Source organism: Solanum lycopersicum, chromosome 1 (genome assembly GCF_036512215.1).
Source record: "Solanum lycopersicum chromosome 1, SLM_r2.1".
Classification (NCBI taxonomy): Eukaryota; Viridiplantae; Streptophyta; class Magnoliopsida; order Solanales; family Solanaceae; genus Solanum; species Solanum lycopersicum.
This window is the reverse complement of record NC_090800.1, coordinates 30256758-30400936: the sequence shown is the minus strand read 5'-3', so window position 1 is coordinate 30400936 and position 144179 is coordinate 30256758. Positions and strand designations below refer to the sequence as shown.

The following is a 144179-nucleotide window of genomic DNA, read 5'->3' as shown; positions in this document are numbered from 1 at the left end:
GCTCGAGTGAGAAGCTCCTCAGTGTAATTTGACTGATGAAGTAGGAGACTGGAGGAGGTACGGAGTACTTCAATGCCAAGGAAGTAATGTTGAGGGCCAAGATCTTTCAGCTGAAAATTTTGATGCATGGATTTCATGATGGTGGAGATAAGAGCAGATGAGCTGCTGGTAACCACAATATCATCAACGTAGAGAAGAATTATGACTATGCCATGAGGATGCCAGAGAGTGAATAAACTTGTGTCATGAGTGCACGTACGGAAACCAATATCCTATAGAAAGGAAGAGAAACAATTCTACCAAGCACGGGGAGCCTTTTTGAGACAATAGAGGGACTTTTTGAGCTTGCAGACTAGATGTGGGTGTTGGGAATCAACGTAGCTAGGCAGTTAATCCATTTAAATTTCCTCGTCAAGAGTGCCATGGAGAAAAGCATTACTCACATCTAGCATGTGTAGGGGCCAGTCATTATGAAGAGCGAGAGAAAAGACTAGATGGATAGTCTACTGCTTGATGACTGGGCTTAAAGTTTCCTTATAGCAATGCCATACTCTTGATGATAACCCTTCGAAACTAGGTGAGCTTTGTAATGAGAGATGGATACATCGACATTACATTTTATGCGGTACACCCACTTTCAACCAATTGCTTTTCGATGTCTGGGTGCTGCCACCAATTCCCAAGTACGCTTATTTATAAGAGACCTGTATTCATCATCCATAGCTTGACACCAAAGGGGGTTGGTAGATGCTTGTTTATAGGTAATAGGTTCAGAGAGAGAGGGAGCAGCTAATGTGGTGGTGTAGGCTTTGAGCTTTAAAATGATAGATTTGGAACGTGTTTGCATGTGATGTAAAGGGGGTGGGGGTTGGGGTGGAGGGGGTGCTGTTTCGGCTGGTGGAGGTTGTTGGTAAGGAGGGTTGAAAATTTGTTGGATGGGTGGATTGTGGGTGCTGGGTGATCCAAATAGGATGAGAGTGTTGGGATTAGGTGGTGTGTGTATGATGGATGGGTTAATGGGTGCCGGTACAAGGCCATGTGAGCTCAGTGGAAAGATTAGAATAATACCGAGTGGGTTGGACGTGGCAGTGACGGAACTTAGCCTGGGATACGGAAAATCATCCTTGATAAAACGAAGATGACGAGAGACGTATGTTTTTTGAGAGATGGGTTCAAAACATTTGTATCCTTTTATGGTGGGATGGTAGCCTAGAAAGATGCAAGGTGTAAACCGGGGTTGAAGTTTATGTTGAGTGTGAGGGCGTAGCCAAGGATAGGCAAGACAACCAAAGGGCCCAGAAAGATGCAGGCAGATGAGACTCATGAAGGAGGGTGACGACGGTTTCAATGAGGTGACAGTGTTTGCGTTCGACAAAACCATTTTGTTCAGGAGTATAGGGGAAAGATGTGTGATGAATAATACCAAGAGATTGGAGAAAAGAGCAAAAGGCATTGTTTAAAAATTCTTTTCCATTGTCACTGCGAAAGATTTTAATGTTGGAGTTGAATTGCGTTTTCACCATGCGTTAAAAATTTAAAAAAACTGAATATGCTTCAGATTTGTGTTTTAAGGGATAAAGCCATGTAAATTTACTATAATCATCAACAAAACAGATATAGTAACGAAAACCATTAAAAGAGGAGATGGAGGTTGGACCCCAAACATTAGAGTGTATTAATTCAAATGGAGTCGTGGCCTTTGTATTAGATAAGATAAGCAGTAAACAACTCGATTTGGCTACATAACATGACTCACAATGATCCTTATTGAAAAACGAATAACCTAAGACAAACATAATGGACTTGGTGACTTCGGCACATGGATGACGAAGTCGGCGGTGCAAGGTTGAGGAACGAATGGCTTGATTAGCAACTGATAAAGATGAGATTGACGCAGATAGCTTGGAAGGAAGAGTGCATAGACCTTGCTCACAACGGCCTTTGTTTCGGATCTGCATGGTTAAATTGTCCACTATCTGAATATTATGGGCATTGAAAAGAAGAGTGCAATTATTTTCTTTGGTAAACAGATAGACAGACAAACACTGGATGTTAGGGATGGGACGTGATGTAGCATTGACAATGAAAATGTACCTGAGGGGGTGTAAACATAGCTAAAACATGTATTGGAGATGGTTAAAGATTGGCTATTACCTACAATGATTGTGTCGGCGCCAGAATAGGAAGTCGGATTATTGAGTTGAGAGTAATCAGGCGTCACGTGAGAATTTGCACTAGTATTCAGATACCAATCACTTGAGGAGTTGCTTGTAGATGCATGCATCACACGAGTGCCGCTGGTTGGAGCAGAAGAAGGTTGCTCGTCGTAGCGATACCAACATACGCGAGCCGCATGGCCTTGCTTTTCACAGATTTGGCACACGGGCAGATCGCGATTTGAAGAGAATGTGTCGCTGCCACCGCGTCTGTTGTCCTGGTCAGGTCTGCTGCGGCCAGAAATGCTGTTGTGGACGATGTATTGTTGGCATCCTCTGCCTCTGCCGCATTGTGCACCGCGTCTGCCTGGACGCTCACCACCACGCTGTCCAGCCGCGTAAAGGGCATTGTGGGTTGGCTGAGTTGTCGAGTCAGCGAGGGTCAATTCGGATTCCATGGCAAGATTTAATTCTTCTGCATTCAACCAGCACGAAATTTGATTTAGTGTGAGTGGACCATCGTGATAGCGAATATGCTGTTTTAGAGAGGAAAATTCGGCATGCAGGCCCCGAACAACAGCATTGATGACATCTCGTTCTGGAAAAACTTCATTGAGGGCATCAAGATTAGAGATAATTGAGGCTGCTTCGTCCAGATGTTGGACCATGGTGCGAGTGCTATTGCGAATGGTGTGAAGACGATCACGCAACTGAAAAACATAGGCTGTAGATGAGGAATTAAAGCGGGTAGCAAGAGCATTCCAAAGAGCCCCAGAAGTAGTAAAACCACGAGCATACTTCTGAATTTGTGGGATAATCACAGCGAGAAGGCAAGCATGAATTTGAGCATCGATAAGCGCCCATGACATGTGGGCGGGATTTCGTTCCGTCGAGTTTGTACCATCTTTGTCCGTGATAGTTACATTGAGTGGCGGTACTATTCCAGTGCCGTTGACCCAACCAAGAAGAAGATTCACAGAGAGTGCCGTCTTGACGCTATTCGATCAAGCTGGGTAATTATGATCGGTTAATTTTTCTTGGATGAGATTGTGAAGATTGCGAAGAAACAATTTCACACCGGAGGAAAGAGTGGCAAGAGGATCGACTGCCATTGTTGATGAAGAGAAGCAGGAGAAAAAGAGAACTTTTTTTGATCGACAGCAAACGAAGAAGAAGAAGAAGGTTTATGGTTTTTTTTTAGGTTTTGGAGGAGTTTAACCTTTGCTCTTATACCATGATATAATAATGAGTCTTATTGATTAAGGGGTGTACATCCAATATATATATAGAGAAAACATGAAAAAGTAATTACACATGAGTCACATAATTATTATTAAGTATAGTTACGCCTATTAGCTTATAACATTGCTCAATATACATAATGTCACATATTTCCATAATATTGCGGTTTACTTTCATTTACTTGATGTGTTAGTATAATCTTCTTGTTTTTAAGTTCTATATAAGTTTGTTAATTAGTATTTGATATGTATGAACAACTTTTCATATCGATAGAAGTTTTCAAATCTTTCTTTACTTTATTTTTATTTATACCAAGAAAATCCTAGAAGGCCAACTAGCACACCATTCAAGGCTCAATGTATGGTGGGATCGTCCCTTCCCCCTTTTTGCTTATTATTGGATACTTGGATCGTCCCTATCTCTATTTCCCTTTTTTCTTAAACAATATCATGCATTTTGTCTCCAATAGTTTCAAGCACGTGACATATGTTTCATTCATATATCACGCATGGTCTATTGCCTAGACCTCAACTTTGGGGCTCGATTGTAACAGCTCCAGTCCAATTGTTGAGGTATTGTCCTTTTTGTGTATAGGACTGCATGGATTAGTCCCTCGAATTTTAACTCAAAACGGTGTATCAAAGGTTGCTTTGACCTTGTTCTTACAAGGTCCCCAACTTTCTTCTCCCATTTCGATGTGGATTTGCCTAATTAAGGAGTTATTTTCGCTCCTTTTTCGAACGATTCCTTTCTATCATGAGCTTCTTTTGATCATTACTGATTCTAGAACTAGGTAATTTACCCGCGCTTCGTGCAGGTGTAAGTTATCATTCTAACTATTTGAACAAGCTTTCCAATAATCGCTTTTATAACGAAAGAAAAAGTAAATTTTTTTTGGTCTTAGAAAATTTCTAGAGAAACTAAATGATTTGACATTATCACATATCTCAAAAATTTAAAATTCATAATTAATTAATAAAAATATTTTCATATATTATTATTTTTATCTTTACATAATTTACCATATTATGATTGTGTTGTTAAAATTGATTGATATATTTATGCAACGGTTAAACATCACTTTTTATACTTTTTTGTATATGAAAAATATAAAATGTAATAATTTTATGGTTCTAATTACTCCTTGTGTAAATATATTTATGTGAAAATTTTTGATAATAAATATTAATTATAAATAAATTAAGATTGTTAAAAAATGTACACTGCAACAACATAAATAATTTGTTTTAGAGACATCCTACTTGTGTGAGTCAAATGTTCATAACTTTTCGTTATTATTAATTTTTTACTCTAACTAAAACTTATAGAAGAAGAAAAATAAATTTGGAACAACAACAAAATTATATTATTGGCCGTTAAAGATATTCATTCTTCATTAAACTGCGAAAGACCCTTTTTGATGCTTCATCGACTTAACTTGTCACTTTTTCAAGAATATTATGTATGATTGTTGCATTATTAAAGTACAAATAGATTAAAATATTGCATTATAGACTCATGTTCAAGAAACATTATCAAACATTAAAAAATTAATAATGAGTTTAACCTAGATAAATCAAATGCTCTTCAATGACTTGGGACATGAACGACAACAAATCTATTTGAATAGACATATCTATTGTAGATCAAGATATTACTTTTATTTAGAGTAGGTTTTGTTTCATATTCTTCAAATTATCTTGACAAAAAAAATCCTAACTTACAACAAAAATATTTAGAAGATCCAAATGAAAAGAAAAAAAAAGGAAAACACTAAAAGGACGAAAATCTTTATCATAGTAAGATTATACATGTCAAACAAAAGAATCAATACAATTGTAAGGAGACAAATAAAGAATGAAGAAAAACATACCTTGAAGGGATTAAACTATGGGATATTCAATAATGATAAAAAATCAATCTAACCAGAAAAGTTCCTATGTTTTGAATTAAGATACCTCAAAAAATTGACTCACTTCAATCAACTTTGAATCCTTAAAGTACTCATAATATGCAGTGATAAAAATCCGTAAAAATATATAACAACATAAAAACAAAAAAATATGGGCATGCAAAGTAATTAACTCTCCGAGGGTTTTCTGAAGAACACAGAATCTCATCCTTTTATGTGAAGGAATAAAGTTGTTGATGAAGATATCTATGATTTGAAAGAGCTTTTTTTAATTTACTTTCAACAATTTTAGTAGGGAAAACTTGCTTGAACAATTAATAGGTATTTGTTATTTAATCTGTACTAACAAATACTTATAACTATAACTTTGCATAGATATAAACAACTAAGTTTAAAGCATACATGCAAAAATAACAATTAATAAAATAAGCAGAAACTAATGATTATAAAAAATATTCCGGCATATGCAACATTAGAATGAAACATAATAAAAAAAAGATCGAGCCCACTGAATGCACAATGTGGTTCTCTATTTATAGACTAAACGGTATTGTAAGAAAATAGTTATTGTGTCTTATCGGAAAGGTACCAACTCTTTTATAAAAGTTACAATCCTTGGAAAAGGTACAACATTTCGTAAAAGTCACAATTCTTCACAAAAGTCACAACTTTTCATAAAAGTTGAAATTTTTCATGAAAAAAATTAAAACTTTTCATAAAAGTCACAACTTTTCATTAAAGAGGAAGAATAATTTTGGAAATAAAATAAATTTAAAGAGAATCCTTGCTTGTGGTGGTGCCACATAGGCGGACATAGGGTTCTCTTATATATATATATATATATATATATATATATATATATATATATATATATACTCGAACAAAATTCCATTCCATATAGTAATTAATTATTTTTTCTTGGCCAAAGAAACAGAGAAAATACTGCTAATAACTCTTCAAAATTCAAAGTTTTCTCCAAAAATGAATCCATATATAAAATTTAAAAGCTATGGAGGAAAGAAAAGTAATTACATGACAATGAAACAAAATTAGCATACAAATGGAAATATATTCATGATGCAAATGATTGGGAAGGGTTAATTGACCCCATTGATAGAATATGTGTGTCCACTATCAGTCAACGGACCAGGTCCCTTGACTCAATAATAATCGTAGTAAGGAGTAAACAATGAAACACAAGACAACATAAACACCTTAGGTGGAAACCTCCTTGCTCAAGGGAGTAAGACCAGGACCTATCCTACAAGTTTTTCAACTTATTTCACTAATATCTTCAAGAAAAACTGAAACACAGATAAAATGCCCAATCAGATTAAGCTACTAATCTCGAGCCTAAGTAATAACCGATTACTTGTCGATCCGAAGCAGATACCACAATGTTCACTAATAATCAACCCTATATAACTTAGACTTTAACTAATCCGACAAAAAACCTCCAACTAAATCAACTAGCTCCTAAATGACATAGAATTTTCACCAGGCAAATACAACAGTGCCCACTAAATTAGGACTCCTAACGAATTTATACTTTTACAAACATAACAAGAGATTTGAATCCTTTATGGATTAAGAACATATTTGCAATGTAAGCAATGAAATATATATCCTAAGACACTATGACACTTGCAGATCGATCAGGTCCTCGTGTGATTTTTGAGAATAATTCACTAAGAAGGTTTTTGTTTGTGTACTTGAGACTTTCAAGATGCAAAAACGTATAAAAGGATAGACACAAAATTCAAACTCAACAAGATGTTCCACGCTCTATAATGCCCCTTAGGTCCCTTTGTTGAGTATAAGTATTTTTCTTCCTTGAAGATGACTTTCTTTTACAACTTATAAATCTTCAGAGAAAATCTATTTTTTTTGTTGCATCTTGAGTTTGTGTTTTGGAGAAAAGTGTTAGTTCGAAGCAGAGTTAAGATGATAGCTCGAACTTGATATGAAGTTTTGATGATTTAACAAACTTATTGATCTAACAAGGAACCAAATCCTTGTTATTGGAACTGCTGACAATAAGATGAATGATAAACTCAGTGTGAGGTATATATGTGTTCTATCATCAAAAAAGGGGAAAGTGTTATATTCTAGGTGTTTTGATGATCCTCACAAATCCGGGGACCTGGTTCCTGGCAGAGTGCTCTCGTCCAGATACAAATGAGGTACAGTCATAAAAGCTGTCATGACAGGTGGTAGGTGAAACGTGCAGTATTCTACAACAATAAGAAGAGCGGACGAGATTGTATGTTTCAGTATCTCACAAATGCAGGGACCTGGTACCAGACAGAGTTTCCTCCATCAGATACATAATTGGTTACAGCTGTATAGCTGTTACGTCAGAGGTTGGTAGGGCGTCAGTGTACTACACCTATAAGAATGGAGGACAGTGTTTGTCCAACGCATAATAACTCTTTATATCTGATACTTTTAGCATGACAAATACCATATTATATTCATTTATCCAAAGAAGGAAGTCAGCCAGTAAGCCGTTTCAAGAACTCATATAGAAGCTTGCAAGGGACCTGGTTCCCGCAAGCAAGGGACTTGGTACCTGCAAGACAGCGACGTGAGAAGGACGAAAAGACAGCTGTCAGAAAAGCTGTCATCTCTATTGCGGTAGGTGCAAAACATTTCAACAGCAGGCCTTCAGCCAATGGGATGACTTCAATGTATTTGTGAGAAATGATATTATCTCTTTCAAAGAAACACAAATTCAAGACTTGGCAAATTAAACTTGGATTTTCTATGAAAATTCATAAGCCTGAACAGAAGTCCATCTTTAAAGAAGAACATTGCTCAACTCAATAGAAGGACCTGATAGAGTAAATAAGAATTTTTGTTGTATTTAGAGCTTTGTGTCTATGTACTTAGATTGTAAATCTGTTCCTAATCTATAAGGATTCAGATATTTGTTTTGAATTTGTAAAAGTCTAAATCAGTTAAGGCTAACTGGTTTAGTGGGCAACGTTGGTTTGTTGCTTAGTCAAATTTTAAGTCATCTAGATTTAGGTGGTTTAGTGGGTGGTGTTATATCCGCTTAGGCTCTTCAAGTAATAAGTAGATTACTTGATCGTGAGATTAATAACTTTTTCTCACATTGATTGTAACGGAGTTTCACTTTTGCTTGAGAAGATTAGTGAAGACGGTTGGAAATCCTGTGCAACAGGTCGTGGTTTTACTCCCTTGAGCAAGGAGGTTTCCACGTAAACTGCTTGTGTTGTGTTCTTTATATTGTTTAATCTTCCGTACTGTTCTTGCTGTGTCAAAGGACTTGGTCCGTTGACTGGTAGTGGTCGCACATATTCTATCAAGTGGTATCAGAGCAGGTTCTCTCTATCTAGTTAACACAAAGAGAGAAGTTCCTGCAAGAAATGGCATCACGACAGAATAAGCAAGGAAATCAGTCTCCCGCAAGACCTCCTCTGTTTGATAGTAAGCTCTATAAATATTAGATGATTCGGATGAGAGACTATTTCATGGCTGAGAACACTGAAGTGTGGGATTTCATATGTAAAGTTCCTTATATGCCAACTATGGAGGTTAAAGATGGAGAGGTCACAAGAGTCATTCCCAAAACTAGAAAACAATATAATGACTCTGACAGACTATTAGTCCAGAAAAATCATAAAGCAAGGAAGCTATTGATGTGTGGCCTTAGTATAAATGAATACGATCTGATTTCATCTTGTGAATCAGCCAAGGAAATTTGGGATCTGTTAGAAACAACTTATGAGGGCACTGAGGAAATAAGGAAATCTAAGCTAGATCTCTTTTCTACTCAGTTTGAAGATTTCACCATGAATGATGGTGAAACCATTAATAAAGTGTGCACCAGATTCTCCAACATCACAGATGAGATCATGTTGCTTGAAGAACCTGTTCCTATTGTCAAGATTGCAGAAGGAAAAGACAAAGAAGGGGACCAGGTCTGTCCCAAGATAAGCAGTAGAGAAGTCTTCTTCAGGGAAGTAAAAAGAGAACTGGCTGCATGGGAAAAATCCTCAAGTGATTCAGATGATTCTGAAAATACAGATAATGGTTTTATGGCAAAGATAGATGAGGAAGATTCTGATGAAAAGGTAACTCTATCTTATTTCAAGCAAAACTTGAATACCTTTTCTACTAGTAAGTTGAGAAAGTTGGCTATTGTATTACTTGATTGGATAAGTGAGATGAAAGATGAGAAGGATCTCGTAAACAACAACCTAGACATCTTTCAAGATGGAAAAATTGCTTTAGCTGCCCAAATATCGGATATTGAAAGTCAAATGGTTGTTCTAGAAACAGAAAATCTAAAACTAAATGAAAAGATAAAAGGGGCGACTACTACAATTTTTAAAGGAAAGAATGAGGCTAGCAGATTGCAGCTGGACCTTGAAAATAAGCTGAATACTGCTGAAATGAAGATTAAAGGGGCTTTCAAGAGAAATCACGCATTGGAGAGGGACCTGGTCCGTGTAAAAGAGGAACTTGAAAATTCCCTCAAATGGACTAATTTCTCTAAGATCCTTTTAAATATAGTCGGTCAAGGAAACAACATAAAAGGAGATTTGAGCTGCAAAAGAGACTGTCCTGCGTTTAAAGATTGTGGAGAAAGTTCATCAAACTATTCCAAACAACGGAATAAACTGAAGAAGGGACCTGGTCCTGTGTATGGCCAACAGAAGAAATTGCAGAAGATGGGACCTGGTCTTCATGCTAAATTTGTCAGATCCGACAGTAATGTGGAAAAGAAACACAAGGGACCTGGTCCTTGCTATCGTTTTAGCAAGAACAATTTTTCTCCTTGGACAGGAAGGTTTCTTGTTAATCCTTTTGACAGTTATTGGGAAATCTGTTTGAAGTGGGTTCCTAAGTCTATCATGTAATTCTGGTGCAGAAGAGAGGAAGCAGTCACTGTTTGTTTATAAATAGTAGATTCTCAAAACACATGACTAAGAAGGTTACAAAACTTCCTCTTTCTCAAGACACTTCAAGGTGGAGGTGTCTCTTTTGGCGAATGGAAAGAAACGCTACATTATTGGTGTAGATTTGCTATAAATTAAATGAAGATAAGCTCTTATCAGATAACTATTTTGTCACAAACTTGCTCTCTCAGGCGATGATTTTGATACAAAAGAGATGCAAGAACATGTATATTGATGATCTTATTACTGCTCATTCTGATAGTCTCACTGAACTTAGTGCTCAAGGTATGAATGCTGAGGTATGATTAAGGAGAGGTGCTCATGAGTGTTGCTTTGTTGCACAAACCTGTGTTAGGGAATCTGGTCCAAGTATGCATAAAATGATATTTGCAAATGACAAAGGTTGTGACGATGATGTTAAGGAGAAGCAGATTAGACCTCCTTCAGGTGAAATATGCAGACTTTGTATCTTTCGACTGAAGTAATAAATGGTACATATTTGTGACCAAAATGATGATAATGAGACGTTTGATCTCAACATTGATAAAAGAATAATTGTGGTACACTCTTCCTCCAGCAAGACTTATCAGGGGTATACTAAAAATGGTCATGTGTTTATTGATGAGTCCAGAATATTTTAGAAGTTGCAAGGAAAGATGTTTTTGAGATAGAAGAGTTGCTTCAGAATCAGAGAGATGGTTTAAATAGTGAGTTTGCTGAAGAACATCCTCATGAATCCAACAATCTTAAAGAAGATGATGAAAACGATGATTCTGATGAGGTACCTGGTTTTCTAGATAGTGCTAAACAAAGACGATGCAGTTCAAACTGATAATGTGAATTTTAAAGGTGAGAACGAAGAAGCTAATCAAGCTTAGTTTGAAAGAAGCAAACTCTGATAGTCAATTCCCCAAAAAGCTGATCGGTTGTCCAAGTTGCTCCTCAACAATGTATTCAAGAGAGGTAAAAATGTCAAAAACTCTTCTCTTTGAATTTAATATGCAAGGAACTGCTGATCATTCAGGTACATATTGATGATGTCATCTTTGAATCAATCTTTGAGGTGTTGTGTGAAGAGAAGCTTTGTTAAAAGGCAAGATTCAATTTCTCTTTCATCAACTGAGGCAATAAATGTAGCAAGTGCAGCTTGATGGGTTAAACTCTTGTGGATTAGGAAGCATCTTGAAGCTCATAAAAATCTGGCTGAATTAATCAAGATGGTGATGGAAATACTAAAACCTTCTTGAATGGATCCTACCTGAAGTAATCAACTCTTTTAATGACTATGAAAAGGGAGCAGGTATCCTTGCTTTTCGGTTTTGTATGTTTTAGCAAATTCAGTTTCATACCTTTTGTAGGTATACACACATGGAAAAGGGGATGAAGAAAAACGTAGGTGAGGATAGATATAGGCAATGACATTCAAACTACAGAGAGGGACCTGGTCCTTTCTCGAAGGTTAGCAATCTTAACATTACAGTTTGAATTGTGCATGAGAACAATTGAAATTGCCACATGTTTGTCCTTCAGGAATCTGACTGTTGTCTCATCTTTTAAGTGCCAAAATGATACCTTATTTCTCTTTCTTTTACATATTCCATATTTCTTCCTATTTCCCCAGAAAAATTGAGTTTCCTTCCAAATATCAAGGTGCTTCAATTTTTTTATTTTTTTTCTTTTCTCTTCTTTTCAAACACACTTCAAATTGTTAACCCCTTTATTCTTGCTGGAGAATTTTCTGATGAAAATGTTTCAACTATGAAGAGGGATCTGGTCCTCCATGAAAAATGAAGAAGTGAAAAAGATGATGCTCAAAAAGGGGGAAGTTGATATTCTAAGAAATCAAAGTTTTCTGAAGAGGAAGGTGTAAAAAAAAGAAAAGGAAAATCTTCTTGGTTCCTAAATTGTTGATCCATTCATCTCGGAGGCCTTGAGTTGTTTGTGTTACCAATCTTTCTGTTATGAGAAACTCAGGTTGGTGTTGGAAGCTAAGGCAATTGCTCGTGTTAACTGGAATACTGAAATGGGTTTTCTAAAAGTCTAGCTTCTATAACAATACTATCAGAGGGACCAGGTGCCAAAAAAAAATTAAAAAAAGAAAAAAGAAAAATTGGCAGCCGGAAGATTAAACATCAAGTTGGGCTGCACAACATGCTGAACGTTAAGAGAAGATTCTGAAAATCTCATGCTAAGGGATATGCTCTACTAATTCTATTCTTTCAATCCCTTGCCTCTGAATCATCCCTTCTCTATTACCTCTCTATGTCAGTCCTCATTTCTCTCTTTGGGCATTTTTTCAGTTTTCATTTATAATCAATTTTGCAATGCTTTAATGACTGATATTTTGTTTATGGATGTTAAATGTCTTGTTTCTACTGACTTGTGTCATTACTTTATGCCTTTTTGCTCATGCTCTGTGTTGCCCAAGTGGCCATGAATTTGCAAGAACTATATTTCTGTCAACTTGGTTTACTGCTTTAACCCTTTTTTATGATGTCAAAAGGGGGAAAGTTGTTAAGGTAAGGTATGAGATCAATAGTGTTATAACTTCTTGAAGAAGACATGGTCATCGATAGGAGGAATCAATGGTAGCTACTTGAAGAGATATGGTCATGCTGACAGGGGGAATAAATGCTCGCTACCTGACGAGGACCTTGTCCTGTCGATAGGGGGAATAAGATGTTTGTCATCATCAAAAAGGGGGAAGATGATATGTTGATGTTTTGATGATTTGATAAACTTTAGGGATGATTAAACTCCAGTTACCCCAAGAATTCTTTTTGATAGGGGGAACTGATGAATAAGTATGTCATCATCAAAAAGGAGGAAAATGCTATGTTGATATTTTGATGAGTTGACAAACTTTGAGATGATGAAACTCAAGTTACCCTAAGAATTCTTTTTGATAGGGGGAACTGGTGAATAAGTATGTTATCATCAAAAAGGGGAAAAGTGTTAGTTCGAAGCTGAGTTCAGATGATAGATCGAACTTGATATGAAGTTTTGATAATTTAACAAACTTATTGATATAACAAGGAACCAAATCCTTGTTATTGGAACTGCTGACAATAAGATGAATGATAAACTCAGTGTGAGGTCTATTTGTGTGCTATCATCTAAAAGGGGGAAAATTTTATATTCTAGATGTTTTGATGATCTTTACAAATGCGGGGACCTGGTTCCTGGCATAGTGACCTCATCCAGATACAAATGGGGTAAAGTCATAAAAGTTGTCATGATAGGTGGTAGGTGAAACGTGCAGTATTTTACACCAATAAGAAGAGCGGACGAGATTGTAGTTTCAGTATCTCACTAATGCGGGAACCTGGTACCAGGCAGAGTTTCCTCCATCAGATACATAATTGGTTACAACTGTAAATCTGTTACGTTATAGGTTGGTAAGGCGTCAGTCTACTACACCAATAAGAATGGAGGAGGGTGTTTGTCCAACGGATAATAACTGTTTATATTTGATACTTTTAGCATGACAAACACCATATTATATTCATTCATCCAAAGATGGAAATCAGCCAGTAAGACTTTTCAAAAACTCATATAGAAGTTTGCAAGCGACCTGGTTCCCGCAAGCAACGGACCTGGTACCTGCAAGAAAGCGACGTGAAAAGGACGAAAATACAGCTGTTAGAAAAGTGGTCATCTTTGATGCGGTAGGTGCACAACTTTTCAATAGCAGGCCTTCAGCCAATGGGATGACTTCAACGAATTTGTGGAAAATGATATTATCTCTTTCCAACAAACACAAATTCAATACTTGGCAAATTAAACTTGGATGTTCTCTGAAAATTCATAAGCTTGAACAGAAGGCCATCTTCAAGGAAGAACATTGCTCAACTCAACAGAAGGAACTGATAGAGTAAAGAAGAATCTTTGTTGTATTTAAAGCTTTGTGTCTATGTACTTACATTGTAAATCTGTTCCTAATTTTTAAAGGATTCACATATTTGTTTTGAGTTTGTAGAAGTCTAAATCAGTTAAGGCTAACTGATTTAGTGGGCAACATTGGTTTGTTGCTTAGTCAAATTCTAAGTCATCTAGAGTTAGGTGGTTTAGTGGGCGGTGTTGTATCCGCTTAGGATCTTTAAGTAATAGGTAGATTACTTGATCGTGAGATTAATAACTTTTTCTCACATTGATTGTAACCGGGTTTTGATTTTGCTTAAGAAGATGGGCGAAGACAGTTGTAAATCCTATGCAACAGGTCGTTGTTTTACTCCCTTGAGCAAGGCGGTTTCCACGTAAACTGCTTGTGTTGTGTTCTTTATATTGTTTAATCTTCGGTACTGTTCTTGCTATGTCAAAGGACCTGGTCCGTTGACTGGTAGTGGTCGCACATATTCTATCAAAAAGACTATATAAAAATGGACACAAACCCCTGGGAAAAGGTCATTTGTTGAATGCCCAGAGTCTTGAAATGTTGTGCCCCAACAAAATCAACGTTGGCATCCTTTTGACTACTTTCTTCTCATTTTTTTCTCATACCAGAGTTTTCAGGTAAAGGTCCGTTGCTGATTTCTTTGTTGCTTGAGTTCTTGAAAAAACTTGCTAGATTTATATTTTCTTGAATGACTAATGTTGTTAGTTTATTTTTGTATATATCAATTGCAATCATGTGTTTTACCACTTAAACAAAAAACATTGTCCGCCCTTCCTTTTTATAAAGTACTCTGAACATCTCACAACCATTATAACAAGATAAATGTAAATATAGATTTGCAGATGTGCACCATTTCGGATCTGGACGGAGGTACTCCGTCATGAACTGGGTCCCTGCATTAGTGAGGATCATCAAAAAACCCTAGAATAGAACATTTTCCCTTTTTGATGAAGACACACAAATATATATCATGTTGAGTTTATTCACTCATTTCCCTTTTATCAATCCCAAGAACCTTTCCTGGATCTGGTCCGTCGTTAGATCCCTAAGTTTGTTAAATCATAAAAACATAACATCAATTCCTAATTAACATTTTTCCCTCTTTTGATGATAAGAGATTTATTCACATTCTCCCCCCTTATGAGCATGCCTCTTAGGGTAACTATATTCATCCACTTTTTGTATCATTCGAGAATTTTGTTAAATCATAAAAACATCACATCAACAACAAAATAAAAATTTCTCTCTTTTTGATGATGACAAACTTTTTCAACTTCTCCCCCCTATCGGCACAACCATATCCTCGTCAAGTATCACTTCTTCCCCCTATCGGCATAACCATGTCTTCTTCAAGTAGCACTTCTTCCCTATATTTTCATGTCCATGTAATCATTGATCTCATAACATCATTGATTTTCATCATCGATCTCATACCCTAAAAATATTTCCCCTTTTGACATTCTTAAAAAGTGTTAAAGAGTAGACCAAATTGCCAGAAGTGTTGTTCAAGGAAATTCATTGCCACTTGGAAAAAAATGAGCATGGGGAAAATAACATAATGTAATTACAGAAGTCAATAAAAAAAAAGGTATTTTTCATTTATAAGTAAAAGATAAACAATCAAAGCATTGCAAATATTACTATGAATTTGAACCAATCAACACCAACTTATTTTCGATTAAAAACAAGAATGAGGATTTACATGGGAATAAGGAGAGTGGGATCTCTTATGAGAGGGACTAAAAGATTAGGATTAGTATTGAAGATTCCTTAGCATAAATTTTTTAATAATTATCTCCTAAACTGCAGTATTCTTTGTTGCCGGAGCTTCATTATAAATCTTTAGAGAAGCAAGTTCTTCTTAACCTGGTCTTCTGATTTGCTGTTTCAGAAGCTAAGCTTTTAGGTGAACTATTGTAGTATCAGGGTTAGCAATAGCAATTGTCAAAGCTTCGAACACAAGTCTGAGTTTCTCATGACAGAAAGATTGACAAAATTAAACTTACTCAAGGCCACGAAGATAAAAAGGTCTATAACAAAGTAAATATTTCATCCCTTTTTCACATATTTTTTCATTTTCTTAATAAGTCAGACACCGTCCAATGTAGAATACTTTGAGTGCTAACAATATCAACTCATTTCCTTTTTGATCATCATCTTTAACACCTTCTTTTAGTTTGTTGGATCTGGTCCCTCTTCATAATTGATATACCGTGGTTTCACAGTATTTTTAATACCTTTTCCTTAAGTTTAGTGTGTCCAGAATACTTTTTTACTAATTTTTATGTAAGTTTCTCTTTATTTGCAGGAAATCTTTCTAAAAGATGAATGCGGAGTGTTTTGATAAGGAAATGTACAAAAGTACAATATACGGAGCTTATGACGGTCCGACGTGACTGTGACAGTCCGTAGGTGGTATCGTAGTGCAGCTGCTGAAGGAAGATGGGGAAGTCTAACCAAGTGTGGGGTTATGGAGTGCGTGACGGACCATCGTAGCCGTGATGGTTCATCCTGCAGATTCATCATGAAGATCAGAAAATTAGTCCCATTACCCAATATTAAAGAGTTCAAGTGTTGTGGAACGGAGAACCCCGACGGATCGTTGTGCCTGTGACGATCCGTCATACCTGCCGTCGAGGGTGATGAAGAGAGTAGCAGAAGAAATTGCACAAGTATGGGACGACGGAGTCCATGATGACCCTTCGTGACCACAATGATCCATCGCGAGGTCCGTCGATCCTGCCGCGTTTTGACAAATTTCCAGCAAAGAGAGTCCTTGTTTAATTAGGTTTTTGGTTTTTTATAAATAGTTCAAAAAACCTCATTTTTGGGGTTAGACTCTTGATTATTTTTAGACTATTTGTTAGACTCTTGGTTATTTGAGCTTCTCTTGTGGATTAGACATGGTGATTATCATTACACTTTTGGAGAATCTTTAGTCCTCAAATTAATTTCACTAACTGATTGTTGATGATTTTTGTTGATTTATCAAGTGAACTTCTGTATTTTAGTCTTTCTCATTGAAGTAAGTGCATGAATTCTTATATTACGTATTTGAATATTGTGATTATGACTATGAGTAACTAAACTCCATAACTAGGGCTGTGGGAAACATATGCGAATAATGAGGTAAAACCTAACTAGAATAACAATTCTAGAATAGTGTCTTGCATATATTAATAGTTTTTTCGCTTAGAAGTCCTTTTAACAGATGGCCAATGTTAGAACTCGTCATAATGCTACTTACCGGACCAAGGACGTAAATAATAGGAATAGAATTATCAACATAGATTTAGTGTATACTATCTAATAGGCAAGTATTGAGTGGTACGAGGTATTATTTAGTCCAATATCGAATACGATGCTTAATATGAGGTAAAGGTAAGGCTTAGTATATTAACACACATAGCCGGACCATGGTGCGGAGTAAAATTTTCTAGATAACGGACCAAGAATTTAGAAATGAATAACTTATCACTTTGCATGCAAGATACTAGGAAAGAATTGTTATAGGTAGAATTATCAAGTTATGAACTTGTGGGGAACACGTAAACCCTAGTTACTTTTATTATTGATTAAACTCCAACATTTGAAGCTGTTAGTTGTCTCCCTTTGTTTAGCTAGTTATTTTCATTACTATAGAAGTAAAAAAAAACCCTTTTATTGTCTTTGCTTTCTAAGAAAATAATTGACTAAATAGCAGTAATAATAGATTGAAGTTAGATCTGAACTATTTTCCATATGCGAACGATCCCAACCTCATTAGTTGTGTTGTTTACTTGTTACGACCGTTTTACTTCTTATTTGAGAATTAAGTTTGAGCGTATCAAATTTCAGCGCTGCTGTCGGGGAAAGTAGCTTTTGGATTAACTTAAACTTATTACTATAGTTAAGTCAATATTTTCTTGATTTTACTTTGTTTTATTGTTTTTAATTTTAGCAGAACCATCTTCCTTGTATGCAAAATACATGGAGAGAAAGATAACCCTTTTTCCCTATGATCACTAATTAGAGCGTACACTACGCAAAATGAATCGAAACATGGGTATTAATGATAATGATTTAAACAGAAACATCACATCTCCGGTTAATGTTCATGGTCAGTTGTTACCCGATGCTCCGGGTGAGAACCAACAGAGGGGATAGAATCGATGGGCCTCTTATCTTGCCCCCTCTACCACCTGGCCACACCTTTATTGCCGGACGAAGGACGTAAATAATAGGAATAGAATTATCAACATAGATTTAGTCTATACTATCTAATAGGCTAGTATTGAGTGGTACGAGGTATTATTTAGTCTAATATCGAATACGATGCTTAATATGAGGTAAAAGTAAGGTTTAGTATATCAACACACATAGCCGGACCATGGTGCGGAGTAAAATTTTCTAGATGACGGACCAAGAATTTAGAAATGAATAACTTATCACTTTGCATGCAAGATACTAGGAAAGAATTGTTATAGGTAGAATTATCAAGTTATGAACTTGTGGGGAACACGTAAACCCTAGTTACTTTTATTATTGATTAAACTCCAACATTTGAAGCTTTTAGTTGTCTCCTTTAATTTAGCTAGTTATTTTCATTACTTTAGAAGTAAAAAAAACCCTTTTATTGTCTTTGCTTTCTAAGAAAATAATTGACTAAATAGCAGTAATAATAGATTGAAGTTAGTTCTGAACTATTTTTCATATGCGAACGATCCCAACCTCATTAGTTGTGTTGTTTACTTGTTACGACCATTTTACTTCTTATTTGAGAATTAAGTTTGAGCGTATCAAATTTCGGCGCTGCTTTCGGGGAAAGTAGCTTTCGGATTAACTTAAACTTATTACTATAGTTAAGTCAATATTTTCTTGATTTTACTTTGTTTTATTTTTAATTTTTGCAGAACCATCTTCCTTGTATGCAAAATACATGGAGAGAAAGATTACCCTTTTTCCCTATGATCACGAATAATAGCGTACACTACGCAACATGAATCGAAACATGGGTATTAATGATAATGATTTAAACAGAAACATCACATCTCCGGTTAATGTTCATGGTCAGTTGATACCCGATGCTCCGGGTGAGAACCAACAGAGGGGATAGAATCGATGGGCCTCTTATCTTGCCCCCTCTACCAGCTGGACACACCTTTATTGTAACTAGTAGTCTGATTCAAAGGATAACTGCCAGATGTTTGTTTTCAGGGCTACCTTCTGAGGATCCACATGCCCATATTGCTAAGGTAAGGAAAGTGTGTAAAAGCTGTGTAGGGAGGCCTGACTTGGACTTAGATGTAATAAGGCTAAGAGTGCTTCCTCTTTCACTGACGGGAGAGGCTGCTATTTGGTTCACTAAGCTCCCTTACAACTCAATTTTCACTTGGAACCAACTAAGGGATGTTTACTTAGCATGCTACTACCTGTTCTCCAAGAAACTAAACCACAATGATAGATTGAACAACTTTGTGTTTCTACCACGAGAATTTGTTAGTAGTTCTTGGGATAGATTCACCTCGTTTTTGAGAAGCGTCCCCAATCACCGCGTAGATGATGATTCACTGAAGGAATACTTCTATCAGGGATATGATGATAATAATAAAGCGGTGCTAGATACTATAGAGCGTGGTTCATATGGGGATTGTCCTTATGCTGAGATTGCTGATAAGTTAGAGAAAATATCCTTGAAAAATAAAGCTTGGAGTACTAGGAAGTAAGATACTGGGAGAAACTCCTTTGCAGTGCAATCCACTCACAACCCAACCACAGATGAGATTCGTGAAGAAATGTCTCAAATGAGAACTGAGCTTGGGTTGGTATTAAAACATATCACTGGGGTTGTAGAAAAGATAAATGTTGTTAACTACTTCTCTAAACCGCCACCACCAAATGATGAATGATATTATGCGGAGGATTCAAATGCGGTAAACGAGTAGACGGGGGCTTTCCGACCGAGTGCCCAAGGCTTAAATCATGATAATTGGCGCCAAGGTAAAGGGAACCAAGGTCGGATCTATGGTAACTATAACTGTGAGGGTCATTATTTCTGAGATGGAAACTACAACCGTGACAGTAACTTCAACAGCGGTAACTATGGTAACAGAATTTATGGAAATGGGACCTATGTCCCTCCTCAAAATCGTGAAGTTACTCCTAGAGATGGTGGAGATAATATGGGCGAGTTGAGTATATGTTGCACAAAATGACGAGGAGGTTCAATGCTAACGACCAGCAGATTAAAGAGTTAAGGAGTAATTTAGCGGGTATTGAGCAGAAAGTCGATACACATGCAATATCGATTAAGAAGATCAAGTTGCAAATGACCCAATTATCTGCAACCGTGAACACACGGCAACTGGGCACTTTTCCTAGTAATAATGTCCAAAGTCCTAAAAATGATGCATACTGTATGACAATCACTACTAGGGGTGGTAAGAAAACCATTGACCCACCTATGCCGTCTAATGAGGAAAAGGTGAGAATCAATAATCATAAGGTGGTAGAGGGTAGTTGTGAAGTAGAAAATAGCACTGGAAAGTATTCATAAGTACCTATTAAAGTAATTCCCATGCCTAGACCACCACCCCTTTTCCTCAAAAATTAGTGAAAAAGACCGAGGATGGTAAATTTTGGCATTTTATAACAATGTTGAAGCAGCTTTATATCAATGTACCTTTGGTAGAAGCTCTAGAACAAATGCCCGGTTATGCCAAGTTTATGAAAGATCAGGTTACAAAAAAAAAAGATCGATCACTTTTGAGGATGATGATAGAATGCAACATTGTAATGCTATTGGTACAAGATCTCTCATACAAAAGAAAGAAGATCCGGGTGCGTTCACTATTCCTTGTACATTCGGGTCATTACATTTTTCGAAGGCATTATGTGAACTGGGGGCAAGCATAAATATCATGCCCCTCTCAATTTTCAAGAAGTTTGGTTTGGGTGACCCAAATCCCACTGCGATGCGGCTACTGATGGCTGATAGAATAGTGAAAAGGCCTATAAGGATACTCCACGATGTCCTAGTAAAGTGTATTCGTTCATATTTCCGGCAGATTTTGTTATTCTTGATTGTGAAGTCAATTTTGAAATGCCCATTATTCTTGGGAGGCCATTCCTTGCTACGGGTAGAGCCTTAGTTGATATGGAAAATGGGACGATTAAATTTCAGTTGAACAGTGAAGAAGCGACCTTCAACATTTGTAGGTCCATGAGGCAGAATGGTGAGCTCCAAACGGTATCTACTATATCCTACAAAGAAAAGTAGAAGAAGGATAATGACCTAAAAAGTTAAAAACAAGAGTTCATGGTTGGGGATTTTGAAACTTTTTGACAATTCTAGGTTGCATTGGCTTCCGGGCAAGCTCAAATCCAAAAGGACTGGCCCTTACTTGATTACCCAAGTATTACCTCATGGAGCTGTTGAGTTATAAACAACGGAGGGAGTGCGGTTTAAGGTGAATAGAGAACTAATAAAACTCTATTTTGGTTATACTGCATCAGTGAATGAAGGGATAGAAGCATACCATATTGATGAAGGCTAAATAATCAAGTGTTCTCAGCCGTGCCGCGACGTTAAATCAGGCGCTTGTTGGGAGGCAACCCAATACTTATAGTTTTTTTTTCTTTTTAGCAATGGTGGAATTTTTTACTAATGGGTTTTAAATTTGCAGGCACATCATCAAGAAATTATGCAGAAAATCACTCTGTAGCAATCATTGACGGCCCGTCAGGACCGCAATAGACCGTTGCATGAATCCATCGTGCCAGGTACGTATTTCTGTTATTTTCAAAACTAGGGCACACGCGATGAAACTAATGACGGACTGCCACAACTGCGATGGACCGTCACCGGGGATTTGTCGTGTCATTAATGAAGCGTACCCGACCCGACCCGACTAGGTTTTAAAAAATTTCTTAGTATTTAAAAGCCCCTCCTTCATTTCGCCCATTTCCTTCCCTCATCCTCCCTTTTCAACTTCCAATTTCCTACCTCTCTTTCAACCGATCATTTTCCCAAATTCCCCAATTTATAAAAATCTATTCTCTACTAGTCTAAGTCTGCTGTTGTGGTTCTCTACTTGATCACCAAGTACCTTCCTCGCTTGTTTTTCTCAAATTCTCAGGTACTATCTATTATGGCAGCAAAACAAGATCGAGTCTACGCACGTAGGCGATCAAAGTCTTTCGCCCCTTCTGCCCGCCTAGTTATTGGCTCTGATGATGAGCGTGACCCTGAATACGTGCCCCCAGGCACTTCCACCCCATGCCGAGCTGCACGTGCTGCCAGAGCTACACCCAAAAAGGTGGCGTCCGGTGTAGTGATTGCCTCCCAGTCTGATGAGGAGCGCACACTTACTGGCAAACCTTTTAGGTCAGCTACGCATGAAGAAGGAGCGTCTGGCTCCTTAGGAGTTTCGTGGTCGGAGGAAGCCTCAGAATCTGTTCAAGTCCCTACACCCGCCACCGCTACACAGTATGCATCGTCTAATGAGGCTGAGAGTTTGGAATCGACACCCGGATCACCGACTCCTACTCTCACCCTGGTTGCCGACCAGCCCAATCGGTAATGTGTCGACGGGCAGTATAAGGTCTATTCAAAAGCAAATTTTCTTAATGACAAAGGAGTCATGACATGGACACTTACATTGGAGCGGCGGGTCTTTATGGGAAGTCTCCCGACTATGCCAGAGATCCACAATCTCTTCACCAGACATCGAGTGGAGTGGACAGCGCGTTCATTGGGATGTTATAGTGAAGAGTTTGTCTGAGAGTTCTATGCCTCTTAAATTGCTACTCTCAGACCACATATTGATTGGCGGGCTGCCCCCACTAAACAGGCCCAACTGGAGCATGTCGGAGTACGTGGTATTCAGGTTGATATCTCTCTGTCTTCCATTCACCGATATTTGTATGGTGAGGTTGTTGATGCCAATCGGACCCCTCTAACCGCCGAGTTTGACTGCCGGTGGAAAATTATCAAAGATGGCCAATTCCTACAGGAGCCATCGTTGAGAGAGACCACCAAGAGGTGGATGGCGCTGCACTTATCTGTTCATTGAGAGGGTTCTGACTGGGTGACAGGTCCATAGTGAGCTATCAAAAACGCTGACCTGACCTTCACGGCAAAATTTTTATGGTTGATTTTCCGCCACTGCCTTTCCCCCACAGCCGCTGATAATATAGTCACATGGGATTATACAGTACTGATCGCAACGATGATAGCCAGGTTTGAAGTGGACTTTGCTTGGATTCTACAAAAGGCGGTCATGCACAAGAGGGATTTTAAGGTCACAACTACTTACCCTTTCCCATGCATGATATTTTCTCTATGCAGGTCCGCAGGTGTGCCTATATGTCACGTTGAAAAGCTGAAGACCCCGCTGGGCACTGTTGATATCGACTTATCAGGGATGATGACAATGAGTTACACTACCTCGTTGGAGTCTATCCCGGGTAGTAGCACTATTCCGAGCTCCTCTCGCTCAGCCCCTTTCCCCGCTCCGGTCTCGCTTGCTAGGGTCCACAAATTAGAGGCACAGATTGATACACTTATGCATCACATCCAGACTTGGATGCAGAGGTCTATTGTTGAGGCAGAAGAGCGCTTGGAGCGGCAAATGGTCCAGCCCATAGAGCTGAAGATTACTGAGGTTCATGAATGCTTGGATGCTTTTGTGTTTCAGTTGTTAGCCAGACCAGCCCCTCAGATGGATGCGTCGACCCTTCAGGCTGCGGTCAACAATGTTTGCGCTGACATCGGTATGATCTTAGAGGCTAGGGTGCTTGAGTCGGAGGCCCATTTTGCAGAGCCTGCTGAAGATACAATTATGGTGGCCTTATTCGCCACTTCTGAGATTCTACCAACTCCCCCTCGAGAGTATGCCAATAGGCATAGGGGTCGAGTGGAGGATGAGGCTTGAGCATTGAAGAAGGAGCGCCGTGAGATGGAGGCCGCGAGGAGACCTCGCTTGCTGATAAAGAGGCGCGTCAGATGAGGGCAGTAGAGTGAGATGCTGGGGAATCTAGCTCTAGAAATGTGGAGATAGTGGGAGGCACTGCTTATAGTGTTGTTAATGCTTATGACACTACTGAGGGTGTCCAGATTACAGAAATAGTGGGTTTCGAGGAATCGGACCCACCAGCTTACTGATCGTCAGAACTTTGTGCCCCAGATTTGCTTCACCTACCACTCTTATATTTCAAATTTTTTATGCATTGGGGATCATTGCATGTCTTTTTGTAGGGGGTGGGGTAAATGGAATGTGAGCGCTAGGGTGAAGTCTGAGTAGCCGAATCCACTATCCTCTTTTAGGGTTTTCTAGCATGTGTTCTTTTTCCCCAAGAGACTGATTATTTTTTCTGTTTAACTAGCACGTCTATATCTTGTGCACATAGTTTAATTCTGAAGCATGATGGCTAAAATTATATATCCTGATAAAATGAAAATGATGCATGACTAGGCATAGTAATTGATAAATATGTGGCTCTAAGCATGACATAGAGGTACACAACTGCATTACCCTAAGTATTAAATTTGAAATATGTGTTTGATAATCTGGTAGAGTAATAAGATGTCAAGTGAGTGTGAGGAAGATTTGAATAGTCCACTATTTGTGTTGAGCTAGAACTTGCTTGGTTAGTCTTGCTAAAACTAAGCCGTAATAGACAATTAAAAAATGATCATAGGCCCTTGTTCAATGTTACCCATTTTTAGCCTAAATAAAAGAAAACCATGTGAAATTAATCCTTCTTTGATTCAAATGATTTGAGCTTAAATTAAACCTTTCTTTTTTATCCCAACTGATCTTTTCTAGGAATAATGTGTTGGCCCTAGTCTTTTTTTGGACATGCGCACCTTAGCTTAAGCCAAAAGCATAAGCTGAGGGTGGTTAATAAGTAAACAACCTTTTTCTGGCCCTGACCCAACTTTGGGTATAGTGTACTTTGACTCATGGCAAAGCCATGAGTTGAGGTTTGCTGTTATGAGGAATGCTACGGAAAGTGGCGTTTAAAGAACAAAGAGAGAAAAAGAACAAAAGTAAAGTGACTCAAGAATTATTTGAAAGAAAAATGAAATTAAAAACCCAAGAAATACAAGCAATAAATGAAGAGATTCACTTATACAATTGAAGAAAGCAGGGAAACTAGTGGGAGAAAAAAATAATGAAATGAGGAATTTTTAGCCGATATGTCAAGGAGGTAAACAAGTCACTAAAGTATACCTAAATATACCTCACTTAACCCTGAGCCTATGTTACAAGATAAAGAAGTCCTATCATGATCCTAAAATTTGTATAGCGAACTTAAAACAGTGAATATAAGGGCAAGCTTAAGTGAGGACACTAGTTGCAATAGCGAAAATATTAGCACCTCAGTGAGAAATTGAAGAGGATAGGTGTTAATGGATGGTGAGTCTGTGTCATGGTCTGATGCCACATAATTCAAGCCCAATAGTGATAGCATGCACAAATATGATGAAAGTGATTAAGATTTATAACGAAATTATTGCGAAAGATAAAACATGGATACTATTGTACAAAGATTTTGTATTGAGTCATGGTGTGTCGCTTGAGGACAAACAACGAATTTAAGTTGACGGTGTTGATATACCATGGTTTCACGGTATTTTAATATTTTATCCTTAAGTTTAGTGTGTCCAAAAAGGCTTTTTGTACAAATTTTTATGTAAGTTTCTCTTTATTTGCAGGAAATCTGTTTAAAAGATGAATGTTGAGGTTTTTAAGCATGAAATGCAGAAAAGTACCACCTACGGAGCTTGTGACAGTCCGTCGTGCCTGTGAAGGTCTGTAGGTGGCATCGTAGTGCAGCTGCTGAAGGAAGATGGGGAAGTCTGACCAAGTGTGGGGTTACGGAGTGTGTGACGGACCGTCTTAGCTGTGACGGTCGGTCCTGCTCATTCGTCATAAAGATAAGAGAAGTAGTCTAGTTCCTAATTTTCAAGAGTTCAAGTGTTATAGAACGGAGACCCCCGACGGACCATTGTGCTTGTGATGATCCGTCATACCTGTCGTCGAGGGTAATGACTAGAGAGCAGAAGAAATTGCACAATTATGGGACGAGGGAGTCCATGACAGCCCGTCGTGACCACGATGATCCATCGCGAGGTACATCGACCCAACCACGTTTTGACAGATTTCCAGCGAATAGAGTCCTTATTTAATTAGGTTTTTATTTTTTTATAAATAGTTCAAAAAACCTCATTTTTAGGGTTAGAATCTTGATTATTTTTGGACTCTTTGTTATTTGAGCTTCTCTTGTGGATTAGACTTGGTGATTATTATTACACTTTTGGGGAATCTTTAGTCTTCAATTAATTTAAGTAGTTGATTGTTGTTGATTTTTGTTGATTAATCAAGTGAACTTCTGGATTTTATTCTCTCTCATTGAAGTAAGTGCATGAATTTTTATATTACATATTTGAATATTGTGATTATAACTATGGGTAACTAAACTCCATAACTAGGGTTATGGAAACCATAGGCAAATAATAAGGTAAAACCTAACTAAAATAACAATTCTAGAATAGTGTCTTACAGGTATTGATAATTCTTTCGCTTAGAAGTCTTTTTATTGGATGTCCAACGTTAGAACTCGCATAAATGCTACTTGCCGGACAAAGATGATAGTTAATAGGAAAAGAATTATCAACATACATTTAGTGTATACTATCTATTAGGCTAGTATTGATTGGTACGAGGTAATAACTTAGTCAAATATCGAATGTGATGCTTAATATGAGGTAAAATTATTGATTAGTATAGCAACACACGTAACCGGACCAAGGTGCGGAGTGAAATCTTCTAAATATCAGACCGAGGATTTATAAATACATAACCTATAACTTGGAATGCAAGATACTAGGAAAGAATTGTTATAGTTAGAATTATCAAGTTATGAACAAGTGGGGAACAGGTAAACCCTAGTTACTTTTCTTAATTGATTAAACTCCAACATTTGAAGGTGTTAGTTGTCTCCTTTAATTTAGCTAGTTATTTTTATTCATTTAGAAGTTAAAAAAAAAACCCTTTTATTGTCTTTGATTTCCAAGGAAGTAATTGACTAAATAGCAGTAGTAATAGATTGAAGTTAAGTTTGAACTATTTTCATCGTGGGAAGATCCCAAACTCATTAGTTGGGTTCTTTACTTGTTACGACCACTTTAATTCTTATTTAAGAAGTAAGTTTGAGCGTATCAATACTCAAAACTTTTGTCGATTTGAGAATTCTACTTTGGTAACACTAGATTTAACATTTAAAGTGTTTTAAGAGAGAAGAAAACATGGTTTTGAAAAAACTATAAATTTTGAAAGGGGATTTGAATTTTCTAGGGAGATGGAAAGAAATATGACGTATAAAGAAAATGAAAGAAAGTGTCATATTGGTACTCAAATGAGGGAAAGAAGATCAGATACCTGAATGACTAACATGTGGAAATTGCAACCGTTCTCATGCCTAATTAAAAATTCAATTTTATGTGTGCTAACCTTCTTGTACGGACAGAGTCTCTCTGCATTTTTTGTATGTGATTTCCAAATTCTATGTATGAGACTGAAATTTCTAAAACATACGTAACTGATAATCAAAGATATCTTCTCCCATTTGCATAGTCATGAACGTTTTAAATGCTTCACGCATGATCCATTCAATTTAGTTTTAGAATCCCCAACTTCAATTTTTTTATCTTAACCAGGTCCCTCGTCAGAGCTTTTGTATAGAAATAATTGATTTGATATTTGATCTTGCACAATGAGAAGTTGATATTTTCTTTGTCACATAAATATGCTTAGTCCTTTTATGGTGGATTATGTACTTAGCCATAGTGAGAGCACTCGTGACAGCATATACGAGAGGAATAGTATGAATAACCACTCTAAGAACTTAAAAGGGTTGCTTGATCCACATCTGTTGAGCATGCTAGCATGCATATGATACATACCTTTCCTCAGTTGTTGAAAGAACACAATCTTGCCTATTTTATTGTATGACATACGAGCAAATAAAATGAGTCATTTTTTCCCTTTCTCTTACCCAACATAATAAACGTTACCATATTTTTTCAACCACCACAAGATGTCCTCATGGATAGAGTACAATCAGGTTTTAATCTTCACCAAAAGTCATAGGATTCTCTTAGCCTCCTACTTATATGATTCTATTTTACAAGCATGGAATCGTGCATAATAACTAAAACTATAATCTTTTACATACGGAATAGATCTATTTTCATCCAACTTCTAGATGATCCCCGAGGGAGTGTCAATTGTATTGTCATCCATTATATGAAACTTATTCAACAAATTGTTTTACATATCTTGACAAACGGAGGTATCTTTAAATGTTTGCTTTATATGTAGCTCCAAGAAGAAATTTAATTCTCGCATCATGCTTTTCTACTCATCTTTCAACCTAATTTGAAACAATTTTTTAACGGGAACTTGAACAACATGTCAGCTTTGTGGGGAACAGAATGTCACACTTTTCATATTTCAAACAAAGTTTGATCAACATCTTTAGTTTAACATTCACAATTCACCTAATCAATTTGAGCAAAATCAACTTTGTTTAATATTGTCTATCGGACAAGGTCCCTAATCATTTACATGATCTTCATTAGATTCTTTGGGATGAATGAAGATCAGGTCCTTGGACGTAATATTCGCACACCTTGTCATTGCCAAAGTTTAGGTTAGATAGGCACCGAACCAGGTCCATGTTCTTTCTCCTTCTATCCATCAACATCACCTCATTTGTTGACAAATTAGTAACAATGTACTTTTCAGATAGAAATCTGACTTCATTACCCTTATCACAGAATTGTTACATATTTCGTAGCTGTATTTTAGTCCACTCACAAAGTATACATTCTCGATTGAGTGTTCTACACATTTTCCATATATTCCAACACCAAGATTATACCAATTTTTCATTACCATATGAGACACCTCCCCGTTGAAGCACTTTTAGATAGAGGAAGTTTCCTGTCCTTTCAGTCATATTCTTCGAGCATCCGTTGTCCACGAACCATCAGTGACTACTAACTCCTCCACTCTCCTACAACAAAGATTATTTTTTGAACTTAAGAACCCATTTTAATCTGAGTTCCCGGTAAGGATAGGGGAATAATGAGAGTGTTTCTTCTCTAATGAGGCCAAAAAATAGTTTTCATGTTAGAGTAATTATAGATAGGATTAGGTCCCTTGTTCAAGTTAAATTTCTCTCTAATGTTGATTGAGACCTTATCCTGAGAAGCTTTGCTGGATTGGCAATCCGTTTTAGGTGAATATTGCGACCACAATGAAGACATAACATGTTATCTGACAAAGAGAAATACCTAATGTGGGGATTGTAGGGAGGAGTGATATTCACGCTACCTTACCTATTCCTATTGTAGTTACTTTTACAAGTAATGATAGAAAGTAATTTGGTAAATCTAGTTCACTTTAGAATTCATCAGTTGTTTTCAAAGATGGACCAAGTCCTTCTTCATCTGATCATAGTCTCCAGGGCTAGAGCAAGTCTCGTTAGAACACTGTTCAGACTTGATTCTACCTCTATTTGCAAACCAGTAGCCTCACTCTTTCTTTTGCCGGACTTCGCATTAATTATGCTCTATTGTTCCTTGAGTTTTAGGTTTTCAGTCTCTCAAACTATCCATTCTTCCTCGATGACAATCATGTGAACAACCAATGGTATCTTTTCTTCACATGACTTGTGTAGACTGTTGTTCATTGTGTCCCTTTCTAGTTGTTAACTCTATAATAGAGTCCATTAGAGACATTAGCTAGATTTTTCAACCTTCTAACAAAATGAACATTCAAGTTATGTTTAATGTCAAGGAGAAATACCTTTACTTCACCTTCCTCGCCATAAGATTTATACATAAATCTGAACATTCTGTCAAATACATTCTCATAGTCTTTAACAGCTAGCATCGATGCATCTTCAAGACATTTTGATTCTTATGGCTTACTTGAGGAATTCCCTCAGACAACAAAATCTTTCTTCACAACATAGTTAACTGAACTTTTCTTGATTTCTTCAAAGGTACCATGTCCCTTCTTTATTTTTCACCTCCAAATCTTTGATACTTTTTTGTTTAGCCTTTAGCATTAGACAGTCTATCATGAATAGTTCAGCCATTCTACACTTGTGACATAAGTCACTTGCATTTGAAGATTGGAGAGGGTTTCCTCCCTTTCAAAATCTCTATGGTTTCTCAAGATTATTTGGAAATAATTTTGTTAGAAAAGTCATATCATCCTTTTCACTGGATATTTCACATAATGAGATCTTAAAATTTATATTTCATTACTTCATTCTTTGTAGTGTCATGGTTTCAAATCATTTCACGGGTCTTAAGGTTACCAATTAGAGTATCTATCATTAGTTTTGCGGGTCCTTTACTTTATTGATGATATGCAGCTTGATTGCTAATGACTTGGGATGGGTTCGACTTTTTACTATGATAGATAGGTTCTCGCAAATATCATAGTTCATTTGTTATGAAGAATAATCTTGTACATGTCATGAATTATTTCTCCCTCCTTTATGGTGAAGTTATCATATTAGATGGTCGGCATGTCTACCTTCGATTTGTTAGATTTCTCCGTGCCCTCATGAGATATTTTAGGACAATCACAGATTTATCTTGCCAACGCGCATGTGAAAATGTGATTATATTCTTCATCACATGTACCACACACTAACAACTTCTTAGGTTTATAATTTTTCTCGATATTTTTTTGGTCTGCCTCATTGTACTTTTGATGACTGTTGGGAAAAACTATGGTAATTTCTCCATCCTTCACTTTAGTACTTGGGATAAAAGGTCCATTAAACTTGATATTCTAAAACTCGTGATTCTTAAAATTAAGGAAGTCGTGCATCCGAGTCTTCCACCAACTATAGAATTGTCATTGAAATGTGGTGGTCTTGTTGACTATTGTCCTTCTTCAAGGTTTAATGGAGCAACCATCTTTCTACATGATTCTCTTTTTTGGTGTTGATTAGGTAAAGATCACTTGTTCTGATACAAAATGATAGAATATATACATGCACTATGAGTCAACCGACCAGGGCCTTGACTAAGTAATAATCTTAATAAACAGTAACCAATATTTACAAGAAAACACATGCAGTTTATGTGAAAACCGCCTCACTCAAGGGAGTAAAACCACAACCTGTCCCACATGATTTTCGATAAGTTTCACTAATTTCATTAAAAAAAGAAAAATATTGTTACAAGCGCCATATGAGATTAAGCTATTAATCTCGAGTGTCAGTAGAAACCATATTACATACTAAGCCTAAGAGGATACCACACTGCCTACTAAGCTATCAAACCTAGATAACTTAAACTTTAACTAAGCAGATACAACACTGCCCACTAACTTGTCTATCATCTAAATGACTTAGAATTTTCACTATGCAAATACAACACTACCCGCTAAATTAGTTACACCTAGCAAATTTAGACTTTTAAAAGCAGAAAAAGAGATATGAATCCTTTATATATAGGAAAAATTTACAATGTACACACTATAGTATAACTCCTAAGACACTACGACACAAGCAACTCGATCAGGTCCTAGTGTGATTTGGGAGAATACTACACTAATATGGTCTTTGCCTATATACTTGAGACTTTTCAAGATGCAAAAACTTATAAAATGATAGACACAAAACTCAAACTCAACAAATATGTTTCATAAGTCTATTAGGTACCTTTGTTGAGCATAAATAATGTTCTACCTTTAAGATGTCCTTCTTTTCAAGCGTATGAATTATCAGAGAAAATTCATGTTTTTGTTTGCTGCATCTTGTGTTTGTGTTTTGGAGAAGAGACTATATATATTTGTGATTTCATAATCTTGAATTTCTAAGATTTTTAATATTTTTTTCATGGTTTCAATTGTAATTTAAAATTTTAACTTTTACTTTAGCGTATTTCTGTAATGACCAATTCCCGCCGTTATCAAAATGTCAATAAAGTAAAATTTGAGCGATAAAAAGTTTATAGTAGTATTTGGATTTTCTCAACCTTGTCAAGATTTTGCGGAAATCAGAGTCACTAAAGTTTAGAGATATTTTGTAGTAATCGGGAGAACTATTTATGATTTTGATTACATGAGTAGTTAGAAAACTCGTTAACGAACACGTAAGACTTTACATAATTGAATTTGAGTTTTTAGATCTCTGTAATAGAACTTAGCATAAAGGGTATTTTCTGAGCGTTGTGGGTTATGTATGTTTTAAAAAGGGATATTAGAATTATTTAAAAAGCTCTATAGTTTAGTTTGTGCTGTTGTAGCGGGATTTTTGTCCCTCTGGCGGGGTTGCTAAATTGAGATTTCTATACCGTGGTGAATGCGACGGAACAACAAAGTGAAGACGAATGATGAAGAGGTTACGTGTTCAAAAGTGCAACGTTGGTGGGTACTTTAGTCGCTTTGGCACCGCCGCTACAACGGGATTAGGGCCTCTGTGGTGGGCTATACGTGACACAATGTCGTTAAAAAACCCCTAAACGATCTTCTTTGAAACTTTTCAACTTTTATAGCTATGGAATGAACCAGCCGATTTCTATTTATTTTTAACCATTATGGACGCTAAAGATATGCTTTTTCACTCCAGCAAATCTATTTTTCTATACTTAAAGCATAATAGAATGGTTTGATAATAACAGGGAAGCGTTTCGTTATAGATTTTATGAGGGAGACAATCCTAAATTGGTTAGCTAGGATCAGGAGTTTTATCTACGGTTCATAGAATTGTTACAATTTCTAGTAACTAGCTATTCCTTATTGATTTCCATGTTATTGTGAATATTTGTAGACCACGAAAAAGTGGAGAGAATAAGGAAAGGAAATGATCAAGTTTCTTAGTCTTGCAACCTTCTTTATAGGTGGGGGATGGTTGTGATTATTGGTCTATGTGGTGTATGAATGTTCTTGATAAAATGTGATACTAGTATATGTATGAATGTTGCAATTTTGACCATACTTGTTGGAAGTGAGATAGATTAATGATGTTTCTATTAAAAAATGATGTAAATATATTATCTTGATGATTTACTTTTGATTGTAATTGTGGTGTCAGTTTGGGATCGGCTTCCACTTTTCTGCATACGTTTGGGTCAGATTTTCACATTCTAGCATAACTTTGGATCGAATTTTCATGTTTTGGCATAATATTTGATTGGATTTCCACATTCCAGCATAAATATGTGATCGGATTTCAATGTTCTGGTAGACTAACTGTTTGGATTTGCGTTCCATGAAAGGACAAATGATGTGATGATAAATGTTAAATGTCTTATTTATTATTCATGTTGATAATGATGTATACATTGATATATTTGTATGTGATTATAATGTTTGGTTTCATTTTTATGTTACACTAGTGAATAGCCGTGTGATCCTAACAGTTTATTCTGATTGTGAACTGATACTGCAATATCACGTCCCGAACCTATTTCCTTGAAATGACCGACACCCACTAAACATTGTTGGCTTTGAGTAACTATAACTTTGTATTGATTAATTATTATGGCTTTATTGTAGGATTCATCAAAAAATTTGAATGTCATTATGAAGGATAATGGAGTTGTACCTGCCACTATCACTATTTTGGATTCCTTATCACGCATAGTGTTTATTTGAGACTTCATTTCTTTTTTTTTTCTGCATCCGATTCTTTTCCAATTTCTTTGTTGGAAGTACTTTGCATGGAAGTGGGGTTGATTTCTCGGATTGTTGAGTTCATCACACCTTTCATGAGCTTAGAGTATCCAAAGATTTCATGACACTCTTATTGAGCTCTATTGTTCATTATGTGCAATAAACACCAATCTTTGTTCATGGCTACTTAGTATGCAATTTAACAGTTGACAAACACCCAGTTTTGTACATGTTATCCGCTCATATATTTACTCCATATTTATGATAATTTTTTACTTTTGGTGTGGAAAGTAACCATTTTAGAGTATCTATAATCCCTATTGTGAATAATTTCCATCTTGTACTTAATTAATTTCAGAACATCATGCTCTGCAACACATTGAATCTTCCATAAATTATTTGTTAAACTTACACTGAATGAGGAATTGTGAAAAGTGAGAACATGAATTCAGAATATTACAATCATTACAACATTTTAAATGATAAAACTTAAAATACTTGCATTAGGTTATTTCTTACTTGTAATATTGTGTTAACTTTTTACGCAAAAAGGAATCATAGTTGCATGTAAAAATTTTTAACCATGAATTATATCTTTCTCTATGGTAGGCTTGACTACAAATGAACTAGAGATTCTAGCATGTCGTGGTAGCAAAGCTCGGAAAATTGTTTGTAGAGGCATTACACTTGTTGTAAGTGAATTACGAATTACACTACTTTATTTGAGAAATTATACCTTGTTTCCCCTCATCATATTTGTTAAAAATATGTGTTTGACTGCTGAAACCTGTATTTCAGAAGCTAGGTATTCATATATGTATATTTGTATATTCTGAGGTGTGGCACCAAAAAGCTATAGGGGTTGGAGAAAATAGCTTACCACAACAGTCTTTGAGTAGTTTAAAGTATTTCATCTAGTATAGTATTATATGATTCCTTGTACTTTTTAAATTTATAGTTTTGTATTTCTATCATACCTTATCAAATTTAACAAATTTATCGTTTATTTGTAGGATGAATATGTATAATTCAACTCAGTTTTGATACAATACAATTGGAAGAAGATTTTCTTTACAAATAAAAGTATTAGAAAATAATGGACCTTGATTTTATATATATATATATATATATATATATATATATATATATATATATATGTATGTATGTATGTATATTACAAGTAAAGACCTATGTAGTAAGTCTCTAGTGCATCAATATTATGTATTATTGACCTTTTCGAATTTATATTGTTTTTATTGAAATATTTATGCATTTTAAAAAAAAGAAATTATGTTACATATGTAGCTACTATAATAAATTTTTTCTAAAGCTGTATGGAAAAACATTTGATTAATTGCAATAAAAAAATCTTGTTTCCAAAAGTTTTTTACCGATAACTAATCAATTTTTGCCATGATTTTGTAAAAACTAATATTGTTGGTAAACAAATTAATTTTTTCAAAATTTGATTTTGTTGTGAAATTTTTTATATATCACAACTAGATGCATGTAAGGCAACAATAATTTTTGTTGTGTTAAGCAACAATATATTTTGTTGTTGCAAACACTTTTCGCATCAGGGTTATACAACTACGTTTTCGTTGTTTCCAAAAGTACTTTTAGAAACAATAACTAATATAAAACAAAAAAATTGTTATTAAATGTCTTTTTTATTGTATTAAAGTGGTCAAAACCAATGTTGGAAGCTGATAAATACAAAAATAAATAAGCAACATAATTCATTCAAATAGAGAGAAAGTTAGAAAGCCTTTTTCAAGAAATCGGGCAAAAGAGAATGTAGCAAGCGACCTGGTCCCAGAAAGTCTACATACAAGTAATCGATGAAAAGATAGCTTGAAAACAGTGAGCAAAACGCAAGGAAAAAAAATACTCTCAACTTCTCTTAGGAGATTTCAAGGCTATTCTTCAAGATTTTTTGTGAAAAGTTCAAGGTGATCTTCGTAGATTAAATTCTACTGTAAGGTATGGGTCTTATCTCTTGGATTCCTTTTTTTAAGAAGCTTTTCAAACATTTTGAATTCAAGAACACGAAACCAGGGTTGTTCCGAATGAAAGGAATGTTCAAGGGTTGTTCCCAATGAAACGAATGTTCATATCTCTAGTTCTCCTTATTTCAAATTTTAATAGTATGTATTACTTAAATCTCGAGCATGTTGTTGGTACGTGGTGTTAGCTGATCATTATGTTTAGGTTTCTATGACTTTATAATCTCGAATGAGACCTATAGGTTGGATCCGTATAAAAAAGCCCAATTGTGTTTGAGAAGATGAAATTGTTATAAGTCATTTATGAAACTCAATTTACTGTTGAAAGTGATGAAGTTTTTGATTATTAATTGTGCTTTATAGTAGATGAGTTTGTAATTTTTTGGAATTCAATGTTTCGAAGTAGAAATAAGAATGAGAATCAAAACTAGTTAATGCATTTTCAATGTTAAATTAACTTATTAGCTTAGAAAAACTAAGTACTATAAATTCTTCTTATGATCTACTCAAAAATAATGTAAAAAGTTGGACTGTTTATAATGATGAGATCATTATAGTATATACATGATGTTAATTAAATAAAACTTCCATGATAATATCATGACAATTGTTCAGTGCAAGTTTGATTTATGGCAATAAATTTGCTTACAATTATATTTCCAAAATATAATGTAGAATTGGCTAGTGACTTAGTTATACAAAATTAAGCATGACCAATGTAACCCAATGAAACTCATAACCAAGGGTATTCCAATGATTGGGACAAGTCCCAACATACTCTATCTAAATGAACTTTTGAACATAGAAGCAAAATAAAGAGTCTGCATAACTTTCATAAAGAATGGTACAAGACTACCAAAGAAAATTGAACAAGATAAGGTGAGTAATGACATAACGAAAATCATATGTTACAAAATTGACATAGAATGGGGTGTTAAAGGAAGGGAAACAAGTCTCACTTGCAACTAAACAATTATGTTAAAGATACTCAATTAAGAGGGTGTTAGAATTTGTGAGACAAGTCACACTCACACCATAATGATAATGAAAGACTTAATTTCACATTCATCAAGTAAAGATCGCATACAAGCCTCTTTCATTCAAGACATTCATATGGTTAATTTTAGCGAAAATTTTAAACTTTTTATGAGTATGATGTAAACATAGACTTCATATAGTTAATACATATATACATCATATACTAAGGTCAACATATAGAACAACCATCTATCATAAAGAATCAATTCCAAATCAAATAAGAATATATCATAAATACGTTTGCCAGAAACGACCTTATTATAGAAAGCTTCAAAATAAACTGTGAAGAAAATGCCAGGGACGATATCCACTAGTTATGTCTATATCTGACGCTAGACTAAGCTGTAGCATCCTCGAAATCACGTGGACCTATCAAATGGTCTGGAGAAACATTGAAGTCCAAACAGCTGCAAGTGTCAACGATTCGTACACTGACCTGCACCTATAAAAATACTAAATAGTAGGGGATTAGTACACCACTGGTACTAAGTATGGGTGTATGTACACATACACATAAAGCTATGCATGGTTGATTAAAGCTCTTCCTAAAAAACATGCCATTTTTTGAAAGTCTAGTTATTTGACTTTCCTAATTCATTATTTGTGAATATTGATATGAATATGATGAAAGCTCAACATAACCACGTTATGCAGTTCCTACCTTATGGTTTTGAAGCGCTCGACAATCATGACTTAGATACTACGCGATGATAGGAAATGCTCCCTTTTACTACTCTTTAGCGTGCTACGTAGAGTTTTGACATCTTATGTCATTTTGAGGATCTAACTCTCTTTTTGTGTATACATGTATAAAATGAACACAAAATAAAATGTCATGAGGAGGGTTGAGGAAGCAGTTGCGGAAAGAAATCAAGCTATTCATCATGCCCCAGCTACCGCTGAACAAGTTCATATAAACCCAAAAGGGCTGACAGATGGAGAAGTGAGGAATGCTTCGATGCAGACGGAACATGCCATCACGACTATGGGTCAAGCCATCACGGCTCAAGCCTCCAGAGAGGGTGCTCCCAGAGAAAACCTGCATGCAAGTAACATGTCTAGCAGTCTAAGGGACTTCACCAGGATGAATCCCCCAGTGTGCTATGGGTCCAAGGTCACTAAGGATCCTCAGGAGTTCGTAGAGGAGGTCCACAAGATTTTGTGTGCCATGTGAGTTGATGAGGTGGCAAAGGCTAAGTTGATTGCATATCAACTCAAGGATGTGGCACAGGTTTGGTAGCGGATGTAGGCTGATGACCCAACTAGAGAAGATGTTCCCATCACATGGGATGTTCTTAAGACTGCCTTTATGGAGAGGTTCTTCCCAAGGGACAAAGGGAATCAAAAGTTGAAGAATTTATAAACCTAAGACAAAGAGTTATGTCTGTCAAGGAGTATTTCTTGAAGTTTGTTAAACTTTAAAAGTATGCTTCTTCTCTGGTGGCAAATAGCTAGGATGAGATGAGCAGGTTAGAGACTAATGTATCTGAGGATCTGGCAGAAGATTGTAAGGCATCCATGATGCCTGACAATATGGGTCAGGGAAGATTGCTGGCGTATGCTCAGCAAGTAGAGGAGAGCCGCCGCAAGAGGAAAATTCAGGAAGGCAAGAAGCCTAAGGCCGTGGACCAGCCTAGTTCGAGCTCGGGTAGGGGCTCATTTGGAGTCCAATACAAGCCTAAGTTCAAGCGGAACTCAGGTAACTCCGCTACTTCAGGTAACTTATGAGTTAAGGTGAATAAATCTAGCCCATAAAGGGCAATAACCATAACGTCCTGTGAATCAACAGGCCTTGTGGTAGGTGTGGGCGTTCTCATGGAGGTGAATGTTTGGTAGGTACTAACAACTGCTTCGGGTGTGGAAAGAGTAGACACATGGTCTGAGACTATCCTTAAGTGAATAATCAATCCACAGATAATGCTCAGCCTGGGCTGAATGCAAATGGTACAGCCGAATCTCCCAAGAGAAACATATTTTATGCACCGAAAGGTAGAGAAGATCAAGAGAAGTCATTGAATGTAGTCACGGGTACGTTGCTTTTCTTTACTTAGCTTGTGTATGCTTTATTATATCCATGATCCACTCTGTGAATTGTCACTCCATTTATAGCTAGTAGATTTTATATGCTTCCTGAAATCTTGCATTATCCAATTTTAGTAAGTACAACCATAGGGGACGATATTAGAGCTAAGAAGGTTTACAAAAATTGCGCAATTAAGGTTCTTATTATAGTCATTCGTGCTGATCTAGTGGAGTTAGCTATTCTCCATTTTGACATAATTTTGGGTATCGATTGGGTTCACAAGTGTTATGCCACAATAGATTATCGAAACACGGTAGTAAGGCTTCACTTTCATAAGAAATATAGATGGAATGGGAAGGGCATGGTTCAAATACAGTAGGCCAAATTGTTCCACTTTTAAAAGACAATAAGATGATAGCTAAGGGGTATTTATACCAATTAGTTAGAGTCAATGACTTAGATCAAGAAGCCCCTTGCATTGATTCAGTGTCAATTGTGAATAAGTTCCCAGAATCGACGATCTATTTGACCAACTCCAAGGTTCAAGTTTCTTTTCCTATATAGAACTTCGGTCAGGCTACCATCAGCATAGAGTGAGGTGATATTATGTCCGTAAGACTTCTTTTTGTACTAAATATGTAACTTATGAATAAAGTCTTTCTTGAGTAACTTGATTCCTTCGTCATAGTATTCATAGATGACATTCTCATATACTCTATGTTTAGAGAAGAGCACGAGATACACTTAATAAAGACATTGCAAGTACTCTGAGAACAATAACTCTATGAAATGGTCATCAAATGTGAATTCTGGTTGAGATTAGTGACCTTTCTTGGTCATGTTATGAGCGACCAAGGTGCTGATGTTGATCCGAAAAGAGTTTGGATAAAAAGGTCAAGCTTAGCACTATTTTTCATCCACAAACAAATGGACAAGCATAACGTACCATTCAGATCCTTGAAGACATGTTGAGAGCATATGCTATTAACTTCAAGGGGAGTTGGAATAGATTGGCTACTGCCTATAGTTGTCAAAAATCATATGCAGATAACAGAAAGAGAGCTCTTGAAGCTGAGATGTGTGATCAAGTCTATCTGTTGATATCACCCATGAAAAGGGTGTTGAGATTTAATAAGAAAGGGAAGTTTAGACCTAGGTATATAGTTCATTATGAGATATTGCAAAGGGTAGGAAATGTTGCCTACGAACTGAGGTTACCACAAGACTTAGCTTATGTTCACCAAGTGTTTCACATATGGATGCTTGAGAAGTGTCTGGGCGATCCAACATCTATCCTACCGTCGAGGGGTTAGAATTCGATGGGAATCTTTCAAAGAGATTCCCGTTGCAATTTTAGGTTGTCAAGTGAAACGATTAAAGGACAAGGAGGTTCTCATCGTGAAGGTGTTATGGAGGAACCACCTTGTTGAGGGGTTAAGATTGGAGGCCGAGGCCAACATGAGATTCCATTACCCTATATTTTTCAGTTCTTGAGGTTAGATATACTATTCTAAGTTTGGTTTTAAGTTTAAGAAACTCTATGTTTTTGTGCATTACACCATTCGGTGTTGAAAGTCCCTAATTGTATGTCTTATAATAGCTCTATGTGATTTAAATGTTAAGTCATGTTTGCATTTCATAATGCTTTTTTTTGTAGCATAGACATGATTTTTGTATTGCATGAGTTGTGGTAAGCATTAATTTAAGTGCGGTTGCAAAGTAAATTCCTCAATCTCAAATATGAAGCTTCAGATAATCTTGAATGTTATGCATCATCGAAATAAGTGTGAAGCAGATATTCAAAACATAGAAAAGTTTAAGAATGATAAAGTAACTTTTGAAAATCACCCTTTTTGTTTAAATGATGTGTAAGTGTTGTCTGGGATGAATGTTCCCAGGGGGAGATAGTGTAACATTCTTGAAAATCATATGTCTAATGAAGAGACAAGTATGCCCTTAGGATAGCCTATTAGGGGTACATAGACACCTAAATGCCCAATATTGAGAAAAATAGGGCATAGTGTAGAAAAATTGGCTAAGAGATATTAGCCAATTTTCTATATACAAATAAAAAATATAATTTTTGGGTTGCAATATCCCAATAAAAAGATTATTGTTTAAGGAATGTACCTTTAAGGAAGACCCTAAGCTAATATAATTGGCATTATATACATATAGATCCACAACCAACATGTGAGGTATGAGGTATCAAAGTGTCATGCCTAAAATCCATAGCCCATGATAATCTAAAATGATCATGTAAATTAAGCAGTGCTCAAGGACATGGTAAGGGTCCTTGGGACAATAAGTAGATATTCCAAATGAACCATAAGTATTAGTTAGTTAGGAAAGAAAAACCAACCTATCTGCCAGAACATGTGCCATAAATGAGAAGAAGCGGCCAAAGGAGGGGACCACCCTTACCTAATTCGGTTAGGGTAGTTAGGGGGAAAAACATGCACAAAAGACCACTTCGTGTGGTTCCCAACTTCCTAACTAATTCTAGACTATAAACTACTATCCTAACTATCTAAATAACCTATTACCAGATTAAATAATCTAATTAGTTCAACCGACAACCTAAGACTTAACTGGGTGACACTAACCTAGTAACTAGTTAAAGAAACAAACCAGTACCTAACTTAGAATGGTCGAAAAGGTTGTTCGTGGTCCTAATAAATTAGGGATACTTTAGTAATAACCCTATATCACCTTATTAATTAAAATTTAAATTTAATTAATTTAAATGCTCAAAATGAAAATTTTACACTAACCTAGTACAACCCAAGAAACATCCTAGTACTTAACCTAGGATGGTCCAAAAGGGTTAGTTATGGTTCCAATGACATAGGTATACTTTACTAATTACCATATGTCCCTTAATTAATTAAATTATCCATTTAATTAATTAATTTGAAGGTTCAAACTGAAATTATTAGGAAAAATCAAATTTGACTAAGTATTGTGTTTTCCTAATTGTAGACTATCTAGGAGGGGCTTTTTCATAATTTATTTATTTAACATACTAAGACTTAGTTGAATGAGTAAATATGATTTTATAAACCTCAAAACTCAAGGTCAAACTCATAGAAAAGCTGACGCCAAGCAGTAAGCGAGCGAGCGAAAGAAAAATAGAAAATTCCATTGATTCTCTTAGACAATTTAAAAGATTTCTTCAAGATTTCGTACAAGGTGGTGTTCATAGACTAATCTCTACATAAGGTATGGGTTTATCTCCAGGAATTATTTCTCCATGAGTACTTTCTTTCCAATGATTAAAAGATCTTGAAACTAGGGTTGTTCGGATTCTCGCCGAACTCCTTGTCCCTAGTATCCTTTTGGATTTCAATGTTTAGTAGGTTAGAGATCATGTTGTATGTATGTGGTGCTGGCTGATTTTATTTGTAATGTTCATGAATGATGAATGTTGCATGAACCTATGAACTTATGATCGTATGAAGCTAATGTTTACAACGTGAATTAAGAATCGATCATATATTATTAGTCCTTATATGTCAAATATTGATATGTGTAAGACGAATGTTGAGTTGTTCTTTTTTAAAGTTATGAGGATGCTAAAGTCATCAAATGCTAATATGATCCTGTCCAATATGTCTTTAAATGGTACCCTAAATTCATGAACTAAGATTGATTAAAAAAGGTCTCTATGAAATAACATCTTGAATGAATTGGCTATCTGATTCCAATAAAATTGGCTAACACTATATTGTCAAAACGAATGCATGTTAATGGCTAAGGGCTTATGTAAATCATTGAAAAATGTCTAAGGGTTCATATATATTCAATTTAAATGTGAACATCCATAAAATTGGCTTATGCAAACAAAAATGGCTTACTTGTTTAACATCCCAAATCTTGAGACATTACTAATCATCCTCCAATTCTTTTATAGTAAGAGTATCACGTATATTATAAGCACTTCTAAAGTAACTCAATGAATCCATAACCAAGGGCATGCCATTCATTGGAAAAACTTCCAACATGCTCTACAAGAATTAATTATGAACATGTGTAACTCATTGAAAGAAGTGCTCATCATCCATAAATGATGAAATCAAGCTACTACACTAAAGTAAAGAAGTAACGTGAGTTATAACATAATTAAAAGAGTCTAAATTATGTAAGTGACAAGAATGTGGGGTTAAATAAAGTGAGACAATTCTTACGCACACCTAAGTTAATAAGTTAAATGTATATTCACGAATGAAGGTGTTAGAACATGTGTGACTAGTCTCATTAAGACCTAAGGATGATATGTAAGGACTATTCACATTCATCAATGTAAAGTAAAGGTGATATGTAAGGACAAATAACATTCATCAATGTAAAGAAAGGATTATATTTTAAGGACATGTCTCATTTCATCAATGTAAAGTAAGGATAACAAGTCATGAAAAGAGTTAAGTAAATCTCAATCTTGAAGCATGCTTCCATAATGCTTGAGTCAATTCTAAAATATAAAGAATATATTAAAAGTGAGAATAGCACCGATTGACTAGTTATGAGTATGTCCTTGCACGTGTAAGTCTCGTACGACGAGGCTACCACAGAGGTTGATTAGTAGTCTCATTAACTCCTTAGCCGTTGAACTATTTCTAGACAACATAGGAACAAATCAGTGGTTTCCACCTAAGCAAGCTAGGCATGTATGGTTTCACCTTGACCTGTGATTCCACCCCTTTTTGGTATGGGCCGAACACAGAATTTCATGTTTATCTCACATGATCTATGTCGGTTAATGCTCATGATATTTCACTATAGCGGTGAGCCACTCCTTTTGGGTGTGAAATGAACACTTGAGAGGGATTAGACTTAGCGGGGGATCACCCCTTTTCGGTGTAGGATAGACAGCAAATTCCGTGAGTAGCTCACATGGTCTAAGTTTCATTTCAACCGGTGAATTACCTCTTTTCAGTGTGGGGGATACACTAGATTTCATGATAAGCTCGAATGATCTTATTCCTAATGATATCACTATAAATGTGACAATGATGATAATGATGGAACATATGTTCAAAGTGAGAAATGATGAAGAGCTTAAGAATGTCAAGTTCCAAAATCACATTCATAAAGTTTCAGCAAATAATGGGCACAACCAAATAAGATTGGCTTATAATGACTTCTTATATGATGCCAATAAAGGGAAGTAGAAAGCACTGTTAATTAGATACCTCATAACTTCCCTAAGATTAAAGTAATGAAATAAATGGCATGGACAATATAGAATGGCTTATGAAATGCAATGAATATATATAGTATAAATAATGACTTTCTATAAGGTAGGGTAATCATTCCTTAGTCCTTGGATTAGTTACATCTATTCATTGTGGTATGGGACTACAATGAATTATTGCATTTTTAAGTACAACATAGGACTAAAGGAATTATTTAACTACACAACAACAAGAATAAAAATACGTAAAATAAAACTAGGTATGGAGGATAGAGCTCGCGGGTTAGGGGGACATAAAATTTCAAATCTTCGCCCGAGAGGTTATAAAATTAAGTTGATGATACTAATGTCTTGCAATCATGTTGAAAATGAGTTGTGTGTTTTCAATGCATTGAAATACATCATATTCATATCACAATTCACAAATAATGAAGTAGATAAGTCTAATAACAAGATTTTCCAAAAATGGCATGTTTTTTAGAAGAGTTTTGATTAATCATGCATAGATTTATGTGCATGTGTGAATACACCCATACTTAGTAAAAGTGGTGTAGTAATCCCCTGCTATTTAATATTTTTAAAGGCACAGGTCAGAGGACAGATTAATGACACTTGCAGCGTTTTCGACTTCAACGTTTCTCTAGACCATTTGGTAGGTCCTCTAGATTTCGAGGATGCTATATTTAGCCTAGTGTCATTTATAGGCATAGCTAGTAGATATTGTCTCTAGCGTTTCCTTCACATTTTATTTGAAGCTTTTTGTAATAAGGCCGTTTTTGGCAAACATATTTATGCTATATTGATATTATGTTTTAAATTGACTCTTTATGATAGATGGTTGTTCTTAATGTTGAGCTTAGTATATGATATACATTATATTAACTATATGAAGTTTATGTATGTTAAAACTTAATTAGACTCCCTTAAACCCCTAATTAATCAACTAACCCCTTACTAATTAAATGAAACTAACTTAAATTATGCAATAAATTTGACCCTCACAGACGAGACCTCAAACGACGGGTCGTTTGTGAGTCGATTGTCTCTCACCCCTCCGTCCTTCACTCCGTCGATGAGTTTAGAGAGTGTGTGGTTGGAGGCTTTTCCCAACTTGCCTATGTCTGGGAAAACAATGGAATTGACGCCCCATCAGTCCACAAACACACCATAGGTGGTCACGTCGATGCCCACTTTCTAGGCCCTGTTTCTTCAAACACAAGGGTCCTCCTCAAGAGCCCTTGGTTGGTCATTCCGGAGTCGTACCCGCACGTTTCAACCATGAAAAAACTCAAACACCTATAGCAACCCTTGTACCAATTTTTGTATATTTCCAACTTCTAAAAATTATCAAATAGGCTAAGTCACACTAAGACACCTTTGAACCAACTTCTTGGATGTCATCGATCTTTTGGTTCATAAACTTCCTCAATGACCTATATTTAATAAAATGGACTTAAAAACAGTACTTAGAGCGTATGACACCTATGTTATGCTTTACGGCACGTCTTGCATTTTGAAGGTGTTACATTAACCCTCCTTAGGAACATTCGTCCCCGAATGACCCTAAAATTCTTTTGAAGGAAGGAATAGACTCAAGACTAGCAGCACAACAAATCAACAACATCAAATCAACATAAGACATGTCATTTCGACAAAGAAAATTTCAACACTCATATTTTTACACACAACTCTCAAAACACTTCATCATGAGACATTTTATAAAGTTCAACTTAACAACATTCTACATATCGTTTTATAAAGACTCACCATACCTAAATGCACAACATAACTCAAAACAAGGAAAAAAGAAAAATTTAACACTAAAGCACCAATTTCATTGTTATCTTACCGTGAAGTACTCAAAAATGCACATTTTTGCAAAACATCATCAAAAAATCAAGAATCATCAATTTCTAGTATTATTTGTATTATTGAAAAGAATAACTAACCTTAATTCTCAAAAAATGAGTGTAACGGGACTTCATGTCAGCTTCGGCCTCCCATATTTTACCCTCAACTAGATGATTCTACGATAACACCTTTACGGAAACAACCTCTTTATTCCTCAACTTCTTGACTTTCCTATAAAGAATTTGGACCAAAACTTCCTCATAAGAGAGGTTATCCTCGACACCAAGACCCTCAATAGGAAGAATGGACTCGGGGATCACTGGTACACTTCTTCAACATAGAAACATGAAAAACCGGATGAACCGAAGCCAATTCACTAGGAATTTTCAATTCATAGGAAACCATAAAAACCCTTTGAAAGATTTCAGAGGGATCCACATTAGGAGGACTTAATTTAACTTTTTTTTTGCCAAATCTACCACTCCTTTCATTGAAGATATTTTCAAATGAACTTTATCACCTTCTTCAAACTCCAAATCCCTTCTTCAATGATCGGGATAAGACTTTTTCCGACTATAGGTCGTTTTCAACCGGTTCTTATGATATGAATTTTTTCCAAAGTCTTATAAATCAACTCGGGACCTAGGAGATATGGCTTACCCACTTCAAACCATCCAATAGGAGACCTACGCCTCCTACGATACAAGGCTTCATAGGGAGCCATGGAAATGGATGATTGAAAACTATTATTACATGGACACTCCTCCAAAGGTAAATTTTTATCCCAATTCCCTTTAATATCAATAATGCACGCCCAAGCATATCTTCAAGGGTTTGTATCGTACGCTCTGCTTGACCATCTGTTTGGTGATGAAAAGTGATGTTCAACATCACTATAGTACCCAACCCTTTTTGGAATGACCTCCAAAATCTAGATGTGAATTGTGTGCCCTGATCGAATATGATAGATAACGGAATGCCATGGCGGCACACAATCTCATCTAGAAGATTCATCCATAATCATCTGCTTAATATGTAGAATTGATGAGAATAAAGTTAGCGGACTTAGTCAATCGATCCACCACCACCCATATAGAATCATATGACTTTTCAGTCTAATCCAAACCAACTACAAAGTCCACATTGATGTCTTCCCACTTCCAAGTAGGAATTTGGATCTCTTGTAGTAAGCCACCCCCTATTGGTGTTCAGCCTCTACTTGTTGGCAATTTGTACGCTTAGCAACAAACTCCACTATGTCCCTTTTTAAACCTTCCCCCAATATATCTCTCTTTGGTCATGGTACATTTTTGTCAAACCCGGGTGAATTTAGATGTGGGACCCATGTTCTTTGTCTTGGATGCGATCCCTCAACCCATCTACATCGGGAAAACACAATCTCCCTTGGTAACTTAGCAAACCATCCCCCTCTAAGGAGAATGATTTGTTCAACTTTCCAAGAACTGATTCTTTCAACTCAATTAAGGATAGAACAAGGTGTTGTTTGGAGTTTACCTCAACCACTAGAGATGACTCAGAGTTATGATGAACAATAGAACCCCCATCCTAAGAACTTTCTAACCTCACCCCCAACCTAGCCAACCTATGTATTTCCCTTGCTAGGTCCTTCTTGGCTTTATCAAGATGGCATACACTACCCAGACTCATATGACTTAGGGCATCCGCAACTACATTAGCCTTGCCAGGATGATAATGGACACTCATATCATAATCTTTCAATAACTTTAGCCACCTTCTTTGTCGAAGATTAAACTCCTTTTGTGTAAAAATATATTGGAGACTCTAATGAGCGTTAAAGACATCAACATGAACTCCATACAAGTAATGCAGCTAAATTTTTAAAGCAAACAATACGACAACTAATTCAAGGTTATGAGTGGGATAGTTTCTCTCATTTACCTTAAGTTGCCTAGAGGCATAGTCTATCACTTTCCGTGTTTCATAAGAACACATCCCAAACCCACTCGAGATGCTTCACATTATACTACAAAACCCTTTGTAACATCTGGTAAAGTTAACACTGTAGCGGAAGTAAGTCTATCTATCAATAATTAGAAACTTTTCTCAGATGACTCCGACCACTAAAACTTCTTACTCTTTTGGGTCAAAGTAGTAAAAGGAGACATAGTGGACGCGAAACCATCCATGAACCTCCAATAATAACCTATTAGAGCCAAGAAAGTTCACTCGTCAGTTGGAGTCAATGGTCTAGGCCAATTTTTCACCGCCTCCATTTTCCTTGGGTCTACCTCAACTCCCTTACTAGAGATGATTTTCCCAAAACATGTAACAAAACTCAACAAAAATTCACACTTGCTATATTTGGCAAACATTTGATGTTCTTTAAGGGTTTGCAATACCACCCTCAAATGACCCATATGATCACCCTCATTCTTTGAATACAAAGATATCGTCAATGAAGTCAATGACAAATGAATATAGGTAATTTTGAAACACTCTATTCATTAGGTACATAATTGCAACCGGAGCATTAGTGAGACTGAATGACATGAGCAAGAATTCATAGTGCTCATACCTATTCCGAAAGACCGTCTTTGGTATATCCTCACCTCTCATCCTAAGTTAGTTACATCCCGACCTCAATCTATCATTCAAAAGTAACTCGCCCCTTGGAGTTGATAAAAAATGTAATCAATCTGCGGGAGAGGGTACTTATCCTTAATAGTGACCTTGGTGAGTTGGCTGTAATTAATAAACATTCTCAAGGACCCATCTTTCATCTTCGCAAAAAAAAAAATAGGAGCACCCCGGAGAAGTACAAGGCCTTATAAAAACCCTTATTTAGTAAATCCTGGAGGTGAACCTTCAAATCCTTCAACCTTTCCGGAGCTATTCGAAAAAGTGGAATTTATATGGGATGTGTATCCTATAGAAAATCAATACAAAAGTTAATTTCCCGTTCGGGAGGAATATCGGGAAGGTCAATAGGAAAGACCTTCAGAAATTCACTCATTACGGGGACGAAATCAATGGGAGGAACTTTGGAGTCTAGATCTTTGGCTCTTACTATATGATATAGACAACTCTTTGAGATCATTTATGCATGATTTTAAGCAAGAAATAATAGAACCTCTAAGAATAGAATTTACTCCCTTCCACTCAACAACGGGTTCATTTGGGAAGTTAAACCTCACCACTCTTGTCCAACAAATAAGTGAAGCAAAACATGCATGCAACCAATCAATATCCAATATAACATCAAAGTCAAGCATATAGAGTTCTACTATATTAACATATGAAACTCTATTGGGAAACATTATTGGCATTTTGTATACACCCTTTTTGCAACAACCGACTCTCCCACCGGAGTACACACTACAAAAGCTTCATGCAAAATATCGAGTAAAATATAAAACTTTTTAGATACTAGAGGTCTAACAAATATTAAATTAGCGCCGCGATCAAGTAAGGCATATACATGAATAGATAAAACTTTAAACATACCGGTCACCACGTTGGGAGAAATCTCTTGCTCACCCGTATAGCGGAGAGCATAGAAGCGTTTCTTATTTGGAGCATCACTAGAACCACTTGCTTGAGCTTGATTACTACCATTATCTTTACTCTTCATGTTTAGACAATATCTTATCTTGTGACCACTCTTGCCACAACTAAAGAAATTATCCATCCCCTTAAGGCAATCAACATAGTGCTTTTTACAACACTTTCCACAAGTTGGCTTCCCATTTGGTTAATTAGTACCTTTTCCCTTCTTGAATATAGGGTTAGAAACCCTATCACCACTACCTTTTGGGAATTTTGAAGGGACTTGATTAGAAACCCGTTTTTTAAATCTAGGCTTGTCTTGTATTTCAAGCCTATTTATTGAAGAACCTCTATCATATGACCTTTCTCTCTTAGAATATCTACACTTTCGCTTTGCCCTTCCCTCTTCAACCCTTATTGGATGCAGCAAATGACAAGAAATGTTCATGTTGTCGGGTAGCATGACCAAATGGAACTGTTCTTGTAAGTCCTCCGACGCCCCCATCACAAAATGGCTCATTTTGGTCTCACGGATCACAGACCAAAGAAGGATGATAATTGGATAACTTAATGAATTCCAAAGAGTACTAGTGGACACTCCTTCCTTCTTGGTGAAGTTTGATGAACTACAACACTTTTTACTCCCTCATCTCCCTAGGAAAGAACCGATTAAGAAAAGTTGCCTTAAAGATCTCCCAAGTCACCAGTCCACCCCTCGATGTCCTATTATCCCTCCATTGCATATATCAAGCTTGTGCCACATCCTTGAATTGATAAGTGGACAAATTGGCCATTTCACTTTTGGAAAAACCCATACCCAAAAAGCAGTGTAGAGACTTCATCAACGAATTCTTGGGGGTGTTCATCACTCTTAGACCCATAGACAGTAGGAGGGTTCATTTGAGTGAAGTCCCTTATGTCACATCTGGGTTTACCCCCTAGATGTAATCGGCACGGTCGCCTTTTTAAAAGAGTAAGACTATGCTCTTAGTTTCATGTTATAACATTCATAGGTTGAAAAATTTGGAAAATTTTAAACCTTTCATTATCACTACATGGAGGTTTACATAGATCTCTACATACAATAATATATATTCATATCGAGTATTCATAGACCCTTCATATAGGAACGTTACCTAGCCTTTTATTTTTATTGCACATACATATACGTAAAATATAGTAATAGTATCAACAATTGTCTCATCTCATACCATTTAAACGAATATCACAATATGGTCAAAGACCTTACATTAATTCAACAAGACTATTAATAGGTCATATAAAAGTACAACACTCAATTAAAAAGGAAATGAATGATAAAGACCATAAGCTCATAACAAAGTCCATAAGCTAGAGGATGACATTGCCCCCGAATGTTGGGGACCTACCCTACTTGGATGAAAGGAAGAATCCACGCTTTTAAAAATATCACCATCCAAACTCTTCAACGATCGGAATCTAAAATGTTTGGTTTTAAGGGAAGAAAATGGGGTTAAAACTCTAGATGAACTATGTATGGGATCTTATGAACATACAGAAGCAAAACAAGCAAAAACAGTCTTTTTATCAAAACATACAAAATTACCCCTTTAGGACTTAATGCAAAGTCAAGTAAGTTATATCAATCAATCAAACATGCTTACTATCTCAACAAGTAATACTTATCAAAACATACTTGAAACCATGACTTACTACAACTCTAACATCAAGGAATTATATCACAATATTGAATTAGAGTAAAACATATCATAATAAGAAAGACAACTACTCACAAGTCCTTATCAAGTCAACAAGTGCAATGACAAAGAAATGCCCCATAACCTTACTCAATCAAGTATCCTCAACAAGAAAACATAACCAATGTCCAACTTTACTTATCACGACATTTAGGTTTAGCTTTCGTCATATATTAACAGTATAACCCAAGGAATATTCATAAATGAAATAATCAACATATAATATCAACAACAAGACATGGTCATCATATATACATCATATATCATGATAGCATAAAAATATCTAAGAACCTCTTCCAAAGACTCCCCTCAAGTATAACTAGTACAATGGTTAGGTAGAGTTCCATACCCCTACTTAGACTAAGCTAGACCCCTTACGTTATCCAAGTTAGAGTTGAAATCCTTTATTTTGTTTTACCTTTTGGGAACATCTTTCCCTAATCGAGATAGTCCACCTGAGCTAGTGTGGAATCCGTTGTCATAAAACCCTACACCAAAAGAAGGCGGGCTACTTGCCAAGGTAGTACTGAAACATGAAACATAGCAACTACGTGGATCCACTAGCTAGTAATCCTATGGGGGCAACATAGTTCAAGAACTAGGAGTTATAGTTGGGACCCTCTTGATGTTTTATGCATTATAGTGTTCCCATCTCAAGAGAAAAGTATTGGTCCTACCTTCCTTATGTGGGAAGGGACACTCCTAAATCTAGTTCACTCGGTGCTAAGCTAGAGTCCCTTTTATAAGTGTCTTAAAGCCTTTAATATCAATCATAGGTTAATTTACGCCATACACTCTACCCCTTATATCATCATCATCATCAATATCTCAAAAGGAATTATATGAGTATAAGTCCTTTTATCACAATTCATATAAATTAGGTTAACACATTAACATTTCATAGTATATTAAGGCACATTGATAGTTTTCACCATCCTTATATCACATCCACCTTACTCAATCTCACAACATAGTCAATATATTTCAATTAAACATCATACCACCCTATAATCCCAGTATAAGGCATAGTCCAATGTAATATCATGAATTAACAACAATTAATCATAATTGGAATTAAAGATAGAGATTCTAAGCCTTACCAAGTCTTTCTCATAGTCTATCATCAAGGTCTTACCATCAACCCATAACTTAACCGAACTTGCATATTAACATCATCACACAATGAGAATAACCAGCAGAATAATTAGTCGAATTTAATCTCTATAACACAATTCAACTTCAGATCACAACTTAATAAAAGATACACGGGCTAATTTAACATTATTATTCATAACCTAAATCACATCTCAAGAACTAGATTGATAGGCCTATAATTCATCTTAATTTAATCATAATAACAAGCCATAGTATGTAATCAAATTAACAACCACTGAATGATTAAAATAAAATATGGGATTTTGATCCTGTAGCAAGTCAATGCAAAAGTCAATTTCCCGTTCGGGAGGAATACAAAGGTCATTAGGGAAGACATCCGAAAACTCACTCACTACGGGTACCGACTCGATGGGAGGGATTTCAAAGTCTAAGCCTTGGACTCTTATGATATGATATAGACAACCTTTTGAGATTATTTTGCGTGATTTTAGACAAGTAATAATACGACCTCTAGGAATAGAATTTTCCTTCGTCCATTCAACAACGAGTTCATTTGGGAAGTTAAACCTCATTACTCTTGTCCTACAATTAATGGATGCAAACATGGATGCAACCAATCGATACTCGATATAATATCGAAATCAAGCATATCGAATTCTACTAGATCAACATAACAAACTCTATTGGGCAACATTATAGGAAAATTTCTATACACCTTTTTGAAACAAGTGACTCACCCACCGAAGTAGATACTATAAAAGGTTCATCAAAAATATCAGGTAAAATATTAAACTTTTTAGCAACTAGAGGTATAACAAATGATAAATTAGCACCGGAATCAAGTAAGAAATATACATCAATACAGAAAACTTTCAACATATCGGCAACCACATCGACAAAGGTCTCCTGCTCACCCCTAGAGCAGAGAGCATAAAAAAGGTTCTTTTTTGGAGCATCACTAGAACCACTTTCTTGATCTTGGACACTACCCTTGTCTTGACTCTTCAATTTTAGACAATATCTCATCTTGTGACCACTCTTGCCACAACTAAAGCAATTATCCGTCACCCTTAAGGAAATCACCATAGTGCTTTTTACCACACTCTCCACAAGTTTGCTTCTCATTTGGTTAATTAGTACCTTTTCCCTTCTTAAATTTAGGGTTAGACACCCTATCACCACTAGCTATTGGGAATTTGGAATAGACATGATTAGAAACACCCTTCATAAATCTAGGCTTGCCTTGTATGTCAAGGCTATTCTTTGATGAACGTCCATAAAATTACCTTGCTCTTTTAGCATCTCAACTTTTTCACTTATCCCTTGCCTCATCAACCCTTTCTGCATACACTATAAAACGGGAAATGTTTATGTTGGCATGTGTCATGGACGATTGACACTCCTCTGGTAATTCCTCCGACACCCTGTCACAAAAAAACTCCTTTGGTGTCTAGATTCGAAGACCAAAGAAGGAGCATATTTGGACAACTAAATAAATTCCACAAAGTAATCATGGACACTCTTTCCTCCTTGGCGAAGATTGATGAACTAAGTTATTTTCTCCTCTTTGATATCCTTAGGGAAGAATCGATCTATAATAGCCGCCTTAAAGACTTCCCAAGTCACCGGACCACCCCTCGATGACATATTATCCCTCCATTGCACCTACCAAGTTTGACCCATATCCTTTAGTTGGTATGTGGCAAACTCGACCTTCTCACTTGAAGACACCCCCATATCATATAGCATCATGTAGACCTCATCAGTAAATTCTCGGGGGTTTACCTCAACCCTGGACGCATAGAAAATATGAGGGTTAATTTGAGAGAAGTCCCTTACATGACAAGCCATAGTAGTGACTTGTTGAAGAGAATGGGGAGCAATATCATGATTGGCTTGGGACGTTATAGATTGGGCTTGAACCGTTGCTTCTTGTGCTTTAGTAGTCATGGCTTGGTCCATTTGAGAAAGAGTAGACCTCATCTCAGCCTTCGTCATAGGTGGAGGGTTATCCAGGGATCGCTCCACATTAGCATCTACTTCAAGTGGAGCAACTTGCTCATCATGGGGAAAAGCTCCCGCATTTGAAAATTCCTCCTCAAGTCTTCCAGCTGCATTTCTTCGAGTATTCATGCTTCCTATAAGAATAACAATAGTATTAGATGCAAAATCTCACCATAAGTATAATCTATTAGCACGATATAAGCTTTCCAAGAAAGAGAGCAATTCTACTCATAAGTATGGGGCGCTTAACAATTATGAATCCAAACCTACATAGACGTGGTAGAGAGAGAGAGAGAGACATAACTCAATCATAATCAACCTCATGCTCTGATACCTAGTTTGTCACATCCGGGTTTACCCCGTAGATGTAAGCAGCGTCGTTGTCCTTTGTAAGGACTAAGTCTAGCCTCTTAGTTTAATGTCATTACATTCGTATGTTTAAAAATGCTGAAAAATTTAAAACATTCATTATCACTACATGGAGGTTTACAAGGACATCTACATGCACATAATATATGTTCTTATCGAGTATAAATATAACCTTCGCATAGGAAGGTTACATAGCCTTCTTATTTTACTGCACATATATATACGTAAAATATAGAAATCGTCTCAACGATTGTCTCATCTCATACAATCTAAACGAATATAACAATATGTGCATATCCCTTACATCAATTCATCAAGACCATGTATAGGTCATACGAAAACACAATGCTCAACTAAAAAGAAAAGGAATGATAGAATCAATCAGTCATAACAAAGTCCATAAGCTAGAGGATGGCATTGCCCTCGAAAGTTGAGGACCTACTCAACTTGTATGAAAGGAAGAATCCAATCCTTCAACAATACTGCCTTCAAAACTCTTCAATGACCGGAACCTAAAATTCTTTGGAAAAGGGGAAGAAAATTGGTTAGTACTCCACATGTACTTAGTATGGGATCTTATTCACATACATAAGCAAAACATGTAAAAAGGGACTTTTTATCAAAACATGCCAAATTAGCCATTCAGGGACTTAATGCAAAGTCAAGTAAGTTATATCAATCAACGAAACGTGCTTACTATCTAAACAAGTAATAGTTATCCCAACATACCTGAAACCATCATTTACTACAACCCTAAAATCAAGGAATAATATCACAAGAATTCATAAGAGTCAAATATATCATAATAAGCAAGACTACTACTCACAAGTCCTTATCAAGTCAAAAACTGCAATGACCAAGCAAAGCCCAATAACCTTACTCAATCAAGTATCCTCAACAAGAATACATGACCAATGTCTAATTTTACATATCATGGCATTTAGGATTATATATCATCGTATATTAACATTATTATCGAAGTCATATTCATAAATGAACTAATAAACATATAGTATAAACAACATGCCATGGTCATCATATATACATCATATATTATCTTAACATAAAAATATATAAGAACCTACTCCTAAGACTCCCCTTAAGGTGAACTAGTTAAAGTTTTAGGTAAAGTCCCATACCCCTAACTAGACTAAGCTAGACCCTTTAGGTTATCCAAGTTAGAGTTCAAGTCCTTTAATTTGTTTTACCTTTTGAGAACATCTTAACCTAACCGACATAAAACACATGAGCTAGTGTGGAATCTGGTGTCATAAAAACCTATACTGAAATAAGGCGGACTACTTGCCAAGGTAGAACCAAAAAAAGAAATATAGCAACTACGTGGATCCACTAGTTAGTATTCCTATGGGGGAGACATAGTTCAAGAACTAAGAGATATAGTTGGGACCCTCTTGATGCTCTATGCATTATAGTCTCCAATCTTAAGAGTAAAGTATTGTTCCTACCTTCCCTATGTGGGAAGGGACACTCCTGAATCTAGTTCACTCGGTTCTAAGCTAGTGTCCCTTTTTGAAATGTCTTTAAGCCATTAATTATAAATCATAGCTTAGTTTAAGACATAGGGTCTACCCCTTGTATAATCATCATTATAAATAGCTCAATAAGAATTGTATGAGTATAATTCCTTTCATCACAATTCGTATAAGTGAGGTTAACACATTAACATTTCATAGCATGTTAAGGCTTATTGATAGTTTTGACCATATTATATCACATACACCTTAATCAACCTCACAACGTAGTCAAGGCATTTAAATTCAACATCATACCACCCTAATTTCCTAGTATAAGGCATACTCCAATGCAATATCATGACTTAACAATGATTAATCACAATTGAAAATAAAGATAGAGATTCTAAGACTTACCAAGTCTTCCTCATATCTATCATCAATGTCTTACCATCAACCCATAACTTAACCCAACTTGCGGACTAACATCATCACACAATGAGAATAACTAGTAGAATAACTAGACGAATTGCATCACTATAACACAATTCAACTTTAGATCACAACTTGAGAAAAAATTTATAAGCTAATTTCATATTATCATTTATAACCTAAATCGCATCTTAAGAACTAGCATTATAGTCCTATAATTGATCTTATTTTAATCACAATAACACCATAAGATAGTAATCAAATCAACATGTAACTAAATTGAATGATCACAATATAGTAAAGGTCAAGATCACTACTTAGGGTTAGGGATGGAGGATTATATACTTCAATTTAGACCAAACCACCAAGAATTACCATATAGAAGTTGAATTAAATGTTAATATAATTAATATAACCTAGAGATATAATCAACAACTCAATACATAACTTTAATTTCATAATTGAATGAAACCTATAAGAAAACTCAACTTTTGAAATCTATTTTGAAGGAACCCTTTAAGGAAATAGTCTCAAAGGTGAATAGAACCCATACCTTAACGTTTTTCAACAACTTCATGGTGAATTCGTCCCATTCCATCCTAAACTCTAATTCTTTCTAGTCTTCAATGGTAAGTTTATTTAGAGAGAGAGATAAGAGAGAAGGAAGAGAGTTTATTTGAGAGTTGTCTCTACATTAATATGGGTTGGGAGTAATTATATTGGGTCTTAAATTAACTTTATTAGACTGCCTTAAACACTAATTAAACCATGTAACCCCCTAAAAAGTTCAATGATACAAACTTAAATAGGTAAGACGCGCGACCCTCACATACGAAACCCCAAACGACGGGCCATATATGATTCGATGGATATCCGCCCCTCTGTCCTGCACTCCGTCCTCTTGGTCAGAGACTATCCAGGCAAGGGGCTTCGTCCAATTGTATATGTGTGGGACGACTGTGCCATTGATGCACCCTCAATTCGTACACAGACCGTAGACTTCACCTCTGCACTCCGTTGATGAGTTCAGAGAATGTGCGGGTGAAGTGGCCTTCTCCACCAGCCTAAGTGTGGGACGACTGTGGCATCGACGCCCTATTGATTCACTTACGGGCCATCTTCTCTACCCTCTACGCACACTGCTAAGCAGTGTTGCATCAAATTACAAAGGTCCTTCTCAAGGGCTCTTTGTTGGTCCTTAGAGAGTTACCCGGATGTTTAAACTATGAAACAACTCAAACACCTACTAGCTACCTTTCCACCAACTTTTGTACATTTCTGACTCAAAAAAATCTGTCAAAAAGGCTAAAGTATAGTAACATCCCTTTTAACCAACTTCCAGGATGTCATGGATGTTTTGTTATTTAACCTCATGAATGACCTATGTTTATTAGAATTGGACTTAGAAACAGTACTTAGACCTTATGAAACCTATGTTAGGCTTTACAATACATCTTTGATTTTCAAAGTTACACCTTATAAGTGAAACCATAGTATTTACTTGTTGATGAGGATGGGGCACAACCTCCCGGTTTTCTTGAGCCGTCATAACTGGGGCTTGAGTCGTGACCAATTATGCTTGAGTTTTAATAGCTTGGGACATTTGAAGAATAGTGGTCCTTATATACTAATCTGTCAAAGGAGGAGGATTGGCCAGTGCTTGCTCCACATCAGAATCTTCTTCGAGTGGAGGAACTTGCTCACCACGTGAAGGAGCTCCCGCATTGCTAATTTCCTCTTCAAGTCTTCGAGCCTCATTCCTTCGATTGTTTAACCTTCTTATAAGCACAACAATAGGAATAGATGTAAAATCACACCATAAGTATACTCTATTTTCACGATATGATATTTTCAAGTAAGAGAGTGATTCCTAAGCATCATATAAGTTCTTACTTATAAGTGTGGCGCGGTTTACAATTATGAATACAGACCTACCTAGACGTGTAGATATATAGACATTACTCATTGATATTCAACCTCATGCTTGTAACATCCGGGTTTACCCCCTAGATGTAACCGCGTCATCTTCCTTTTTAAAGACTAAGACTAGCCTCTTAGCTTCATATTATTACCTTCATACGTTGAAAATGCTGAAAAAATTAAAACTTTCATTATAACTACTTGGAGCTTTACACAGACCTCTACATACACATAATCTATAGTTATATCGAGTATACATAGACCCTTTTTATAGGAAGGTTACATAGCCTTCTACTTTTATTCACATACATATATATAAAATATGAAAAATACTCTCAATGATTGTCTCATCTCATACCATCTAAACGATTATGATAAAATGAGCATAGCCCTCACATCAATCCAACTAGACCCCATATAGGTCATACAAATGTCTACTACTCAATTGAAAAGGAAAGAAATTAAAGAGTGTTTATACATGTATCAAGCCCGTAATCTAGATGATGTCATTTCCCCCTAAAGTTGAGGTCCTACCCTACTTTGATGAAAAAAGGAATCCAAGCCTTCAACAATGTCACCTTCAAAACTGTTGAATGACCGAAAACTAAAATATTTGGTAAAAGGAAACATAAGAGGGTTAGTAGTCCACATGTACTAAGTATGACATCTTATGCACATTCACAAGAAAAAAATGCTAAAAAGGTACTTTTCTACAAACATGCCATTTTACCCCTTTAGGGACCTAGTGCAAAGCCAAGCAAAGAATTTGAACCAACCAAACATGTTTACTATCTCAACAAGTAATACTTATCCAAACATAGTTGAAACCATGACTTACTACAACCCTATCATCAAGAAATAATATCACACGAATGAATAACAGTCAATCATATAATAATAAGAGAGACAACTACTCACAAGTCCTTATCAAGTCAACAAGTGCAATAACCAAGCAAAGCCCCATAACCTTACTCAATAAAGTGTCCTCAACAAGAAAACATATCCATCGTCCAACTTTACATATCATGGCATTTAGGTTTACATTTCATCATATATGAATATTATGACCCAAGGCATACTCATTAATTAACTAATAAACATATAGTATAATTAATGTGTCATGATCATCATATATATTTATATATTATCATTACATAAATATGTATAAGAAACTTCTCCGAAGACTACCCTTAATGCTAGCTAGTTAAATTTTTAGGTAGAGTCCCATACCCCTACTTAGACGAAGCTAGACCTCTTAGTTTATCTAACTTAGAGTTCAAGTTCTTTAATTCGTTTTACCTTCTAGGAACATCTTGACCTAACCGACATTGAAAAATTGAGCTAGTGTGGGATCTAGGGTCATAAAACCCTGCAACGAAATAAGGCGGACTAGTTGCCAAGGAAGTACAAAAATATGAAACATAGCTACTACGTGGATCCAGTAGCTAGTATTCCTATTGGGGCAACAAAGGTCAAAAACAAGGAGATATAGTTAGGACCCTCTTTATTGACCATGCCTTATAGTCTAAGGTCTCATGAATAATGTAGTGTTCCTACTTTCCCTATGTGGGAAGGGACACTCCTCAATCTAGTTCACTCGGTGCTAACCTAGGGTCCCTTTTTTGAAATATGATTAAGACTTTAATTATCAATTATAACTTAGCTTAGGTTATAGAGTCTGCCCCTTGTATAATCATTATCATCAATAGCTAAATAATAATTGTATGAGTATAAGTCCTTTCATCCCAATCCATTTATATAAGGTTAACATATTAGCATTTCATGGCATATCAAGACACATTGATAGTATTCACCATCCTTATATCACATACACCTTAATCAACCTCACAACATAGTCAAGACATTTAAATTCAACATTATTCCACCCTAATCCCAGTATAAGGCATACTCCAATGTAATATCATGAGTTAACAACAATAAATCACAATTGGAATTAAAGATAGAGATTCTATAACTTAACAAGTCTTTCTCATAGTCTACCATCAAGGTCATACCATCAACCCAAAACTCAACCCACTTTGAAGAGTATCATTATCACACAATGACAACCAATAAGATAACAAGGCCAATTGTATCTCTATAACACAATTCAACATTATATCTTAATTTAAGACAAGATACATAGGCTAATTTAACAATACAATTCATAATCTAAATCAAATCTCAAGAACTAGCATGATAGGACTATAATTTATCTTAATATAATCATAATATCACCATAGTATAGTGATGTAATCAACAACCAAACAAATTGAATGATTAGAATACCTTAAAGGTCAATATTACAATCTAGGGTTAGGGATGGATTATCATTTTCTTCAATTTAGACGAAACCATAAACAATTACCATAAAGAAGTTAAAATTCATGTTAATTTATTCAATATAATCTAAACAAATCATTAACCACTCAATCCATAACTTCAATTTCATAATTGAATGAAACCCATAAGAAAAAACAAATTTTTAAATCCATTTTGAAGGAACCCTTTGAGGAAAGAGTCTTAAAGGTGAATTAAATCTCATACCTCAATGTTTTAAAAGAATTTGTCGGTGATTCGTCCCTTTCCAGCTCCCAAACCCTTCTCCTTGCTAGTGTTCAATGGTGAGTTAAAGTAGAGTGAGAAGGAAGAGAGTTTATTTGAGTTGTCTTTAGATTAATGAGGGTTCAGGGTATTTATATTTGGACTTAATAAACTAAATAAGACTCCCTTAAACACCAAATTAATCACCTAACCCCATAACTGATTAAATAAAACTAACTTAAATTGTGCAGAAAATTTTACCTTCAAAGATCAGACCCAGAACGACGGGCTGTCTGTGAGTCGACGATCCCTCGCCTCTCCTTCCTGCATGGCGTCAATGAGTCAGAGACTGCGCAGGTGTAGGCCTTCCTTAACTTATCTATGTCTGAGACGACAGTGGCATCGACGCCCCATCAGTCCACAAACAGACAGTAGGTGTCACGTCAATGCCTACTGTCCTGGCCCTGTTTCATTAAACACAAGGGTCATTCTCATGGGCCCTTGGCAGGTCCTTGGAGATTCTTACCCAAATGTTTTGACCATGAAACAAATCAAACACCAATTATCTACCCTTCTCCCAATTTTCGTACATTTCCAACTCCTAAAAACTTGTCAAATAAGCTAAGTCACACTAAGACCCCTTTGAACCAACTTCCCAGACATCATGGATGTTCTTGGACGTTTTAGCTCTTACACTTCCTAAATGACCTATATTCAATGAGATGGACATAAAAACAGTACCTAGACCTTATGAAACCTATGTTAGGCTTTAGGGCGAGTCTTAGATTTTGAAGGTGTTACATTAGTAAAAACACATTTTCATGCAAATTAAGCAAAACATTCAAGAATAAATAAGTAAAACCACATAGGAATAAACATTTAACACTTAAAGAAGAATTTCCATTATTTTCTCAAAAAGGAGCATTTATAGAGAAGTACCCAAATTTTACAGTATATTCTTTCAATATTACAGTCAACTATCCAATTTCAAAGACAGTGAACTTCCAAGGCACAGCAAAGAAGAAGTGAAATCATTTCCATAGGAGTTTTCCTAACTAAGGTTATCTTAAAACTCACCAAGGTAAGACATGAAGGAACTACACATACACCTTTTTCCATAAACACCAAACTGATCCTCAAGACAACCCTTTTTTGGCTTACGTACTTTTGGAGAATAAGCCCCCACTCAATGAAAAGATATTAGAAGAGAAATCAAGCAACACACCATGACTTCCTTTTCGGAATGCCTACTTAGAGAAATGAGTAAATGAATTCTCATACCACCACCTACCCTAAGAAGTACACTCTTTTAGAAGGTTTGGCACCAAGACTCCCCTTTCAGAAGGTCTACTTATGGAAATGGATATTTAGCGTCTCATTCCACTACCTACCCTAAGTAGTACATTCTTGTAGGAGGCTAAGTTCATTCAATACATATAAGTCTCACCAAGACTCCTCTTTCGGAATGCCTACCTAGTGCAATCGATAAATAGTGTCTCATTCCATTACCTACCCTAAGTAGTACACTCTTTTAGAAGACTTAGCACATTCATTACTTTTGTGGTATTTAACTTAACTGACATAGACCATGAGAGAAAAACATTGAATCCCGATACATCCCTTATATGAGAAGGATCCCCTCACTTGCCTAGGGTGAGGTCTTACTTTTATTTTTTTAGATTTTACATAACTTGCCCAATCGCTACACCTATGCAGGCGCATAATTAAGGGGCAAAGATATTTCTACTAAGTTACTCATTATCTACAAAAGAGGAGTACTCATCTCAATAGGTACATTGGAATACAACTTCTCAACTCACGAAGTGTAACCACCCCTTTTTCATATTCTCTTCATGCTGAGCATAACTCCCAATAATTCTCAACATTCATTAGTAAAGGTCGAGGATAACTTTTGGGCACCACATCTCAACTCACGAAGGGTATAAATCCTCCAACCTACATAAGAAAGATCTTGGAATAGTGAGGTTTCTACTAAAAACTTCATATCTACTAACAATGAGTGTTCACCCCAAAGTCCCCCTTTTGACTTAACAGAGCTCCATTCATTTATTCAAGTGAGTGTGTGTACATGTGAGCACACCTTGCAGATAAGCATCATTTAATTTACATTTAATGCACTAAGTATGGCAACCATGCAAAAACATGCATTTAAAAGGGACATTTTCTTGAAATCATACTTCATGCCTTTTTGAGTAATCTTCATAAAACCTTTAGGAAGTAGTAGTTATATCATTCACATGCTTCATAGAAACATATTCAAAGGTAAAATATCACATATAGAATTTATGATATTTTCAAGTCACATAATAGTGAGGTCGTTCCCTTAACAGTGAACTATCTTCTCTTTTATTCATTAACCTCCGAAGTAACCCTCTAATGATACTTGGTGCAATACATCACCTTAATCTCAAAAATTAAAGCATACATAAAACCTACAAAAGTTATCACATATCATCATATACGTATAGAACATCATAGACACACTTAAATCAAAACCTTAGGAACATCACAGTAAGCTACATCAATTTACACATATAATGACTTCACTTCACAAACATCATTATTAGACCTTGTTCATTACCCAAAATCTTTGTCTACTATTGCAATGAACATATGCATCCCCATAACCCCATACATTCTTAGTAAACCCTTTATGAGACCACAAATCTTAGCACTTCATACATCAAGATAACACATAAGAACAACTCAAATTATATCAACAATCTTCATCATATAATTATTAAGACTCACATAGTGCATGTAAGAATAAGACCACATCATATAGAGTCATACCATACACATATTAATTACAAATAGAAAATTACTACCATTCCATGCATAAAAACATACTCATAAACGTACACATTGGGTCACCTTCCAAGGAAATCCTAAGGAGCTACTTCTGCAATGTCTATATGGGTTCATTACTTCAACCTATTCTAATTAACCTCCATTAAGTCCTCCTAGTTAGGATCTTAATCATTTAATTCCATTTCCAATTTTACTTTCGGGAAACTATATCCTTAACTAACACTAAGACCATGGGTGCTAAACATGTAATTCAGTTTTGTCCCCTCACAACAAAAAAGGGGCATCTTACATGCCACGGTAATATATGAGTATCATAGAAGCACATTAGGTGATATCACTTGCTAGATCCTATGTGGAAAGCATAGTTTATGTAACTTCGGGGCTTTATGGAAACATAAACTCTAGCAACCTTTTTGAGTCATGAGGCTATCCACCTCGTGAGGTCAATGGTGACCTACCTTCCTACAATGGAAAGGGACACCCCTCATCTTCAATTTCATTTGGTGCTAAGCTAAGTTTCCTTTATTAAAAATTCATTATTACATTACTTTATAAATTATAGTCTCAGGAGATCAATCCCCTCAAATGCCTAGCTCATAGATCATATATGAAATTTCATCAACCCAAATTATTTGAGAAGATCCTTTCACATGGACATAGCATATGTATTAGCACTATCTAGTTTAGGATACACTTGAGCATACCTTGCAAGGCTCCTCCATTGACTAGATCATCATGCATGTTTGTGTATACATATATGTGAGCAAACCTTTCACATAACATTTAATATTAGACATGTAAATATATCAATGGATAAGTCTTTATGTTTACCTATATGAGCAATCCTTTCATATCAACACTCCAAGACATATGCACATTGCTACTTCATCAAATCATATACTTAGCATCATATCATATAAGTCATATTTGTAACATGTTCTAACAATCCTATGCATGTCCTTAGAACACCAGCCTAGGAACTATCCCACCAAGGTGCACATGTGCAATGCATAGTCAATGTCCCATCCCCTTGACTATGCTAGTACATCTATCAAGTCATCCTAGTGAATGATACATACACAACATCATAGAATCTTAAGACATAAAACATTCTTATAGCAATCTTTAGTCTTTATATACCTATCTTAGCTTTACATCACATATAGCATTATACAACCCTATCATAGGCAGCATGTACATATAACCCTAACATAGCTATTTACATACTCCTAACCATAGTAACATCACCTAGATAGACAACTAGAAAAGAAGACTAGGAACAAGTTATAGATAAGGTGATCATCATAACCACTCCTTCATATAATGATCAATTTGCCTTTAAGGCCATGGTCAACACATATATAATAACAATAAAGTAAACACCGCCACCATAAGTGGATCATACCACATAATTCCGTACAAGGCTTCATCAACTACAATACTATAAGGAATGTAGAGGAGATAAGCAACCTTACCAATTTCTCACCTTTTGATAAGAATTGATCAATACACCTTGGTAACCCACAATTCATATAAAGGGCAGTAGATAAAGAGTTCATTACCTAAATGAAATCATTACTTGTCTACCCTAACATTTAGATCACATTATGTTCATGGCATTATCAAATTTTATAGAATGTGAAGGAAAGTTGATTCTCTTATCAATTCTTTTCACTTTTATTATCCATTTTCCATGATCACAGTTAATCAATAATACACCGAAAAGGCATTAGTTAAAGATTCCATGGATTAGACAAAATCCTAGTACAATTTCCCTAGAGGTCAAGATTACAGTGAACAATCATGGAATTACAACAGAGAGGAATTAGAAATCAAGTCTTCAAGCAACAATCCAAATTGGATACCAACAAATCATTAATAATTATAACCTATTATATGCATTGGATAAGATACAATTGACCATATACAACATCATGAGCCAATTATACTGATATCAAGAAACAAGACAACCAACCTAACATAAAGATCACAAGTTACCATTTAATAGAGAAGAAGCCTAGTTCAATTCATATAAGACTCCTTTACTTTGATCATACAAGATTAATATCCATAATTAAAACCTAATATAAACTTAAAACTGTGGATACAAACAACTTAATATGATTATAATCCACTTTGATACAATTAAGAACCCTCATTACAGTGATCACATTGATAACTAGGCTACACAGGTTCAAACCTTCATACATTGATCTACATGGATCCTTCATAATCAATTAAACATTGACTCACGTAAATAACAATATTTATAAGCAACTCCACATAAGAGAATGACCAACATTAACAAGTCATGAACGCAATGCCCATGCAAAGGCTAAATTGATTATGGGAAGGAACATGGGTTCATAATGCAATTGGATTAAAATCACATTAAAACCAATCCATTAACATCAATTAATAATGATTTAACCATTCAAAACGTTTTGATAAAGAACACGTGGCTAGATTGAACAAGAAGACATTTAATCATGTTTTCTCTTTGAAAACTTTAAGATTAACTTCTAGATGGAAGGATAACTAGAGATGAAGTATCACCATACCTTTTTCTAGTTTAAAACCTCTAAAAACTGGTGGATAACCCATGATAATCAAATTTACTAGCTGTTTTTGAGCTTCAACGATAATGGAGGTTTCTAGAGAGAATTTGTTTTGGAGGGAAGATTCAATTTAAAAGAATGGGAATTGGAATGGGTTGGACACATTTTGGATTACTTATATACACCAAAAAATAGTTAAATAAGTCAATTAGAGTCAGGTTAGTACGTTGGGTGAATTTCCCATTCACACCTCAATAAAACAGTGCGCAAGGCACCCATTGCAGGACACAATCAACGGCACCATCGATGGACAGTAGGTCTATCGATGGGCCGTATGTGGCTTCCATCGATTTGTCCTCGGCTTGGACTTTGTTTGATAGTTGTCTATGCTAAGTATCCATGAAAAGGCCCCACCAACGGTCCGTCGTCCACCAACTGGCAATCGTTTGCCTCGCCGATTGATGCAGTGTCTTGACAGCTTTTGGTCCTTCTTGTGGGCCCTTTTGTGGGTCCCTTTAGAAGTCATACCTTGACATTTCAAACGTAAATATGACCCTTAAAAAGTTTTAGACCTCCCATATCAGTTTCAGCCAAAACAAATACACATAACCAGTCCAAAAAGGATAGTCCCCATCAAGACACACATAAGCGTCTTAAGGCTAACTTCCGAACACTTTCGATATTCTTGGACATTTGACCACCAAACTTCACAAAACAACATATAATATCTATAAACATCATTATAACTAATTTTAAGACTTAATAAGCTCATGAAATAAAATATATAAACATGCATGTATACAAGAGACGCATAGGTGCCTAGTCGTCGAACGTCTTAGTCGTCCCTTGACGTTTGACTTCCAAATCACCTCAAACATTACACACTGCCTCTAAACCATATTATAATTAATTTTAGGACCTTATAACCTTAATACAAACATGTTGGGATCTAGAAACCCTAACTCATTTTGGTGGTCTTACTATATTCCCCACTTGGGAACATTCGTCCTCGAATGATATTTAGAATACTTTAATCACAACAAGAACTTCAATGCATCATGGAGTATTTCATAACATTTATAAAATCATTACATACATTTAATGCAACAAATTTATAAGGAACGTATCTTCAAATTATTGTAGCACTCAATGCACATAAGCAAGCAAAACGACAAATCACTCACTCTTAATGCATCAAACACAGAGGCTCTTATCATGTTCATAGGAGGAACATCGTTCTACTAATCATAACATTTTCATTGCACTTCAATACTATAAGACCCCATTTTGCAACTATTCTTTAAGTAACAGTTAGGCAGATCTCAACAACACTTAAGAAACAATTAGGAAATCTTACTTCAATGCACATAGACTTGAGTTAATTGAATCAACAAAGATCTTTATTAGTTATACCTAGTTCCATGAAGGTTATAATCAATCATACCATGCTTAGTGGTGTCCATAGAGGAATGTCCTTCTCCTCAACACAGTTTCATATAGCATGAGTTCACGCCTAAGCAACGTATAAGGTCAATTCCCTTTTAAAATGGGAAATTCTCAACTTTTAAACAAAGGCATGATCATGCTTCCTTCCTAGTCAAGTCTAAGTGGTTAGCCCCACCAAACACATCACAACAAATAGGAAGTAAATTCACAAAGTGTAAATTTCTAACATAGCAATAACCTTCTAGTAAGCATCTTTTGAGAAAAATCACACCAATCATAGGCACACACATAAGCACATAGCTAAACATGCTTTCACTTTTTAAGAGTCAACCTACAATTATGAATTTCAAATCATAGAAGCCACATAATTTTCAAGATACTCAACATATTTAATTTTTAGGAGACTCAACTTGTCCTTTTAAGGCTAAACATTTCACCTCACAACTGACTTTTACCATGTTTCTTATCTCATGAAGTCAAATGCACAACTATGATATCAAGATGCAATTAAACATAAGAAAACATGGATTTTATCAAAAAAAATTCTTTCATGCACTTTGGAATCTTCACAATATCTATAAGGTAATGCCAAACAATATATACCAAACAATTAAAGATCATGTAATTCATATTTTATGTAAAACTCTATCCTTGAACAAGCTTACTAAAATGTTATTAGATTCAAGTTCAAGTAAGAATAGAAGTGTAAGGTAGAAAATATCTAAAACCTTAATACTCCATCACCATCCCCCACTTAGGTTAATCCCAATTAAGATCAACCTAACCCAACCTTCAGAGGATCTTAATTTAATAACCTCTCATTTTCATCATTTAAAAGTGATTACAACTTTAGAAGGAATTTACGGTAAGTTAAGATAGGAATACTAAGGTATTCTAAACCTTATCACCTAGGAAATTTATCCCCAATTATAAAGTTAGGTCATACTATTTAACAACATAAGTTCTTCATCAATACAATAGACACTAAGGTCATACATCATTAGGGGAAAAAACAAGGAGACTTAGTGATAAGGACTCTTTGTTTCTTTCAACATTAAAGTAAGGTAACTTCTAGGTCAATCAAACCCTCATCATTACCCTACATAGATAAGAGTACGACCCTCAATACTAATGGAAATATCAATGCCACAACATCAAGGGATTCACAACACAATAGAAGTTAGAAACAACTCTACGACTAATCATGCCATAAGACTCTCATTCTTTTATTCCAAATTGAAAATCTAATTTTACATTCATTATCATGTTGTTATGCATCAATTATATACACATTACAAAAACTTCCAATCAAAGGACAATTTAGTTGATTTCCAAAAGATCGTACAGTAAGTTGACTAGCATTACAACGATCATGCTTCAACATTTAAAAATGCAACACTTAGGCAATTTATGGTAAATTCATGATAATATGAGAATAAAAACTATACCAAGACAAGCATTCTATCATCACACATAGGATAAAGTCTATACATAGGACTCTCATCCATACTAGGCAACTAATCAAGGACCACATATATACAAAGGAAAAACACTGAACACTTTTAATCACATATTCTTAGAGTAGCATGCTTCCATAGGTAGTCACCAAGCATTATAAGTTCAAATCATAGTATTAGGCTACCATCATGCAAAACCATATTGTAACACATTCTCCCAAAAAAACTCATGTGAACCATAATAACTTCAAACATGCTTTCACTATATCATGACATGAATTTTTCAATATAACATGCTATTTTCACATAAATTTCATATATAGCCATAATAGGCATGACATCATCAAAATATGTCAAAATTCACCTTCACACATATTCATTCAATGAGAAAACTAAGATAAGCATTTAGCCTAACCTTTTATCTCTCAAAGATTAAGAACAATCTCATTCAAGCAATCACATACAAAAAGACCACCGGACAAGAAAACATAAGAGAGAGATCTTATAGAGTTAATTTCTATTGCACGACATGAGAAGGATGAATAAGGGAAACTCTATCGTCCTATAACCTCTCGTACCAATTGATGTGTCGCGACTCACCACAAAGGATACAAGACTCTACTAGATATATCAATATGAGATTTCTTGGACCCTAATCAACTTTTAAAAACCTGATGCTATGATACCACGTTTGTCACATCCGGGGTGCACCCTCACAGAATCGTTGGAACATAAGGAGCCCTTTTCTTGAGCTTGTGAATCACATACCAAGCTCCTCAATCATATAGACATCCTTTAAGCATCCATAACCTACACTTTTTGTAAAAAGAAGATAAGAATGGTATTAGTGAAAGAATGCCCTAAGTATGGCAACCATGCAAAAACTTGCATTTAAAAGGGACATTTTCTTGAAATCATACTTCATATTTTTTGGAGTAAATCATCAAAAACCTTTAGAAAATAGCATTTATATAATTTACATACTTTATATAAACATATACAAAGGACAAAAATCATATTAGATCAAATATAGAATCTTTGACATTTTCAAGTGACATTACAGTGAGCTAATTTCCCCTAACAGTTAACTATCTTCTCTTTTATTCATTAACCTAATTTCCCCTAACAGTGAACTATCTTCTCTTTTATTCATTAACCTCCCAAGTAACCCTCTAATGATATATGGTGAAATGCATCACCTTAATATCACAAAGAAAATCATACATACAACCTATACAAGTCATAACATATCATCATACGTTCATGTCAAAACCTTAAGAACATCACAGTAAGCTACATCAACTTACACATACAATGACTTCACTTCACAAACATCACTATTAGACCTTCTTCATGACCCCAATCTTTGTCTACTAGTGCAATGAACAGATGAATCACTATAACCCCATATGTTTTTAGTAAACCCTTCATAAGACAGCAAACCTTAGCTCTTCATACATCAACATATCACATATGGACAACTCCATTGATATCAACAATCTTCATCATGTAATCATTGAGACTTACATAGTGCATTTAAGAATAAGACCACATCACATTGACTCATACCATATGCATGTTCATTACGAATAGACAATTACTACCATGCCATGCATAAAAACAAACTCATAAACATACACATTAGGTCACCTTCCTAGGATTTACTAAAGAGCTACTTGTGCAATGTCTAAATGGATTCATTACTTCCACCTATCATACGTAACCTCCCTTAAGTCCTCCTATTTAGGATCTTATTTATTTACTTCCATTGTCCATTTTACTTTATGGAAACTATAGCTTTCACCGACACTAAGACTATGGGTGTTAAACATGGAATTTGCCGTTGTCTACTCTTTCCTAAAAGAGGGAATCTTGCTTGCCAAGGTAAGACGTGAGTATCATACTAGCACATTAGGTGATATCACTTGCTAGATCATATGTGGAAACTATAGTTTATGGAACTTTGGTGTATCATGGAAACATTAACTTAAGCACCCTTTTCGAGTCATGAGGCTATCCACCCTGTGAGGCCTATGGTGACCTACCTTCCCAAAATGGAAAGGGACTGCCCTCATCTTCAAGTTCACTCGGTGCTAAGCTAAGTTCCCTTTATTTAAAATCCTTTATTACATTACGTAATAAAAAATAGGCTTATGATATTCATCCTCGCATATGCTTAGCACATACGTCTTAGATGAAAGTTCATCAACATAAATCATATGAGAAGATCCTTTCACATGGACATATCATATATATTAACACTATCTAGTTTAAGATACACTTGAGCACACCTTTCAAGGCTCCTCTATTGACTATATCATCATTCAAGTGAGTGTGCATACATATATGTGAGCAAACCTTTCACATAACACATAATGTCACAAATGTTCATATATCAATGCATATGTCTATATGTGTACCTATCTGTACCTATATGAGAAATCCTTTCATATATACACTCCAAGACATATGAACAATCATACTTCATCAAATCATATGCTTAAATTCATGGCATATAAGTCATATTCATATCTTGTTCATAGAATCATATGCATGTCCATAGAAGACCAACCTAGGAACTATCCCATCAAGGTGCATCTGTTCAATGCATTGTCAAAGTACCATACCCTTTCCTATGCAAGTACATATTTCAAGTAGTCCTAGTGAATCACACAACACACAACATCATAGAATTGTTACCATAGCATAATACTCATTTATTTATGACATACAACATTCTTACCATAAGCTTTAGCATTTATTTACCTATCTTAGATTTACATCACATATAGCATTATAAAACCTCATCATAGGGAGCAAGTACATATAACCTTAATATAGCTATTTACATGCTCATAACCATAGTAACATCACTTAGATTCACAGCTAGAGAACAAGACTATTCACAAGTTACACATAAATTGATCTTTATAAACTTTATTTCATATAATCATCAATTTGCCTTCAAGTTCATGGTCAACACATAGATAATGACAATAAACAAAAAACCTCTACGATAAGCGGACCATACAACTTATTTCCATACGAGGCTTCATAAACTAATATACTATAAGAAAAGTAGAGGAATAATCATTCTTACCAATTTCTCACCCTTTATTCGTCATTGATAAATATGCATTGTTTATCAACAATTAATATATATGGAAGTAGCCAAAGATATCATTACTTAAGCGAAATCATGCTTTATCTACCCTAATATTTAGTTCACATTATGCTTATGACATTATAAATTTATAGAATGTGAAGGGAACTTGATTCTCTTATCAATTCTTTCTCACTTTTATTATCCAATTGTCATGGTCACAATTAATCAATAATACACCAAAAAGGTAGTACTTAAATATACAATGCCTTAGACTAAATCATACTATAATTTGCCAAGAGGTCAAGCTTACAGTGAACAATCATGGAATGACAATAGAGAGGAATTAGGGATCAAGTCTTCAAGCATTAATCCACATTGCATACCAATACATAATTCATCATTATAACCTATTATATGCAGTAGATAAAAAAATTGACCATATACAACATCATTAACCAATAACCCTGAAATCGAAATACAAGACAATCAACCTAACGTCAAGATCACAAGTTTCCATTTGATAGACTAGAAGAACCTAGTTCAATTCATATAAGCCTTCTTCACTTTTATCATATGAAAATATCCATCATTAAAATCTAATATAAACTTAAAATAGTAGATACAAATAACATAACATGATCACAATCCACTTTTATAGATTTAAGAACCGACATTATAGTGATCACATTGATAACTATGCTAGGCATTTTCAAACATTCATACATTGATCCATATGGATCATTCATCATAAGTTCAATATGAATACACGTAAATTACATCAGGAATGAGCAAATCAACGTAAGGGAATCACAAATCAATTATTAACAAACCATTTTCACAATGCCCATGCAAGGGCTGAGCCGATTTAGGGTAGGAACACAGATTCATCATGCAATTGGATTAAAATCGCGTTAAAACCAATCCGGTAAAATCTGTTAATCATGATTTACCCATTTCAGCATTTTTGAGAAAGAAACCATGGCTAGATTGAAGAAGAAGAGATTTGATCAAATTTTCTCTTTGAAAACATTGTGATTAACTCTCTAGATGAAAGGATATCAGGAGATGAAGGATCATCATACCTTAAAATAGTTGAAAATCTCTAATGTTTGGTGGATAAAACATGAAAATCTAATATTTATCTTAAAAAACAATGGAGGTTTCTAGTGAGAATTAGTTTTCGAGGAAAGGTTCAATTTTAGTTAGTAGGATTGGGAATGGGTTTGTCACGTTTTAGATTACTTATATACACCCAAAAATAGGTAAATAAGTCAATAGACTCAGCTTAGGACGTGGGGTGAATTTTCCATTCTGTGCAAGGCACCAGTTGAAGGCCAGCATCGATGACACCATCGACGGACCCTAGGTCAATCGACAGGCCGTCTGTGGCTTCTTTCTAATGGTGCTTAGCCTGGTGTTTGCTTGATCCATGGAAAATATAACTTTCCATTGGCAGGACCCTACCAACGGTCCATCGGTCAACCAAATGGGCATCGTTTGGCTCATCGATTGACACTGCCAAGGCATTATCTCGACAACCTAAGGTCCTTCCTGTGGGCCCTTTTGTGTGGCCCTTTAGAAGTCATAGCTGGACGTTTCAAACTTTAATGAAACCCTTAACAACTTTTATACCTCCCACATAAGTGTCACAAAAAACAAACACACTTAGCATATCAAAACAGGCTAGGCCCCATCTAGACACCCTTGAGCGTCTCAAGGGCTAACTTTCGAACGTCTTGAACGTTCGTGGACGTTTGATCTTCAAACATCATGAAACTCCATATAATGTCTATAAATATCATTATTAATAATTTTATGATAAAATAATCTCATGAAATATGATATATAAACAAGCATTGATACAAGAGACACATTGATGATTATTCGTTGAACGCATTTGTCGTCCATTGACGTTTGACTTCCAAATTACCTCAAACTTTAAACACTTCCACTAAACCATATTATAATTCATTTTAGGACCTTATATCATTAAGACGAACATGTTGGGATCTAGACACCCTAACTCATTTTGGGGGTCTTGCACTTTCTCATTTGACCCATTTTTAAGCCACAATTTGATAAAAATCTTTAACATGATTTAATTGAAATTTTAGCTTTAAAATTATCAAATAACCCTAGAAACATAATTTTTGTATCATTGAAAATGTTTTCATGCAAGACCCATATTTAGAAGTAAAGATAGAGGAAGTTAGGGTTGAAAAACTCTTTTGGAAATCTTTTCCAAAAGGGTCTCCTTGAATGGAAAAGAGTTCAAGGATGGATACAATGCCTATAATTGAATAAAACTCATAGATTATTGATGAATAAACATCCAAAAATAGCCTTCCTAGGTCTTTCTTGAGTTCTAGCTACTATGTAGTTTTGTGAGAGCCTTTTAAGAGGGAGGGGTTCAGGGTTTTAGGAAATGAAGTCTAAAATGAGGTATTAGGCTCTGAAACACTAAAATATATATAAATAACCCTAAAAATTACTTCCATGTCTCATAAAATACTTGGGGTGAATTTACCAAACACCCCAAGCAAAAATAGAAAATGACAACTTTTGGATAGCCTTCAAACGTTTGATCGAAGCCAATGGACTGTCTATCCATCAACGGTCCGTTAGTGGGGTTTCATAGGTGGAAAATTAACTCTATTAGGGGACTGGATAGCCTAACTTGTGTCTCCAATCGATGGATCAAGTCGACGGGCCGTTGGTTGGACGACTGGTCCATCGTTTGACCTTGTTCGTGGACATTACCAAGGCAATTTTTGGCCCTTCTCTACAGGCCCTTGTGGGTCCGAGGTGGAGTCGTACCCTGATGTTAAACCCCTAAACACATTATTCTCGGTCTTAGTAACATTCCATATCAATTTCAAATAAAACAAACACTTAAAACTCACTAAAACACATCAAGACACACAAGCACTATCTAAGGCACACTTTGCGAACGTCATGGACATTCTTGGACGTTTGATCTCCAAACATTACATACTGATTATGTACACTAATATAAATTATTTTATTAAAAGTTAACTCCTACAATGATCACGAAGATCATGTTCACCATAGTTCGTTTTAGGGTGTTACATTCTCCCCCACTTGGAACAACATTCGTCCTCTAATGACACTAAACACTTTAAGACCATCAACGACTCATTTATAATTACATAACACATTTCAATGAAGTCTCAAACACCATATTTAAATCATCACCTAACAAGGACGACAATTTCACACTTTCAAACACTTTGTAACATAAGAACTTTCGCATTTCAAAATCTTCTCTTATCCTTCACTAATGGAGGAACTACCTTCTCCAAAATTAAAAATTCTCATATACAACACTTTTACACACATTATTTCTACAATGGAAGACAAAGCTATTTTTTTGAAAATTGGAGACTTTCACAGTGAGCATCATTGTAACACAGGCAACTTCGCAAAACTTTACAATTTCAATCTCTCTTTCATCTCTTCATTTATGGAGGAACTACCTTCTCCAACATTAAAAATTTTCATAAACATCACTTCAAAACACATTGAAACCACTGTTCATGAAAAATGCAATTTTCTCAAAAATTTAACTTCACTACAGTGAACTCAAAACTTCACTGTGTCACATGCTTAAAAATTTCAAATACACCTTTCAAACAACTTTAACAAGATGTCATGACAATATGGGAGACAAGACCATACTAACTTACTCCTAAGAGACTTGGTAAGGTTCAATAAGTGCAATGTGAGAGTAGTATCCCATACAATCACTCCCACTTAATGACCTTTGAGGATTCTCTAGGACTAAGTACACTACATGCAATTCTACTTAACATTCATCATGCAAAACATAGCTTTAACTTGCTTCTTTATCAATATTCCTTAAGTCATCTACCTACATATACAATAAAATATAACTCATACAATTATAAACAACACGTAATAATTACCCAACTAATAAGGATTTGGTCTCAAGCTTGAATAAGAACAAAAAGGAAAGATGAGGATATCAACTACCTTTCTAACAAACTCGTTCTCTCCCACTTAGGGCAAGGCCATCTTCAAGGTCTCATACATCAAGGTACCATTATACCTCTCAATAATTAGGAACTCGCACTACCCTTAACTCATGCACATCAAGACTAAACATCAACCTTACAAGTTATGCATAACACTTACCTTTTTTGATTCAAGCCTAGACAAATTCTCTTAAACACCACCTCATTCAACTCTTAGGCACCAATAAAGTCAATCTTATTAAACAAAACTCCCTTAATAGGTATTCATACCACATTTCCTCCTTAGTGTAAATCAACACAACAACCTTGACTAAATCACAATAACAACTATTAAAACATCAACCATACAAGAGGGGTTGACCTCATCTCCTACAAAATCTCCACATTCTGTGAACACTCCTCAAATTTACACCTTAAAGTATTTCTACCATCATTGAACATAATAACAAGATTACTCATTGTCTGTTAAAGGCACTTTATTCAATCATTATAATTCTTACCAAGCTTAGAAATAAATCACCATACAATTTAACATCAAAATACTTCCAGCCTCGTAAGTCACAAATACCCATAAATGGATTCATATCATAATTCTCAGAGCTAACCTTCACATTTAGTCTTCTAGACACAAAACTATAATAACATCAAAACTCACGTTTTTATCCCTTAAACATTGAAATATATCCCTTTCAAACAAATCACACCTATACAACCACTAGAAAAAGTAGAAGAAGAGTGATATTTTATTGAGTTAAGTTCTATAGCCTGATACAAGAGTAATGAAGAAAGTTAAATTCTATCGTCCTATAGCCTCTTGTCCATGGATGTGTCACGACTCACACCAACAACCATGACTCTACTAGACTGGATTGTGTGACTTTTAGACCCTAAACTATTTCCCTTAACCTTATGATCTGATACCAAGTTTGTCACGGCCCGCTAGCACCCACTAGAAGTTAGGGAGGACCCTTGGGTCATGATGGGGCGTACTTGACCCTTTGGAGTGTATACAAGCCCTATAACTATCGTTCATTATATAAAACATGAAAAGTAGTGTGACATGAAAAAAATTCATGATAATTAATATAAAAAGGAATTTTTTTCTAAAGACATAGAAAATCTCATCGTCACAAGTCAAACATAAAGACACAAGATAAATAACTTAGGGACACTGCCATACAAATGAAAGAAATACATAACAATAAATAATACAAAAATAAAAGAATCAATAACTATGCCATGAAATCTATGAGGACATAGTTTGTCTTGAGAGAGTCTTTCCCAAACTTTGGCATCTAGATTTCAACCTTTCTTCCAAAACCATTACTTATAGAGTATAGAAAAGTATGGTGTTAGTACAAATAATGTACTAAGTATGACTTATACAAAAATATGCAAAAAAAGGACATTTTATTAAAAACACATTTTCATGCAAATTAAGCAAAAAATTCAAGAATATAGAAATAAAACAACATAAGATAGATCTAACTTGATAATTGGGGATAAATTGCCTAGGTGATAAGGTTTAGAATACCTTGGTTGACTTACTGTAAATTCCTTCTGAAGTTGTAATCACTTTTAAGTGATGAAAAAGAAAGTTGTTTAGTTAAGATCCTCTAAAGGTTGGGTTAAGTTGCTCTTAATTGGGTTTACCCTTAGTGAGGGATGGTGATGGAGTAGTAAGGTTGTACGTATTTTCTACCATTGACATTCTACTTTGGCTTGAACTTGAATCTATTGAATTTTTGGTAAGCTTATTCATGAATAAGAGTTTTGCATAGAGTATGAATTGCATGACCTTTATATGTTTGGTATGTATTGATTGACATTACCTTGAAGATATTATGAACGTTCAAAAGTTTATGATAGAATTTTTTTGATAAAATCCATGTTTCCTCATGTTAAATTGCATCTTTATATGCTAGTTGTGCATTTGACTTCATGAGGTAGGATAAGAAACATGGTAGAAGTCGCTTGTGAGGTGTAATGATAATGAAAAATGTTGAGTCTCTTCAAAATTATGTGACTTTTATGATTTGGAATGCATAATTTTAGGCTCATTCTTGAAAAGTGAAAGCATGTTTAGCTAAGTGCTCGTGTGTATGCCTATTATTGTGTGATTCCTCTCAAGATATGCTTACTGTGAAGGTTAGTACTATGTAAGAAAATGATATTTTGTGAAGTTACTTGCTAATTGTTGTGATGTGCTTGGTGTGACATACCATTTAGACTTCACTAGGACGAAATCATGAGCATGTCTTGGTTAAAAGTTGAGAACTTCTCATTTTTAGAAGAAATTTATCTTGTACTTTGCTTAGGTGTAAACTCATGATACATGTAAGTGTTTTTAGGAGAAAGACATTCCCTTATGGACACCACTAAGCAGGGTATGATTGAGTATGACCTACATGGAACTAGGTCTAACTAATGAAGAACTTTGTTGATTAAATTAACTCAAGTCTATGTGTATTGAAGTATGAGTGCCTACTTATTTTGAGTATTTGTTAAATCTTTCTATGTGTGACCTTGCAAGAGTATCTTTTAATGAATTATAGTGTAATGACCATTTTATGAATAAGATAAGGATGGTCCTCCTATGAAAATGATAAGAGCCTTTGTGTTTGATGCACCGAAGAGTGAGTGAGTAATGGTATTGCTTCCTTGTATGCATTGTGTGCTAAAATTATTTGATGTTGTTATAAATGTTATGATCTGCTCCGTAATGCAGTGAACTTGTTGTGATTAAAGAGCCTTGAGTGTCATTCGAGAACGATGTTCCCAAGTGGGGAACATTGTAATACCCCAAAATGAAATAGGTTTCTATAGACTAACATGTTTCTATTAAGGTTCCAAGGTCCTAAAATGACTTATAATATGGTTTAGAGGCAGTGTGTAAAGTTTAAAGTAATTTTGTAGTCGAACATCATGGGAAGATCAAAATGTTAGACGACTAGTCACCTATGTGTTCCATTTGTCCATGTGTGACTATATATTTGAATATGGTATATGAAGTTTCGAAGTTTGGAGGTCAAACATCCAAGAAATTCAAAAGATATCCCTTAAGATGCTCAACGTGTGTCTCGATGGGCCCTAGCTTATTTGGACAACCTGTTGATAATTGATTTTTGTGAAACTTATGTGTTAGGTATAAAACTTGTTAAGGTTTGTATTCAAGTTGGAAATATCTGGGTACGACTTCTATAGGACACCACAAAAGGCCTCACAAGAAGGACCCAAGGCTGGTCGAGTCACTGCCTTTGCAGTGTCAATCGACGGACAAAATTATGACCTATTGGTCAACCAACGGCCCGTAGGTTAGGTTTCGTCGATCGGTAATATTGGGAAGATATCAAGCCAAAATTTGTCCAAGTTCCAAACAACAGAAGCCAATGAACGGCCCGTCCACTGACCAACGACTGCTAGATGGCTTCATCGATGGTGGCCTGTAAGTTACTCTCTACGACTATTGCATTAAAGGGGTGAATGCGAAATTAACCCCACGTCATAAAATGAAACTAATAGGTTCATTTATCTATTCTAAAGTGCATATAAGTCATCTAAATCAAACCATTCTCAAATCCCTCTACACGATTAAAAACATTCCCTTCAAAAATATCTGCCGAGAAACAACCATTGTTGTGAAACACAACAAATGATTGGAGCTTGGATTTCTATGGATACATCATCAAGTCTTTGAGGTTTTCAACTAAGAAAAGCTATGGTTATCCTTAATATATGAATAACATTTCACTTGGAGAGTTAATCTCAATGTTTTCAAAGAAAGTTTTGTGATAAAACCTCTTCTTCTTCAATCTATACATGGGACGTTCTCAAAACGTTTTTGATGATTAAATCATGATAAATTTATGTTCATGTATTGGTTTGAACATTATTTTAATCCAATTGCATGATGTACTCATGTTTCCTCTCTAAATTGATTTAGTCCTTGCATGGGCTTTGTGATCTTGACTTGTTATCATTTGAATTGTGATTATATTACATTGAAGTGCTTATATCTACTGTTATTTACGTGAATTTATGTTGAAATAATGTTGAAGAATCCATGAGGATCAATGTATGAGGATTTAAACATGATTGGTCTAGTTTTCCATGGTTCACTGTAATGTTGACCTTTTGATGTATAAAAGTGTAATTCGATTATGTTGTGGTTCATGTAGCTAATGCCTTAGGTTAATAAATTGGTTGAATTGTATTAAGTGATTCATGTTTATCAATGTTGGTTAGCCTATGATTCTTCTACTCTCCGTTGATGTCTTTAGTAGCATATTCATTATGATCTAAAGGTTATAGCAATTGTAGTAGGATTTCGTGTTGAGCATGTTATCGTTGTCTCCTGCCTTAAATTGATGATATTATTGGATTGTGCATATGAATTCATGATGATCAAAGAAATGGAATCATGGTATGAATTTATCTAGGTTCTTGTAGCGTACAATTTGAATGTTGTAATGAACATTATGTGAGTTTAATTCTAGGGTAGATGAAGCATGATTTATATTTGATTTATATGTATTTGGATATTTCCCGAAATGTATGTTATTGGTACATGATCAATGATGTACTAAACTAGGGAGGTTAGCTGATGACCGAGGACTCTAAACTTCCTAGTACATTTGAGATGCCTAGTATTATGTTATAGTATGATCTTTTAGCGACTTGTACTTGATTTCTTTTATAATTAAAGTACATTTAGCTACTGACCTATAGATTATTTTTTGATGAACAAGGTGTATTGATCAAAGATGATCAAAGCGTGAGAAACTGGTAGCAATGCTTATATCTTCTACTTTTTTTATAGTATTTTAGTTGATGAAGCCTTGTATGGAGTTGTGTTATGGTCCACTTATGATGGTGTTTTTTACTTTATTATCATTATGTATGTGTTGACCATGGCCATTAAGGCAAATTGATGAATACATGAACATGTGCTTATGATGATACTATGTGAATCTTACGCCTACTTTCCTATTTTAGTTGTGATTTAGGTCGTATGGTTATTGTGTAAGCATGTGTATATCCCTGTTAGGGTGAAGTATAGGTGCTTCCACTGATGTGTAAAAATGGTTAATAATCCCTTACCTATGTACCCCTATGTGAATGCATAAATAGCACAAGTTAGGAGTCTTAAGTGTAATATAAACTTGCCTTGTCTCCTATGATATTATGTATGTTGTGTGGTTTATACTTGAAAGAGTATTATGGTCTAAGAGGGTGGCTGCCTCAATATGTTGTTTATAGACATAATGTGATCATGTTGACCAATGTGCACACAAACTCACTTTTCATGCATGTTACAACTACTATAAGTCATGGTGTCTAAATGAAAGGTATTTCTCATATTCACTAGTGTCTACTACTATGCATGTTAAGATGATGTTTATGAAAACATGATATGTGTTTCCTTATCTAGGATGACTTGATGGGTGTACTAGTATGGGCAAGGGTATTGGACTTTGCATATGCATTGGACATGTGTACCTTCATAGGATAGTTCTACTTTTAGTTTCTATATGTATGAATATGTATGTATGAACATGTGTGTATTAATGCTTTAAGTGAAAGGTTTGCTCACATATTGTATGCATACACATGTATGATAACCTAATCAAGAGAGGGGCCTTGAATGGTGTGTTCATGTGTACCCTAAAGTAGATGATGCTTTACATATGCTATATTCATGTTAAGGGATTTTTTATATAATTTAGGTGATGAACTTTCATCTATGACCTATGAGTTAAGAATATGAGGGGATGACTCTCCTAAACCTAAGTTTTATTGAGTAATAATATAAAATAGGTTTTCAATGAAGGGAACTTAGCTCAACACCTAGTGAACTTGAATATGAGTGTGTGTTCCTTCCTATGGTAGGAATGTAGATCACCACAAATCTCATGAGGTGGATAACCACAATGCCTCCATGGGCATAAATAGGGTTTCCATAAGTGAATAACTACAATGTCTAATATTTTCATAAAGAGTGTTTTCACATGTACCTCCAAGTTTCATAACTATGTTGCCATTATATGATACTAGCTAGTGGATCCACCTTGAAAGTTATGTCACATTTGGTTCTAATTTGTCCAATAGACCACTTCCATTAGGTGTGGTATTCTATGACACTGGATTCCATGTTAAGTATTACATGGTCTATGTCGGTTAAGGCTATAGTTTCCCTAAAGTAAAATGGACAATTGAAGGACCCTAACTAGGATAACCTAAGGGTAATTGCTTAGCGTAGGTGGGGTATGGTACTTCACTTATACATTGCACAAGTGACTTTTGAGGGAAGTCTTAGGAAGGTGTTCTAATGCATGTCATTATGAATATGTTCTTTATGCATGAGTTTGTGTATTGGTCTACTTGTTATCAAAATGTTCAAGGTATGAGTCCTTATTCATGATGTTGATCTTGTTGACTATATGATGAGGTCTCTCTTGACAATAAATGAAGTTGCTTCCTTTTACTATGTTGATATAAGATTTGGATGTAAAGTTTTGTGGTCTCATGATAGGTTTACTAAGTATGTAGGAGGTTATGGGGCCTTAGATGTACATTACAAAAGTATACTTATATTGTGGTCATGAGTTAGGTCTTATAAGGTTCTATGTGAAGTAAAATAAGTACATATGAAGGGCAACCAATGGGAAAGCACTAGGACGGATGAAGACTTTATCAAGAAGTTCCTGAGTTTGAGCTTTAAGCTCTATGAACTCTATCAAAGCCATGTGATAAGGAGGAATCGAGATGGGGCGGGTACTAAGTTCCAAATCAATGCAGAAATCTATATATTTATTCGGAGGCATACTAAAAAAATCGACAAGACACAGTTTTGTAAATTTTGACTCCACGAGAATAAACTTGTAATATATATGCTCTACCTCAACATCCAAAATATGAGCCAAATATACTTAACATCCTTGCCACTCCAGATTCCTAAGTCGAATTGAAGATATGACCTTAGCTGGCTTAGGCTTTTCCATCCCTTCACACTATTATTTTTTCCTACTGAAAACCTCTAGAGTCACAGACTTAGGGTTACAATTTAACAAAACATAATAGGGGGACAACCAAGATTATAGCAAAGTTGGTCATATAAAATATAACCAAATCAGCCCAAGTTTGGAAACCCATAACTATAACAGAGCAAGAATGATAAACATAGGTGACTATGACGGACTCTTAAACTGAAATGGAAACATCGATAGGGGAATCAAGTAAATCACAACCGCATCAAATCTCATGGAAAACTTATGTGACACGTATGAAAAAGTAGAACATAGATCAAACAACATATTAGTCATTCGGTCACAAACAAGAATCGTACATGTGATAAACGAATTAGATGTCTCCACCTCGATCTTGTTTAGAAAGGCATAAAACTAAATCCTATAATTTTTATGGGCGACCTCCTTACCTGGTTGTGTTGCTTCCCTACCTGCATTATTAATATCTCAACCTCCACAACCTCACTGATTTCCTGTTCACCTCCCTTGTAAATATCCTCTATCATTATTATTGTTGCTCGCGGGTACCACTACTCTATTTTGGTACTGTGTGAGGTCCAACATGAGTGGTTGGGGACAATATCTCCTCATAGTCCCAGGTTCCCCATAATTATAACATGTACCATCAAAAGACCGTCAGCCGCTAGAAGAAGACGTAGCTCCCTGGATATCCTGAATAAAATTTTGTTGAGAAATCCCCGAGTAACTACTTGTAGATGTGGGCATAGTCGAATTAATCACTCTGGATGCAAGTGTCGGCCTACCTAAACCTCTGAAGTAAGAACCCAGAGAGTTACATGTGCTATTGGCTTTGTTTCCAAAGCCTTAGCCTTGCCATTATTTCTTGCTGCTTCTACATTCTTCACCAAGTCAGTCACCTCATTAAAGATTATTATTTCTGCAAAAGTCATGTGAACAAAAAATACCTGATGTTAGGGTTTCAATCCTTTGACAAATTAACGAATCCTCTCCTCTTTTATAGTTACCAATTGTGTAACATATCTAGACAAGGCATGTAACTTAGCCTCATAAGAAACTATAGGCATACCACCCTGCTCCTAAGCCATAAAATCATTTTTCCTACGATCCCTCAAAGAACGGGGTACATATTTTTTTAGAAACAGAACATGCAATTGTGTACAAGGTAGTGTATGTAAAATTTACAATGTGCATTCCACATAGACCATTTATCAATTCTCTTGAAGCTCACAAAATCTAACCTGTGCTAGTGTAAAATACCTAACTTGTGGTGCCTCTCATAACAATTTAAAATAAACTCACAGGGATCCTCACACTCAAAACCCTTGAACACTGGTGATTTTATTTTCAGAAACATAGTCAAAAGTTCATGCTCATTACAAGTCATCCCAAGACATAATAGGAGACGGAAAAAGGCAATAGTGCCTAATTCTCCACCCACCTCAGAAACCATAACAACAATAAGGGATTGGCGGGAGTTTGACTTGCTTGAACACTAGAACCAACCAAATGTAACACCTCAGACACTAGTTGACTAAATTAGGGCCTTAATCTAGGGTTCTAAAGTTTGGTATGAGGTTATATTCATATACATGAATTTCTGTACATACGTGGGGGGATTAGAGGTTGAAAATCAAGGCACGTCTTACACCTCTTAATCCGTTAGACTAACCTATGTCTTACTATGTGGGGTTTTCAAGCCTCGGGAGCAGGCTAGGGCCTAAGATATCAAGGAAGAGTGAAGGAGAACTTCTTTTTCTTTAGGCCTTGTTTGCAATTGTGTAGCATGGTCTCCCAATGGACATGACGGGTCGCCCATGTCCCCTTGGGGTATCCTAGGAAGCTGTCCCCATGACCTAGCTACTGGAATTTTAGGCGAGCTAGGTCGGGGCTCGTCCACTTTATCGGTGCATCGCCCAAGTGTCCCCTCTGTCAGCTAAGTGAGATTCCCTTGTAGGGAGCACACTGGAAAATAAGGCAAGTCAAGGGTCCATTAAGCGTGTCTCCTAGTACCCTTGTCGAGCCATGTTGTGGGGGTTTGGAATTTTGTTTTATGTTTAAACTTTAAGGGTCTTTATTTCTCTTCCAAAATTGAACCCAGATTATTTTATACATTTCCTAGTAAGTACATGGGCATTTTACTCTCATGTTTTCCTCAATTTAGTCATTCTTTCTAGAATCCAAAGAAAACCCAAGTTTATCCCCTCCAAAGAATATTTCTCCCTCTAGAAAACCTTCATTTAAGAAGAAGCTAGAGTTTGAAGCTAAGGTTAAGAAAAACGGATCCATTGTTGAAAGCTTTGGTAAGTCTTTGATTTGAGGTATTTTAATGTAATACCCTATATAAAATAACGGAATATATGTATTAGATCTCACTAAAAGAAATCAGAAATGAAAAAAAATGAAAAACCTAATAGAACAACACCAACGCCAACTTCAGCGATAAAAAAAATAGAGTACTCTTGTTCTACGTCAAACGAATGAACTAAAAAAATTTCAAATGGACAGCCTTAGTCTCAAACTAAAGAGATAGGTGGAAGAAAAAGGAGGCGAAGTTAAGTTTCTTAACTTACTTTAAAGGTTGAATTTGTATCTTCCGTGACTATAAGATGTGAATCTGGATATTGAAAAACATGGGTTTAGAAGAAACAGAGGAAATTTATTTCATTCTTATGAACAAAGTTTTAACAACTCTAATAATAAATTAGGTTGAACCGGAGCTTAACTTGTATTCAATGGTATGTTAACTAGCTAATTTAATGTGTAAACAAGTTTCTAGGTTTGTTAGTTGAATTTGAGGTCAAAAGCCAAGGAACGACCAAAACGTTCGAAAACTAGTCTTTTAAGTGTTTGTGTAACTTTATATATTCTGCAGGTTTTTATGTGTTGTTTGGAGTCTAAACTAGTTGAAGGTTACATTAGGATCTATCTGAATATGTTTTGGATCAAAACGTTCCAGTACGACTCCCGGAGGACCACCACAAGGGTCCTTGATGAGGACCCAAACTGTGCCAAGGAAGCTCCAAGGGCAACCCCTTTTGCGGGGGGGGGGGGGGGAGGGTTGCACGTCTCTCAACTAGAACTTTGAAGTAAAAATGTTGCCTTGCGATGCATGCTTGTGGCGCAGCTCACCACCTCAAAATAACTTCAAAAATCAAGATATTGGGCTTCCTCTGCGATGTGCAGTGACTACCCTGATTTGGTTGCATCGTTTTAAAGTCAAGTTAGACCTAATTAAAAGGGTCCCACTAAAGAAGGGGTGGTTTGGGTATTTTGAAGGTGTATTATCTAATTATTTCAGGTCATCATACCCTTATTACTGTTTTAAAAACCCCAAACCCTCAATGCGAAATATAAAATTACAAATCCCTCAAAAGTTGTTCTCTCCCAAAATTCCCTCAAACCTACATTAATGTTCAAGGTCTTGGAGCTTGCTAGGGGGTATGTTTTCAAATAATTTCTTCTCAATTTTTAGTGGGTTCTTGAAGAATAAGGTGTGATAGTTCTTTCTCTAAGACTAGCTATCACATTAGAGCCAAGGTCAAAGTGATTTCAAATTATCAAAAAGTCAAATTTTCACTCTAAGTCATGTGTTCTTGCATGGAATGTTTTCAAATCATTAGATATGATATAATTGACGTAAATTGATGTTTTCCGGTGAAAATCTCCATGAACCCTTGATCTTCTCAAATCTCTAAATTTGGCTTATGAATGGGTTGATTGATTAAGATCTAATGATGATGAAATTGACTTTTGATTATGTTGAAATGTTGATTTCTATGGTTAATTATACTATTATATTGTGAATTATTGGAGATGTTAAGGAAAGGTGGTCTTGGATATTGGAAGAATGTAAGTTGATCTAATTCCCTTAGTTAATGTAGAATTGATATAGAATTACTATTGATTAGTATGGTGCATTTATGGCGGCAGTTCTATGTGTTATATACGATAATGATCATGTCCTCGTCGACATAAATGTGTGAATTGTAATAGGATCATGTTAGAGCTTATGTGAAGTTGTCTATGTGAAGTAATGTGACTATATGCAAGGTGTTATGGCTTAGATAAATGTATAAAGTTAAGGATGATGTGATGTCTATATGATTTTGTATAAGTGTTATGTTGTTATGATTTTTCTATAATTTATGTTATATGCTAATGGATGACTAAGAATGGTTCTTATAGAATGATGTTATATCTTGTGTTGGTGGAGTTATTTGTCCCTACATGGTACTTTAATGGTATAGGATATATGATGTGAGGTATGTTGTCTCTTTATAGGTAGACTTAAGTCCCTCTTCTTGATGCATGTAAGTATGTAATCATGTGATTTATTGACTTTGTGGGCTTAGGCACCCTTGTCATGATATATGTATGAATGCATGGACGCCTATGATCGGTAGACCTACAGTAGGTTCCCTTCTAAGGATGACTAATATAGAGCCTTTAATATGAAATGAAGATTTAGTATGTTTAACCTTGAATATGAAAAGAAGGTTCATATTGAAGCCTTGAAGTGCAAGATCGCAATGGTGCCTTCTTAAGTAGAATGATGGAATTAAGGATAGGCTTGTTGGAACAGCATGAAACCATGTGTAAGAAAGTCATAAGAGCTATTCTGATAGACCTTGATTGGCAACCCTAGTGGACCTATTCTTGGTAGTGGTATTGTGATTTGGATCTACTTATACTATGAGACTATACTACAATGAATGCCTTAATATCCCTTAATCATGTATCAACAAGAAATGGGTCCTAGATAAGTCTTTTGCAAGTAGAACACATAGTCAATGATTTGAAAAGTAAATTTCTGTATGCAATAAATGCAATTTGATAGTAAGGTTAGTTTGATCTTTTTACAGTAAGAATTGACTAACAAGACACTATTTCATTTGACTGAAGCACTAATTACGTGATTTGGGCAGATATTATGTCACACCCGGATTCAAGAATACGAATGCAACCAGCGTCGTTAACCTCTCAGAGATTGCAGACAAGCCTCTTCTTATATTTCATCAGAATCATATAGTTAAATTTGCAGAAAATTTAGAACTTTTAAAACATAGTGAAGTATAGATATAACTCATATGATTACTATATATTATGATATTCTAATGAGCTCTAACAAAACAACCATCTACAATTGATTAAGCAATTAAATGAAGAAATCAATAAACCATAATAGTTCTCCAAACAGCCTTAAAACATAGCTTTTAGTAAAAGTCTTAAATGAAACTCTACTGACAACATGCACTATCTATGTCTAAAGTACTAAGCTAGAATGATAGGTGTAGCATCTTAAAACACAAGAGGACCTACCAATGTCTAGAGATCGCTAATTCATACAGCTTCAATGAGTCTTCAATCTTTTCTTTGACATGCGCCTATAAAATAGTAATAGTATAGGGTTAGTACACACTTGTACTAAGTATGTGTGTATGTACATTTACTAGTAAGGACTATGCATGATCAAGGAATTTCCTTCCTAAAACAACATACTATTTCAGGAGAGTGAAGTCACTAGACTTTCTTAATTAGTTATTTGTGAATTATGTTGTGCATATGACGTTTTTTAATGCATTCAAAACACACAACTCATTTTCTATATGAATATAAGACCTTAGTATCATGAACATAATTTTAGAACAACTTGAACTAAAATTTTGAAATTTGCTCCTTCCTAACCCGAGAGCACCTCCCCCAACACTTGGTTAATTTTTAAGTGTTTTTCTTCTTCTTATTGCATAGCTCAATGATCTCCTTATAGTCCCATACCTATAATAAATTGAGCAAGTCATCCAATAGACTAGGGAAATAATTTGGCTACCCTTACTACAAGTTATTCTTTCCATTCTTATTAGGTTGGGCATGAAATATCTATAAGCAAATCTTTATTGGCTAGAACACATATCATAATTTTCATATTACGGAGATTATGGGGTATTAATTAGGCATTGTGTTTTACTCCCCTTTATTGGGATAATATAAGAAGTCATTATAAGCCGATTTTTATTTTGCTATGTCCATTGTTTGGTCATTTGCATAATGTGAAGATATTGAAGCATATATCATAATTTTGAACAAGAAAATAACTTGTAAAATCTTCATTCGTATCAATCATATATGATTTGAACTGACATTTCTTCTTCTTTCTTTCTTACTTTCTTAATGAAATCTTTAGCATCAGATCATGCGAGCTAACATGAAATCCAATGTCTACCCCGCACTTAAAAGGAGTGGTTCACTGATCAAAGTGGACCTAGATCATGTGATAAACATGAAATCCAGTGTCTACCCCACATAAAAAAGGGTGGTTCACCGGCTAAAGTGAAACCAAGATAGTGTCTTCCCCACACCGAAAAGAGGTGGTTCATGCCTTAAGTGAACCGAATACTTTCTTGAGCATTTAACCAAAATTGATCAGGTGAGCTAAACATGAAATCATGTGTCTTCCCCACACTGAAAAGGGGTGTTTCCACCGACCAATGTGAAAACATATCATACCTATCTCTCTTAGGTGGTATCCACTGGCTAGTTCCTATGTTGGCAACATAGTTCGAAGACTAGGAGATTTCCTGAGACTCTTATCCACCTCGGTGGAGCCTCATCTCATGAGGCTTCCATGTCATGGCACAAGCACATTGCTAGTGTATCCGTGCTTGGCTCAACTTTTTTTTCCTTATAACTTTTAGATTTGACTCAAAAATTATGGAAGCTTGCCTCTAGGTTATCCCTTTCTTTGCTTGATGAAATGTGAATTTAACCTTATATTATCATCTTGGTGTTAATGAGACTTGTCTCATGATTATTAACACCCTATTATGTAAATATTTTTTTCATAATTGTCTAGGAGTGAGTGAGACTTGTCTCACTTCTTTTAAAACCTCATTTTTGTCAATTTCATAATTCTTACACTTTTAATTATGTCATTACTCACCTTAGCTTGTTCAATGACATTTCGTAGCTTTATACCACACTTTATGAACGTTATAAACTCTGTTCAATATACTTACTTATATTCATAGTTTATTTGGAAAGGGTATGTTGGGACTTGTACCAATGAAATGGCATACCCTTGGTTATGAATTCAAAGTTACATTAGTCATGATTAATTTTGTTTAACTTATTCATTAGCCAATTTTGTATTATATTTTGGAAATAAATAGTAAGCCAACTTAATGACATAGACTTAACTTCTACATATTATGGTATTCTATAATATTGTTAGCCAATTTATTGGCATAAGACAAACTTTCACTAGACAATCATCATGAGAATATCATTAGCCAACTCAATCAACTTCATGAATATACTATAGTGATTTCATTATTCTAAGCGAATGTACATTTAACAGTCAACTAAACTTCATTAATGATTCATAAAAATTTCATCTTCTTGAATACAATTAGGCATTACAACATTCTTTAACAAATGTAAACTAATACCCTAATCATACAAGTCTATTCAACTGGCCTCATTAGAAATTAAAAGATCAAGAACCCTACACATAATGATCAATTATAACCACATACAAACTACATGTTAAAGATTACATCTACATACTATTAGAATCGAAAACAAGGATTACTAGGGAGGTGGACATTCAACAATGTCATTGGGAACAACCCTAGTTTTTATATTCTTGAATTCATAAGACGTTTGAAAAGATATTCGGAGAAATGAATAAAAAATAGAAAACCCAAACCTTATTTAGAATTTAATCTATGAAGATCACCTTCCACGAAAACCTTAAAGTATACCTTGAAATCACCTAAGAGAATCTAGAGACACTTTCTGTTTTTCTTATGTTAGCTTACTTTTTTGAGTCGTGAGTTTTCTAGTGTTTGAACGTGAGTGTAAGTCTTAGCATCTGATCTTGATTAATTCAAATTAGGATAATTAAGTAAATTAAAAAAATTAATTAGTTAAGTACTAAAACGCCCCTCCTAGATTGACCAAAAATAGAAAAGCATTTGACTTAGTCAAATCTGAAATTTTCCTAAGGGTCTCTGCCTTGATTAAGTGAACATGTACATTACTAAAGGACCCTTAAGTCATTAGGACCACAATCAACCCTCTAAGACCATCCTAGGTTAGTACTAGGATATTTCTTTAACTAGTTATTAGGTTAGTGTCACCCGATTAAGTCTTAGGTTGTCGGGTGCACTACATAGTTTATTTTCTTTTGTCCTAGGTTAGTTAGATAGTTAGGTGAGTTATTTAGAATCTAGAGGTTGTAAGAGAGTTAGTCCCCACATGGATGGACCAGTGCGCACGCCTGCCCTTGACTAACTATTCTTGATGGTTCATTTGGAATTTTCACTTATTATCCCAACGATACTCACTATGTCCTTGGGCACTGCATAATCTACATGATCATTTTAAATGATCATATTCCATGGTACCTAGGCTTGACACTTGGAAGACTCGTAACTCATGTCTTGGGTTGAGAATTAATGTGTATTTACAGATTAGGGTTTTCATTGCACGTACATTTCTTACACAAGCTCAGACTTTAATATACACCCTTGTGTATATATAGAAATTTGCTAAACACCCTTAAGCCAATAATTTCTAATATGTCCAATATTACTCAAAATTGGGAATTGGGATGCCTATGTAACCCCAATACCTATTATTAAAACTTAATAGGGTCTTCACTAGACGAGTACATTTTATGGAATGTTACATTATCCCCCTCTTTAGAACATTCATCACCAAATGACACTACACGTCATTTTGAATTAGAGAGCGTATTTTCGAAAACACATCAACATGCTTGAAACTTCATCTTTGTGAATATCTGATTCACAATTTACTCTGGATGATGCATAACACTCAAAGCTTATATGAAGTTTCGTATCTGAGTTTGAGGAACTTCCTTCTCAATCTGATTTTTACTCAATGCACATCACAACTCATGCAACAGAAAAATCATGTCAACTATATACAAAAATAGCAATATGAATGCAAGCATGAAATCATAAAACACACAGTTACGGACTTACAACACCAAAATCGACTAATGAACTAAAATTTAGAGTTTCATAAACAAAATAAGACTTAGAAAGAGTATGTCTAACCTCAAGAACTGAACAAATGAGGGTAACGGGATCTCACATCGGCCTCGGCCTACCATGTTGCTCCCTCAACAAGATGGTTCCTCCATAACACCTTTACGGTGGCAACCTCCTTGTTCCTCAGCTGCTTCACTTGGCGATCTAAATTTTAAACTGGAACCTCTTCATAAGAAAGGTTCTCATCAACTCCTAACCCTTCAACAGGAAGAATGGATGTTGGATCTCCTAGAAACATTTTATGCATCGAAACATGAAACTCTGGATGAACAGAAGCCAGGTAATTTGATAATTTAAGTTTATAGGCAACATTCCCTACTCGCTGTAAGATCTCATAAGGACCTATATACCTTGGACTCAACTTCCCTGTATCACCAAACCTCATCACTCCTTTCATCGGTGATATCTTTAGGTAGACTTGATCACCTACCTCGAATTCAAGAGACCTCTTCCTGTTATCAGCGTATGTTTTTTTATGACTATAAGCAGCAGCCAATCTATCCTTGATCATTTTCACCTTTTTTTACATTCTCATGAATAATATCAAAACCAAGGATGGAAGACTCTCCTACTTCAAACCACGCAACTGGGGACCTACATCTCCTACCATACAGTGCTTCAAAAGATGTCATCTCGATGCTGTAGTGGTAGCTATTATTATAGGAGAACTCAATCAGTGTCAAGTGATCATCCCAACTCCGCTTGAAGTCAATCACACATGATCTCAGCATATCTTCAATGGTCTGAATGGTACGCTCTGCTTGTCCATCCGTTTGAGGATGAAAAGTAGTATTGAGCTTCACCTGTGTACCCAAGTTATCTTGGAAAGATCTCCAAAAATGAGAAGTTAAATAGGCCCCCCAATCCAAAATGATAGATAAAGGGTTCCCATACCACCTGACTATCTCATCAATATGTAGCTTGGAATAATCTTCGGCCCTATAAGTAGAGTTCATAGGTATAAGTGTGCAGACTTAGTCATCCTATCAACAATGATCCAAATAGAATCGTGCAGTCTCGTGGTTCTAGGTAGACCAACCAGAAAATCCATATTAACAGCCTACCACTTCCATGTCGGATCTCAATCGACTAGGTAAGACCTCAAGGCTTAAGGTGTTCAGCCTTAACTGTTGGCAATTGGGGCACTCCTCCACAAACATAGAAGTATCTCTTTTCATACCTTCCCACCAATAGATCTCCTTGAGATCATGATACATCTTGTTGGAATCTTGATCAATAGAATATCCTGATCCATGAGCCTCTACAATAATATTAGACCTCAAATCATCAATATTGGGCACATATAATATGCTCTGGTATCTAAGCACGCCATTCTTCCCTAGGGTGAATGATTCATTAAACTTACTAAACATTGAGTCTTTTAACTCAATGAGTATTGGGTCGAGATGCTGCTTAGCTTTGACATCCATAACTAATGAGGACTCAGAACTGGAATAAATTGAAAAACCGCCACTTGGTGTATCTTCCAGCCGTACACCTAACCTAGCCAATTGATGTACCTCTTTAACCAACTCTTTGTTCTAATTATCAAGGTGAGACACACTTCCCATGCTCAATTGGGTTAAAGCATCAGTTACTACATTGGCCTTACCTAGGTGATAGTTAGCACTCATGTCATAATCTTTAAGCATCTCTAGCCATCTTCACTGACAATTATTTAATTCTCTCTATAAAAAAACATACTGAAAACATGTACACCATATAAGTAATGTCTCTAAAGTTTTAAATCAAAGACCATAGCAGCTAACTCAAGATCATGGGTAGGGTAATTCTTCTTAAGCACTTTCAACGGTTTTGATGCGTATGCAATCACCTTACCTTCTTGCATAAGAACACATCCCAAACCTACTCGGGAAGCGTCACAATATACAACATACACTATACCACTCCTCGACAATGTAAGAACTAGAGATGAAGTGAGTCGCTCTTTGATATGTCAAAAGCTCTTTTCACATGTTTTAGACCACTCAAATATCACCTTCTTCTTTGTTAAAGCTTTCAATGCGGTAGCAATAGTGGAAAAGACATCAAGAAACCTGCGATAATATATAGCCAAATCCAAGAAACTTCGAATATTGGTAGGAGTGAGGGGTCTCGGCTAATTAATTAATATCTCAATCTTTTTTGGATCAACCTCTACACCCTATAGGATACAACATGACCAAGGAAGGTCGCTGATCTCAGTCAAAACTCACATTTATTGAATTTTGCATACAATTGATGTTCCCTGAGTACTTGCAATTTCATTCTCAAATGATGTCCAGGCTCTTCTCTTATCTTAGACTATATGAGGATGTCATCGATGCATACTATGACAAAACAATCAAAGTAATCACGGAAGACCCTATTCATAAGGTCAATAAAGGAAGCAGGTATGTTATTGAGACCAAATGACATTACAAGAAACTCGTAATAACCATATCTAGTATGGAAGGAATTCTTAGGAATGTCCTCTTGTCTCACTTGAAGCTGACGATACCCTGACCGGAGATCTCTTTTAGAAAATAAACTTGAACCTTTGAGATTATCAAATAGATCATAAATTCTGGGAAGAGGGTATTTGTTCTTTATAGTGACTTTGTTGAGTTCTTAGAATTGATACATATTCTAAGGGTTCTATCCTTTTTCTTAACAAACAATACTGGAGCACCCCATGGGGATTTGCTAGGCTGGATGATGTCCTTATCAAGTAGATCTATTAATTGCAAATTTAACTCTTTTAGTTCAGCTGAAGTCATTCTATAAGGAGGAATTGAAATTTGTTTGGTGTTGGCATTTAAATCAATACAAAAATAAATTTCGCATTCAGGAGGAATTCCTGGTAAAATCCTCCAGAAAGACATCTTGAAACTCATTCACTGTGCACATAGAGTCTGTGGGAGGAGCCTCATCCTCTAAGTCATTGACTCTGACTAAGTGGTATAAATACCCCTTAGCTTGCATCTTATTGGCTTTGAGATTGGAAATTATTTGGATTGTTGGATTTGAACCACACCCTTCCTATTCCAGCTCTAACTCATTTGGAAACCGAAATCTTACTACCTTGTTTCGACAATCTATTGTAGCATAACACTTATGGAGCCAATCCATACCTTAGATTATATGAAAATCAAGCATGGCTAATTCTATGAGGTCATTGGTGACTCTATCAAGAATATTAATTTGGCATTCTTTATATACTCTTTCAGCTGTAATGTCGTCTTCAATTAGAGTACTAACTAGAAAAGGCTCATGAAAGATCTCAGGAAGCAATTCAAATTTAATACCTACTAAAGGAGTAACAAAGGACAAAGTGGATCCTCTATCGAAAAATGCATAGGAACGTACCATTGACCACATCAGCTGACTTGTCTTTCTCTTTACTACCTTTCAAAGCATAGAATTTGTTCCTCTTGGGAGGCTTTGTTGGAGCACTAGGATTAGGCCGAGAATGAGCATTTTTCCTTCATTGATTCCTCATCTGTGGGAAGTCCCTGACCATATGATCCCTGTTGCCACACCCATAGAACATATTAGTACTTACCAGGAACTCACCTCCATGGGACCGACCATATTTTCTACACGGCTTGTTGCTACGCTGGGCATTTCTATCATTGCCCTTTTCGGGGAAAGACTTGTCCACTTTGGCATTTGACTTCCTGGAAAGAGTAAGATTAACTGAAAGCTGGTGCCCTTTCGTGAGATTGGGCCTGTCCTGAACTCCAAATGAACTCCTACCAGAGCTAGAACCTGCCTGATCTTACGGTCTAGGCTTCTTGCCTTCTCGGACTCTCTTTCTCTGACGACTCTCATCCACCTACTTTGCATGATCCATCAACCTACCAAGGTCCATGATGTCATGCAACATTGATGCCCGACATTCCTCCTCCAGATCCTCTTATACACAAGTCATAAATCTGCTCATCTCATCCCTGCTATTGGACACCAGAAAAGAAGCATATTTCAAGAGCTTAACAAATTTCAAAGAATACTCCTTGACTGAAATACCTCCCTGTCGCAGGTTGATCAATTCTACAACCTTAGACTCCCTCTGTTCTTTGGGAAAGAAACTCTCCGTGAATGCAGCTTTAGAATATCCCTTGTTAGGGAACTTCTCCTGGTGCTCGACCTTTAGCCCACATTTTGGACCACAACTTTTCCCACATCATTGATTCACCCCCATCGCAGAGAGAATTTTGAAGACCTCATCCACACACTCCTGGGGATCCTCATTAGTTTTAGACCCATAGAAGACTGGAGAATTTATTTTAGTGAAGTCCCTCAGTCTGCTAACCATGGTGCTAGCATGTGGGTTTTCCTTGGGAGCACCCTCTCTAGTGGTCTAGGCTATGATGACTTGTTCCTGAGTAGTGATGGCTTGGTCCATCTGAACTAGTGCTTCTCTTACTCCCCCATTCGTCGACGTAGCTGGGTTGACAGGAAGTTGCACTCCCGCAGCTGGGTCTTGAGGACGAGCTTGGTTGCCTTGAGCAACTTCTTATTTGCTATTTTGCTTGTATTTCTCCATGTATTAATTTTCTACACATATACACAAGAAGGAAGTCAAACACTAGAATGTCACAAAATGTCAAAGCTCTAGATAGTACGATAAAGAGTATAATAAGGGAGGTTTCTTATCATCATTTATTCTCTAAGTCATGATTGTGGCGGCATAAGTTAGAAACTACGTAACGTGTATGTTTTGAGCTTTAGTTCCTAGATAATTTAACCTCATGCTCTAATACAAACTTAGTGAAACCCGGATTCAAGAATCCAACTGCAATCAATATCGTTCACCTCTCACAATTCTCAGACAAACTTTTTCATAGCTTTCATCACAATTATATAGTTAAATTTTAGGAAAATTTAAAACTTTTAAAACATAATGAAGTATGCGTAGACTTCATATGATTACTATATAGAATAATATTCTAATAAGTTCAAACTAAAAAACCATCTCCAATCTATTAAGCAATTCAATGAAGAAATCAATTTATCGTAATAGTTGGCCAAATGGCCTTAGTACAAAGCTTTGAGTAAAAATCTGAAATGAAATGCTAGGGACAACATCCACTATCTATGTCTAAATTACTAAGAGAGAATGATAGGTGTAGCATCCTCAAACTCAAGAGGACCTATCAAAGTCTACAGATCGCTATCAAGACCACTTCAATGAGTCTTCAATCTGCTCACTGACCTGCGGCTATAAAATAGTAATAGTACAGGGTTCGTACACTCTTATACTAAGTATTGGTGAACATATACATGTAAGGAAAATACATGATCAAGGAAAGCTCTTCCTATATCAACATGCCATTTCAGGAAAGTGATGTCACTAAACTTTCTGAATTCGTTATTTGTTAATTATGGTATGAATATGATTGTTTTAATGAATTTAAAACACACAAATCATTTTCTATATTAAAATAAGAACTTAGTATCATGAACCCAATTTTAGAACAACTCGAACAAAAATTTTGAAATTTGCTCCTCCCTATCCCGAGATATATTCCCCTAATACTTAGTTTATTTTTCATTGTTTTTTTTTCTTATTATTGTGTAGTTAAATGAACTCCTTAATCCTATTTCATACTTACAAGTGCAATGATTCATTATAGTCCCATACCTACAATTAATCGAGCAAGTAATCCAACAGACTAGGGAAATAATTTTGCTACACTTACTATAAGTTATTCATTCCATTCTTATTAAGGTGGGCATGAAATCTTTAAAAGCCATTATTTATTGGCTAGAACACTTATATCATAATTTTCATATTATGGAGATTATGGGGCATTGATTAGGCGTTGTTTTTTACTTCCCTTTATTAACATAAATATAAGAAGTCATTATAAGCCAATTTTTATTTGGCTATGCCCATTGTTTAGTCATTTGCATAACTTGAAGATATTGAAGCATATATCTTGATTTGGCACAAGCCAATAACTTGTAAAATCGTCATTCATATCAATCACATATGATTTGGACATAATTAGGCTCTTTATTTATTAGCTCAATTTGAACTTACATTTCTTCTTCTTTCTTTCTTACTTTCTTAAATAAATCATTAGCATTAAGATCATGCGAGATAACATGAAATCCAATGCTTGACCCACACATAAAAAGAGTGGTTCACTGATCAAAATGGACCTAGATCATGTGTGCTAAACATGAAATCCAGTGCCCCACACCAAAAAGGGGTGGTTCACCGGCTTAAGTGAAACCAAGTCCAGTGTCTTCCCTACACCGAAAAGAGGTGGTTCACGGCTTAAGTGAACCGAATACTTTCTTGAGATTTTAACCAAAATTGATCATGTGAGCTAAACATGAAATCCTGTGTCTTCTCCACACTGAAAAGGGGTGGTTCCACCGGCAAAAGTGAAAATGTATCATACCTAGCTGTCTTAGGTGGAATCCACTGGCTAGTTCCTATGCTAGCAACATAGTTTAAGACTAGGATATTTTCTGAGACTCTTATTCACCTCGGTGGAGCCTCATCTCATGCTGCTTGCATGTGCTAGCATGAGCTCATTGCTAGTCTATCAGTGCTTGGCTCAACTTTTTTTTCTTTATAACTTATAGAGTTGACTCAAACATTATGGAAGCTTGCTTCTAGTTATGAGGTTTAGTTAACTCTTTGGACAACTGGACATCCCTTTCTTTAATTGATGAAATGTGAATTTAACCTTCCATTATCATCTTGGTGTTAATGAGATTTGTCTCACGATTATTAACACCCTGTTATGTGAATATCTTTAACATAATTGTCTAGGTTTGAGTGAGACTTGTCTCACTTCTTTCAACACCTCATTCTTGTCACTTTCATAATTCTTAAACTTTTAATTATTTTATTACTCACCTTACCTTATTCAATGACATTTTATTGGTTTATACCACTCTTTATGAATGCTGTAAACTTTGTCCAATGTACTTATATTCATAATTCATTTGGAAAGGGTATGTTGGGGCTTGTATAAATTAATGGCATACCCTTGGTTATGAATTCAAAGTTACATTTGTCATGTTTAATTTTGTATAACTTAGTCATTAGCCAATTTTGTATTATATTTTTGAAATACATTGTAAGACAACTTATAGCCATAGACTTAACTTTCACATATTAAGGTAAACTAGAATATTGTTAGCCCATTTATTGGCATAAGCCAAACTTTCACTAGACAATGGTCATGAGAATATCATCAGCCTATTCAATCAACTTCATGAATATATTATAGTGATTTCATCATTTTAAGAGAGTCAAAATTTAACAGTGAACTAGGCGTAATGAACGATTCATAACAACTTCATCTTCTTGAACACACTTAGGCATTGCAACCTTCTTTAACTCATGTAAAATAATACCGTAATTATACGAATTTATTCTATAGGCCTCAATAGACGTTAACAGGTCAAGAACCCTACACATATTTATCAATTAGAACCACATACCAACAACATGTTCGATTTTATATCTACATACTATTAGAATTGAAAACAAGGATAACTAGGGAGGTGGACTTTCAAAAATTTCATTGGGAACAACCCTAGTTTTGATATTCTTGAATTCATAAGAAGTTTGAAAATCCTCTTGGAGAAAAAAATCCAAGAGAGAAAACCCATATCTTATGTAGAATTCAATCTACGAAGATCATCTTGCACGAAAACCTTGAAGAATACCTTGAAATCGCCTTAGAGAATCAAGAGAAACTTTCTGGTTTTCTTACATTTGCTCACTGTTTTAAGTCGTGAGTTTTCTAGTATTTGAACGTGATTTTAAGTCTTAGGAGTTGATCTTGACCAATTAAAATTAGGCTAATTACTTTAATTAAATAAATTAATTAGTTGATTACTAAAGCGCTCCTTCTACATTTAGTAAAAATAGGAAATCATTTGACATAGTCAAATCTTAAAATTTCCCAAGGATTTCGGCATTGACCTTAATTTTTAATTAATTAATTACATTTCTAATTTAATTAGTTAAGTTACCTAGGGTAAGTACTAAAGTATACCTAAGTCATTAAGACCATAATCAACACTTTTGGACCATCCTAGGTTAGGTACTAGGATTTCTCTTGATCTAGTTACTACGTTAGTGTCACCCGATTAAGTCTTAGGTTGTTGGGTGAACTAGATAGTTTATTTTTGTTTTTCCTAGGTTATTTAGGTAATTAGGTTAGTTAGTTAGAGTCTACAATTTGTTATAGATTTAGCCCTTACATGGATGGACACGTGCACGCATGCCTGCTCCTAACTATCCTAACAAAATTCGGTTAGGGTGGTCGCATTGGCCCCCACCCCCCTGGTCGATATCACATGTGCTTGCATTTTTTTTGCTTGTACTTTCCTAACTAACTATTCTTTATGGTTCATTGGGAATGTTTACTTATTGTATTAAGGATCCTCACTATGTCCTTGGGCACTCGTTAATCTACATGATCATTTTTAATGATCATGTGAAATGGTACCTAGGCTTGACACTTGGGTGACTAGTACCTCATGTGTTGGGTTGAGAATGTATATGTGTATTTATAGATTAGGGTTTTCATTGCAAATACATTTCTTAGAAAAGATCAGATTTTAATATACACTCTTGTGTATATTATAGAAATTGGATAACACCATTAAGCCAATATTTTCTAATAAGCCAAATATTACTCAATATTGGGCATTGGGATGCCTCTGTACGCCCAATAAGTATTCTTAAAGATTAATAGGATCTTCACTAGTCGAGTAAATTTTCTGGAATGTTAAATTTTGGATCAGTAATGAACCCTCTAGGGATTGGTTTTTGATAATTTAGTATGAATTACCTAAACAAAGGAGTTAACACGAAATTGTTATGAATGTGTTTATAGTTTGACCAAAAAAAATTCATACAAACCATTTGTGTGAAGATCTTGGTGTTTCAACACAATTACTGTGAGTAGTAATCTTACCACAATTGATGTTTTATAATTTACATGATTTTCACATGGTTTATAAAGTAAATGTGTTAATAAACGCTTGTAACTTACATGTGGGACAGGTCTTTTACTGGATAAGATACATAAAATATTATTTGAGATGACCTTATTTTTATAAGATATGATTGCAGTTATTGAAAAGGTTTTACACTTATTTGAGAAATAGTATTTTTACTGGCATTTGTTAAACATTGAAATTATATGTTTTGATAAGATTTAAATGCTCTGTTCAATTTTGAAATTCTTCTACTAATTACAAGAAAAATATAAATTGGAGTAGACCTTGATGAATCCCAGAGCTAACGGCGGGATTATTAGACTTGGTGCACCTTGTAGTTACTTATTTCTGATAAAACCATTGCTAGTGAAATGAGGAACTAGTATACTGTTTCTGATATCCCTCTAGTAGGGATCTACTGATATGAATATTTTACTCCTTTATGAGGAGTTCACTGTTATTGGTTACATCTTAAATAGAAGGCCACTCTTATTACATAATTCATCCTTCAAAATATCCGAGATATAAGACCTTATATGAAACTATTTTTCAGAGTTTACAACTATAAGATTTGATATGAAAATTTTATATAATTGAATTTTCTATTATGTATTTACATTAATTATGTTTATGTGAGGCATATAAGATTGAATATTGTTATTGTTTTTGCAAGATCATTATTTAATCATTATCACTATTAAACTACCATGTTTTCTGATTTATTCCTCATTAATATGTTTGTGGTTAAGAATTATTATTCACTGAGCTAGCGTCTCACTCCTCGCTAATTGTTTCTTACAGATAATTCAGGTGGTATTGAGGAGGATTTTATTAACTAGAGAGTGAGATTTGGTTGTATCCGGTGAGCCCCGCATTGATTCTTTGCAAGAGAACATTTGATTTTCTATGTTTATTTATTTTTTTTAATCTCTTAGAGTCGCTCCATTTGTCAGTTATTATTTAGAGTTTGGATATTCTTTTGAATTTTAGTCAAGTGACTAGTTTGAACCTCTTTTTCATATTTGGAGATGAATTGAATTACTTCATGACAATTAGATTCGATGAATATCTATGTTGTGATTTATAGTTTTTATTAGTTGTGTTGTACATTTATGAGACATGGAAAGTTCAGGGTAGGCATAAAAATAAAAGAAACTCTGCCTGATTTTTTGTAGAATCATGATAAGGCTTGCTTTAGAATTCTCCCCCGTAGTGTCGCCCATGATCCTTTATTTGGTCGTGAAAAAATTTGTATCAGAGCTCTAGGTTATTCTTATGACTTATGGAGTACATGTTAATAGGAGAATCTCAATTATGGTTAGGTTGTCAGCCATTTCTACTATCGTGATTATGCGAGGACATGATAGGATGTGTCTGGTCTTTCATTCTCATTCCTACATATATGTGTGTCATTTAGGGCAAACTATATTAATATAACATTATTTGTTTATGTTTACCAAATGGCTCAAACTCTATTATCTAATGACAGTGCTACAATAGGTGTTCCTAAGACACCTCAACTTTGAATAAGGACAGAGCTCGCAGAACAGGTCAAGAAGAAGGTCGTAATGCCACCATAGGGAACCACAACACCACTATTAGGACTTCAAGGGAGGTCACTCTAGAAAAGAGCAGTTATCTATCCGCCAATATCGCAGGAGAAGGCTACTATTAGGGTGTAACACTTTAAAAAATCCAAGACGTGTTCTAGAGCCTAACATAAAGTGTCATAAGGTCTAGACACTATTTTAAGGCCTTTTTTAATGTTAATAAGTCATATATGAAGTCTAGAAACAAAAATGTCCAAGAACGTCCATGACATCCGAAAACTAGTTATAGGAGGTAGTAGCGGGCCTTGGCCTATTTGAGTAGTTTTTAGGAGTCGAAAATCGGTGAAAATTGGGAGAAGGGTGTCAAACATGTCCATTCACATGATGATTTGCATGTGAATCAACGGGGAGTCATTCCAACTATCAAACAACACTTACAAAAAAAATTTTATCCCTATCCTGCACAAGTCTCTCACAAAATCGACGACTGTGCATCACGGAGGAGGGACCAGTCGTCGACTCATAGACGGACCGTTGACAATATCTCATCTGTGAAGGTCCATTTTCATACACGTTTTAAAGTTAGTATTAACTAATTAATTAAAGGTTTTAGTGGTTAGTTAAGGATTAATGGAATTCTAATAAACTTAATTATCCCCTATATAAAGTCCCCAACCCCATTAGTTTCATTACAACTCTCAAAACAAAACTCTCGTCCTTCTCTCTTGTTTCTCTCCCTATTGGAAGACACCATTGGAGTCAAGCTAGGGGACGGATTTGGGAGCTTTAAAGGGAAAATTCACCATAAATTCTTTATCAAACGTTGTTGTATGTAATCCAATTCACCTTTGATTCCTCTTCCTCAAAGGTTTTCTCAAAGTATTTTTAAAAGTTGATTTTTCATGTGGATCTTTCTCAATCTCAAAAATTATGTTATGAATTGATTAGTTTATGATTTCTTTTGGATATTATGAGGATATCAACATTTATTATAACTTAATTATGATGATATCTTGATGGTTTGTTCTAGTTTGTAGAAGATGACTCTTAACCCTTAAACCGAGGTTTGATCTTGACATGAATTAGGTTGTATTTGCTTAAATTAACATGGTTATTGGTTGAATTACTATTTGATGATGTTTTTACATTAATAATGAACAAATTAGACCGATTAGTAGTCTTTCATGCTATTTCTTGAGAAGCTGATCTAGGTTAGACAGAAATTGTAAATCGACCTAAGTATCTTGTCTTAAGATATGATCTAGTATTGAATTGTAATGTTCTGATTCTTCTATCATTGATATCATGATTATTATCTACTTATGATTATGTATACCCAAATTGGGTTGAATTTAGAGTCTATGGTAATACCTTGATGATTAACTATGAAGGAGACGTAATAAGTCTTATGATCTCTATCCCTTACATAAAAAATATGCTTAATCATGATTAAGTCATGATGTTCTATTGTAGTATCCCTTGTATTAGGATTGATAGGATCGTATGATGTTGAATTAAAATGTCTTGATTATGATTGTGAGGTGTTTTCTTAAGATGTAAATATTGTAAGGAGGGTGAATTATTTGCCAATGTGCCTTATCACGATATGAATTGTTAATGGTCTAACCTCACCTATATGAATTGTGATGAAAGGACTTATACTCATGCAATTCTTATTGAGATATGATGATGCTGATGTTATACAAGGGTCAGACCCTATGACTTAAACTAAGCTATGATTGATAATAAAGACTTAAAGACATTTCAATAAGGGACTGTAGCTTAGCACTGAGTGAACTAGAGTGAGGACTGTTCCTTCCTACATAGGGAAGGTAGGATCACTAATGTACTCTTGAGATTTGAGACTACAATGCATGTAGAATAACGAGGGTCCCAATATATCTTCCAATTCTTCAACTATGTTTCCCCCATTGCAATACTAGCTAGTGGATCCACGTAGTTGCTATGTTTCATGACGTGGTACTACCTTGGCGAGTGTTCACCTTCCTTCGATACAGGTTTTTATGATGCCGGATTCCACATTATCTCATGTGGTCTATGTCTATTAGGGAAAAATGTTCCAAAAAGTTAAAATAAACTAAAGGATTGAACTCTAACTATGATAACCTTATTGGTCTAGCTTAGTCTAAGTAGGAGTATGGGACTCTACCTAAGCATTGCGCCAATTAACCTTGAGGGGAGTCTTAGGAGGATATTCTTATGTATGATTATGCTTATAATATTATATGACATATATATGATGAACTTGTACATGGTTGATACTATATGTTGACTAGTTCACTTATGAATATGTGTTAATATATATTGTTAAAATAAGGTGATATGTATTCCTTAAGGCCATGTTATGTGATATAGGATGTTAGTCATGTGTCTTTTTGGGTTACGTGATTGAGTAAGGTTATGCGGCTTTACTTAGTCATTGCACAGGTTAAATTGATAAGGGTTCATGGTTAATTTTCTAGCTTTGTTTATAATAAAAGGTACTCTTATTCATGTTTATTGTTAATATGACTTGATGATAGAGTTACTTGAGTATGTATCTACTTATATGATATGTATGGTTCACTTGACTAACCTTGATGTAGTAGTTCTTGTGATGTATATTGCCTATGACTTAATGAACAAGTGTTATTGATTGGTATGGTCTTGTTGAATCTGCATACAGGATTTAACTAAAAAATGCATACTTTATGAAATGTCCTTTTTTCTTCGCATGTTCTGAAAGTATGTGTGCATATGGTTCCAAACTCAGTACAAGTGGCGTACTAACCCCATTTTTTCCTTTTCCACAACATTTTAGGTTCCAATCGTTGAAGTGTTTTGGAAGGTAACTTGAAGAAGTCTTGCATCTCTTATTCATCTAAGTAGGATGAGTCCCATTTTTCGAGGGCGATGCCACTATCAATCTTATGGAGTTGCTTTTTAGTTAAATACTTTTATGGTTCTTTCTTTCCATTTATTATGAAACATTATATAGCCCATGTGAGACCTTTTTATTTTTATGTGCCCAAGTTCTTACAATCTTATTAGATTGTTATGATATGAGACGACAATTCTGAATTTTATGCATATGTTATGTTTATATAATTATGTGCAATAAAAGTAGAAGACTAAGTAATCTTCCTATACGAAGGGTCTATGTATACTCGATATATATATATATATATATATATATACATATATATATGTATATACATATATATATATATATATATATATATACACATATATATATATATGTTATGTTTATGTAGTTGTCTATGTAAACCTCCAAGTAGAAGTAATGAAAGCTAAATTTGACCTATGAATGTAATGATGTGAACTAAGAGGCTATCTTAGTCCTCAAAGAGAAGGACAACACCAATTATGTCTAGGGGGTAAACTCGGATGTGACATGGGGTACTTGCATCCATGCAGAAAGCCCTTGAGAGTTTTGTCAATAGAATGGATAGACATGAGAGGAATGGTCAGTGTAATGTTGTTGCTACTCAGACACATGAATCACTTTAGACACCTGTATGAACTTACGCTTTAGGAAATAAAAAGTTATCCCTGCAGGAATTCTTGAAATTTAAAACACCAAAATTCATAGGTTGTGATAGTTCAGCGGATCCACAATGTTTCTTAGATAGGACATTCAAGGCCCTTCGAGCTTTAGAATATTCTAGTAAGAGATTATTCGAGCTGGCATCATACAACATAGAGGACATGGTTGACACTTGGTATAAGATTTTATTGCAAGGTCGACCTACTGGGGCGGCACCACCGGGATGAACTCACTAAGTTGTTCATGGATAATTTTCTTCCTAATAGTCTTAGACAAAAGTATGCAATACAATGTGAGAAGGTTTCTACAAACTCCAGATATGGAGGTGGCAACTTATAATGCCAAATTTTGTAAGCTCGCTAGATATGATCCTTTATTGGTACCTACTGAAGCAGTTAGAGTTCAGATGTTCGTGCATGGGTTGGTTGGTTCTCTATTCAATCCGCTAGCCCCAAATATCAGTACCATGACTTATTCAGAAGCAGTTGATCTAGCTAGGGACATAAAAGACAAGGGTTGAGAGGAGCACACAACTGACTATGGACATAAAATGGTCAATATAGTGGGATGTTATAGTGGCGACTTCAGTGAAAATCAAAAAATAGGGAATCAGGGAAGAAAAAAACAAAGCTCACAGACTGGGATAGATACAGTTTCACAGTCTACCTACAAGTCATATCTCAGATAGCATATTCAAAAACAATTATCTTAACAAGGACATAATCGTAATTCAAGGAAAATGTATGCCACCGCCCTATCATGCAAAACATGTGGTAAATAACTTGCAGGACATTGTCGTGTTTTTACAATAGGATGCTTTATGTGTGGTCAGTTCGGGCATCGCAATAGGGATTCCTCTCAAATCCAAGGAACCCCATTCAGAATTCTTCTTAGCTAGCTCGACCTACTCATACCACTAATAAAGGTTCAGGTAATACTGGCACAGGAAATTGAGGTGGAGATGTTGGAGATGGTTTCACTGGAAATCAAGGACAAGGGAATAATGGTAGAGGTCAATCAAGGGTTTTTGCACTTACTAAACATGACGTTTACGCCTCAAATGTGGTGGTTATTGGTATTCTTCAGTTTGCTCCTTTGATGCACATGATTTGATTAATAAACAATCTACCTAATTCTTTGTGTCATCAAACATTGCTTTGAGATTTGGTAGACAACCAGAGATGTTGAATGTTCCTTTTTTTGTTTCTACTCTTGTGGGATATTTTTTATTTGCGAAATATGAGTATCATGAGCATAATATCAGAGTTGAGGGTAGGGATACCCTAGCTAACCTAATTGTACCTGATGTGATTGACTTTGATGTGTTTATAGGAATGGATTGGATATCTCCTCGCTATGTTACTGTTGATTATCATGCAAAGATAGTCAAATTCGAAAATACCAGATGAGCCTAATTTTGTATTAAAAGGGGGTTAAGTCGCTATGGTTTGAAAAATCATATCCCTTATGAAGTCTCAGAGATTACTACAGAATGCTTTTACGTGTATTTTAGTTATGGTAAGGGATACAACAAAAAAAAGCACTTATATTGGACAAGATACAAGTTGTGAATGAATTTTCAGATGTATTTCCTGATGATTTGCCTAGATTACACTCCAATACCAGATATAGACTTCGGTATTTATTAGGCTCCTGATACATTGCCAATATCCATACCCTCATATCATATGGAACCAGTAGAACTAAAAGATCTAAAACAACAGTTGCAAGACCTTCTTGATAAGAGTTTTATCCGACCAAGTACATCTCCATAGAGCGCACCGGTATTATTTGTAAGAATAATAATGGGTCTATAAGAAAGAGCATCGACTATAGACAGTTGAACAAGGTAACAAAATACGTAATAAGTATCCCTTGACTCGTATAGAAGACCTATTTTATCAATATAGGGGGTTGTCCACTTTTCAATCATTGATCTTCGATCTGGTTATCATCAACTAAGAATCAGGGAGAATGATAATTCCAAGATAGCATTCAGAACTCGATATGGGTACTATAAATTCATTGTGATGTCATTTGGATTAACTAATGCTCCGGTTGTATTAATGGATTTAATGTATAGAGTGGTCAGGCTATTTCTAGATAGGGTTGTGAAATTATTATTGATGATATCTTGGTATACTCACGTATCCATGAAGAACATGATAAGCATCTTATAGTGTTATAAAATTTTTGAGAACATAAACTTTATGCTAAGTTCTCAAACTGTGAATTATGGATAGACTCTATAGCATATTTTTATTAAGGAATACTTTGTATACATTCTAATCATATGTAGGGTTTTGAAAATTGAGTTCATTCGAAGCTATGTATCTATGGAGCAAGAAGAGTAGAAGATTGGTGAGTCATATAACTTCGAGGAAAACCCCTTTGTTTCCTTTTTTTTTATTTCCTTATGTCACTTTGTATGGGCTACATCCCAAGACTTATATTCAAGAGTTTAATAGATGGTTTGAGACAAAGATATAGTAATGACTTATGCTTTAATTATGAAAATGTTTACAATTGCATTGTTTTAAAGAAATTTTTAAAATTTCCATACTTTCCTATCATATGATGTTATAATTATGCCAAGGGCTTGTATGAGACCCCTTTGGAGGTAAAGTACGCCATGTTACAACTAGGGTATACCCTTGGGTCGTGAAACCGATCCTTTCAGAAAAGTCATAATTTTATGAGCTAACACTTTGTCTAAGGGAGTAATAAACGTAGTCTCAGCCTGTACCTCCTCCTCTTGTCCAACCTTCTCCTCATTCTCAACCTCTACATTCTCCCCTACCTCATTGGGATGCGCATGGGAAACCTCATTCTGGAAGCATTCTCAATTGGACCTCCACCCCTAGCGGGTGCTACTATTTCTTACCCACTAACTTTGCTCTTTATCCACCCCTACCTCGACCACAACCTCTTCTTGCGGATTCCTCAGTGGTCTCATTTACGAGAGATACATGCCTTGTGCCGTTTAATTGAGTGTTAATCATTCGCGGATAGAAGAAGGAAGAAGATTGGATACAAATTTTGATCACCAGATACCAATTGGAATAAAGATGTAGCACGAAAAGAGTAGAAAAAAGAAATTTTCTAATGTGTTGTAGCCTCTCAAGAAAATTAGAGAACTCTCAATACCATTCAACAAGACTATACTACACTTATCATAGTACAACGAGATCAACAAACCTAGAGCTCAGATACGAACTTTGCCATGATCAAGTGTGTTGTGATTGACACCCACACTATCAGATGGGAAAAGCATTACTACAACTCCTCTAGGAAAGTTAACCAACAAAATAGACATTTAAATATACGGATGTAGTTTCAAATGTAGATATTATATAGAGTTTCCATAAACTCCAAAGGTTTAAATAGTTAACTAGCCAAACTGATGCAGAAGTTTAACCACTAGAACCCAAAAGTTATTGTACCAAAACATCTAAAGTGAAACAAACCTAAGAAAAAGGGCTACAATCCCAACAAACATAAGAAATATTAAAAGTCTAAGTCCAAAGGAATTGGACTAAACAATTGGAAGGACTTCATCGTAGCCAAAAAAAACTGGCTCACCCTTGAAATTTGGTGTCAATCAATGATGTCCTAGTTGAGGTCTATCAATAACCTCCTGAGGATACCCTCTACTCAACAAAGAACAAGAAAATGAAGTATCAGTTCATAACCATAGATACCTAGCATGATCACACGGCTATTCTAGTGAGAAAAACATATATAAGCAGTCACAACATAGTCAACATAAGATGTATAAAATATATATACACATTCATTATCATTTAGGGTTTAATTTACAATTCCACATTCTCAGTAACAAGTAGATATGGCAATTCAATAGTCCTCTCATGGAACCCATACTAAAACTGTTAGTGTTCTAGAACGTGACACTCGATCCCAATTAGTGTGTCAAAACGTGACACCCACTCCAATATACATGTTTGAAACTGACTCCTGATCCTACTTATTGTGTCAGAATGCGACATCGAATCTGTTCAACATAACCACAATCACATTCACACTCATAATGTACATACTCACAATCATACAATATCATGGCAGTCATTTGTTCATTCATAGATAATTCATTTTTTGTGACAAATTGTCTTTCATTCACACTTATACATGCATTACAATGAAGCAATTCGAACATAAGTCACAAAAAATGAAATTGAACCATCGGCTACCTCGAAACAAAGATTGAATCCCCCTAAGATAATTGAATCTTCCCTTTCCGTGGTCTAAAAACAATAATGTAAAGTAAGGATCAATATATTAAGGTCTAATTTTCTGGATAATAACAATCCAATAACCGAAGACCAAGCCCATGATCCTAATTGAACCTAGGCTTTCTCAACCATAAATTTCATGAAAAAATCCTCCCCCAATAATAATTAACATAGAATCTAAGTTCTACGGACCGAAAAGTTTATTAGGGGAGTAAAATTCTTGCCTTTAGTACCAAAATTCGTACTAAAGGGAGTTTGCAGAAAAATAATGAATGGGGTTTTTCCGTGACTTAATTTGCAACTAAGCTTTTACGGTGCACCTCATCCTGCCACAACGGCTTACATGAAGAAAGTACCTCTAAATATGAGTTCTAAGCCCCCCATTTCACAACACAAGTTTGATCGATGATGTTCAAAAACAACCCTTACACACTAAAAGAAGATTCAGGAGTTCCACTCGCCCGAATTCAATTCCATAAAGTCTTCATGTTCCTTAACATCTTAGCTATCTAATCATGTGATAAAATTCATAAATATATCCCCCATTCATTACAATATTTCCCTAGATCTCACCTTACTCAGATATAGTTCAAGTCTAGACTAGGCTAAAATTTTTCATGTTACTACTCAAAAGTTTTTTGGCCCATATTCTTTCCCCGATGGCTTTTAAGCAACTACGGGAACATGTTCTTACATAAGGGTTGGCAGGGGACAAGTTGTAACACTTTGGAAGTTCCATGACATAGAATAGAGCTTAGAATATGAAATAATGTTTAAAATGATGTTTCCATACCTATATTGATGTATTAAACTCAATTAGAAAATTTAAGATCCAAGACGACAAAGAAAGACCTTGACGTCCGGAAACTAGCTAAATTGAACTAGTAGACATCCCTATGTCAGATGAAGGTTTTGGAGTTTCAAATGAAGTCTAAAACTTGTAAAAAGATTTTAAATAGGCAAAATATAGTACAGAGGGTCCAAACGTCCGGTAAAGACTCCCAAAGCACCACCCAAAGGGTCCTTGAGTAGGACCAAAACCTTAGTGAACAAGCTGACAAAGCAGCTTGCGATAGCAAACATGTGAAGCCCCTTGCTCATTGTGCATCCTGCACTGGCTAGGAAAATTTTTCCTCCCGACACGGGACCTCCACAAATCTCTTTGCCTTTACCCAAACTTTCAAAGAAATAATTGAAACTTGCCCCACGATGCGCAGCCACATCCCAATTTTGTTCGCGTCATTTTTAAGTCAATTTAACATCATTAAAAGATCCAATTAAGTGAGGGGTATTTTGGATGATTTATGGAACTAGTTTATACTGATTTTATGTAAGTTTTAAACAATTCACACACACCCGAAATCAGAATACCAAACCCCTCTCATCTCTATCAAAACTTTCACTCTAATGAACCACCATTGAAGAACAAGGAAGCTTGAGGAAGATGACAAATCTCCAAGTTTTCTATTCAAAATTCTTAATTAATTTGTCAATAAGTTATGGGTTAATAACTCTTGGGATTCCTTTCCCCAATAGGTCCTTTCAAAGATGATTTCCAACAATTCAATTCCTAGAGTTTTTACTTTATACGTGGGTTTTCTTCCAAACTCGAAATTATGAATTATGATTAAAAATTATGATTTTCTATTGCTAATTAAGTATGTATTGTTGAATAATTGATACGGTATTGTTTGTTTCGTGTGAAGCATGTTCTATCCCCAATAATGGATTTGATCATGTTATATCTATTACTTAATGTCATGTAAATTTGGGGATTAGAACTATAGCTTGAATGAACTTATAAATGAACCCTTTTTCTTTCACCATAACTATGAATTAGTATTATGTGTTACTAGAGTGGTTGGGATTGGTTATGTTATTGAGTATTTCACTATATTATTGGATTATTGTTATGAATTGAGTGTAAATTCTTGATGAATATTCTTTGAACCAATAGATAAGTCTTCTAATGTCATGATTTCATTATATTGATGTTAGTGTATAATTCATGTGGTTATGCAATTGTAGTATGTATGATGTATCTATGCATATATGATGGGATAAGAATATGCTAAATATGGGATCATGCTAAGGATATGATAATGTAAGGTTGATAATGTTCTCTTGTATGCCTTACACAATATGACTATGATATGTTAATCTCGCTAATAAAGGTTGTGATGAAAGAAAATTCTCACCCTAAACCTAAGGAGATAATGTTCATGTTTAGACAAGGAGGTAATCTTCTATGTCCTATGATAAGATTAATGATTAATGATAAAGTAAAGGAAATTCAAAACGGACTTTAGCTTAGCACCGAGTGAACTAGATACGAGAGGTGTCCATTCCCAAGTTGGAAGGTAGGTTCACAATGACTCTCATGAGATAGAGGTTGTCATTTAATGTGAAACTATGGGTCTGTAATATATCTCCTAGTGCTTGAACTATGTTGCCTCCATAGTAATTCTAGATAGTAGATCCACCTATAATGCTAAGTTCATGTTTTTGTTCTACTTTGGCCAGTAGACTACCTTCTTTCGGTTTGGGGATTCATGAGACCGAATTCCATGTTTAGCTAAGATGGTCTAATGTCAGTTAAGGAAAGTGTTCCCTTAAGTTAAATTAAAATCAAGTAAATGGGCATTGATTAGGGTGACTTTAGGAGTCTACTTAGTATAGGTTGGGGTATAGGACTCTACCTAGACATTGCATAAGTTGACTCTAAGGGAAATCCAAGGAGACTGATCTCATGTAACATAATAACATGAAATGTATAATGCTTATGATATATGATATTTTTCTTATATGATATTGGCTATGGTAATGAACATGTCATTGGTCTATGTTAATAAATGTGATGATGATTACTTATTATGTAAGTCGTATGAAGAAAATCATTACTTATGGTCTCCTATCTTGTTTACTTGATTATGTGGGTTATGGGGCTTCACATGATCATTGAACATGTAGGCTTGGGATGGGATTAGTGGTAAGTGTTTTGTATGATATGAACTATGGAACATGAAAATGTTAATATGAAAATCATTACTTATGGTCTCCTATCTTGTTTACTTATTATGTGCATTTAAGTCTTTCAAATGACTTCGCATGCTTTCTAAAGAGTACTTTTTCATGCATGTACTTAAATGTGTATGTGCATATACATGTGTTTAGTACATGTGGCGTACCAACCATTTACTTTATATAATTAAAAATGTAGGGTCCGGCCATTGATGATTTAGAAGGTCAATTGAAGAAGCTTGGAACTCCTTCTCCAATTCATCGTAGGTCTTCATGTTCGCGGATGCTATATTTTAATTATTCTAGCTATGAATATTGTTGTAGTTTAAGAGATACTCTTTTATTCCTTTTTTTTATCATTGGATTCTATTTTAGTAAGGCCTATATGGCATATTAACATTTGTCTTGGCTAAGTCCAAGATTCTTACTTTTTAAATGGTTTTTATGTGAGGAAGTTTTTAGACTATCAAATGTATGTTTATCATGTTAATAAGCGAGAAGTCTAAGTATACTTCACGTAGTGTGAAAAATTTTTTAATTCCGTGATTTTTAACAAATGATATGTTATGAAAAATGTTAAGGGCTTGTCTGATTCATATTAAAAAACGACGATGCCGGTTACGACTTAGGGGTGCTCCTAGGTCGTGACAAAATTGGTATCACATCATGATCCAAAATAACCTACGTTTCATCTCTCACTAAGCCACATTTGTATAGAGCCTTGTTCATGGTTGTGAATCATGCCACATTTTTGAATGAGATGCTATGTGATGATTCGGAAAATTTTCTTTCCTTGGTAATCCTTTGCCGTGCATCTAATATTTTTGACACTGTGTATTTTAGCATCTAATACCTTTCTTGTGTTTATAGTCGATGAACACAATAAGGACAGCTACTAGGAGAGTGGAACAGGAGGTTGCTAATACGGGAGCTACTCCCCAAGGCAATTGAATTCCTCCTCGAGAGAAAGTTGTCGTGAATGATCAAGTTCTGGTCAGTGCTACGGACATTACGGATGGTGAGGTAAGCGCGTACCTTCTCCAAATGACCCAGTCCATCACTACTGAAGTTCAAGCCAATACAGCACAAGCTAACTGGGAGGTTGTGTAACATCCAGAGAGAACCCCCTAGACGCAACTAGTGTCATTGTCCTCATCAAGAACTAAGATTAGCCTCTTAGATTACATCATTAGATTCATAGGTTGAAAATGTGGAAAATTTAAAACTTCTCTTCTATCTATGATGAGGTTTACGTAGACCTATCACATACACATAATATTTATTCAAATAGAGTATGCATTGACCATTCATATAAGAAGATTACATAGTCTTCTACTTTTATTAACATATTTATATATGATATAGCATAGTCTTAAAACGGATGTCTCATCTCATAGGCATCAAAACAAGAGTATAAAAATTGGGTATAGCCCCTACATCAATACAATAAAAGACACATGTAGGCTATACAATCTTTATTGCTCAAATGAAAGGAATTGAACATATTGTCTTTAAAACTAATCAATGTCCAATGATAGAAAGTGGCATTGTCCTAGAAGTACTGTGTACTTAACCAACTTGAAGAATTTGAATTCCAGACTTCCTTCAAATGTCGTCACAGGCCTTCAATGATCGGAACCTAAAATGTTGGGGGAAAAGGGAGAAAATGGGGTTAGCACATCACTTGTACTAAGTATGAGACAATATAAAATTATGCTATAAAGGGACACTTGATAAAAGCATGCAACTTACTTTTAAAAGGCTTATACACACTCTAGAACAAGTACCAATCAATAAGACATATTCATTAAGTCAAGACCATATGCATCACACGGCCAACAATATTAAGTCTAGTCAAGTCAACATGCACATCAACACAATTGAGCACATAATCAAGACAAATCTATCATCAAGTCATAATATCAACAAGCATGTATAAGAGCTCATAACATCATAACCAAAGTATGACTATTACTCATGAACCCTCATTAAGTCTACTAGTGCAATGACTAAGTAAATCCACAGAACCTTAGTCAATAAAGTAAAGCCAATAAGAACCATAAACAATGTCCAACTTTACATAGCATGTCATTTAAAGTACGTAGCATCATACATTAGAAATAGATACCAAACACATGTTTATAAGTGAAACCAATCATCATATAGTATCATGAACATGTAAAATCATCATACACATGTCATTAACATTTATAAGAATGTACATACAAAAGAGCATTCTCCTAAGACTTCTCTCAAGTCTAACTAGTGCAATGTATAGGTAGAGTCCCATACCCCTACCTAGACTAAGTTAAACCCCTTAGTTAATCCTACTTAAAGTTCATTCCTTTACTTTATTTTACCTTTTTAGAAAATCTTGCCTTAACCAACATAGTCCACATGAGCTAGTGTGGAATCCGGTGTCATGGAACCCTACACCGAAGGATGGAGGACTAAATGCTAATGTAGTACCAAAACATGAACATGGCATCTAGGTGGATCCACTAGCTAGTTTTCATATGGGAGTAACATAGTTCAAGAACTAGGAAATAGAGTTGGGACCCTCTTTATGCTGCATGCATTGTAGTCTCCAATGTCATGAGTACATTAGTGATCCTACCTTCCCTATGTGGGAAGGGACTAGTTCACTTGGTGCTAAGCTAGAGTCCCTTTTGAAATGTCTTTATTGCCTTTATAAATCATCATAGCTTAATGTATGTCATAGGGTATATCCATTATATAAACATCATCATCTTAGATCAATAAGAATTACATGAGTATTTTACTTTCATTACAATTCATACATGTGAGGTTACCACATTTACATAATCACATCACAATAAGACACTTGGGTAAGTTATCACAATCCTTATAACATTTAAATCATAGTCGAACACTCACAATCCATAATTCAAAACATTTCAATTCAACATCATACGAACCCTATCAATCATAAAATACGGTATACTTCAACACAACATCATCACTTAATTACAAATAATCATAATTAAAGTAAAGAATAGAGATCGCAAAACTTACCCAATTTCCTTCACAGTTCCATCATCAAGGTCTTATCATCAACCATCAAATTCATCCCAATTATGGTATAATATCATCACATAATTGTAACCAACATAATAATGAAGTCAATCGATTCATTATACAACAATTCATCACTAGTTCCCCCTCAGGATCATTCGTCCCTGAATTACACTACAACTCTTTAAAAGGAAGGAATAGACTCAAGACTAGCATCCCAACCAACAACAATATATCAAAACATGAGTCTCAATCAAAATCCACATAATCTCATAACGTTTTTTACAATGCAATTCAAAACATCATTTTCTTTAAGCTTATAAGAGTTCAACATTCATTTCATGCTTATTCATTATGCCAAGGCTTTCTTCAACACATATCAACATGCTCAATACAATTCATGAAAGCACAATATAACAAAATACACAACATATACTCAAAACAATTAAAAAGAAAATTTTTCATTTTTAGGCACATAGTTCACTGTGATTAACTGTAACATGCACTTTTTGCACAACTTCACAAAAAATCAAGGAAATTTCAAATAAACTCATTATTTTTACTAAAAGTCGTAATGACTAACTTTAGTTATCAAATAGATGAGGGTAACGAGACTTCATGTCGGCCTCATCCTCCCATGTTGCACCCTCAACTAGATGGTTCTTTTATAAAACCTTTACGGAAGACACCTCTTTGTTCCTTAACTCCTTTACTTGTCTATCAAGGATTTGAACTGAAACCTCCTCATAGTATAAGTTCTCTTGAACATCTAGACCTTCAATGGGAAAAATGGACTCGCGATCAATGATACACTTCTTAAGCATGGAAACGTGGAACACCGGATGAACCGAAGCCAATTCATTAGGAAACTTCAAATCATATACAACCTTACGAATCTTCTGCAAGATTTCATGAGGACAGACATAACGAGGACTCAACTACCCTTTCTTTCCAAATCTCACCACCCTTTTCATAGGTGAAATTTTTAGATACACTTTATTACCTTCTTCATACTCTAATTACCTTCTCTTATGGTCGACATAAGATTTTTTCCGACTATAGACTGTCTTCAAATGATTTCTTATAATATGAACCTTCTCTAACGTCTTATAAATCAAATCGGGATCCAAAAATGAAGACTCGCCCACTTCAAGCCATCCAATTGGAGACATACATCTCCTACCATACAAGGCTTCAAAAGGAGCCATAGATTTAGACAAATGGTAACTATTGTTGTAAGAAAACTCAACCAAAGAAAAGTATTTATACCAAATTCCCTTGAAATCAATTATAAAAGATCTAAGAATATCCTCAATGGTTTTAATAGTCTATTCCGCTTTGTCATCCATTTGGGGATGAAAAGCGGTGCTTAGCTTCACTTTGGTACCCAACCCTTTTTGGAATGAACTCCAAAACCTAGATTTGAATTGTGCACCCCTATTCGATATGATGGATAACAGGATACCACGGCGGCACACAATCTCATCTATGAAGATCCTTGCATAATCCTCCGCCTAGTAAGTCGACATGATGGGAATAAATTGAGAGGATTTGGTCAACCTATCCAGAACCACCCATATGGGGTCATATTGCTTTTATGTCCGAAGCAAACCTACCACAAAATCCATATTAATATCTTCCCACTTCCCAGTAGGAACTTGGATTTCTTGAAGCAAACCGCACGGTTTTTAGTGTTTTTCTTTCACTTGTTGGCAATTTGGACATTTTGCAACAAGTTCTGTTATGTCCTTCTTCAAGCCTCCCCAGAAAAACACTTCTCTAAGGTCATGATGCATATTTACAGAACACAAATGAATTGAGTAACGGGAGCCATGGGCTTTCTCAAGAATCTGGCTCCTCACATTATCTACATTGAGAACACACAACCATCCTAGATATCTCAAGACACCATCCCTCCTAAGGACAATGACTCATTTTGCTTACCTAGAACCGACTCCATGAACTCCATAAATGGTTGATCAAGGTATTGTTTTGATTTTACCTCAATCAACAAAGATGATTCTGACTTATGATGGACCATAAAACCACCATTCAGAGAATCTTCCAATCCAACACCCAATCTAGTCAACCTATGAACATCTTTCACTAGGTCTTTCTTGGGTTTAACTACATGAGACACACTACCAATGGTCATAAAACATAGAGCATCTGTAATCACATTGTCCTTGACTCCATACAGATAATGCCTCCATATTTTCAAGGCAAATACAATTACCACTAATTCAAGATCATGAGTTGGATAGTTTTTCTCATGCACCTTAAGTTGTCTAGAGACATAGGCTACAACTTTCCTATGATGCATAAGCACACACCGCAAGCCCACTCGCGATGCATCAAAATACACAATGAAGCCATTGGTACCATCCGGTAAAGTCAACACTAGAGTGTAAGTAATCCTATCTTTGAAGATTTGGAAGCTTCTTTCACATGCCTCTGACCACTCAAACTTCAAGGTAGTCAAGGGAGAAGCAATGGACGTAAAACCATCCACAAGCCCACTATAATAACTTGTTATACCCAAGAAACTACTAATGTCGGTTGGAGTCAATGGTGTAGTCCATTATTTCACCCCCTCTGTTTTCCATGGGTGAACCTCAACTCCCTCACTAGAGATTATATGAACAAGAAATGCCACCAACCTCAACCAAAACTCATATTTGCAATACTTGGCAAATAGTTGATTCTCCTTAAGTACTTGTAACACCACTCTTAAATGACCCATGTGTTAACCCTCATATTTTGAATATACCAAGATGTCTTCATTTAAACAATAACAAATGAATCTAAATAACTTCGAAATACCCTATACAAGAGATTTATAAATGATTCCTGAGGATTAGTGAGACCAAAGGACATTACTCAGAACTCATAGTGACCATATATAGTCAAAAAATTCCATTGTTGGTATATCCTCACCTCTCACCCTATTTTGGTGATACCTCGATCTCAAGTTAATCTTTGAAAAATAGCTTTCCCCTTGGATTTGATCAAACAAGTCATGAACTTGAGGGAGAGGATACATGCTCTTAATAATGAGTTTATAGAGTCTACGATAATCAATGCACATCCTAAGGGACCATCCTTCCTCTTCACAAACAAAATCGAAGCATCCCATGGAGAAATACTAGGTCTAACGAAGAATATGTCTAGTAAATATTTGAGTTGAGCCTTCAATCAACTCTTTCATTTCGGCTGGAGACATCCGATAAGGAGGAATTGAAAGGGATTGGTATCTGGTAGCAAGTCAATACCAAAATGAATTTCCCATTCGGGAGAGATTCGATAAAATCTTCAGAAAAGACCTTCAAAAATTACCTTACTATGGGGACTAACTCAATGGGAGGATTTTTAGAGTTTTAACTCTTTGACTCTTACAATGTTATATAGAAACCCTTTTGAGATCATTTTACAAGCCTTGAGACAAGAGATAATATGAACTCTAGGAATAGAATTCCCTCCTTCAACTCTAAAATAGGTTCATTTGGACAATTGAACTTGAAAATTCTAGTTCTACAATCATTGCAATCTAAACAATCATGCAACCAAACCATCACCCAAATTACATCAAAATCGACCATATCAAGTTCTACTAATTCAATGTGAGTAACTCTATTGGGAAACATTATAGGACAATTTCTTTATACCCTATTTGCAACCACCGATGCACCGATCGGGATAGTTACAATGAAAGGTTCATTTAGAATATCGGGCAAAATATCAAACTTTCTAGCTATTAAGTGAGTGACAAAAGATAATGTATCACCCATATCAAGTAAAGCATATACATCAATAGAGAATACTTGTAACATACCGGTCACCATATTAGAAGAACTCTCTTGTTCATCCCTAGAGCGAAGTGCACATAAAAGAGGCTTTTCTTTGGAGGATCCACATTAGAACAACTAACTTCAGCTTTCCCTCTACTTTTGTCTTGCCCCTTCACATTTTGGCAATCCCTAACATTGTGTCCATTCTTGCAACACCCAAAGCAATTGTCCGTCCCGACAAGGAAATCACCAAAATGCTTCTTGCCACACTTTCTACAAGTTGGCTTCTTGTTTGGTGACCTACTAACTCTTAACTTTTGAGACTTAGGGTTAGAAACCCATCATCACGAGCCTTGGAAAATTTGGTAAGAACTTGATTAGAAGACCTGCTTTTAAACCTAGGCATGTCTTGGATATCAAGCCTCCCTTTGAAGAACCATCATCAAAAGACATTGCCCTCTTTGCATCACTACTTTTTCTTTTAACCTTTGTCTCTTCCACTCGTTGAGCATAAACCATGATATGATAAATCTTCTTATTATCATGTAGCATAGGCGAATTATATTCTTATTTCAAGTCATCCGACACTCTAGTTACAAAGCGGCTCATTTTATCTGTAGGATCAGAAACCAAAGAAAAAGCATATTTAGACAATTTAGTAAATTTCAAAGAGTAGTCAAGTACATTCATACCTCCTTGATGAAGGTTGACGAATTCCTCCATTTTAGCTTCCCTCTTATCCATAGGAAATAACCTATCAAGAAAAGCCTTCTTGAAAATCTCCCATGTCACCAGTCCACCTCTTAAAGGCATATTGTCTCTCCATTGGACGTACCATGTTTGGGCCACATCTTTGAGTTGGTAAGTGGATAACTCGATCTTCTCACTAGTAGTAAACCCTATAGCATAGAGTATCTTGTAGGTTTAATTAATGAACTCTTCTGGGTGTTCCTAAACTTTTGATCCATAGAAAGTAGAGAGATTCATCCTTGTGAAATCCTTCAAATGGGAGGTCATGGTGCCAACATTTTAGTTTGCTCAGGGTAAAACCTCTCGATTAGCTTGGGTCATCATGGATTGGGATTGAGTACTGACGGCTTGTACTTGAGTAGTAATGGCTTTGGTCATTTGGAGAAAATCTACCTTATGTCATCATCCGTTAAAGGTGGAGATTTCAACGGAGCTTTGTAATCATTTACATCTTCTTCAAGAGGAGAGACTTAATAACCTTGGGGAGAAACTCGGGTTATTGGATATCTCTTCATCAACTCTTCGAGCAGTTGTTGTTTGAGTATTCATTTTCTATAATCATAAGAAAAGTATGAAATGCTAAGGGAACATGGAGTCAAGACTCTAGAGGCACGATTTTGAATTTCCAATAAAAGGAGAAATTTTCTAAGCATAATATAGTTTCCTATTCATAAGTGTGGTGATCTTCATAATTATGAGTAAGAATCTGCATACACGTGGTTAAGTGAGACATCAACTCTAAATATATTCAACCTCATGCTCATATACCAAGTTTGTCACATCTCGGGAGCACCCCCTAGATGTAACAAGCATCGTCGAGCTCAATGAGGACTCATACTAGCCTCTTAGCTTACATCATTACATTCATAGGTTAAAATATGGAAATTTTAAAACATTTCTTCTATCAATCATAAGAATTATATAGACCTCTCGCATACACATAAAATATATTCTATCGAGTATACATAGAGCCTTCGTATAAGAAGCTTACATAGTTTTCTACTTATATTGCACACATATATATGAGATATAACAGTCTTAAAACCAGATGTCTCATCTCATAACCATCTAAACAAAAGTGTAGCAATGGGGCATAGCCATACATCCATACTATAAAAGCAACATATAGGTTATACAATCTTTAGTACTCGAATGAAAGGAAATAAACATATTGTCTTTAATATAATAAAAATCCAATGCAAGAAAGTGGCATTGTCCTCGAAGTAGTGAGGACCTACCCAACTTGGAGAAAGAGAATCCATGTTTTCATTCAAATGTCGTCACAAGCCTTCAACGACCGGCACCTAAAATTTTGGGGGGAAAGGAAGCAAATAGGGTTAGCAAATCACTTATACTAAGTATGAGACATATGCACGCACAACATAAAATCATGCTAAAAATGGACATTTCATAAAAGCATGCAACTTACATTGAAAAGGCCTATGCACACTCAAGAACCACTACCAATCAATAAGACATATTAATTAAGTCAAGACCATGTACATCACTAGACCAACAATATTAAGTCAAGTCAAGTCAACATGCATATCAACAATTGAGTACATAATTACGAAAACTTTAATATAAAGTCATAACATGAACAAGCTTGAATAAGAGCACATAAAATCGTAACCAAAGCAAGACTATTACTCAGGATCCCTCACTAAGTCCACTAGTGCAATGACAAAGTAAAGCCCCATAACCTTACTCAATCAATTAAACCCAACAAGAACCATAAAAAATGTCCGACTTCACATAAAATGACATTAAGACTACATAGCATTATACTTTAGCAATAGAGACCAAACACATGTTCATAAGTGAAACCAATCATCATGATATCATTAACATGTAAGATCATCATATACATATCATTTACATTTATAAGCATGAACATACATAAGAATATCCTCCTAAGACTTCCTTCAAGTCTAACTAGTGCAATGTATAGGTAGAGTCCCATACCCCTACCTAGACTAAGCTAAACCCCTTAAGTCATTCTAGTTAGAGTTTATTCCTTTACTTTATTTTACCTTTTGAGAATATCTTACCTTAACTGACATAGACCACATGATGTGGAATCCAGTGTCATGGATATCTACACCGAAGGAACGCGGACTACTTGCCAAGGTAGTACCAAAACATGAACATAGCATCTAGGTGGATCCATTAGCTAGTATTCCTATGGGTGGCAACATAGTTAAAGAAAAAGGAGATATAGTTGGGACCCTTTTTATTATACATGTACTATAGTCTCAAATCTCATGAGTACTTTAGTGATCCTACCTTCTGTAAGTGGGAAGGGACACTCCTAATTCTAGTTCACTCGGTGCTATGCTAGAGTCGCTTTTAAAATGTCTTTATTGCCTTTGTTAATCATCAAAAGCTTAATGTAGGTCATAGGGTACATCCCTTATATAATCATAATAATCTTAGCTCAATAAGAATTGAATGAGTATTGTCCTTTCATTACAATTCATATATGTGAGGTTAGAACATTTACATAATCACATCATAATAAGGCAAATTTGTAAGTCATCACCATCGTTATAACATTTATATCTTAGTTGACAACTCAAAATACATAGTTCTAGGCATTTCAATTCTACATCATACCAACCTTATCAATATTAACATAGGTATACATCAACACGACATCATCACTTATTCACAAAGTAATCATAATTGAAGTAAAGAAAAGTGATCACAAAACATACCCTATCTTCTTCACAATGCCATCATCAGGTCTAACCATCAACCATCTAATTTAATACAATAATGGAATAATATCATCACACAATAGTAACCAATATAATAATGAATTCAATTTATTCACTACACAACAATTCATCACTAGTTCATAGATTATAATTAGAGAGTTAGATCAAATTCATAATCTACTTCACCACCTAGGTAAATTACTCAAGAACTAGCATAATTAGATTAGAATATATCACAATTTACTCATTAATTAGCATGATAACAACATAGGATAGTAATTCACACACCAACAAAACCAATTACATCAATACTCTATAATTTAATTCAAGATCACAACCAAGGGTTAAGGAGAAAAGATCATCTTCCACAAACTAGATCAAATGATCAAGAGTCAGTATTGTAACATTCTAGAAAATGTACTTGTCTAGTGAAGAGTCTATTAGGTGTTAAGAATATGTATTGGGGGTACATAGGCATCCCAATGCCCAATATTGAGTAATATTGGGCATGTAAGATAATATTGACTAAAGGGTTTTAGTCAATTTCTATGTATTAACAAGTAAATTAAGATATACTTTGACGTTCAAATGCTCCAATCCAAGCATTTTTAGGAATTGTACCTGCAATGAAGACCCTTAACTAAAATTTTTGATTTCATATCTTATACACATTAGGTAGGAGGAATCCAAGAGTCAAGCCTTGGTACCGTAGCACATGATCATTTAAAATGATCATGTAGATTAAACTATGCCGAAGGACATAGTAAGGATCCTAGGGAGAAGAACTGAACTTAGCAAGTGCAACTACAGAGTGCACGGCTAGGAAAGTGTACGGCGACACATGTGCAAGCACATGTGATCCGACCAATATACCAAACGACAAAGCCCAATCAAATTTGGTTAGGTCGGGAAGAGGGCAGGCATGCATCGAGTCAAGGCATGTGGGGAATAGCTTTCTAAATAATCCAAGGATTGAACTAACTTACCTAACTAGATAACTAACCTAGGATTAACTAAAATAAATTAACTAGTGTGACCGAAATCCTAAGACCTAACCAGCTGACACTAGCCGAGTAACTAACTAAATAAAACATCCTAGTACCAAATTAGGATGGTCCAAAGGGGTTGGTTATAGTCCTAGTCACTTAGGGGTACTTTAGTAATAACCCTAGCTAAATTAATTAATTAAATTAGCAACTTAATTAATTAATATAAAATCATGACCAAACCTGAAACCCTTAGAAAATTTTCAGAATTTGGCTAAGTCAAATGCTCTCCTATTTTTAGTCGACTGATAAATAGTGAACAAACGTATGAAAAATAGAAAAATACTCTTGCTTTTCCTTAGGAGATTTTAAGGAAAATTCTTAAAGGTCTTCATGCAAAGTATAGGGTGATCTTCGTAGATTCAATTCTACAGTAATGTATGGGTTTTCTATCTTGGATTGCATTCCCCATGAGGCTTTTAAAATATTTTGAATATAATAAAAATGAAACTAGGTTTGTTCCCATTGAAAATTTTGAATCTTTATCTCCCAAGATCTCTATATTTCCGATTCTAGTAGTATGTATAATGCAAATCTTGAGCATGTTGTTGGTATGTGGTTCTAAATCATCATTATGTGTAGGTTTCTGTGATTTGATAATCTGAAATGACACTATAGGTTAGATTCGTATGATTATAGTATCATTTACATTAGATAAGGAATGTTGTAATGCCTTATTGTGTTCAAGAAGATGAAATTGTTATAAGTCCTTTATGAAAATCTGTTTACTGTTGAAAGGGATGAAGGTTTCGATTACTGGGTCTGCTTACAGTTGATATGTTTTTAAGGATTTGCAATGCAATGTTTCCAAGATGAAATAAGAATGAGAACCAAAGCTAGTTATGAATCTTCAATGCCAAATCAACTTTATAGCTTGGCCAAACTAAGCACTGAATTGTTCCTATGAGCTAATCAAATATTAATAGTTGGCTTGCTTAAAATGATGAGATTACTATAGTATATACATGAAGTTAATTGACTTGGCTAGAGATAATATCATGAAAAGTGTTTAGTGAAAGTTTGGTTTATGCCAATAAATTGGCTAGTAATATTATTTCCAAAATATGATATAGAGTTTGCAAATGACTAAATCATACCTATCTTTTATGGACAATGTAAATTATGATGTTTCCTGTAAGGCCAAATACATCTTAAAGATTGACTTGACAAGTTATAACTCAATGAACTAATAACTTAACGCATGTCAGTGATTGGGAGAAGTCCCAACATACCCTATATAAATTAACTTGTGAACATAATAGCACATTGAATATGCCCTTTTAACTATCATAAAGAATGGTACAAGACTACCAAATAACACTAAACAAGATAAGGTGAGGAATGGAATAACTAAAAGCTTATGAGTCATGAAGTTGACCTAGAATGGGGTGTTAAAGGAAGTAATTTAAGTCTCACTTGCACCTAAAAAATTATGTTAAATATACTCACATAAAAAGGGTAGTCAAATCATTTCCTTAGTCTTTTGGATTATTTACTTGATTCATTAGATGAATGAGACAATAATGAATCATTAAACTCGTAAATAAAACATAAGATCAAAGGAGTTCATTGAACTACACAACAAAAAGAAGAAAAGACTGAAAATAAAATAAGTCTGCGGAGAGGAGCTCTCGACCTAAGGGGAGCAAAATTATTATTTTGCTCGAGTTGTTATAAAATTATGTTCATCATTCCAAGGTCTTCTGTTCGTATAGAAAAGGAGTTGTGTTCCTTAAATGCATGAAAATGTCATATTCATAGCATGATTCATAAAAAATGAATTAGGAAAGTGAAGTGACTTCACTTTCCAAAAATGTCATGATGCTATAGGAAGAGATTTTCTTGATCATTCATATTCCTTATGTGTTTATGTGCATACACCCATACTTAGTACAAGTGTGTACTAACCCATATACAATTACTATTTTTATAGGTGAATGTCCGTGAAGAATATTGAAGATTAGTTGAAGCTTTTTGGACTAGTACCTCCAGCGTTTGTTAGGTCCTCTTGAGTTCGAGGATGCCTACGCTTTATTTTTTAGATTAGATATATTATACATAGCTAGTGGATGTCGTCCTTAGCGTTTCCTTTCAAACATTTGTTCAAGCTTTTGTATTTAAGGCCGTTTGGAAACTATTAATGATATTATGAATTCTTCATTTCAATTGTTCCATCTGTTAATAGATGGATGTTTGTTTTGAGTTGTTAGTATATCACTCTTATGCAAGAATTATATGAAGTCTAATTACACTTCAATAAATTTAAAAAGTTTTACATTTTCTGCTAAATTTAACTGTTTCATTGTGATGAAAGATAAGAAGAGGCTTGTCTGAGACCTCTAAAAGGTTAACACCGCCGATCTCATCTAGGGTCTAGGACACGGGTGTGACAAACTTGGTATCAGAGCATGAGGTTAAATTACCTAGGAAATAAGACTCAAAACCATGTATCGTAGTTTCAAGCTTATGGTTGTGAAGTGTACCACAACCATGTCTTAGAGACTTAGTGATGTTAACAATCTTCCATGTTTCTACTATTTATCATGCTGTATAGAGCTTTGACATGTTGCGTCATTCTAGAATCTAAATTCCTTCTTGTGTGTACATGTAAAAAAATGAACACAAGAAGAACGCAGGCTGGAGAGTTGTAGAAGCAGCTGCTGAGGAAACCAAGCTCCTCTTAACGCCCCAGCTGCTGGAGTGCACTCAACCCAACTGCATTGACGAATGGAGAAGTGAGATCAGCAATGGTTCAAATGGATCAAGCCATCACTTCTCAGTCATAGGCTATCACAGCCTAGACAACTAGAGAGGATGCCCCCAGGGACAATCCATATTCTAGCACCATAGCCTGCAGACAGAGAGATTTCACCAAGATGAATCCCCAGTCTACTTCGTGTCCAGAACCAATGAGGATCCCTAGGATTTTGTGGACGAAATCCACAATATTATTTGTGCTATGTGTGTAAATGAAGAAGAGAAGACTGAGTTGGCTGCATACCATCTCAAAGATGTAGCTCAGGTATGGTACAAGATGTGGGTATATGGACGAACACCAGGAGAAGTCCCCATCACTTAGGATATTCTCAAGACTACATTCCTTGATAGGCTCTATCCCAGAGAGCAGAGAGAGGCTAAGGTTGAGGAGTTCATCAACCTACGTCAAGGAGGTATGTTAGTCAAGGAATACTCCTTGATATTTTTTAAACTTTCCAAATATGCTTCTTCCGTGGTCTCCAGTAGCAGGGATAAGATAAGCATGTTTGTGACTAGTGTATCAGAGGATCTAGAAGAGGAATGTCGGGAAGCAATGTTGCATGATAACATGGACCTTGCTAGGTTGATTGTACATGAAAATCAGGTAGAGGCGCGTCGTAAGAGGAAGAGAGGACGAGAAGGGAAAAAGCCTAGGCCCTTGAAGCAGGCTGGTTCTAGCACTTGTAGAAGTTCATTTGAAGTCAAGGACAGGCCCAAGTTCAATAAGGGGAACCAGCACTCAGGTAATACTACTTCTTCCAGTAACACTAATACCAAAGGGAACAAGTCTTTCCCCAAGAAGGGCAATGATAGAAAACCCCAGCATAATAGAAAGTCGTGTGGTAAGTGTGGTCGTTTGCATGGAGGTGAGTTCATGGTAGGTTATATTGCATGCTATGGGTGCGGCAAGTGTGGGCATATGATCTGGGACTGCCCACATGTGAAGAATCAGGCAAACGCAGATACTCAGCCTCGGCCTAATCCTACTACTGCAGTCGAACCTCCCAAGAGGAACAGGTTCTATGCTTTGAAAGGTAGAGAGGACCAGGAGAAGCTAGCAGATGTGGTCACTGGTACCTTATCTTTTCTTTTCCTGTGTATGAATTGTTAGATCCAGGATCCACCTTGTCATTTCTTACTCCTCTAGTAGCTGTGTAAATTTTACTTTCTTCCTGAGATCATGCATGAAACTTCTCTAGTTAGTACTCCCATAGGAGACAGCATTAGTGCTGAAAGAGTATATAGAGCTTTCCCAATAACTTTTCTTGATAGAGTTACCTATGATGAACTAACAGAATTAACCATGCTTGACATTGATATAATTTTGGGTGTGGAATGGCTCCATATATTCTATGCTACCATAGACTGTCGTAACAGGGTTGTAAGGTTTCATTTTCCTAATGAGGTAGAGATGGAACGGTGAGGGCATCGTTCAAATCCCCCAACCCAAATAGTTTCCCATCTTAAAGCCAATAATATGTTATTTAAGGGGTATTAATACCACTTAGTAAGAGTAGAACATGATGTTCCTTCCATAGACTCTGTATCCATAGTGAATGAGTTTCAAGATGTCTTTCCAGAGGATTTACCAAGAATCCCTCCTGAACACGAAATTGATTTTGGTGTTGATTTAGATCCCAACACTAAACCAATTTCCACTCCTCAATATAGAATGGATCTAGCTGAACTCAAAGAGTTCCATTGCAGTTAAAAGATCTACTCTATAAGGGCTTCATCCAGCCGAGCATATCTCCATGGGCTGCTCCAGTGTTTTTCGTTATGAAAAAAGATAGAACCCTTAGAATGTGTATCGATTTTTGTCAACTCAACAAAGTCCCTATAAAGAAAAAATACCCTTTTCCCAGAATTGATGATCTATTTGATCAACTCCAAGGTTCAAGATTCTTTTCTAAAATAGATCTCTAGTTAGGGTATCACCAGCTTAGAGTGAGACAAGAGGACATGCCTAAGACTGCGTTCTGTACTAGTTATGGTCATTACGAGTTTCTTGTCATGTCATTTGGTCTCATTAACACACCAGCCGCATTTATGGACCTTATGAATAGGGTATTCTGTGAATACCTTGATTCTTTTGTCATAGTATTCACAGATGACATCCTCATATACTCTAAGACTAGAGAAGAGCATGAACAACATTTGAGAATGACATTGCAAGTACTCAGGGAACATCAGTTGAATGCAAAATTCAAAAAGTTTGAGTTCTGGATGAGGTCAGTGACCTTCCTTGGTCATATGGTATACGACTATGGTGTAGAGGTTTATCCGAAAAATATTGAGTCGATAAAGAACTGTCTGAGATCCCTCACTCCTACAGATATCCGGAGTTTCTTGGTTTGGCTCATAATATCGTAGGTTTTTTTAGGGATTTTCCGCTATTGTTTCTCTATTAAATGCTTTAACAAAGAAAGAAGGTGAACTTTGAGTGATCAAAAAGTTGTAAAAAGAGTTTCCAAGAGCGAAAACACCGACTCAGTTCCTTCGAGGAGCGGTGAAGGGTATCTGGTGTACTGTGATGCTTCCTGAGTAGGTTTGGGATGTGTTCTTATACAGGATGGCAAGGTGATAGCATCTGCATCAGGATAGTTGAGAATCCACGAGAAGAATTACCCTACCTATGATCTTGATTTAGCTTTTATGGTATTTGCGTTAAAACTTTAGAGACATTACTTATATGGTGTACATGTTAATGTATTTACTTACCATAAAAGTCTTAAGTATGTTTTTACATAGAGAGAATTTAATCTTTGTTAGAGAAGATGGCAGAGCTGCTCAAGGATTATGACATGAATGTCCATTATCACCCAGATAAGGACAATGTAGTGGTCGATGCTTTGAGCCGATTTAGCAGGGGCGGTGTTTCTCATATTGACGATGAGAAGAAGGAGCTGGTTAAAGAGGTACACCAATTGGCTTGGTTAGGTGTAAGGATGCTAGAAACACCAAGTGTGGGCATTTCAGTTCATTCAAGTTCTTAATCCTCATTTGTTGTAGATGTAAAGAGCTGGTTAAAGAGGTACACCAATTGGCTTGGTTAGGTGTAAGGGTGGTAGAAACACCAAGTGTGGGTATTTCAGTTCATTCAAGTTCTTAATCCTCATTTGTTATAGATGTTAAATCTAAGAAGCATCTCAACCCAGTATTCATGGATTCGAAAGACGCAGTGTTGAGAAAGCTAAACGAATCATTCTCCATAGAGGGGATGGTGTAGTTATATACCAGGGAATATTGTGTATGCCCAATATTGATAATTTGAGACATAATATATTGTAGAGTCTCATGGATCGAGGTATTCCATTCATCAAGGCTCCACAAAGATGTATCACGATCTCTAGGAGATCTATTGGTAGGAAGGTATGAAGTTAGATATTTTTATATTTGTGGAGGAGTGCCCCAACTGTCAACAGGTTAAGGCTGAATACCTTACGCCTTGAGATATTCCCAGTCGATTGAGATACCAACATGGAAGTGGGAAGATATTTAATATGTAGTTTGTGGTTGGTCTCCCAGGACCAGGAAACTGCATGATTTCATTTGGGTCATTGTTGACAGGATGACTAAGTTTGCTCACTTCATTCTTTCGAAGTCTACTTACAGGGCTGAAGATTATGACGAGTTGTATATTGATGAGATAGTGAGGTGGAATGAAATCTCTTTATCTATCATTATATAGGGGAGCCCATTTTACTTCTCCTTTTTGGAGATCTTTCCAAAAGAGCTTGGCTACGCAGGTGAAGCTCAGTACTGCTTTTCATCCTCAGACAGATAGACAAGAAGAGTGTACCATTCATACCCTTGAAAACATTTTAAGAGCATGTGTTATTGACATCAAGGGGAGTTGGGATGATCACTTTCCACTGAGTGAGTTCACTTATAATAATAACTACAATTCAAGTATTGGGATGGCACCTTTAGAAATATTGTATGGAACGAGATGTAGGTCCCCAGTTGGGTGGTTTGAGGTAGCAGAGTCTTCAATCCTTGGACCTCAGATCATAAATGAGGCTATGGGAAAGGTGAGATTGATCAGGGATAGATTGGCTACTGCTTATAGTCGTCAAAAATCCTATGTTGATAATAGGAAGAGGGCTCTTGAATTTGAGGTTGGTGATCAAGTCTACCAGAAGATATCACCCATGAAAGAGGAATAAGGTTTGGTAAGAAAAGGAAGTTGAGTGTGAGATATATAGGTCCTTATGAGGTCTTACAGTGAATAGCCAATGTTGCCTATAAACTGAAGTTACCAAATGACTTGGCTTATGTTCATCAAGTGTTTCATGTTTTGATTCATAAAAAGTATCTACTTTGTCCAGTATCCATCCTACCTTTCGAGAGGTTCAGATTTGATGAGAATATTTCTTATTAAGAGGTTCAAGTTGAATTTTAGATTTCCAAGTGAAGCAGTTGAAGAACAAGGAGGTTTCCACCGTAAAGGTGTAATGGAGGAACCACCTTGTTAAGGGAGCAACATGGGAGGCCGACGTCGACATGAGATCCCGTTACCCTCACTTGTTTTAGTTCCTAAAGTTAGATATACTCTTCCTAAGTCTGATTTTATCTATGAAACTCTAAATTTTAGTGCATTAGTTAATTTTGGTGTTTTAAGTCCATAATTGTGTGTTTTATACTTACACTATATGAGTTAATATGTGTTTATCATGCTTGCATTCATGTTTCTATTTTTTTATAGCGTTGACATAATTTTTGTGTTTCATGAGTTGTGATGTGCATTGAGTTAATGTGAGATTGAGAAGGAAGTTCCTAAATCTTTGATATGAAGCTTCAGAAAATATTTGAATAATATGTATCATCCAGTGTAAGTTGTGAATCAGATATTCACAAAGAGAAAAGTTTCAAGTATATTGATGTGTTTTTCGAAAATATCCTCTTTGATTCAAAATGGTGTGTGGTGTCATTCGGAGACAAATGTTCCTAAGGAGGGGGATAATCTAACATTCTAGAAAATGTACTTTTCGAGTGAAGAGTCTATTAGGTTTTAAGAATATGTATTGAGGTACATAGGCATCCTAATTCCCAATATTGAGTACTATTGGGCATGTTAGAGAATATTTGCATAAGGGTGTTAGCCAATTTCTATGTATTAACAAGTAACTTAAGATATACTTTGATTTTCAGATGCTCCAATCAAAGCTAGTTTTGGAACTGTACCTGCAATGAAGACCCTTAGATAAAAAATTTATAGCTTACACACATTAGTTACGAGGCATCCAAGTGTCAAGACTAGGTACTGTAGCACATGATCATGTAGATTAAGCAGTGCCCAAGAACATAGTGAGGATCCTTGGGACAGGAAGAGAACTTTCCAAGTACACGGTTAGAAAAGTTCATGAAAACACATGTGCAAGAACATGTGTTACTGGAAAAGAGACCAAACGACTAAGCCCAACCGAATTCAGTTAGGGAGGTTAAGGAGAAGCGCGCGTTGGGTCAAGGCACGTCGGCCCTAGCTTCCTAACCAATCCTAGGGTCTAACTAACTTATCTAACTATCTAACTAAACTAGGACTAATGAAAATAAACTAACGAGTGTGCCTGAAATCCTAAGACCTAATCGGGTGACACTAGCAGAGTGACTAACTTAAGAAAACATCCTACTACCTAACCTAGGATGGTTCAAAGGGGTTGGTTATGGTCCTAGTGACTTAGCGGTACTTTATTAATTACCCTAGTTCACTTAATTAATTAAATTATAAACTTAATTAATAAATTTAAAATCATGACCAAACCCAAAACCTTTAGAATTTTCCTAAGTGAAATGCTCTCCTATTTTTGGTCAATTAAGGAGGGGCATTTTGGTAATAAGCAAATTGATTTATTTAATTAAGTTAATTACCCTAAGTTGAATTAGTCAATATTCAGTTCCTAAGACTTAGACTCACGTTTAACTAGGTAAGAAACTCCCGACTATAAAACAGTGAACAAATATAAGAAAAATAGAAAAATACTCTTGATTCCCCTTAGGCGATTTCAAGGAAAACTCTTCATGATTTTCATGCAAAGTACGGAGTGATCTTCGTAGATTCAATTCTACAGTAAGCTATGGGTTTTTGATCTTGGATCCTTTCCCTAGGAGTATTTTCAAACGTTATGAATTCACTAAAACTAAAATTATTCTTGTTCCCAATTAAATTTGCGAATCTCCATCTCCCTAGTTCTCCCTATTTCTGATTCTAGTAGTATGTATAATGAAAATCTCAAGCATGCGGTTGGTATGTGGTACTAACTGATCTATATGTGTAGGTTTATGTGATTTGATAATGTCAAATGAGAACTATAGATTAGATTTCTATGATTAGACTATCATTTACATGAGATAAGGAATTTTATAATGCCTAAATGTTCTATAGAAAAGATGAAATTGTTACAAGTCATTTATGAAATTCAGTTTACTTTTGAAAAAAAGGGGATGAAGGTTTCAATTACTGTGTGTGTTTGCAGTAGATATGCTTGTAAGTGTTTGGAATACAATGTTTCAAAGAAGAAATAAGAATGAGAACCAATGTTAGTTCATGAATCTTCAATGCCAAATCAACTGTATAGCTTGGCCATACGCTAATCAAATGTTAAAAGCTGCCTTGCTTATAATTATGAGATAACTATAGTATATATATAAAGTTAATTGATTTGTCTAGTGATAATATCATGACAAGTATTTAGCGAAAATTCTGGTTTATACCAATAAATTGGCTAGTAATATTATTTCAAAAATATGATATAGAGTTGGCCAATGACTAAGTCATACCAATCTTATATGGACAATGTAAATTATGATGTTTATTGTAAGGCCAAATACATCTTAAAGAATGACTTTACAAGTTGTAACTCAATGAACTCATATCCTAGGGTGTGTCAATGATTGGAACAAGTTCAAACATACCCTATCTAAATGAACGTACATAGTAGAGCACTAAAGTCCTTATAACTTTCATAAAGAATGGTACAAGACTACCAAATAATATTGAACAAGATAAGGTGAGTAATGATATAACTAAAAGCTTATGAGTTATGAAATTAACCTAAAATGGGATGTTAAAGGAAGTGACCAGTCTCGCATGCACCTAAACAGTTATGTTAAATATATTAACATAAGAGGGTGTTAGAAATGTGAGACAAGTCTCATTAACACCACAATAACAATGTAAGATTTAAGTTCACATTCATCAACTATACAAAGGGATGAAAAGTCATCCATTGATCTAAGCATACCTCATACTGGAAGAAAGCTTCCATAGTGTATTAGTCAATTCTAAAAGTTGTAAAGTTTAATAAATTGAGCTAAGAACTGATAGACTAGTAATGATCTTGTGCAAGAATATGTAAGCTTCATGAGATGAGACTACCACCAAGGTGGATAAGGATCTCCGAATTCTCCTTGTCTTTGAACTATGTCGCCAGCATAGGTTACTAGCTAGTGGATCCACATATGAAAGCTAGAAAGTATTTGGTTTCACTTTGGCAGGTGAACCACTTCTTTTCAGTGTGGCAAAGACACTGGATTTCATGTTAGCTCACGTGATTTATGTCGGTTAAATGCTAAAAATTTATTTAAGAAAGTAATAAAGAAAGAAAGAAAGAACTAGGAATATAAGGGTCTTTTAATAGGATGACCAAAGGGTGAGGTTAGACTGAGTAATGATGTAAGTTTTTCTTAGTCATTGCACAGAAAGATCCGAATGGAAATATTAAAAGAATATCCTAAGTCAACCTAGCATGTTAAAGGTGAATATGAGATCAAAGAATAAGAAATGTTAGTTCAAAGTGAACTAAGTAAGCAAAAGAACAATTATATCAAATCATCAGTGTTTGATAAGAATGACATTTATTGGCTTATGCCAATAAAGGGAGCAAAACCTAATGATTCATCAATTAGAGTATTAATATATTCCCCGACATTTTTATATGATGAAAATGATCAAATAATGGGTATAGTCAATAAAGATTGGCTTATAATGACTTAATGCCCAATTTAACAAGACTGGAAAGAATAACTTGTGAGTAGGGTACTCAAATCAATTACTTAGTCTTTTAGATTACTTACTTGATTAATTGTGGAAATGGGAATACAATGAATCATTGAACGTTTAAGTAAAACATAGGACCAAAGGAGATTATTGAAATACACAACAAAAAGAAATAAAGACTGAGAAATAAACTAAGTCTACAAGAAGGAGCTCTCGGCCTAAGGGGAGCAAAAATATTAAATTTTACTTGAGTTGTTCTAAAATTATACTCATGATTCCAAGGTCTTATGTTCATATATAAAATGAGTTGTGTTCTTTAAATGTATGAAAATATGTCATATTCATAGCATGATTCATAAGTAAAGATTTAGGAAAGTGAAGTGACTTCACTTTTCAAAAATGGCATGTTGCTATAGGAAGAGCTTTCCTTGATTATGCATAGTCCTTATGTGTTTATGTGCATACACCCGTATTAAGTAAAAGTGTGTAATAACCCATATACAATTACTATAAATATAGATGAAGGTCCTTAAGGAAGATTGAAGATTAGTTGAGACTCTGTAGGTCCTCTTGAGTTCGAGGATGCCTACGTTTTTTTTTTCTAGCTTTAGTAGAATAGACAAAGCTAGTGGATGTTGTCCCTGGTTTTTCCTTTCAAACATTTGTTCAAGATTTTGAATTAAGGTCATTTGGCAACTATTAATTATATTATGAATTCTTCATTTCAATTGTTCAATCTGTTAGTAGATGGTAGTTTATTTTGGGTTGTTAGTATATCACTCTTATACAAGAATTATATGAAGTCTAAGTAAACTTCATTAATGTTAAAAAAAATTAAATTTTCTGTTAAATTTAATTGTATGATTGTGATGAAAGTTAAGAAGAGGCTTGTCTACAACCTCTGAGAGGTTAACAACGTCGGTGTCTTCTAGGGTCTAGGACCCGGGTGTGACAAGTATAATGTAACCATAATACTTATTAATCATGTCATGACCACAATCTATACCCCAAACGAGACCAGCGTTGTTGACCTCAGAGAGATCGCAGACAAGCCTGCATACGTCATCATTACTTTACCTAGGTTAATTTTAGCAGAAAATTTGAAATTTTTTGTTTCTTAACATACATGTATACATACTACTTAATATCATAGGCGTTCACAAATCAACCATCTAATAAAGAGATAATCAAATGAAAGAATCAGTTCATAATTTTACTAAGTGTATTTCTGCCAAAACGACACAGATACAAAGTCTGAAGAAAAGTGGAAAGAAACACTAGTGGAACATATTCCACTAGCTATACCCTACATCTAAGCTAGATAATAACGGTATACATCCTCAAAACCATGAGGTACTACCAAGTCTGGATGAAAGCTCCACGTCCGGATAGCTGCAACGTCAACCTGTAAGCTCTAGCGTCCACCTGCGCCTGCACCTAAAATTATAGAATTGTATGAGATTAGTACACACTTTTACTAAGTATGGGTATATTAAAGCACACACCAAGGACATGCATGAGAACGAACAGATCTTCCTAACAACATGATTATGGAAACTCAAGTCAATAGACTTCCCAAATTTTGATTAGGAAAGTTAGTGGACCGTCCAAATTTTGATTAGGAAAGTCATTCCATGAGACTGACATGTATCTTCATACTTATCATATTGCACAAACCACATAACGTCTTACACATAGCACATAACATATTGCATATAGCATATGACATCTTTCATATCATTTGTTCATATGCCATGAAACTTTGGAAACATGGACCTGACAGTAAGACTTCTCAAAATAAGGGCTCAATATATGGGACCTCAATTAGGGAGCCTTCTTCAGCAAACAGAGCATCTGCTTTGTTCATTCATATGTACTTCATTTTGTTTCATTCATAGGCTAGTGTAAACACCAGTTATACCTAGGATGTAGTTCAGGACTTTCATCGGGTTCGTTGTGCAATTATCAATAATGACCTAGTGTCATTACTTAAGTCTAGCTCACTTCTTGATCATCCTATCCTAACACCTTTGGTATCATTCATTTCATTATATACATCATTTGAGGCTGACCTCATTCATTCGTTGGTAACTTTTACTTTAACGGACATAGATCATGTGAGCATCATGAAATACACCTAAAAGAGGTGGAATCATCAGCCAAAATGGCCCAAAACATGCTAGCGTACATGGGAATTGAACTCCGCCGGATCTGTATATTGGCAGTATAGGTTCGAAGACTAGTAGTTATAAGGAGACCCATACCCGGCATGTCGGACAGTCTCATCTAATGAGAGTTACGTTAACCTCTGCCCTTTCCGAAAGAAGGCATCATCGCTCATAATTAGTCTACGGTGCTAAGAATAAAGTTATGTTACATTCAACTTATACGTCACAGAAGTTGTCTTCTAGTATGAGGACATCATAGCTCAATAGATGATTTCTCATCTCATCATTAGTATTAAGAGTTTTATTCACAATAATTTCATTGGAGTGTTTATAGATACTGGTCTCTTCATTAGCTTACACTTTCATAAGTGAGTACGTTTTGGTAACATTCACTTAGGCTCATTTGAGATTGCTCTCATCTTTTACGTTAGCCTCGTATCATATTATCACCACATTCATTAACGTTAGAACATTTGCTCTTCATAGTTACCCACCCCTTATTACGTAAATGTTCATTTCATCATATGTCAATGCACTTGGCCATTTAATGTGTTTCACACTCTTACTTAACCTTTTTTGGGTTTCATCATTCATTGTTCATTTTATCATTTCATTAATACATCGTAGGTTCACTTACTTCTAAGTTTATGCTAGACTTATGGGTCCATATATACAAGCAATGGGACTTTATTCATAGTTTGTTTAAGTGATTAATATCTTCCTAAGATTATGTGATACAAGACTTATGCATCTTCTATATATGTCAAGATCTCGGTTTCAATTTAAGTAGGAAGTATTATTCTTGAAGATTTATTCACATATGACTTATGTATAAATACTGAATTTGGAAAGGGAACCCGATTTCGGATCCCTTGGACAACACTTACATTTTTCTTTTTATTTTATTTTCCGTCCAAACGACTTGGGACCCGAGATCGAACCCCAATATCTCCATCTCTTTTTTTCTTACATTTCTTTTTTTCTCATTCACTTGTCTTGGGACGAGAGGTTGTGCGATCGATCCCCCACAGCCTCATTTATTTTATTTTCTTTTGTTCTTGTCTTTTCCAAGTTGACCATGAGGGTGTGGGATCGAATCCCCACAGCTTCACTTTATTTTTCTTTTTAAATTCCCTTTTTCTGCCTAGAGGCCATGGGTTCGATTCCAACAAGCCTCAACATTTCTTTTCTTTTTTTTCCTTAGTATGACAGAGAGGTTGTGGGTTCGATTCCCACTCCTCTCATTTCTTATTTTCATAATTCCATTTTCCAGACAAGATCTTGGTTCGAACCCCCCTCACCACATTATTCTTACCTCACTTATTTTCATGGCTTTTAACATGGTGAGGTCACGTGTTCAATACTCCATGACCTCATTATTTTAATTCATTCTACACAACATTTGGAACAACTTCAATGTGATCGAAATCCATCAACTTGTAGCTGGAAATTTTGTAGTTTTTCAACATCTTTTTCATCACATTACATGTTAGTTCTTAGGGAAATTTCATAGATCATTTAGAATGTTTTAGGTGCATTTTAATAAATTCGTGTATCCAAGAGTTTCTCACTCAATTCAGCCACATTATAATTCATATGAACATCATGATTTACATAAGTTTGTGCACATAAGAATACAACCATAACATGACATTTTAGATCCTTAAACCCGAGAACACATAGTCACGGTTCAGATTGCACACCGTACACATAGTTTCAGATCACATAGGTTCTCATTCATACGATATCAAACACACATTCATGAACATATTCATAACGAAAATACAATACACGCCTAATGTCTACCAGCAAACATACCCAACCTATGAATCATTGGGAGCTAGTGACAGGGACATGCAACGGCGAACAACCCTAGTTTTAGGATTTGAATATACTGAACCTTAGGGGGTCTCGTGGAAAAGTACCAAGAGAAGAGAACCCGTACATTTTTGACGTTCAAAACTTGACCTGATGTCCAAAGTTACTCCTCCAAATTCCCGTCCAACACCGAAAACCTCAACCCTAATTCGACGGACAACCCTCTCTTTGCCTAACGTGATTGATTAGTTGTTTGTTTTTATTTTTCATTGTGATTTCTTCAAGTAAAAAGAACATTGGTAAATTTTTTTGTTATTGAAGTTATTTTCGCTGAGAGAACGTGAATGAGAGAAGAGAGAACGATCATGAAGTGAGATAGGCGTGAGAGAGTGAAACGTGAAAGTAGTTTAGGCTTAGGTAAGGACTTAGTCAAACTAGGACTCTCCTTAACTTTAAAAAAATCTGAATTTCCTTTTTATTAAATCACTTAATAAATATTAATTCATTAATATAATTTACTAATTTAAATCATTGCTTCCACCTAGGTTCGAACTCGGGTGAAGCAAGACATTACTTAAAAAGCCAATTTTTTGCCCTCTCTCCCCAAATTTCCCCTCCACCTTATTAATTAAATAATTAATTACATATTTAGCGTTATTATGATACTACCCTTATCCTAGAAAAGACTATTTTACCCCTAGACCCTCCAAACTTAAGATTTCCCCTTTTGAAGTCCGGTCAAGACTTATTCAGGTAAATCTTCATATTCGGGAGCCCTACATGGATGGACCCAACCTTTTATATCTCAACTAACTCCCCAAGTTAGTGGTCTTGGCTGTCGGAAGGGTTCAGAGGTCTGGTTTTATGCGCATCAGTCCGTGTGAACTTGGTCTAATCGTAGGCATTCTAGACACATTAAGCATTACTTAGCATATCCATTTTTAGTGTTGTTACAAATATACTGATAATAACCAAAAGGAATCATAAACAAAAAAATTCACAAGATAAATTTTGTATTGGAAGTAAATCCACTTGAATTTCATACTTTTGAAATCAATTTGGAGGACCCCTTAGGGGAAAAAGATCCCAAAGGTGAAAGGAATCCCATACCTTACTAATTAATGAAGTATTATGGATAAACTTGATCCTTTGAAACCCTATAACCCTTATTTACTAAGTCATTAATGGGGTTTCTTTGGGAGAGAAAGAAGAGAGAAGGAGGAGCAATTTGGATTTGGGAAATTATGAGGGTTAGGTTAGTTTAATTAAGTTAGGCTCTTTATATAGATCATTATATATATTAATTAGACATACATGATTTATATAGGTCATTAAATAACCATTTAATAAATTATTTTGACTAACTTAACAACGTGCAGCAACACAGTGCCTGAACAAACGATAGCACGACCAACGGCCCGCTTGTCAAACGACGGGCAATGTTCGCATCCGTCCTTTGCAGTCATTTTTTTGCTCAAAGAGTGCCCAAAATGAATTCCCACGAAATATACTAAGTGTCCATAGACGGTGTCCATCGACACCCTGTTTATTGGACCACGAGTGGTCACCTGTAATCCGTTGTTGGACACTGCCTTTTGGAAGCTTATGCCAAATTGCAAGGGTTTTCCTCAAGAGCCCTTGGCTGGTCCTTTGGGAGTCGTACCCAGACGTTTCAACTATAAACTAAATATAATACTTTTTATCAACTAACTACCAAATTTCATCATTTTCCAACTCTTAGAACTTAGTCAAATAAGCTAAGTCACACTAGCACCTCTTGAACTACTTTCCGCATGTCATGGATGTTCCTTGACGTTTTGATTCTAAATCTTCCTAAATCACTTATATACATTATAATTGACCTTAAAACAGTGTTACAACTCTTATACTTTCATGTTAGGGTCTATATTAGGCTTTAGACTTTCGGAGTATAACAAGTTGTACCTCGAGAGAACCAACATGCTAGTATTATGACTACCCATTTGAGAGATGTTACGAGAATGAATCCTCCTATATTATTTTAATCTAAGGTTTATGAAGACCCACGTGACTTCCTTGATGACTTCTATACTATATTTTTTGCTATAGGGGTGAGTACTGCTGGAAAGGCTGAGCTTGTTGCCTATCAACTCAAGGACGTGGCTCAGATATGGTACAATGAATGGAAGAATAGTCGGTCATTAGGAGGTGTTCCCGTTACTTGGGAGATCTTCAAAAGGACTTTGTTTATAGGTTTTTATAAAGGGAGAAAAGGTAAGCTAAGGTAGATGAGTTCATCAACCTTCTTCAAGGAGGTATAAGTGTTCAGTAATACTCCTTAAAGTTCATTAAGCTATCCAAATATGCTTCCTTTTTATTTTTGAATTATAGGGATGAACTGACCCATTATGTAACGGGTGTTTCCAATGAGCTTGAATAAGAATGTCGTGCACCTATGCTTCATGACAATATTGATCTTTTGAGGTTGATGGTTCATGCAAAACAGGTAGAGGAGAGTTGCCTGAGGAAGAATAGAGAAGACAATAAGGCAAGGTCTTTTCAAAGTGGTTTTTCTAAGAGTAGGCTTGACATTCAAGACAAGCCTAAGTTCAAGAAGCTGCTTTCAAACCAATTTCCATCAAAATTTCCCCAAGACTCTGAACTATAGGGTGTCCAACCCTAAATCTCAAAAGGGTAGAAATGTTGATTCACCAAGAGAAAGACCAACTTGTGGAAAGTATTGTAAGAAATATGTGGGCAAATGCCTTGTTGGAACAAATAGTTTCTATGGTTGTGGAAAAGTGTCCATATGGTGAAAGATTGTCCTAGTGTGATAAGTCAATGAAAGGGCACTAGCAAAACTCAATCAAGCGGTCCTAACTCCGAATTTCCAAAAAGTAACCGCTTTTATGCACTTAACGCTAGGGGTAAACAAGAGAGCTCTCCCGATTTTGTTACATATGTTACAAGTCTTCTCTATTAATGTTTATGTGTTACTTGATGCGGTTATACCTTTTTTTTGTTACACCTTTGGTATCTAGGAAGTTTTATATACTTCCCTATGTTTTGATTGAGCCCTTTTCGGTTTATACCCCAATCAGTTACTCGGTAGTTTCAAAATAGTCTATAGGAAATGTCTTGTAATGTTTCCCAATAGAGTTACTCTTTTTTACTTGGTAGAACTGTACATGTTTGATTTTGATATCATTTTGGGTATTGATTGTCTTCATGCTTGGTTTGATTTTATAGATTGTAGAACGAGGGTAGTGATGTTTCAATTTCCAAATGAAACCCATGCTTGTTTTGATTTTATAGATTGTAGAACGAGGGTAGTGATGTTTCAATTTCCAAATGAAACCATTTTAGAGTGGAAGGGGGGAAATTCTATGTCAAGGGGTCAAATCATTTCTTGCTTGAAGCTTGTAAGATGATAGCAAAGGGTTGTCTATACTGCGTGGTGAGGGTTAAAGATGTAGAATGTGAAACTCTTCTTATTGAGTCGGTCCTCGTAGTGAGGGAATTTTTAGAGGTTTTTCCCGATGACCTTCCTGGGTTCCTCCCGAATGAGAAATTAACTTTGGCATTGACTTATTACCAAATACGAACCCCATTTCAATTCCTCCATATCAGATGGCTCCAGCCGAATAGAAAGAGTTGATGGTCCAACTCAATGATTTACTAGACAATGGTTTCATTCAACCTAGTATTTATCGATGGGGTGCTCCAGTCTTGTTTCTGAAGAAGAAGGATGGGTCCCTTAAAATGTGCATTGATTATCATCAACTCAAAAAAGTCAGTATACAGAACAAGTATCCTCTCCCTCGGATTGATCATTTATTTGATAAATTCCAAGGTGCTAGCTACTTTTCCAAGATTGACTTAAGGTCTGGATTTCACCAACTAAGGATGAGAGGTGAAGATGTTCTCAAAAGGGTCTTTAAAACTAGGTATGGTCACTATGAATTTCTAGTGATGTCTTTTCGGTTAACAAATGCCCCAGCGGCGTTTATGGACCTAATAAAAAGGGCTTTCTAAGATTCCCTCAACTCATTTATTATTGTGTTCATTGATCATATTTTGATATGCTCCAAGAACGAAAATGATCATGAGAGTCATTTGAGGTTGCTTTGCAGGTACTCAAATAGCACCAACTTTAAGCCATAATTTATAAATTTTTGTTGAGGTCAGTTGCTTTTTTTGTCTGTTCTA

At 35.5% G+C, this 144179-nt stretch overlaps 1 protein-coding gene across 1 annotated transcript; it reads left to right on the top strand.

Moving 5' to 3' along the window:
• Positions 1-8807: 8807 nt before the first annotated feature.
• Positions 8808-11070, top strand: LOC138341827 (uncharacterized). Its single transcript, XM_069293733.1, has 4 exons — positions 8808-10129; positions 10211-10229; positions 10430-10537; positions 10870-11070. The coding sequence occupies exons 1-4, from the start codon at positions 8808-8810 to the stop codon at positions 11068-11070; spliced, it is 1650 nt and encodes a 549-aa protein (XP_069149834.1).
• Positions 11071-144179: the final 133109 nt, after the last annotated feature.

Excerpts from the sequence above, each read along its gene's own strand:
- LOC138341827 (XM_069293733.1), top strand. The coding sequence starts at position 8,808 with ATGGCTGAGAACACTGAAGTGTGGGATTTCATATGTAAAGTTCCTTAT. Across the intron at positions 10,538-10,869 it reads CTCAAGGTATGAATGCTGAG|AATATTTTAGAAGTTGCAAG; the intron begins GTATGATTAAGG and ends TGATGAGTCCAG.